Below are 111,575 nucleotides of genomic sequence, written 5' to 3' on the forward strand. Positions count from 1 at the left end.
TGCCAGGAAGGGCCCTCGGACGTGAACCAGTGGACAGTTGTCGCTTCTCGGCCTTTTGGCTAAGATCAAGTGTAGTATCTGTTCTTATCAGTTTAATATCTGATATGTCCTCTATACGAGGACTACATATTAAATGGATTTTTAGCAATAGGAGTTGAAAAAGTAGCTTGCTCCGTTCACTCCAACCATTGACCCCGTACTGCAGTGCCGCTGGGAACGGTGCGCTCTTCTCTACTCTTGTGAAAAAGCAAACAGCGGTGCAGGATGCAAGTTTCAGGGAGCCCAAGATGAAACTTTCTTTTAGTCTGCTGAGAAAAGAGAGTGAATGCGATGTAGACTTTAACCCGGCTATGGGAGCGAGCCGAGTGTCGGTTAACCGGGAGAATTGCTTGAAAGAAACGCCATACCAAATGAGCGGTCAGAACAAAGCCTCAATACGGTGTTCCCGTTGTGTTTTTGTTGCTGCCGCTGTTTGCTTTTTCACAAGAGCGCACCTGTTGAGGGGGGCTCTGGGGGGGCCTGGGTGATGGTGGGTCTCAGGCCCGGGCTGCTGCGACTGGTGTGACCGGGTGGTTTGTTTGTTTGTTTTTTGTTGTTGTTTGTTTGTTTTTTGTAGAGGTCCTCCGGAGTGGGGTTGGGTTGAGTGGGGTGGGGCGGGATGGGTACCTTCTGGGGGTACAGTAGCTCCCAGAATATGGTCGCTGCAGGCCCCGAGCCTGGTGGACATCAGGCCCTCCTGTCCTGTGTTGGCTCCCTGGTAGCGGGGATGCCTATTGCAGCCAGTCCCTGGCTGCCCCCAGTGTATATCCCCATTCTCCCTTCTGGCTCCTGTACACAGCACACACTCACACATGAAGGGTTTTGGGGGCGTGTGTGTTCGGTGGGGTGTAGTGGACTCTGCAGTAGTTGCACTCTGCAGTTCCCACCCCTGTTTTAATTACACCTTAGACATTACTACTTATCAAACACACTCACACACACACATTAGGTCTTGGGGGGTGGTTACACTGAGTGGCATCTGGTGGGCGGGGCTCTTTGGGTATGTAGGCTGCCCAGAGGGCCACGCTCCCAGTTCTACAAGTTTGGCTGCCCCTCAATTTTAATTGCTCACTATTAGAAAATATTGAAGAGCCAGAAGGGTGAGGGGAGGGGTCTTCTTCGCACACCCCTGCTTCCTGGTTGCTGCTCGGGGCGGGAGGGGCCAGGAGGATTAATTAATTGTTCTGCTGGTTTGGGGTCTGTGGTGGCTGGGGGGCTGCTGGCCCCCTGGTGTGCCCGCTGCACTACACCCCAGCGGAGTCGAGGGAGGGAGGACGTGTGGATGTATGGGACATGAAAGTGTGTGTGGTAATGATTGGGCCTGGATCTTGGACTTGCTGTCGCCTGGCCTGCCTGTGCTTCTCCCGATGGGGGGGGCGGCGTGGCCTCTCTCCGCTGCTCGCGACTTCACCCACCTGTGGGCACGTCTTGACTCCCAGGGCACTTGGCCAGGGGTGCTGGGGCAGGCGCTGACCCACTGTGTGGCTGTCTGGGGCGCTTGGCCCTCCTGGGTATTGGGTGGGGCCTCTGTCGGGGGGTTTGGGGGCGCTCGGGCTCCTGGGGCCCGGATCCAGTGCACGGCCCATGTCTGGGCGGCTGGGGCCTGGCGACGTCGGTGGGCTGTTGCCCCTGGCTCCCGGAGGGCCTCTGCCCTATGCTTATGGGGGCTCTTTCCGGGGGCTTCCTCTGCAGTCTTCTGGGTGGATGCGTGGTTGCCCCTGCGGTGGGGCTTCCTGGGTTCTGTGCTCTGTGGGGGCTGCTGGTGGCCTGGGTCTTGTGGCCCTCTCTGCCTGCTTCTGATTGCTTGGGGGGGCTGTGGATTGTGGCCCTGTACGCTTATACACTCATAACTAAGCACGGTTATCATGTAGGTCCTGTGCCATGGGTGTTGCATGTTCTCACACACACACAACCACATTCATTAGTCCAGTAGTATGGTCGCTAAGCAGTTGATGTATTATCATGTCGTCTCAGGTCATCTATATCCACAGCTGTGTTGTATGCGATGTATGTTCTGTTTTTCTCTTCTTTCCTCTTCTTCTTTCCTTGTCCCCCGGTCCGGTTCAGTTCTATTACATGTCATATAATGTAAACAGAAATAAATAAATGGGCATCATGGGGAGCTTTACATTTATAAAACTTCCCTTGGCAAAGCAAATCTGTTTGGCATCAAAGGTATTCAGACTACAATTCTGCTGCCATAATGCTGAACACGATAAGGGGAAAAAAAAAAAAAAGTAAAGAAGACAGTTCTGCCGAAAGCCAGGGACTAGACCTGTTCTAAGTTCTGTACTTTTTAAAAGGGAGCCAACACAGGACAGGAGGGCCTGATGTCCACCAGGCTCGGGGCCTGCAGCGACCATATTCTGGGAGCTACTGTACCCCCAGAAGGTACCCATCCCGCCCCACCCCACTCAACCCAACCCCACTCCGGAGGACCTCTACAAAAAACAAACAAACAACAACAAAAAACATACAAACAAACCACCCGGTCACACCAGTCGCAGCAGCCCGGGCCTGAGACCCACCATCACCCAGGCCCCCCCAGGCCCCCCCTCAACAGGTGCGCTCTTGTGAAAAAGCAAACAGCGGCAGCAACAAAAACACAACGGGAACACCGTATTGAGGCTTTGTTCTGACCGCTCATTTGGTATGGCGTTTCTTTCAAGCAATTCTCCCGGTTAGCCCGCACTCGACTCGCTCCCAGAGCCGTGTTAAAGTCTACTTCGCATTCACTCTCTTTTCTCAGCAGACTAAAAGAAAGTTTCATCTTGGGCTCCCTGAAACTTGCATCCTGCACCGCTGTTTGCTTTTTCACAAGAGTAGAGAAGAGCGCACCGTTCCCAGCGGCACTGCAGTACGGGGTCAATGCTTGGAGTGAACGGAGCAAGCTACTTTTTCAACTCCTATTGCTAAAAATCCATTTAATATGTAGTCCTCGTATAGAGGACATATCAGATATTAAACTGATAAGAACAGATACTACACTTGATCTTAGCCAAAAGGCCGAGAAGCGACAACTGTCCACTGGTTCACGTCCGAGGGCCCTTCCTGGCACAATGCGCACTTGTCCGCTAACACCCCTGTTCTTTTTATGGCCATAGGTGGCCAGAGTGTCACTTTGCACCTCCGCCCACCTGCTGCACTGAGCACTCTTCAGCCCTTTTAAATGGTATAACTTTGCACTCCCGCACGCTCCAGCAAGCACCATTCAAGCAACAACTTTGCACTCCAGCTTCGAACATCGGCACAGTCGCAACAAGTAAGGCGACTCTACTCAGAGAAGTCACTCTGCACAGTAACAAGATTTCTTTTGCACAGACAGAAAGGGCTTCACCCGCAAAGGTAAAGCCTGCCAAAAATAGAAACAACTCATTAGTGCTGCTCTCCACAGAAGTCTTTAGTAAAAGGCGAAAGACTTGTACGTTATGAAGAGAAACCAGAGTACGATTATCCGTCACTGCGGGAGCAGGGCATCAGGCTAGTTGGCATAGCCACCTTCCCCATGGTGAGCTTTGCTTGGTTGAGACGCTTGCCCCCCCCCCCCCCCCCCCCCCCCCTTGCTCCTCGGCTGACCAAGTAGGAACAATCGGGCCCTATTCGATGGCTGCCTTGTCTTTTACTCTGTGCAAAAGACAAGGCAGCAACAAAAACACCACGGGAAAACCGTATTGAGGCTTTGTTCTGACCGCTCATTCGGTGTCGCGTTTCTTTCAAGCAATTCTCCCGGTTAGCCCGCACTCGGCTCGCTCCCAGAGCCGTGTTAAAGTCTACTTCGCATTCACTCTCTTTTCTCAGCAGACTTTTGGGATTTTATCAATAAAATGAATTCCTTCACTCAAACTATGTTAAAACTGCTTTGTCCTTCATATTTACCATGTCTTGAAAGATTTAAACAAAAAAACCAACGTTGTACTTTGCAGTAAAAGAAATAGCAAATCTAAAGTTTCAGGAATCCGAGAATAAGCTTACTTTCATGAGTTCTTCACGATTTCGGATTTTGCTATAAAATGAATTCCTTCACTCAAACTAAATTAAAACTGCTAAACCGCTAATCTGTTACATGTAAGGCAGATGTCAAATTCACCGAATTAGGATTATTCGGTATTCGGCCAATCGAGCTGTAGCAGCTTCGGTAAAAGAGTATAAGTTGAAGAGTTTGTGAATAAAGGTGTGCGCACACATGGTGAGCTGTAGGAAAATAGGCAGGGAGCAATGCCGACTGGGGTATATGTTCTTGTATGTTGTCTGACTGTTTGATTTGAATGTGTTGTGTAAGTGTCCTGTTGAATGTTACATGTCTGGGCTTTGACACGCTTCACTGTGGTTGTTAACTGTGTGGTGTGTCCTGAAATGTTATATGTTTGGGCTGTGTGACATGCTTAATGCTTCTCAGTAGCTACCCACTTATTCATATATAGCAACTGACAACGTAAGAAGTCCGGACATACTTTGATAGAGTAGTTGTAGAAGTATCCTTATTGATAATAGATAAACTAATTCATAGTGATAGAACAGTAGATGAACAGGTGCCTGCACATGTCTCACGAAAATAAAATTGATGTATGATTGCTGACGGCAGAGCAATACTGCCAAACTTATGAGTTCTTGTGGCAAACTTGATTCAGTGTCTTGACGTGTATACGCTGTTTCGCTGACTTGATTGTCACAAGAAACAAAGTGTGTTTGATAAGATCCGACCATTTTATTACGGGAGGATCAGTATGTATGGATTCTGATGTGACTGATAAAACCCATTCGTATCTTAAGCACAATCTAATACGTGAGACAACGCCCTGGCACACGATAAAAAAAAAAAGAGAGAGCGGTTTGGTGTCCCCACAGTCCATAATGTAGAAAAGAGAGAAAAAAGCCTTTCTGATTTGGTGTGTGTGCTCACAGTGCAGAGTGTAGAGAAAAGAAAGCCGTTTTGGTGTCACGGGTGTTGTGACTTACACACACACATTTCTAAATTGAGAAAGGAAATTATTTTAGAGGAAGCACTAGAGTTTAGATCCAACATTTGTTGATAGGCATTCATTTATTTCTTCACTTCTGATAAAAATGATAAGACTGACCTAAAGAATTGGAGGCCCATCACACTTTTAAACTTTGACTGTAAACTTTTTAGCAAGGTTTTAACGACACGGATGTCCTCTGTTTTAGAGGAGGTAATTCACCCAGACCAGGCTTGTGCCATCTCAGAGAGACAACTCACCGACAGCCTCGTACTGATTCGAGACATCATTGATTACGCTAGAGACAGAAACACCCGGCTTGTCATCTTAAATTTAGACTTTGAAAAAGCTTTTGATCGGGTGTCGCATCAATATCTCTTTCAGGTGTTGCCGCAATCGAATAGGGCCCGATTGTTCCTACTTGGTGAGATTTGCTTGGTTGAGACGCTTGCTCCCCCCCCCTTGCTCCTCGGCTGACCAAGTAGGAACAATCGGGCCCTATTCGATGGCTGCCTTGTCTTTTACTCTGTGCAAAAGACAAGGCAGCCACAAACACCACGGGAACACCGTATTGAGGCTTTGTTCTGACCACTCATTCGGTGTCGCGTTTCTTTCAAGCAATTCTCCCGGTTAGCCCGCACTCGGCTCGCTCCCAGAGCCGTGTTAAAGTCTACATCGCATTCACTCTCTTTTCTCAGCAGACTTTTGGGATTTTATCAATAAAATGAATTCCTTCACTCAAACTATGTTAAAACTGCTTTGTCCTTCATATTTACCATGTCTTGAAAGATTTAAACAAAAAAACCAACGTTGTACTTTGCAGTAAAAGAAATAGCAAATCTAAAGTTTCAGGAATCCGAGAATAAGCTTACTTTCATGAGTTCTTCACGATTTCGGATTTTGCTATAAAATGAATTCCTTCACTCAAACTAAATTAAAACTGCTAAACCGCTAATCTGTTACATGTAAGGCAGATGTCAAATTCACCGAATTAGGATTATTCGGTATTCGGCCAATCGAGCTGTAGCAGCTTCGGTAAAAGAGTATAAGTTGAAGAGTTTGTGAATAAAGGTGTGCGCACACATGGTGAGCTGTAGGAAAATAGGCAGGGAGCAATGCCGACTGGGGTATATGTTCTTGTATGTTGTCTGACTGTTTGATTTGAATGTGTTGTGTAAGTGTCCTGTTGAATGTTACATGTCTGGGCTTTGACACGCTTCACTGTGGTTGTTAACTGTGTGGTGTGTCCTGAAATGTTATATGTTTGGGCTGTGTGACATGCTTAATGCTTCTCAGTAGCTACCCACTTATTCATATATAGCAACTGACAACGTAAGAAGTCCGGACATACTTTGATAGAGTAGTTGTAGAAGTATCCTTATTGATAATAGATAAACTAATTCATAGTGATAGAACAGTAGATGAACAGGTGCCTGCACATGTCTCACGAAAATAAAATTGATGTATGATTGCTGACGGCAGAGCAATACTGCCAAACTTATGAGTTCTTGTGGCAAACTTGATTCAGTGTCTTGACGTGTATACGCTGTTTCGCTGACTTGATTGTCACAAGAAACAAAGTGTGTTTGATAAGATCCGACCATTTTATTACGGGAGGATCAGTATGTATGGATTCTGATGTGACTGATAAAACCCATTCGTATCTTAAGCACAATCTAATACGTGAGACAACGCCCTGGCACACGATAAAAAAAAAAAGAGAGAGCGGTTTGGTGTCCCCACAGTCCATAATGTAGAAAAGAGAGAAAAAAGCCTTTCTGATTTGGTGTGTGTGCTCACAGTGCAGAGTGTAGAGAAAAGAAAGCCGTTTTGGTGTCACGGGTGTTGTGACTTACACACACACATTTCTAAATTGAGAAAGGAAATTATTTTAGAGGAAGCACTAGAGTTTAGATCCAACATTTGTTGATAGGCATTCATTTATTTCTTCACTTCTGATAAAAATGATAAGACTGACCTAAAGAATTGGAGGCCCATCACACTTTTAAACTTTGACTGTAAACTTTTTAGCAAGGTTTTAACGACACGGATGTCCTCTGTTTTAGAGGAGGTAATTCACCCAGACCAGGCTTGTGCCATCTCAGAGAGACAACTCACCGACAGCCTCGTACTGATTCGAGACATCATTGATTACGCTAGAGACAGAAACACCCGGCTTGTCATCTTAAATTTAGACTTTGAAAAAGCTTTTGATCGGGTGTCGCATCAATATCTCTTTCAGGTGTTGCAGCAATCGAATAGGGCCCGATTGTTCCTACTTGGTGAGATTTGCTTGGTTGAGACGCTTGCTCCCCCCCCTTGCTCCTCGGCTGACCAAGTAGGAACAATCGGGCCCTATTCGATGGCTGCCTTGTCTTTTACTCTGTGCAAAAGACAAGGCAGCCACAAACACCACGGGAACACCGTATTGAGGCTTTGTTCTGACCACTCATTCGGTGTCACGTTTCTTTCAAGCAATTCTCCCGGTTAGCCCACACTCGGCTCGCTTCCAGATCTGTGTTAAAGTCTACTTCGCATTCACTCTCTTTTCTCAGCAGATTAAAAGAAAGTTTCATCTTGGTCTCCCTGAAACTTCCATCCTGCACCGCTGTTTGCTTTTTCACAAGAGCAGAGAAGAGCGCACCGTTCCCAGCGGCACTGCAGTACTGGGTCGATGCTTGGAGTGAACGGAGCAAGCTTCTTTTTCAACTCCTATTCTTAAAAATCCATTTAATATGTAGTCCTCGTATAGAGGACACATTAAACTGATAAGAACAGATACTACACTTGATCTTAGCCAAAAGGCCGAGAAGCGATAACTGTCCACTGTTTCAGGTCCGAGGGCCCTTGCTGGCACAATGCGCACTTGTAGCAGTGTTCTTTTTATGGCCATAGGTGGCCAGAGTGTCACGTTGCACCTCCGCCCACCCGCTGCACTGAGCACTCTTCAGCCCTTTTAAATGGTATAACTTTGCACTCCCGCATGCTCCAGCAAGCACCATTCAAGCAACAACTTTGCACTCCAGCTTCGAACATCGGCAAAATCGCAACAAGTAAGGCGACTCTACTCAGAGAAGTCACTCTGCACAGTAACAAGATTTCTTTTGCACAGACAGAAAGGGCTTCACCCGCAAAGGTAAAGCCTGCCAAAAATAGAAACAACTCATTAGTGCTGCTCTCCACGAAAGTCTTTAGTAAAAGGCGAAAGACTTGTATGTTATGAAGAGAAACCAGAGTACGATTATCCGTCACTGCGGGAGCAGGGCATCAGGCTAGTTGCCATAGCCACCTTCCCCATGGTGAGCGTTGCTTGGTTGAAACGCTTGCCCCTGTGCAATCGACAAGGCAGCAACAAAAACACCACGGGAACACCGTATTGAGGCTTTGTTCTGACCGCTCATTCGGTGTCGCGTTTCTTTCAAGCAATTCTCCCGGTTAGCCCACACTCGGCTCGCTCCCAGAGCCGTGTTAAAGTCTACTTCGCATTCACTCTCTTTTCTCAGCAGACTCTTGGGATTTTATCTATAAAATGAATTCCTTCACTCAAACTATGTTAAAACTGCTTTGTCCTTCATATTTACCATGTCTAGAAAGATTTAAACAAAAAAAAACCAACGTTGTACTTTGCAGTAAAAGAAAGAGCAAATCTAAAGTTTCAGGAATCCGAGAATAAGCTTACTTTCATGAGTTCTTCACGATTTCGGATTTTGCTATAAAATGAATTCCTTCACTCAAACTAAATTAAAACTGCTAAACCGCTAATCTGTTACATGTAAGGCAGATGTCAAATTCACCGAAATAGGATCTAAGGGTATTCGGCCAATCGAGCTGTAGCAGCTTTGGTAAAAGAGTATAAGTTGAAGAGTTTGTGAATAAAGGTGTGCGCACACATAGTGAGCTGTAGGAAAATAGGCAGGGAGCAATGCCGGCTGGGGTATATGTTCTTGTATGTTGTCTGACTGTTTGATTAGAATGTCTTGTGTAAGTGTCCTGTTGAATGTTACATGTTTGGGCTTTGACACTTCACGGTGGTTGTTAACTGTGTGGTGTGTCCTGAAATGTTATATGTTTGGGCTGTGTGACATGCTTAATGCTTGTCAGTAGCTACCCACTTATTCATATATAGCAACTGACAACATAAGAAGTCTGGACATACTTTGATAGTAGTTGTAGAAGTATCCTTATTGATAATAGATAAACTAATTCATAGTGATAGAACAGTAGATGAACAGGTGCCTGCACATGTCTCACGAAAATAAAATGGGTGTATGATTGCTGACGGCAGAGCAATACTGCCAAACTTATGAGTTCTTGTGGCAAACTTGATTCAGTTTCTTGACGTGTATACGCTGTTTCGCTGACTTGATTGTCACAAGAAACAAAGTGTGTTTGATAAGATCCGACCATTTTATTACGGGAGGATCAGTATGTATGGATTCTGATGTGACTGATAAACCCATTCGTATCGTAAGCATAATCTAATACGTGAGACAACGCCCTGGCACACAATCAAAAAAAAAAAGAGAGATCGGTTTTGTGTCCCCACAGTCCATAATGTAGAAAAGAGAGAAAAAAGCCTTTCTGATTTGGTGTGTGTTCTCACAGTGCAGAGTGTAGAGAAAAGAGAGAAAAGAAAGCCGTTTTGGTGTCACGGGTGTTGTAACTTACACACACACATTTCTGAATTGAGAAAGGAAATTATTTTAGAGGAAGCACTAGAGTTTAGATCCCACATTTGTTGATAGGCATTCATTTATTTCTTCACTTCTGATGAAGTTTCAACAATAAACAACAAACTTTGTATTATGAGAAAGAACCAGACTCATTCTTCAGGAATCCGAAAATAAGCTCTATTTTACGAGTTATGCACGAATTCGGATTCTCCTATAAAACCTTAACTCTAACCAAGTTAAGACTGCTTTGTCCTTCATATTTATTCATGTCTAATCAAGTTTCAACGATAAACAACGTTGTACTTTGTACTTCTTCAGCAATAAGCATCTCTCGACATATGACGAAATACAGATTTTGCTATAAAATTAATTCCTTCTATCAGCCTGACTCAAAACTGTTTGTCCTCCTTATTTATCCACTTCAAATCAAGTTTCAACAATTAAAAAAATGTTGTAGTTTGAGAAAAAACAACTTAATCTTAAGCAATCAGTAGGGTAAGAAAGGGTAAGAAAAGGTGCAAATGCCAACCATACATCACTAAAAGGTGGAGCGGAAGTATTCGGCTGCAAGTAGGTGCGAATGCCTGACAATGTATGATCAAAAGAGGGAGCGGAGGTTTTCGGCTGCAAGGTCTGAATGTCCAAACATAATTTGTAAAAACCGGGGAAGAAAAGGCTCGAAAGCCCGACTATACACCATCAAAAGCGGGAGCGGAGGTTTTCGGCTGCAAGTAGGTGTGAATGTTCGACCATAATTTGTAAAAAGCGGGTAAGAAAAGGTTCGAATGCCCGACTATATATTAACCAAAGCAGGAGGAGAGGTCTTCGGATAAGAGTGGGTGAGAATTTACAACCATAATCTATAAAATGCGGTGAAAAAAAAGGTGTGAATACCCCATAGAACACTAAAAGGTAGAGCGGAAGTGTTCGGCTGCAAGAAGGTGTGAATGTCTGACCATAGTTTGTAAAAAGCGGGTAAGAAAAGGTTCGAATGCCCGAACATACACCATCAAAAGAGGGAGCGGAGGTGTTCCGCTGTAAGACGGTGTGAATGTCCGATCATAGTTGGTAAAAAGCGGGTAAGAAAAGGTTAAAATACCCGACTGTACACAATCAAAAGAGGGAGCGGAGTTGTTCAGCTAAGAGAAGGTGTGAAAGTCCGACCATGGTTTGTAAAAAGCGGGTAAGAAAAGGTTCGTATGCCCGAATATACACTATCAAAACCGGAAGCGTAGGTGTTCGGCTGCAAGAAGGTGTGAACGTCCGACCAAGGTTTGTAAAAAAGCAGTTAAGAAAAGGTTCGAATATCTAACCAAACATAATCAAAAGCGGGAGCAGAGCTGTTCGACTGCAAGTAGGTGTGAGTGTCAGAGAATAATTTGCAAAAAGCTGATGAAAAAGGGTGAGAAATCCCAACTATACACCATCAAATGCGGTAGCGGAGTTGTTCGGCTGTGAGTAGGTGTGATTCTCCAACCATAATTGCTGAAAAATGTGTTAGAAAAGGTAAGAATGCCGGTCCATACATCATCAAAAGCGGGAGAGGTGGTGTTCGGCTGCAAGTAGGTGTGAATGTCCATTAATAATTGCTTTAAAACATGAAAGAAAATTTTCGAATATCAAACCTTACATGATCAAAAGCGGGAGCAGAGGTGTTCCGCTGTAAGACGGTGTGAATGTCCGACCATAGTTGGTAAAAAGCGGGTAAGAAAAGGTTAAAATACCCGACTGTACACAATCAATAGCGGGAGCGGAGTTGTTCGGCTACAAGAAGGTGTGAAAATCACACCATGGTTTGTAAAAATCGGGAAGAAAAGGCTCGAAAGCCCGACTATACACCATCAAAAAGAAGGTTTGAATGTCCATCAATAATTGCTTTAAAATAAGAAAGTAAATTTTCGAATATCAAACCGTACATGATCATAAGCGGGAGAGGAGGTGTTCCGCTGTAAGACGGTGTGAATGTCCAACAATAGTTGGTATAAAGCGGGTAAGAAAAGGTTAAAATACCCGACTGTACACAATCAATAGCGGGAGCGGATGTGTTCGGCTACAAGAAGGTGTGACAGTCCGACCATGGTTTGTAAAAAGCGGGTAAGAAAAGGTTCGAATGCCCGAACATACACCATCAAAAGAGGGAGTGGAGGTGTTCCGCTGTAAGACGGTGTGAATGTCCAACAATAGTTGGTATAAAGCGGGTAAGAAAAGGTTAAAATACCCGACTGTACACAATCAATAGCGGGAGCGGATGTGTTCGGCTACAAGAAGGTGTGACAGTCCGACCATGGTTTGTAAAAAGCGGGTAAGAAAAGGTGCGAATGTCCGACAATGTATGATCAAAAGAGAGAGCGGAGGTTTTCGGATACACGAAGCTTTGAATGTCCTACCATAGTTTGTAAATAGCGGGTAAGAAAAGGTTCGAATGCCTGACTATACACCATAAAAAGCGGGAGCGGAGGTGTTCCGCTGTAAGACGGTGTGAATGTCCGACCATAGTTGGTAAAAAGCGGGTAAGAAAAGGTTAAAATACCCGACTGTACACAATCAAAAGAGGGAGCGGAGTTGTTCAGCTAAGAGAAGGTGTGAAAGTCCGACCATGGTTTGTAAAAAGCGGGTAAGAAAAGGTTCGTATGCCCGAATATACACTATCAAAACCGGAAGCGTAGGTGTTCGGCTGCAAGAAGGTGTGAACGTCCGACCAAAGTTTGTAAAAAAGCAGTTAAGAAAAGGTTCGAATATCTAACCAAACATAATCAAAAGCGGGAGCAGAGCTGTTCGACTGCAAGTAGGTGTGAATGTCAGAGAATAATTTGCAAAAAGCTGATGAGAAAGGGTGACAAATCCCGACTATACACCATCAAATGCTGTAGCGGAGTTGTTCGGCTGTGAGTAGGTGTGATTCTCCAACCATAATTGCTGAAAAATGTGTTAGAAAAGGTAAGAATGCCGGTCCATACATCATCAAAAGCGGGAGAGGTGGTGTTCGGCTGCAAGTAGGTGTGAATGTCCATTAATAATTGCTTTAAAACATGAAAGAAAATTTTCGAATATCAAACCTTACATGATCATTAGCGGGAGAGGAGGTGTTCAGCTGCAAGAAGATGTGAATATCCACCCATAATTACTGAAAAATGGGTAGGAAAAGATGCGAATGTCCAACCATAAATCATCAAAAGCAGGAGTGGAGTTGTTCAGCTACAAGAAGGTATGAAAGTCCAACCATGGTTTGTAAAAAGCGGGTAAGAGAAGGTTCGAATACCTGAATATATACCATCAAAAGCGGAAGCGGGGGTGTTCGGCTGCAAGAAGGTGTGAAAGTCCGACCAAAGTTTGTAAAAAGCAGTTAAGAAAAGGTTTGAATATCCAACCGAACATAATCAAAAGCGGGAGCAGAGCTGTTCGACTGCAAGTAGGTGTGAATGTCAGATCATAATTGCTGAAAAATGTGATAGAAAAGACTAGAATGCCGGACAATACATCATCAAAAGCGGGAGAGGTGGTTTTTCGGCTGCAAGTAGGTGTGAATGTCCAGCCATAATTACTCACAAACGGGGGAAGAAAAGGTAGTATTTCCAGACCACACATGATCAAAACAGGGAATGGAGGTGGTTCAGCTGCAAGGTGTGAATGTCTGACTAAAGTTTGTAAAAACCGTGTAAGACAAGGGGCGAATGCCCGACAATGTATGATCAAAAGAGGGAGCGGAGGTTTTCGGCTGCAAGGTCTGAATGTCCAACCATAATTTGTAAAAATCGGAGAAGAAAAGGCTCGAAAGCCCGACTATACACCATCAAAAGCGGGAGCAGAGGTGTTCAGGTGCAAGAAGGTCTGAATGTCCGACCAATAATTACTGAAAAATGGGTAAGAAAAGGTGCGAATGCCAAATCACACATCATCAAAAGCAGGAGCGGATGTGTTCGGCTACAAGAAGGTTTGAATGTCCAACCATAGTAAGTAATAGGTGGGTAAGAAAAGGCTCGAATGCCCGACTATACACCATCAAAAGCGGAAGCGGAGGTGTTCGGCTGCAAGACGGTGTGAACGTCCGACCAAAGTTTGTAAAAAGCATTAAGAAAATGTTCGAATATCCAACCAAACATAATCAAAAGCGGGAGCAGAGCTGTTCGACTGCAAGTAGGTGTGAATATCAGATCATAATTTGCAAAAAGCTGATGAGAAAGGGTGAGAATGCCCGACTATACACTATCAAATGTGGGAGCGGAGGTGTTCGTCTGTGAGTAGGTGTGAATGTCCGACCATAATTGCTGAAAAATGTGTTAGAAAAGGTAAGAATGCCGGACCATATATCATCAAAAGCGGGAGAGGTTGTGTTTGGCTGCAAGAAGGTGTGAATGTCCAGCCATAATTACTCACAAACGGGTAAGAAAAGGTACTATTGCCAGACCATATATGATCAAAACAGGGAGTGGAGGTGGTTCAGCTGCAAGAAGGTTTGAATGTCCGACTAAAGTTTGTAAAAAGCGGGTAAGACAAGGTGTGAATGCCAAAATGAATTTCTTCACGCAAACTAAGTTAACACTGCTTTGTCCTTCATATGTACCCATTTCTACATATATTTCAAGCATAAACTTCCTCATATTACCCTGAATGAGAAAGAGCCACACTTGTGATTAAGCCATACCTCCCTTTTGAGGAGTTCTGCATGATTTGGGATTTTATCTATAAAATCAATTCCTTCACTCAAACTATGTTAAAACGGCTTTTACCTTCATATTTATCAATGTCTCGATAGATTTAAACAAAAAAACAACGTTGTACTTTGCAATAAAAGAAAGAGCAAATCAAAAGTTTTAGGAATCCGAGAATAAGCTTATTTTCATGAGTTCTGCACGATTTCGGATTTTATGTATAAAATGAATTCATTCACTCAAACCAAGTTAAAACTGCTTTTTCCTTCATATTTATCAATGTCTAGATCGACTTCAACAAAGAACAACATTGTATTTTGCAGTAGAAGAAAGAGCAAAACTGAAGGATCAGGAATCCGAGAATAAGCTTCTTTTCATACGTTCTGCACGATTTCGGATTTTATGTATAAAATGAATTTCTTCACTCAAACTAAGTTAACACTGCTTTGTCCTTCATATTTATCAATGTCTCAATAGATTTAAGCAAAAAAACAACGTTGTACTTTGCAATAAAAGAAAGAGCAAATCAAAAGTTTTAGGAATCCGAGAATAAGCTTATTTTCATGAGTTCTGCACGATTTCGGATTTTATGTATAAAATGAATTCATTCACTCAAACCAAGTTAAAACTGCTTTTTCCTTCATATTTATCAATGTCTAGATCGACTTCAACAAAGAACAACATTGTATTTTGCAGTAGAAGAAAGAGCAAAACTGAAGGATCAGGAATCCGAGAATAAGCTTCTTTTCATACGTTCTGCATGATTTGGGATTTTATGTATAAAATGAATTCCTTCACTCAAACTAAGTTAACACTGCTTTGTCCTTCATATGTACCCATTTCTACATATATTTCAAGCATAAACTTCCTCATACTACCCTGAATGAGAAAGAACCACACTTGTGATTAAGCCATACGCCCCTTTTGAGGAGTTCTGCATGATTTGGGATTTTTTCTATAAAATCAATTCCTTCACTCAAACTATGTTAAAACGGCTTTTACCTTCATATTTATCAATGTCTCGATAGATTTAAACAAAAAAACAACGTTGTACTTTGCAGTAAAAGAAAGAGCCAATCAAAAGTTTTAGGAATCCGAGAATAAGCTTATTTTCATGAGTTCTGCACGATTTCGGATTTTATGTATAAAATTAATTCATTCACTCAAACCAAGTTAAAACTGCTTTTTCCTTCATATTTATCAATGTCTAGATCGACTTCAACAAAGAACAACACTGTATTTTGCAGTAGAAGAAAGAGCAACACTGAAGGATCAGGAATCCGAGAATAAGCTTATTTTCTAATGGGCAAGTGGGAACTGCTTTGTCCTTCATATTTATCAATGTGTATTTGGATTTCAACTTCTTCTACTGCATCTTCTTCACACCTTCTTGTAGCCGAACACTTCCGCTCCCGCTATTGATTGTGTACAGTCGGGTATTTTAACCTTTTCTTACCCGCTTTTTACCAACTATGGTCGGACATTCACACCGTCTTACAGCGGAACACCTCCGCTCCCGCTTTTTATGGTGTATAGTCGGGCATTCGAACCTTTTCTTACCCGCTATTTACAAACTATGGTAGGACATTCAAACCTTCGTGTATCCGAAAACCTCCGCTCTCTCTTTTGATCATACATTTTCGGACATTCGCACCTTTTCTTACCCGCTTTTTACAAACCATGGTCGGACTGTCACACCTTCTTGTAGCCAAACACATCCGCTCCCGCTATTGATTGTGTACAGTCGGGTATTTTAACCTTTTCTTACCCTTATGATCATGTGCGGTTTGATTTTCGAAAAGTTTCTTTCATGTTTTCTAGCAATTATTGATGGACATGTAGACCTTCTTGCAGCTGAACACCTCCGCTCCCGCTTTTGATCATACATTGTCAGGCATTCGCACTTTGTCTTACCCACTTTTTACAAACTTTAGTCGAACAGTCACACCTTTTTGCAGCCGAACACCATCTCTACCGCTTTTGATGATGTATGGTCCAGCATTCTTACCTTTTCTAACACATTCTTCAGCAATTATGGTCGGACATTCACACCTACTCAGAGCCGAACACCTCCGCTCCCGCATTTGATGGTCTATAGTCGGGCATTCTACAAAGGAAAAGACTCATTCTTATGTTTGGTTAGATATTCGAACCTTTTCTTAACTGCTTTTTACAAACTTTGGTCGGACGTTCACAATATCTTGCAGCCGAACACCTCCGCTTCCGCTTTTGATGGTGTATATTCGGGCATACGAACCTTTTCTTACCCGCTTTTTACAAACCAAGGTCGGACTTTCACACCTTCTCTTAGCTGAACAACTCCGCTCCCTCTTTTGATTGTGTACAGTCGGGTAATTTAACCTTTTCTTACCCGCTTTTTACCATCTATGGTCGGACATTCACACCGTCTTACAGCGGAACACCTCCGCTCCCTCTTTTGATGATGTATGGTTAGGCATTCGCACCTTTTCTTACCCATTTTTCAGTAATTATGGGTAGACATTCACAACTTCTTGCAGCTGAACACCTCCTCTCCTGCTTATGATCATGTGTAGTTTGATATTCGAAAATTTTCTTTCATGTTTTCTAGCAATTATTGATGGACATTCAGACCGTCTTGAAGCTGAACACCTCCGCTCCCACTTTTGATGGTGTATAGTCGGGCTTTCGAGCCTTTTCTTCCCCGGTTTTTACAAATTATGGTTGGACATTCAGACCTTCTTGCAGCGGAACACCTCCGCTCCCTCTTTTGATGATGTATGGTTAGGCATTCGCACCTTTTCTTACCCATTTTTCAGTAATTATGGGTAGACATTCACAACTTCTTGCAGCTGAACACCTCCTCTCCTGCTTATGATCATGTGCAGTTTGATATTCGAAAATTTTCTTTCATGTTTTCTAGCAATTATTGATGGACATTCAGACCGTCTTGAAGCTGAACACCTCCGCTCCCGCTATTGATTGTGTACAGTCGGGTATTTTAACCTTTTCTTACCCGCTTTTTACCAACTATGGTTGGACATTCACACCGTCTTACAGCGGAACACCTCCGCTCCCTCTTTTGATGGTGTATGTTCGGGCACTCGAACCTTTTCTTACCCGCTTTTTACAAACTATGGTCAGACATTCAAACCTTCTTGTAGCGGAACACATCCACTCCTGCTTTTGATGATGGGTATTCAAACCTACTTGTTGCCCGCTTTTCATTAATTATGGGTGGACATACACACCTTGTCGCAGCCAAACACCTCCGCTCCCTGTTTTGATCATGTATGATTGGACATTCGCACCTTTTCTCACCCGCTTTTTACTATGGTCGGCCATTCACAGCTTCCTCTCCACCATACTTGTATGGTGGGATATTCACACCCACTTGCATCCGAAGACCTCCGCCCCCACTTTTGTTGATATTTAGTCGGTCATTCGCAGCTTACCCGCTTTTGGCAAACTATGGCCTTCTTGCAGCCAAACACCTCTGATCTAGTTTTTGATGATGTAAGGTTAGGCATTCAGACCTTGCTTCACCTGCTTTTCACCAAATATAGTCGAACAGTCACACCTTCTTGCAGCCGAACACTTCTGCTCCACCTTTTAGTGTTCTATGGGGTATTCACACCTTTTTTTTCACCGCATTTTATAGATTATGGTTGGAAATTCTCACCCACTCTTATCCGAAGACCTCTCCTCCTGCTTTGGTAAATATATAGTCGGGCATTCGAACCTTTTCTTACCCGCTTTTTACAAATTATGGTCGAACATTCACACCTACTTGCAGCCGAACACCTCCGCTCCCGCATTTGATGGTGTATAGTCGGGCATTCTCACCCTTTCTCATCAGCTTTTTGCAAATTATGATCTGACATTCACACCTACTTGCAGTCGAACAGCTCTGCTCCCGCTTTTGATTATGTTTGGTTGGATATTCGAACATTTTCTTAATGCTTTTTACAAACTTTGGTCGGACGTTCACACCGTCTTGCAGCCGAACACCTCCGCTTCCGCTTTTGATGGTGTATAGTCGGGCATTCGAGCCTTTTCTTACCCACCTATTACTTACTATGGTTGGACATTCAGACCTTCTTGCAGCCGAAAACCTCCACTCCCTCTTTTGATCATACATTGTCGGGCATTCGCACCTTTTCTTACCCGCTTTTTACAAACCATGGTCGGACTTTCACACCTTTTAGTAGCCGAACAACTCCGCTCCCGCTATTGATTGTGTACAGTCGGGAATTTTAACCTGTTCTTACCCGCTTTTTACCAACTATGGTTGGACATTCACACCTTCTTACAGCAGAACACCTCCGCTCCCTGTTTTGATTATGTATGGTTTGACATTCGCACCTTCTCTCACCCGCCTTTTACTATGGTCGGCCATTCACAGCTTCCTCTCCACCATACTTGTATGGTGGGATATTCACACCCACTTGCATCCGAAGACCTCCGCCCCCACTTTTGTTGATATTTAGTCGGTCATTCGCACCTTACCCGCTTTTGGCAAACTATGGCCTTCTTGCAGCCAAACACCTCTGATCTCGCTTTTGATGATGTAAGGTTGGGCATTCAGACCTTGCTTCACCTGCTTTTCACCAAATATAGTCGGACATTCACACCCACTTGCATCCGAAGACCTCCGCCCCAAATTTTGTTGATATTTAGTCGGACATTCGCACCTTACCCGCTTTTGGCAAACTATGGCCTTCTTGCAGCCAAACACCTCTGATCTCGCTTTTGATGATGTAAGGTTGGGCATTCAGACCTTGCTTCACCTGCTTTTCACCAAATATAGTCGAACATTCACACCTTCTTGCAGCCGAACACTTCCGCTCCACCTTTTAGTGTTCTATCACACCTTTTTTTCACCGCATTTTATACATTATGGTTGGAAATTTTCAACCACTCTCATCCGAAGACCTCTCCTCCCGCTTTTGTTAATATATTTGAACTTTAGTCGGACATTCAAACCTTCTTGCAGCTGAACCACCTCCGCTCCCTGTTTTGATCATATATGGTCTGGCAATACTACCTTTTCTTACCCGTTTGTGAGTAATTATGGCTGGACATTCACACCTACTTGCAGCCGAACACAACCTCTCTCGCTTTTGATGATGTATGGACCGGCATTCTTACCTTTTCTAACACATTTTTCAGCAATTATGGTCGGAGATTCACACCTACTCACAGCCGAACAACTCCGCTCCCGCATTTGATGGTGTATAGTCGGGCATTCTCACCCTTTCTCATCAGCTTTTTGCAAATTATGATCTGACATTCACACCTACTTGCAGTCGAACAGCTCTGCTCCCGCTTTTGATTATGTATGGTTGGATATTCGAACCTTTTCTTAACTGCTTTTTACAAACTTTGGTTGGACGTTCACACCTTCTTGTAGCCGAACACATGCACTCCTGCTTTTGATGATGTATGGTTGGGCATTCGCACCTTTTTTTTACCCATTTTTCAGGTATTATGGGTGGACATTCACACCTTCTTGCAGCTGAACACCTCCTCTCCCACTTATGATCATGTGTGGTTTGATTTTTGAAAATTTTCTTTCATGTTTTCTAGCAATTATTGATGGACATTTAGACCTTCTTGCAGCTGAACACCACCTCTCCCGATTTTGATTATGTATGGACCGGCATTTTTACCTTTTCTAACACATTTTTCAGCAATTATGGTTGGAGATTCACACCTACTCACAGCCGAACAACTCCGCTACCGCATTTGATGGTGTATAGTCGGGCATTCTCACCCTTTCTCATCAGCTTTTTGCAAATTATGATCTGACATTCACACCTACTTCCAGTCGAACAGCTCTGCTCCCGCTTTTGATTATGTTTGGTTAGATATTCGAACCTTTTCTTAACTGCTTTTTACAAACTTTGGTCGGACGTTCACAATATCTTGCAGCCGAACACCTCCGCTTCCGCTTTTGATGGTGTATATTCGGGCATACGAACCTTTTCTTACCCGCTTTTTACAAACCAAGGTCGGACTTCCACACCTTCTCTTAGCTGAACAACTCCGCTCCCTCTTTTGATTGTGTACAGTCGGGTAATTTAACCTTTTCTTACCCGCTTTTTACCATCTATGGTCGGACATTCACACCGTCTTACAGCGGAACACCTCCGCTCCCTCTTTTGATGATGTATGGTTAGGCATTCGCACCTTTTCTTACCCATTTTTCAGTAATTATGGGTAGACATTCACACCTTCTTGCAGCTGAACACCTCCGCCCCCACTTTTGATGGTGTATAGTCGGGCTTTCGAGCCTTTTCTTCCCCGGTTTTTACAAATTATGGTTGGACATTCAGACCTTCTTGCAGCCGAAAACCTCCACTCCCTCTTTTGATCATACATTGTCGGGCATTCGCACCTTTTCTTACCCGCTTTTTACAAACCATGGTCGGACTTTCACACCTTTTAGTAGCCGAACAACTCCGCTCCCGCTATTGATTGTGTACAGTCGGGTATTTTAACCTTTTCTTACCCGCTTTTTACCAACTATGGTTGGACATTCACACCTTCTTACAGCAGAACACCTCCGCTCCCTTTTTTGATTATGTATGGTTTGACATTCGCACCTTCTCTCACCCGCCTTTTACTATGGTCGGCCATTCACAGCTTCCTCTCCACCATACTTGTATGGTGGGATATTCACACCCACTTGCATCCGAAGACCTCCGCCCCCACTTTTGTTGATATTTAGTCGGTCATTCGCAGCTTACCCGCTTTTGGCAAACTATGGCCTTCTTGCAGCCAAACACCTCTGATCTCGCTTTTGATGATGTAAGGTTGGGCATTCAGACCTTGCTTCACCTGCTTTTCACCAAATATAGTCGGACATTCACACCTTCTTGCAGCCGAACACTTCCGCTTTTAGTGTTCTATGAGGCATTCACATATTTTTTTTCACCGTATTTTATAGATTATGGTTGGAAATTCTCACCCACTCTCATCCGAAGACCTCTCCTCCCGCTTTTGTTAATATATAGTCGGGCATTCGAACCTTTTCTTACCCGCTTTTTACAAATTATGGTCGAACATTCACACCTACTTGCAGCTGAATACTTCCGCTCCACCTTTTAGGTATGTATGGTTGGCATTTGCACCTCTTTTTATACTGATTGCTGAAGATTAAGTTGTTCTTTCTCAAACTACAAATTTTTTTTAATTGTTGAAACTTGATTTCAAGTGGATAAATAAGGAGGACAAACAGTTTTAAGTCAGGCTGATAGAAGGAATTAATTTTATAGCAAAATCTGTATTTCGTCATATGTCGAGAGATGCTTATTGCTGAAGAAGTTCTTTCTCATTCTACAAAGTACAACGTTGTTTATCGTTGAAACTTGATTAGACATGAATAAATATGAAGGACAAAGCAGTCTTAACTTGGTTTGAGTTAATGAATTCGTTTTATAGGAGAATCCGAATTCGTGCATAACTCATAAAATAGAGCTTATTTTCGGATTCCTGAAGAATGAGTCTGGTTCTTTCTCATAATACAAAGTTTGTTGTTTATTGTTGAAACTTCATCAGAAGTGAAGAAATAAATGAATGCCTATCAACAAATGTGGGATCTAATCTCTCGTGCTTCCTCTAAAATAATTTCCTTTCTCAATTTAGAAATGTGTGTGTGTAAGTCACAACACCCGTGACACCAAAACGGCTTTCTTTTCTCTACACTCTGCACTATGAGCACACACACCAAATCAGAAAGGGTTTTTTCTCTCTTTTCTACATTATGGACTGTGGGGACACAAAACCGCTCTCTCTCTTTTTTTTTTTTTATCGTGTGCCAGGGCGTTGTCTCACGTATTAGATTATGCTTAAGATACGAATGGGTTTATCAGTCACATCAGAATCCATACATACTGATCCTCCCGTAATAAAATGGTCGGATCTTATCAAACACACTTTGTTTCTTGTGACAATCAAGTCAGCGAAACAGCGTATACACGTCAAGACACTGAATCAAGTTTGCCACAAGAACTCATAAGTTGGCAGTATTGCTCTGCCGTCAGCAATCATACGCCCATTTTATTTTCGTGAGACATGTGCAAGCACCTGTTCATCTACTGTTCTATCACTATGAATTAGTGATCTATTATCAATAAGGATACTTCTACAACTACTATCAAAGTATGTCCGGACTTCTTATGTTGTCAGTTGCTATATATGAATAAGTGGGTAGCTACTGACAAGCATTAAGCATTAAGCAAGCACACAGCCCAAACATATAACATTTCAGGACACACCACACAGTTAGCAACCACAGTGAAGCGTGTCAAAGCCCAAACATGTAACATTCAACAGGACACTTACACAACACATTCAAATCAAACAGTCAGACAACATACAAGAACATATACCCCAGCCGGCATTGCTCCCTGCCTATTTTCGTACAGCACACTATGTGTGCGCACACCTTTATTCACAAACTCTTCAACTTATACTCTTTTACCGAAGCTGCTACAGCTCGATTGGCCGAATACCCTTTGATCCTATTTCGGTGAATTTGACATCTGCCTTACATATAACAGATTAGCGGTTTAGCAGTTTTAATTTAGTTTGAGTGAAGGAATTCATTTTATAGCAAAATCCGAAATCGTGAAGAACTCATGAAAGTAAGCTTATTCTCGGATTCCTGAAACTTTAGATTTGCTCTTTCTTTTACTGCAAAGTACAACGTTGTTTTTTTTGTTTAAATCTTTCTAGACATGGTAAATATTAAGGACAAAGCAGTTTTCACATAGTTTGAGTGAAGGAATTCATTTTATAGATAAAATCCCAAGAGTCTGCTGAGAAAAGAGAGTGAATGCGAAGTAGACTTTAACACGGCTATGGGAGCGAGCCGAGTGTGGGCTAACCGAGAGAATTGCTTGAAAAAAACGCGACACCGAATGAGCGATCAGAACAAAGCCTCAATACGGGATTCTCGTGGTGTTTTTGTTGCTGCCTTGTCTTTTGCACAGAGTAAAAGACAAGGCAGCCATCGAATAGGGCCCGATTGTTCCTAGTTGGTCAGCCGAGGAGCAAGGGGGGGGGGGGAGCAAGCGTCTCAACCAAGCAAAGCTCACCATGGGGAAGGTGGCTATGCCAACTAGCCTGTTGCCCTGCTCCCGCACTGACGGATAATCGTACTCTGGTTTCTCTTCATAACGTACAAGTCTTTCGCCTTTTACTAAAGATTTCTGTGGAGAGCAGCACTAATGAGTTGTTTCTATTTTTGGCAGGCTTTACCTTTGCGGGTAAAGCCTTTTCTGTCTGTGCAAAAGAAATCTTCTTACTGTGCAGAGTGACTTCTCTGAGTAGAGTCGCCTTACTTGTTGCGACTGTGCCGATGTTCGAAGCTGGAGTGCAAAGTTGTTGCTTGAATGGTGCTTGCTGGAGCGTGCGGGAGTGCAATGTTATACCATTTAAAAGGGCTGAAGAGTGCTCAGTGCAGCGGGTGGGCGACACTCTGGCCACCTTGAAAACCGAGGTTACATCCACTACCAGGGGCAGCCCAAGTTCTGCCGCAAGTGTGGTGAGCATGGGCACCTGGTTGAGGCTTGTACCAAGGTGTTATGTGGGAAGAGCAGAGAAATTGGGCAAACTTTTGGAGAGTGTCCAAATGGCAGGAAATGTAATCTCTGTGGAGAATTAAATCACCTCTTCAGAGATTGCCCTAAATCTTTTGCCAACAAATTAAAGACGGTAAAGCCACAGTCAAGCCAACAAAGAGAAGGACCAAAGGTGGCAGTTGGTGAACAAAGTGAAGAGGTTGACCCAATAAATTCAAACTTCCCGCCAAAAGCTTGGATTGGAAGTGAGGAGCAAAAAGGGGAGGGGCCTGTAGAGGCCTCACCACTCAGTGTTGAAGTCTGTGAGAATTCACAGGCAGAGGGTGGAGCTACGCTAAATGAGGAGGAAGAGCAGACAGGTGAGTCTAGTGAAGATACTCACCTCCCCGAAGGTCAACAGCCGAAGAGGACGGCATCTGAGCCTCTGATTCCCCAGTGGTATCAGAGAAGAGGGGAAGAGTTAGGTCCCTTTCAGACAGTTCTTCAGTGGAAGAACCTAGAGTCTTCCCCTCCGACTCACCAAATGAGGTCTCCTTTTTAACTTCAGCTCTGCAATCAACCCCCAGGAACTCAAAGTTAAATGCAACATTGCGTCAGAGGCCAACACCGAGAGTCCGAAAAGGAAATATAGATCACCCTACTCACTTTTCACCTAAAGAAATGAAGGAAGAGCTAGTTTCCCAAGAAATAACCTGTGTGTAATTTGTTTTGATAACTTAGAAAAACGAAAATGACATACCTACTTTCCTTTATGCTTTTAATGGTTCTCACCTTCTCAACACTGCATTTAACTTTGAGTCCCTGGGGGTTGATTGCAGAGCTGAAGTTAAAAAGGAGACCTCATTTGGTGAGTCGGAGGGGAAGACTCTAGGTTCTTCCACTGAAGAACTGTCTGAAAGGGACCTAACTCTTCCCCTCTTCTCTGATACCACTGGGGAATCAGAGGCTCAGATGCCGTCCTCTTCGGCTGTTGACCTTCGGGGAGGTGAGTATCTTCACTAGACTCACCTGTCTGCTCTTCCTCCTCATTTAGCGTAGCTCCACCCTCTGCCTGTGAATTCTCACAGACTTCAACACTGAGTGGTGAGGCCTCTACAGGCCCCTCCCCTTTTTGCTCCTCACTTCCAATCCAAGCTTTTGGCGGGAAGTTTGAATTTATTGGGTCAACCTCTTCACTTTGTTCACCAACTGCCACCTTTGGTCCTTCTCTTTGTTGGCTTGACTGTGGCTTTACCGTCTTTAATTTGTTGGCAAAAGATTTAGGGCAATCTCTGAAGAGGTGATTTAATTCTCCACAGAGATTACATTTCCTGCCATTTGGACACTCTCCAAAAGTTTGCCCAATTTCTCTGCTCTTCCCACATAACACCTTGGTACAAGCCTCAACCAGGTGCCCATGCTCACCACACTTGCGGCAGAACTTGGGCTGCCCCTGGTAGTGGATGTAACCTCGGTTTTCAAGGTGGCCAGAGTGTCGCCCACCCGCTGCACTGAGCACTCTTCAGCCCTTTTAAATGGTATAACTTTGCACTCCCGCACGCTCCAGCAAGCACCATTCAAGCAACAACTTTGCACTCCAGCTTCGAACATCGGCACAGTCGCAACAAGTAAGGCGACTCTACTCAGAGAAGTCACTCTGCACAGTAAGAAGATTTCTTTTGCACAGACAGAAAGGGCTTTACCCGCAAAGGTAAAGCCTGCCAAAAATAGAAACAACTCATTAGTGCTGCTCTCCACAGAAATCTTTAGTAAAAGGCGAAAGACTTGTACGTTATGAAGAGAAACCAGAGTACGATTATCCGTCACTGCGGGAGCAGGGCAACGGGCTAGTTGGCATAGCCACCTTCCCCATGGTGAGCTTTGCTTGGTTGAGACGCTTGCTCCCCCACCCCCTTGCTCCTCGGCTGACCAACTAGGAACAATCGGGCCCTATTCGATGGCTGCCTTGTCTTTTACTCTGTGCAAAAGACAAGGCAGCAACAAAAACACCACGAGAATCCCGTATTGAGGCTTTGTTCTGATCACTCATTCGGTGTCGCGTTTCTTTCAAGCAATTCTCCCGGTTAGCCCACACTCGGCTCGCTCCCATAGCCGTGTTAAAGTCTACTTCGCATTCACTCTCTTTTCTCAGCAGACTCTTGGGATTTTATCTATAAAATGAATTCCTTCACTCAAACTATGTGAAAACTGCTTTGTCCTTAATATTTACCATGTCTAGAAAGATTTAAACAAAAAAAAACAACGTTGTACTTTGCAGTAAAAGAAAGAGCAAATCTAAAGTTTCAGGAATCCGAGAATAAGCTTACTTTCATGAGTTCTTCACGATTTCGGATTTTGCTATAAAATGAATTCCTTCACTCAAACTAAATTAAAACTGCTAAACCGCTAATCTGTTATATGTAAGGCAGATGTCAAATTCACCGAAATAGGATCAAAGGGTATTCGGCCAATCGAGCTGTAGCAGCTTCGGTAAAAGAGTATAAGTTGAAGAGTTTGTGAATAAAGGTGTGCGCACACATAGTGTGCTGTACGAAAATAGGCAGGGAGCAATGCCGACTGGGGTATATGTTCTTGTATGTTGTCTGACTGTTTGATTTGAATGTGTTGTGTAAGTGTCCTGTTGAATGTTACATGTCTGGGCTTTGACACGCTTCACTGTGGTTGTTAACTGTGTGGTGTGTCCTGAAATGTTATATGTTTGGGCTGTGTGACATGCTTAATGCTTGTCAGTAGCTACCCACTTATTCATATATAGCAACTGACAACATAAGAAGTCCGGACATACTTTGATAGTAGTTGTAGAAGTATCCTTATTGATAATAGATCACTAATTCATAGTGATAGAACAGTAGATGAACAGGTGCTTGCACATGTCTCACGAAAATAAAATGGGTGTATGATTGCTGACGGCAGAGCAATACTGCCAAACTTATGAGTTCTTGTGGCAAACTTGATTCAGTGTCTTGACGTGTATACGCTGTTTCGCTGACTTGATTGTCACAAGAAACAAAGTGTGTTTGATAAGATCCGACCATTTTATTACGGGAGGATCAGTATGTATGGATTCTGATGTGACTGATAAACCCATTCGTATCTTAAGCATAATCTAATACGTGAGACAACGCCCTGGCACACGATAAAAAAAAAAAAAGAGAGAGAGCGGTTTTGTGTCCCCACAGTCCATAATGTAGAAAAGAGAGAAAAAACCCTTTCTGATTTGGTGTGTGTGCTCATAGTGCAGAGTGTAGAGAAAAGAAAGCCGTTTTGGTGTCACGGGTGTTGTGACTTACACACACACATTTCTAAATTGAGAAAGGAAATTATTTTAGAGGAAGCACTAGAGATTAGATCCCACATTTGTTGATAGGCATTCATTTATTTCTTCACTTCTGATGAAGTTTCAACAATAAACAACAAACTTTGTATTATGAGAAAGAACCAGACTCATTCTTCAGGAATCCGAAAATAAGCTCTATTTTATGAGTTATGCACGAATTCGGATTCTCCTATAAAACGAATTCATTAACTCAAACCAAGTTAAGACTGCTTTGTCCTTCATATTTATTCATGTCTAATCAAGTTTCAACGATAAACAACGTTGTACTTTGTAGAATGAGAAAGAACTTCTTCAGCAATAAGCATCTCTCGACATATGACGAAATACAGATTTTGCTATAAAATTAATTCCTTCTATCAGCCTGACTTAAAACTGTTTGTCCTCCTTATTTATCCACTTCAAATCAAGTTTCAACAATTAAAAAAAATTTGTAGTTTGAGAAAGAACAACTTATTCTTCAGCAATCAGTATAAAAAGAGGTGCAAATGCCAACCCTACATACCTAAAAGGTGGAGCGGAAGTATTCAGCTGCAAGTAGGTGTGAATGTTCGACCATAATTTGTAAAAAGCGGGTAAGAAAAGGTTCGAATGCCCGACTATATATTAACAAAAGCGGGAGGAGAGGTCTTCGGATGAGAGTGGGTGAGAATTTCCAACCATAATCTATAAAATACGGTGAAAAAAAATATGTGAATGCCTCATAGAACACTAAAGTGTTCGGCTGCAAGAAGGTGTGAATGTCCGACTATATTTGGTGAAAAGCAGGTGAAGCAAGGTCTGAATGCCCAACCTTACATCATCAAAAGCGAGATCAGAGGTGTTTGGCTGCAAGAAGGCCATTGTTTGCCAAAAGCGGGTAAGCTGCGAATGACCGACTAAATATCAACAAAAGTGGGGGCGGAGGTCTTCGGATGCAAGTGGGTGTGAATATCCCACCATACAAGTATGGTGGAGAGGAAGCTGTGAATGGCCGACCATAGTAAAAGGCGGGTGAGAGAAGGTGCGAATGTCAAACCATACATAATCAAAAAAGGGAGCGGAGGTGTTCTGCTGTAAGAAGGTGTGAATGTCCAACCATAGTTGGTAAAAAGCGGGTAAGAAAAGGTTAAAATACCCGACTGTACACAATCAATAGTGGGAGCGGAGTTGTTCGGCTACTAAAAGGTGTGAAAGTCCGACCATGGTTTGTAAAAAGCGGGTAAGAAAAGGTGCGAATGCCCAACAATGTATGATCAAAAGAGGGAGTGGAGGTTTTCGGCTGCAAGAAGGTCTGAATGTCCAACCATAATTTGTAAAAACCGGGGAAGAAAAGGCTCGAAAGCCCGACTATACACCATCAAAAGTGGGAGCGGAGGTGTTCAGCTGCAAGAAGGTGTGAATGTCTACCCATAATTACTGAAAAATGGGTAAGAAAAGGTGCGAATGCCTAACCATACATCATCAAAAGAGGGAGCGGAGGTGTTCCGCTGTAAGACGGTGTGAATGTCCGACCATAGATGGTAAAAAGCGGGTAAGAAAAGGTTAAATTACCCGACTGTACACAATCAAAAGAGGGAGCGGAGTTGTTCAGCTAAGAGAAGGTGTGAAAGTCCGACCTTGGTTTGTAAAAAGCGGGTAAGAAAAGGTTCGTATGCCCGAATATACACCATCAAAAGCGGAAGCGGAGGTGTTCGGCTGCAAGATATTGTGAACGTCCGACCAAAGTTTGTAAAAAGCAGTTAAGAAAAGGTTCGAATATCTAACCAAACATAATCAAAAGCGGGAGCAGAGCTGTTCGACTGGAAGTAGGTGTGAATGTCAGATCATAATTTGCAAAAAGCTGATGAGAAAGGGTGAGAATGCCCGACTATACACCATCAAATGCGGTAGCGGAGTTGTTCGGCTGTGAGTAGGTGTGAATCTCCAACCATAATTGCTGAAAAATGTGTTAGAAAAGGTAAAAATGCCGGTCCATACATAATCAAAATCGGGAGAGGTGGTGTTCAGCTGCAAGAAGGTCTAAATGTCCATCAATAATTGCTAGAAAACATGAAAGAAAATTTTCAAAAATCAAACCACACATGATCATAAGTGGGAGAGGAGGTGTTCAGCTACAAGAAGGTGTGAATGTCCACCCATAATACCTGAAAAATGGGTAAAAAAAAGGTGCGAATGCCCAACCATACATCATCAAAAGCAGGAGTGCATGTGTTCGGCTACAAGAAGGTGTGAACGTCCAACCAAAGTTTGTAAAAAGCAGTTAAGAAAAGGTTCGAATATCCAACCATACATAATCAAAAGCGGGAGCAGAGCTGTTCGACTGCAAGTAGGTGTGAATGTCAGATCATAATTTGCAAAAAGCTGATGAGAAAGGGTGAGAATGCCCGACTATACACCATCAAATGCGGGAGCGGAGTTGTTCGGCTGTGAGTAGGTGTGAATCTCCGACCATAATTGCTGAAAAATGTGTTAGAAAAGGTAAGAATGCCGGTCCATACATCATCAAAAGCGAGAGAGGTTGTGTTCGGCTGCAAGTAGGTGTGAATGTCCAGCCATAATTACTCACAAACGGGTAAGAAAAGGTAGTATTGCCAGACCATATATGATCAAAACAGGGAGCGGAGGTGGTTCAGCTGCAAGAAGGTTTGAATGTCCGACTAAAGTTCAAATATATTAACAAAAGCGGGTGGAGAGGTCTTCGGATGAGAGTGGTTGAAAATTTCCAACCATAATGTATAAAATGCGGTGAAAAAAAGGTGTGATAGAACACTAAAAGGTGGAGCGGAAGTGTTCGGCTGCAAGAAGGTGTGAATGTTCGACTATATTTGGTGAAAAGCAGGTGAAGCAAGGTCTGAATGCCCAACCTTACATCATCAAAAGCGAGATCAGAGGTGTTTGGCTGCAAGAAGGCCATAGTTTGCCAAAAGCGGGTAAGGTGCGAATGTCCGACTAAATATCAACAAAATTTGGGGCGGAGGTCTTCGGATGCAAGTGGGTGTGAATGTCCGACTATATTTGGTGAAAAGCAGGTGAAGCAAGGTCTGAATGCCCAACCTTACATCATCAAAAGCGAGATCAGAGGTGTTTGGCTGCAAGAAGGCCATAGTTTGCCAAAAGCGGGTAAGGTGCGAATGACCGACTAAATATCAACAAAAGTGGGGGCGGAGGTCTTCGGATGCAAGTGGGTATGAATATCCCACCATAAAAGTATGGTGGAGAGGAAGCTGTGAATGGCCGACCATAGTAAAAGGCGGGTGAGAGAAGGTGCGAATGTCAAACCATACATAATCAAAACAGGGAGCGGAGGTGTTCTGCTGTAAGAAGGTGTGAATGTCCAACCATAGTTGGTAAAAAGCGGGTAAGAAAAGGTTAAAATTCCCGACTGTACACAATCAATAGCGGGAGCGGAGTTGTTCGGCTACTAAAAGGTGTGAAAGTCCGACCATGGTTTGTAAAAAGCGGGTAAGAAAAGGTGCGAATGCCCGACAATGTATGATCAAAAGAGGGAGTGGAGGTTTTCGGCTGCAAGAAGGTCTGAATGTCCAACCATAATTTGTAAAAACCGGGGAAGAAAAGGCTCGAAAGCCCGACTATACACCATCAAAAGTGGGAGCGGAGGTGTTCAGCTGCAAGACGGTCTGAATGTCCATCAATAATTGCTAGAAAACATGAAAGAAAATTTTCGAATATCAAACTGCACATGATCATAAGCGGGAGAGGAGGTGTTCAGCTGCAAGAAGGTGTGAATATCTACCCATAATTACTGAAAAATGGGTAAGAAAAGGTGCGAATGCCTAACCATACATCATCAAAAGAGGGAGCGGAGGTGATCCGCTGTAAGACGGTGTGAATGTCCGACCATAGATGGTAAAAAGCGGGTAAGAAAAGGTTAAATTACCCGACTGTACACAATCAAAAGAGGGAGCGGAGTTGTTCAGCTAAGAGAAGGTGTGAAAGTCCGACCTTGGTTTGTAAAAAGCGGGTAAGAAAAGGTTCGTATGCCCGAATATACACTATCAAAACCGGAAGCGTAGGTGTTCGGCTCCAAGAAGGTGTGAACGTCCGACCAAAGTTTGTAAAAAGCAGTTAAGAAAAAGGTTCGAATATCTAACCAAACATAATCAAAAGCGGGAGCAGAGCTGTTCAACTGGAAGTAGGTGTGAATGTCAGATCATAATTTGCAAAAAGCTGATGAGAAAGGGTGAGAATGCCCGACTATACATCATCAAATGCGGGAGCGGAGTTGTTCGGCTGTGAGTAGGTGTGAATCTCCGACCATAATTGCTGAAAAATGTGTTAGAAAAGGTAAAAATGCCGGTCCATACATCATCAAAATCGGGAGAGGTGGTGTTCAGCTGCAAGAAGGTCTAAATGTCCATCAATAATTGCTAGAAAACATGAAAGAAAATTTTCGAAAATCAAACCACACATGATCATAAGTGGGAGAGGAGGTGTTCAGCTGCAAGGTGTGAATGTCCACCCATAATTCCTGAAAAATGGGCAAAAAAAAGGTGTGAATGCCCAACCATACATCATCAAAAGCAGGAGTGGAAGTGTTCGGCTACAAGAAGGTGTGAACGTCCAACCAAAATATGTAAAAAGCAGTTAAGAAAAGGTTCGAATATCCAACCAAACATAATCAAAAGCGGGAGCAGAGCTTTTCGACTGCAAGTAGGTGTGAATGTCAGATCATAATTTGCAAAAAGCTGATGAGAAAGGGTGAGAATGCCCGACTATACATCATCAAATGCGGGAGCGGAGTTGTTCGGCTGTGAGTAGGTGTGAATCTCCGACCATAATTGCTGAAAAATGTGTTAGAAAAGGTAAAAATGCCGGTCCATACATCATCAAAAGTGAGAGAGGTTGTGTTCGGCTGCAAGTAGGTGTGAATGTCCAGCCATAATTACTCACAAACGGGTAAGAAAAGGTAGTATTGCCAGACCATATATGATCAAAACAGGGAGCGGAGGTGGTTCAGCTGCAAGAAGGTTTGAATGTCTCCGACTAAAGTTCAAATATATTAAAGAAAGCGGGAGGAGAGATCTTCGGATGAGAGTGGTTGAAAATTTCCGACCATAATGTATAAAATGCGGTGAAAAAAGGGTGTGATAGAACACTAAAAGGTGGAGCGGAAGTGTTCGGCTGCAAGAAGGTGTGAATGTCCGACTATATTTGGTGAAAAGCAGGTGAAGCAAGGTCTGAATGCCCAACCTTACATCATCAAAAGCGAGATCAGAGGTGTTTGGCTGCAAGAAGGCAATAGTTTGCCAAAAGCGGGTAAGGTGCGAATGTCCGACTAAATATCAATAAAATTTGGGGCAGAGGTCTTCGGATGCAAGTGGGTGTGAATATCCAACCATACAAGTATGGTGGAGAGGAAGCTGTGAATAGCCGACCATAGTTTGGAAAAAGCGGGTAAGAAAAGGTTTGAATACCCGAACATACACAATCAAAAGAGGGAGCGGAGGTGTTCCGCTGTACGAAGGTGTGAATGTCCGACCATAGTTGGTAAAAAGCGGGTAAGAAAAGGTTAAAATACCCGACTGTACACAATCAATAGCGGGAGCGGATGTGTTCGGCTACAAGAAGGTGTGAAAGTCCGACCATGGTTTGTAAAAATCGGGTAAGAAAAGGTGCGAATGTCCGACAATGTATGATCAAAAGAGAGAGCGGAGGTTTTCGGATACAAGAAGGTTTGAATGTCCCATCATAGTTTGTAAAAAGCGGGTAAGAAAAGGTTCGAATGCCCGACTATACACAATCAATAGCGGGAGCGGATGTGTTCGGCTACAAGAAGGTGTGAAAGTCCGATCATGGTTTGTAAAAACCGGGAAGAAAAGGCTCGAAAGCCCGACTATACACCATCAAAAAGAAGGTTTGAATGTCCATCAATAATTGCTTTGAAACAAGAAAGTAAATTTTCGAATATCAAACCGTACATGATCATAAGAGGGAGAGGAGGTGTTCCGCTGTAAGACAGTGTGAATGTCCGACCATAGTTGGTAAAAAGCGGGTAAGAAAAGGTTAAAATACCCGACTGTACACAATCAATAGCGGGAGCGGAGTTGTTCGGCTACTAAAAGGTGTGAAAGTCCGACCCTGGTTTGTAAAAAGCGGGTAAGAAAAGGTTCGAATGCCCGAACATTACACCATCAAAAGAGGGAGCGGAGGTGTTCCGCTGTAAGACGGTGTGAATGTCCGACCATAGATGGTAAAAAGCGGGTAAGAAAAGGTTAAATTACCCGACTGTACACAATCAAAAGAGGGAGCGGAGTTGTTCAGCTAAGAGAAGGTGTGAAAGTCCGACCTTGGTTTGTAAAAAGCGGGTAAGAAAAGGTTCGTATGCCCGAATATACACCATCAAAAGCGGAAGCGGAGGTGTTCGGCTGCAAGATATTGTGATCGTCCGACCAAAGTTTGTAAAAAGCAGTTAAGAAAAGGTTCGAATATCTAACCAAACATAATCAAAAGCGGGAGCAGAGCTGTTCGACTGGAAGTAGGTGTGAATGTCAGATCATAATTTGCAAAAAGCTGATGAGAAAGGGTGAGAATGCCCGACTATACACCATCAAATGCGGTAGCGGAGTTGTTCGGCTGTGAGTAGGTGTGAATCTCCAACCATAATTAGTGAAAAATGTGTTAGAAAAGGTAAAAATGCCGGTCCATACATAATCAAAATCGGGAGAGGTGGTGTTCAGCTGCAAGAAGGTCTAAATGTCCATCAATAATTGCTAGAAAACATGAAAGAAAATTTTCAAAAATCAAACCACACATGATCATAAGTGGGAGAGGAGGTGTTCAGCTACAAGAAGGTGTGAATGTCCACCCATAATACCTGAAAAATGGGTAAAAAAAAGGTGCGAATGCCCAACCATACATCATCAAAAGCAGGAGTGCATGTGTTCGGCTACAAGAAGGTGTGAACGTCCAACCAAAGTTTGTAAAAAGCAGTTAAGAAAAGGTTCGAATATCCAACCATACATAATCAAAAGCGGGAGCAGAGCTGTTCGACTGCAAGTAGGTGTGAATGTCAGATCATAATTTGCAAAAAGCTGATGAGAAAGGGTGAGAATGCCCGACTATACACCATCAAATGCGGGAGCGGAGTTGTTCGGCTGTGAGTAGGTGTGAATCTCCGACCATAATTGCTGAAAAATGTGTTAGAAAAGGTAAGAATGCCGGTCCATACATCATCAAAAGCGAGAGAGGTTGTGTTCGGCTGCAAGTAGGTGTGAATGTCCAGCCATAATTACTCACAAACGGGTAAGAAAAGGTAGTATTGCCAGACCATATATGATCAAAACAGGGAGCGGAGGTGGTTCAGCTGCAAGAAGGTTTGAATGTCCGACTAAAGTTCAAATATATTAACAAAAGCGGGAGGAGAGGTCTTCGGATGAGAGTGGTTGAAAATTTCCAACCATAATGTATAAAATGCGGTGAAAAAAAGGTGTGATAGAACACTAAAAGGTGGAGCGGAAGTGTTCGGCTGCAAGAAGGTGTGAATGTTCGACTATATTTGGTGAAAAGCAGGTGAAGCAAGGTCTGAATGCCCAACCTTACATCATCAAAAGCGAGATCAGAGGTGTTTGGCTGCAAGAAGGCCATAGTTTGCCAAAAGCGGGTAAGGTGCGAATGTCCGACTAAATATCAACAAAATTTGGGGCGGAGGTCTTCGGATGCAAGTGGGTATGAATGTCCGACTATATTTGGTGAAAAGCAGGTGAAGCAAGGTCTGAATGCCCAACCTTACATCATCAAAAGCGAGATCAGAGGTGTTTGGCTGCAAGAAGGCCATAGTTTGCCAAAAGCGGGTAAGGTGCGAATGACCGACTAAATATCAACAAAAGTGGGGGCGGAGGTCTTCGGATGCAAGTGGGTATGAATATCCCACCATAAAAGTATGGTGGAGAGGAAGCTGTGAATGGCCGACCATAGTAAAAGGCGGGTGAGAGAAGGTGCGAATGTCAAACCATACATAATCAAAACAGGGAGCGGAGGTGTTCTGCTGTAAGAAGGTGTGAATGTCCAACCATAGTTGGTAAAAAGCGGGTAAGAAAAGGTTAAAATTCCCGACTGTACACAATCAATAGCGGGAGCGGAGTTGTTCGGCTACTAAAAGGTGTGAAAGTCCGACCATGGTTTGTAAAAAGCGGGTAAGAAAAGGTGCGAATGCCCGACAATGTATGATCAAAAGAGGGAGTGGAGGTTTTCGGCTGCAAGAAGGTCTGAATGTCCAACCATAATTTGTAAAAACCGGGGAAGAAAAGGCTCGAAAGCCCGACTATACACCATCAAAAGTGGGAGCGGAGGTGTTCAGCTGCAAGACGGTCTGAATGTCCATCAATAATTGCTAGAAAACATGAAAGAAAATTTTCGAATATCAAACTGCACATGATCATAAGCGGGAGAGGAGGTGTTCAGCTGCAAGAAGGTGTGAATATCTACCCATAATTACTGAAAAATGGGTAAGAAAAGGTGCGAATGCCTAACCATACATCATCAAAAGAGGGAGCGGAGGTGATCCGCTGTAAGACGGTGTGAATGTCCGACCATAGATGGTAAAAAGCGGGTAAGAAAAGGTTAAATTACCCGACTGTACACAATCAAAAGAGGGAGCGGAGTTGTTCAGCTAAGAGAAGGTGTGAAAGTCCGACCTTGGTTTGTAAAAAGCGGGTAAGAAAAGGTTCGTATGCCCGAATATACACTATCAAAACCGGAAGCGTAGGTGTTCGGCTCCAAGAAGGTGTGAACGTCCGACCAAAGTTTGTAAAAAGCAGTTAAGAAAAAGGTTCGAATATCTAACCAAACATAATCAAAAGCGGGAGCAGAGCTGTTCAACTGGAAGTAGGTGTGAATGTCAGATCATAATTTGCAAAAAGCTGATGAGAAAGGGTGAGAATGCCCGACTATACATCATCAAATGCGGGAGCGGAGTTGTTCGGCTGTGAGTAGGTGTGAATCTCCGACCATAATTGCTGAAAAATGTGTTAGAAAAGGTAAAAATGCCGGTCCATACATCATCAAAATCGGGAGAGGTGGTGTTCAGCTGCAAGAAGGTCTAAATGTCCATCAATAATTGCTAGAAAACATGAAAGAAAATTTTCGAAAATCAAACCACACATGATCATAAGTGGGAGAGGAGGTGTTCAGCTGCAAGGTGTGAATGTCCACCCATAATTCCTGAAAAATGGGCAAAAAAAAGGTGTGAATGCCCAACCATACATCATCAAAAGCAGGAGTGGAAGTGTTCGGCTACAAGAAGGTGTGAACGTCCAACCAAAATATGTAAAAAGCAGTTAAGAAAAGGTTCGAATATCCAACCAAACATAATCAAAAGCGGGAGCAGAGCTTTTCGACTGCAAGTAGGTGTGAATGTCAGATCATAATTTGCAAAAAGCTGATGAGAAAGGGTGAGAATGCCCGACTATACATCATCAAATGCGGGAGCGGAGTTGTTCGGCTGTGAGTAGGTGTGAATCTCCGACCATAATTGCTGAAAAATGTGTTAGAAAAGGTAAAAATGCCGGTCCATACATCATCAAAAGTGAGAGAGGTTGTGTTCGGCTGCAAGTAGGTGTGAATGTCCAGCCATAATTACTCACAAACGGGTAAGAAAAGGTAGTATTGCCAGACCATATATGATCAAAACAGGGAGCGGAGGTGGTTCAGCTGCAAGAAGGTTTGAATGTCTCCGACTAAAGTTCAAATATATTAAAGAAAGCGGGAGGAGAGATCTTCGGATGAGAGTGGTTGAAAATTTCCGACCATAATGTATAAAATGCGGTGAAAAAAAGGTGTGATAGAACACTAAAAGGTGGAGCGGAAGTGTTCGGCTGCAAGAAGGTGTGAATGTCCGACTATATTTGGTGAAAAGCAGGTGAAGCAAGGTCTGAATGCCCAACCTTACATCATCAAAAGCGAGATCAGAGGTGTTTGGCTGCAAGAAGGCAATAGTTTGCCAAAAGCGGGTAAGGTGCGAATGTCCGACTAAATATCAATAAAATTTGGGGCAGAGGTCTTCGGATGCAAGTGGGTGTGAATATCCAACCATACAAGTATGGTGGAGAGGAAGCTGTGAATAGCCGACCATAGTTTGGAAAAAGCGGGTAAGAAAAGGTTTGAATACCCGAACATACACAATCAAAAGAGGGAGCGGAGGTGTTCCGCTGTACGAAGGTGTGAATGTCCGACCATAGTTGGTAAAAAGCGGGTAAGAAAAGGTTAAAATACCCGACTGTACACAATCAATAGCGGGAGCGGATGTGTTCGGCTACAAGAAGGTGTGAAAGTCCGACCATGGTTTGTAAAAATCGGGTAAGAAAAGGTGCGAATGTCCGACAATGTATGATCAAAAGAGAGAGCGGAGGTTTTCGGATACAAGAAGGTTTGAATGTCCCACCATAGTTTGTAAAAAGCGGGTAAGAAAAGGTTCGAATGCCCGACTATACACAATCAATAGCGGGAGCGGATGTGTTCGGCTACAAGAAGGTGTGAAAGTCCGATCATGGTTTGTAAAAACCGGGAAGAAAAGGCTCGAAAGCCCGACTATACACCATCAAAAAGAAGGTTTGAATGTCCATCAATAATTGCTTTGAAACAAGAAAGTAAATTTTCGAATATCAAACCGTACATGATCATAAGAGGGAGAGGAGGTGTTCCGCTGTAAGACAGTGTGAATGTCCGACCATAGTTGGTAAAAAGCGGGTAAGAAAAGGTTAAAATACCCGACTGTACACAATCAATAGCGGGAGCGGAGTTGTTCGGCTACTAAAAGGTGTGAAAGTCCGACCCTGGTTTGTAAAAAGCGGGTAAGAAAAGGTTCGAATGCCCGAACATTACACCATCAAAAGAGGGAGCGGAGGTGTTCCGCTGTAAGACGGTGTGAATGTCCGATCATAGTTGGTAAAAAGCGGGTAAGAAAAAGTTAAAATACCCGACTGTACACAATCAAAAGAGGGAGCGGAGTTGTTCAGCTAAGAGAAGGTGTGAAAGTCCGACCATGGTTTGTAAAAAGCGGGTGAGAAAAGGTTCGTATGCCCGAATATACACTATCAAAACCGGAAGCGTAGGTGTTCGGCTGCAAGAAGGTGTGAACGTCCGACCAAAGTTTGTAAAAAAGCAGTTAAGAAAAGGTTCGAATATCTAACCAAACATAATCAAAAGCGGGAGCAGAGCTGTTCGACTGCAAGTAGGTGTGAATGTCAGATCATAATTTGCAAAAAGCTGATGAAAAAGGGTGAGAAATCCCGACTATACACCATCAAATGCGGTAGCGGAGTTGTTCGGCTGTGAGTAGGTGTGATTCTCCAACCATAATTGCTGAAAAATGTGTTAGAAAAGGTAAGAATGCCGGTCCATAATTCATCAAAAGCGGGAGAGGTGGTGTTCGGCTGCAAGTAGGTGTGAATGTCCATTAATAATTGCTTTAAAACATGAAAGAAAATTTTCGAATATCAAACCTTACATGATCATTAGCGGGAGAGGAGGTGTTCAGCTGCAAGAAGATGTGAATATCCACCCATAATTACTGAAAAATGGGTAGGAAAAGATGCGAATGTCCAACCATAAATTATCAAAAGCAGGAGTGGAGTTGTTCAGCTACAAGAAGGTATGAAAGTCCAACCATGGTTTGTAAAAAGCGGGTAAGAGAAGGTTCGAATACCCGAATATATACCATCAAAAGCGGAAGCGGGGGTGTTCGGCTGCAAGAAGGTGTGAACGTCCGACCAAAGTTTGTAAAAAGCAGTTAAGAAAAGGTTTGAATACCCAACCGAACATAATCAAAAGCGGGAGCAGAGCTGTTCGACTGCAAGTAGGTGTGAATGTCAGATCATAATTGCTGAAAAATGTGATAGAAAAGACTAGAATGCCGGACAATACATCATCAAAAGCGGGAGAGATTGTTTTTCGGCTGCAAGTAGATGTGAATGTCCAGCCATAATTACTCACAAACGGGGGAAGAAAAGGTAGTATTTCCAGACCACACATGATCAAAACAGGGAGTGGAGGTGGTTCAGCTGCAAGGTGTGAATGTCTGACTAAAGTTTGTAAAAACCGTGTAAGACAAGGGGCGAATGCCCGACAATGTATGATCAAAAGAGGGAGCGGAGGTTTTCGGCTGCAAGGTCTGAATGTCCAACCGTAATTTGTAAAAATCGGGGAAGAAAAGGCTCGAAAGCCCAACTATACACCATCAAAAGCAGGAGCAGAGGTGTTCAGGTGCAAGAAGGTCTGAATGTCCGACCAATAATTACTGAAAAATGGGTAAGAAAAGGTGCGAATGCCAAATCATACATCATCAAAAGCAGGAGCGGATGTGTTCGGCTACAAGAAGGTTTGAATGTCCAACCATAGTAAGTAATAGGTGGGTAAGAAAAGGCTCGAATGCCCGACTATACACCATCAAAAGCGGAAGCGGAGGTGTTCGGCTGCAAGACGGTGTGAACGTCCGACCAAAGTTTGTAAAAAGCATTAAGAAAATGTTCGAATATCCAACCAAACATAATCAAAAGCGGGAGCAGAGCTGTTCGACTGCAAGTAGGTGTGAATATCAGATCATAATTTGCAAAAAGCTGATGAGAAAGGGTGAGAATGCCCGACTATACACTATCAAATGTGGGAGCGGAGGTGTTCGTCCTTGAGTAGGTGTGAATGTCCGACAATAATTGCTGAAAAATGTGTTAGAAAAGGTAAGAATGCCGGACCATATATCATCAAAAGCGGGAGAGGTTGTGTTCGGCTGCAAGAAGGTGTGAATGTCCAGCCATAATTACTCACAAATGGGTAAGAAAAGGTACTATTGCCAGACCATATATGATCAAAACAGGGAGCGGAGGTGGTTCAGCTGCAAGAAGGTTTGAATGTCCGACTAAAGTTTGTAAAAAGCGGGTAAGACAAGGTGTGAATGCCCGACAATGTATGATCAAAAGAGGAGCGGAGGTTTTCGGCTGCAAGAAGGTCTGAATGTCCACCCATAATTACTGAAAAATGGGTAAGAAAAGGTGCGAAAGCCCAACCGCACATGATCATAAATGGATGAGAAGGTAGTAAGTAGTGCAAGTAGGTGTGAATCTAAGATCATAATTTGTAAAAAGCGGGTAAGAAAAGGTAAGAATGCCCAACCATAAATTATCAAAAGCGGCAGCAGAGTTTCGGCTGGTATTTATCAATGTCTAGATAGATTTCAACAAAAAACAACGTTGTACTTTGCAGTAAAAGAAAGTGCAAATCAAAAGTTTTAGGAATCCGAGAATAAGCTTATTTTCATGAGTTCTGCACGATTTCGGATTTTATGTATAAAATGAATTTCTTCACGCAAACTAAGTTAACACTGCTTTGTCCTTCATATGTACCCATTTCTACATATATTTCAAGCATAAACTTCCTCATATTACCCTGAATGAGAAAGAGCCACACTTGTGATTAAGCCATACCTCCCTTTTGAGGAGTTCTGCATGATTTGGGATTTTATCTATAAAATTAATTCCTTCACTCAAACTATGTTAAAACGGCTTTTACCTTCATATTTATCAATGTCTCAATAGATTTAAACAAAAAAACAACGTTGTACTTTGCAATAAAAGAAAGAGCAAATCAAAAGTTTTAGGGATCCGAGAATAAGCTTATTTTCATGAGTTCTGCACGATTTCGGATTTTATGTATAAAATGAATTCATTCACTCAAACCAAGTTAAAACTGCTTTTTCCTTCATATTTATCAATGTCTAGATCGACTTCAACAAAGAACAACATTGTATTTTGCAGTGGAAGAAAGAGCAAAACTGAAGGATCAGGAATCCGAGAATAAGCTTCTTTTCATACGTTCTGCATGATTTGGGATTTTATGTATAAAATGAATTCCTTCTCTCAAACTAAGTTAACACTGCTTTGTCCTTCATATGTACCCATTTCTAAATATATTTCAAGCATAAACTTCCTCATACTACCCTGAATGAGAAAGAGCCACACTTGTGATTAAGCCATACCTCCCTTTTGAGGAGTTCTGCATGATTTGGGATTTTATCTATAAAATTAATTCCTTCACTCAAACTATGTTAAAACGGCTTTTACCTTCATATTTATCAATGTCTCAATAGATTTAAGCAAAAAAACAACGTTGTACTTTGCAATAAAAGAAAGAGCAAATCAAAAGTTTTAGGAATCCGAGAATAAGCTTATTTTCATGAGTTCTGCACGATTTCGGATTTTATGTATAAAATGAATTCATTCACTCAAACCAAGTTAAAACTGCTTTTTCCTTCATATTTATCAATGTCTAGATCGACTTCAACAAAGAACAACATTGTATTTTGCAGTAGAAGAAAGATCAAAACTGAAGGATCAGGAATCCGAGAATAAGCTTCTTTTCATACGTTCTGCATGATTTGGGATTTTATGTATAAAATGAATTCCTTCTCTCAAACTAAGTTAACACTGCTTTGTCCTTCATATGTACCCATTTCTACATATATTTCAAGCATAAACTTCCTCATACTACCCTGAATGAGAAAGAACCACACTTGTGATTAAGCCATACGCCCCTTTTGAGGAGTTCTGCATGATTTGGGATTTTTTCTATAAAATCAATTCCTTCACTCAAACTATGTTAAAACGGCTTTTACCTTCATATTTATCAATGTCTCGATAGATTTAAACAAAGAACAACACTGTATTTTGCAGTAGAAGAAAGAGCAACACTGAAGGATCAGGAATCCGAGAATAAGCTTATTTTCTTATGGGCAAGTGGGAACTGCTTTGTCCTTCATATTTATCAATGTGTAGATGGATTTCAACTTCTTCTACTGCATCTTCTTCACACCTTCTTGTAGCCGAACACTTCCGCTCCCGCTATTGATTGTGTACAGTCGGGTATTTTAACCTTTTCTTACCCGCTTTTTACCAACTATGGTCGGACATTCACACCGTCTTACAGCGGAACACCTCCGCTCCCGCTTAAATGGTGTATAGTCGGGCATTCGAACCTTTTCTTACCCGCTATTTACAAACTATGGTAGGACATTCAAACCTTCGTGTATCCGAAAACCTCCGCTCTCTCTTTTGATCATACATTTTCGGACATTCGCACCTTTTCTTACCCGCTTTTTACAAACTATGGTCGGCTATTCACAGCTTCCTCTCCACCATACTTGTATGGTGGGATATTCCAACCAACTTGCATCCGAAAACCTCCGCCCCAAATTTTGTTGATATTTAGTCGGACATTCGCACCTTACCCGCTTTTGGCAAACTATGGCCTTCTTGCAGCCAAACAACTCTGATCTCGCTTTTGATGATGTAAGGTTGGGCATTCAGACCTTGCTTCACCTGCTTTTCACCAAATATAGTCGGACATTCACACCTTCTTGAAGCCGAACACTTCCGCTCCACCTTTTAGTGTTCTATCACACCTTTTTTTTCACCGCATTTTATACATTATGGTTGGAAATTTTCAACCACTTTCATCCGAAGACCTCTCCTCCCGCTTTTGTTCATATATTTGAACTTTAGTTTGACATTCAAACCTTCTTGCAGCTGAACCACCTCCGCTCCCTGTTTTGATCATATATGGTCTGGCAATACTACCTTTTCTTACCCGTTTGTGAGTAATTATGGCTGGACATTCACACCTACTTGCAGCCGAACACAACCTCTCTCGCTTTTGATGATGTATGGACCGGCATTTTTACCTTTTCTAACACATTTTTCAGCAATTATGGTCGGAGATTCACACCTACTCACAGCCGAACAACTCCGCTCCCGCATTTGATGATGTATAGTCGGGCATTCTCACCCTTTCTCATCAGCTTTTTGCAAATTATGATCTGACATTCACACCTACTTGCAGTCGAACAGCTCTGCTCCCGCTTTTGATTATGTTTGGTTGGATATTCGAACCTTTTCTTAACTTCTTTTTACATATTTTGGTTGGACGTTCACACCTTCTTGTAGCTGAACACTTCCACTCCTGCTTTTGATGATGTATGGTTGGGCATTCACACCTTTTTTTTGCCCATTTTTCAGGAATTATGGGTGGACATTCACACCTTGCAGCTGAACACCTCCTATCCCACTTATGATCATGTGCGGTTTGATTTTCGAAAAGTTTCTTTCATGTTTTCTAGCAATTATTGATGGACATGTAGACCTTCTTGCAGCTGAACACCTCCGCTCCCGCTTTTGATCATACATTGTCAGGCATTCGCACTTTGTCTTACCCACTTTTTACAAACTTTAGTCGAACAGTCACACCTTTTTGCAGCCGAACACCATCTCTACCGCTTTTGATGATGTATGGTCCAGCATTCTTACCTTTTCTAACACATTCTTCAGCAATTATGGTCGGATATTCACACCTACTCAGAGCCGAACACCTCCGCTCCCGCATTTGATGGTCTATAGTCGGGCATTCTACAGCGGAAAAGACTCATTCTTATGTTTGGTTAGATATTCGAACCTTTTCTTAACTGCTTTTTACAAACTTTGGTCGGACGTTCACAATATCTTGCAGCCGAACACCTCCGCTTCCGCTTTTGATGGTGTATATTCGGGCATACGAACCTTTTCTTACCCGCTTTTTACAAACCAAGGTCGGACTTTCACACCTTCTCTTAGCTGAACAACTCCGCTCCCTCTTTTGATTGTGTACAGTCGGGTAATTTAACCTTTTCTTACCCGCTTTTTACCATCTATGGTCGGACATTCACACCGTCTTACAGCGGAACACCTCCGCTCCCTCTTTTGATGATGTATGGTTAGGCATTCGCACCTTTTCTTACCCATTTTTCAGTAATTATGGGTAGACATTCACACCTTCTTGCAGCTGAACACCTCCTCTCCTGCTTATGATCATGTGCAGTTTGATATTCGAAAATTTTCTTTCATGTTTTCTAGCAATTATTGATGGACATTCAGACCGTCTTGAAGCTGAACACCTCCGCTCCCACTTTTGATGGTGTATAGTCGGGCTTTCGAGCCTTTTCTTCCCCGGTTTTTACAAATTATGGTTGGACATTCAGACCTTCTTGCAGCCGAAAACCTCCACTCCCTCTTTTGATCATACATTGTCGGGCATTCGCACCTTTTCTTACCCGCTTTTTACAAACCATGGTCGGACTTTCACACCTTCTTGTAGCCGAACAACTCCGCTCCCGCTATTGATTGTGTACTGTCGGGTATTTTAACCTTTTCTTACCCGCTTTTTACCAACTATGGTTGGACATTCACACCGTCTTACAGCGGAACACCTCCGCTCCCTCTTTTGATGGTGTATGTTCGGGCACTCGAACCTTTTCTTACCCGCTTTTTACAAACTATGGTCAGACATTCAAACCTTCTTGTAGCGGAACACATCCACTCCTGCTTTTGATGATGGGTATTCAAACCTACTTGTTGCCCGCTTTTCATTAATTATGGGTGGACATACACACCTTGTCGCAGCCAAACACCTCCGCTCCCTGTTTTGATCATGTATGATTGGACATTCGCACCTTTTCTCACCCGCTTTTTACTATGGTCGGCCATTCACACCTTCCTCTCCACCATACTTGTATGGTGGGATATTCACACCCACTTGCATCCGAAGACCTCCGCCCCCACTTTTGTTGATATTTAGTCGGTCATTCGCAGCTTACCCGCTTTTGGCAAACTATGGCCTTCTTGCAGCCAAACACCTCTGATCTCGCTTTTGATGATGTAAGGTTGGGCATTCAGACCTTGCTTCACCTGCTTTTCACCAAATATAGTCGAACAGTCACACCTTCTTGCAGCCGAACACTTCTGCTCCACCTTTTAGTGTTCTATGGGGTATTCACACCTTTTTTTTCACCGCATTTTATTGATTATGGTTGGAAATTCTCACCCACTCTTATCCGAAGACCTCTCCTCCTGCTTTTGTTAATATATAGTCGGGCATTCAAACCTTTTCTTACCCGCTTTTTACAAATTATGGTCGAACATTCACACCTACTTGCAGCCGAACACCTCCGCTCCCGCTTTTGATGGTGTATAGTCGGGCTTTCGAGCCTTTTCTTCCCCGGTTTTTACAAATTATGGTTGTACATTCAGACCTTGCAGCCGAAAACCTCCGCTCCCTCATTTGATCATACATTGTCAGGCATTCGCACCTTGTCTTACCCGCTTTTTATAAACTTTAGTCAGACATTCACACCTTGCAGCTGAACCACCTCCGCTCCCTGTTTTGATAATGTATGGTCTGGCAATACTACCTTTTTTTACCGGTTTGTGAGTAATTATGGCTGGACATTCACACCTACTTGCAGCCGAACACCACTTTTCCAGCTTTTGATGATGTATGGTCCGGCATTCTAGTCTTTTCTAACACATTTTTCAGCAATTATGGTTTGACATTCACACCTACTCACAGCCGAACACTTCCGCTCCCGCATTTGATGGTGTATAGTCGGGCATTCTCACCCTTTCTCATCAGCTTTTTGCAAATTATGATCTGACATTCACACCTACTTGCAGTCGAACAGCTCTGCTCCCGCTTTTGATTATGTTTGGTTGGATATTCGAAACTTTTCTTCACTGCTTTTTACAAACTTTGGTTGGACGTTCACACCTTCTTGCAGCCGAACACCTCCGCTTCCGCTTTTGATGGTATATATTCGGGCATTCGAACCTTTTCTTACCCGCTTTTTACAAACCATGGTCGGACGTTCACACCTTCTTGTAGCCGAACAACTCCGCTCCCGCTATTGATTGTGTACAGTCGGGTATTTTAACCTTTTCTTACCCGCTTTTTACCAACTATGGTCAGACATTCTTACCTTCTTACAGTGGAACACCTCCGCTCCCTCTTTTGATGGTGTATGTTCGGGCATTCGAACCTTTTCTTACCCGCTTTTTACAAACTATGGTCGGACATTAAAACCTTCTTGTAGCCGAACACATCCACTCCTGCTTTTGATGATGTATGGTTGGGCATTCGTACCTTTTCTTACCCATTTTGCAGTAATTATGGGTGGACATTCACACCTTTTTGCATTTTAACACCTCCTCTCCCGCTTATGATCATGTGCAGTTTGATATTCGAAAATTCTCTTCCATGTTTTCTAGCAATTATTGATGGACATTCAGACCTTCTTGCAGCTGAACACCTCCGCTCCAGCTGTTGATGGTGTATAGTCGGGCTTTCGAGCCTTTTCTTCCCCGATTTTTACAAATTATGGATGGACATTCAGACCTTCTTTCAATGTATGATCAAAAGAGGGAGCGGAGGTTTTCTCCGCTCCCTCTTTTGATCATACATTGTCGGGCATTCGCACCTTTTCTTACCTGCTTTTTCAATTCATGGTCGGACTTTGACACCTTTTAGTAGCGGAACAACTCTGCTCCCGCTATTGATTGTGTACAATAGGGTATTTTAACCTTTTCTTACCCGCTTTTTGCCAATTACTGTTGGACATTCCCACCTTCTTACAGCGGAACACCTCCGCTCCCTCCTTTGATGGTGTATGTTCGGGCATTCGAACCTTTTCTTACCCGCTTTTTACAAACTATGGTCAGACATTCAAACCTTCTTGTAGCCGAACACATCCACTCCTGCTTTTGATGATGGGTATTCAAACCTACTTGTTGCCCGCTTTTCATTAATTATGGGTGGACAAACACACCTTGTCGCAGCCAAACACCTCCGCTCCCTGTTAGGATCATGTATGGTTGGGCATTCGTACCTTTTCTTACCCATTTTGCAGTAATTATGGGTGGACATTCACACCTTCTTGCATTTGAACACCTCCTCTCCCGCTTATGATCATGTGCGGTTTGATATTCGAAAATTCTCTTCCATGTTTTCTAGCAATTATTGATGGACATTCAGACCTTCTTGCAGCTGAACACCTCCGCTCCAGCTGTTGATGGTGTATAGTCGGGCTTTCGAGCCTTTTCTTCCCAGATTTTTACAAAATATGGATGGACATTCAGACCTTGTTTCAGCCGAAAACCTCCGCTCCCTCTTTTGATCATACATTGTCGGGCATTCGCACCTTTTCTTACCCGCTTTTTACAAACCATGGCCGGACTTTCACACCTTTTAGTAGCGGAACAACTCTGCTCCCGCTATTGATTGTGTACAATCGGGTATTTTAACCTTTTCTTACCTGCTTTTTGCCAACTATGGTCGGACATTCACACCTTCTTACAGCGGAACACCTCCGCTCCCTCCTTTGATGGTGTATGTTCGGGCATTCGAACCTTTTCTTACCCGCTTTTTACAAACTATGGTCAGACATTCACACCTTCTTGCAGCCGAACACTTCCGCTCTACCTTTTAGTGTTCTATGGGATATTCACACCTTTTTTTTCACCGCATTTTATAGATTATGGTTGTAAATTCTCACCCACTCTTATCCGAAGACCTCTCCTCCTGCTTTGGTTAATATATAGTCGGGCATTCGAACCTTTTCTTACCCGCTTTTTACAAATTATGGTCGAACATTCACACCTACTTGCAGCCGAACACCTCCGCTCCCGCTTTTGATGGTGTATAGTCGGGCTTTCGAGCCTTTTCTTCCCCGGTTTTTACAAATTATGGTTGGACATTCAGACCTTGCAGCCGAAAACCTCCGCTCCCTCTTTTGATCATACATTGTCAGGCATTCGCACCTACTTGCAGCCGAATACTTCCGCTCCACCTTTTAGTGATGTATGGTTGGCATTTGCACCTTTTCTTACCCTTTCTTACCCTACTGATTGCTTAAGATTAAGTTGTTTTTTCTCAAACTACAACATTTTTTTAATTGTTGAAACTTGATTTGAAGTGGATAAATAAGGAGGACAAACAGTTTTGAGTCAGGCTGATAGAAGGAATTAATTTTATAGCAAAATCTGTATTTCGTCATATGTCGAGAGATGCTTATTGCTGAAGAAGTACAAAGTACAACGTTGTTTATCGTTGAAACTTGATTAGACATGAATAAATATGAAGGACAAAGCAGTCTTAACTTGGTTAGAGTTAAGGTTTTATAGGAGAATCCGAATTCGTGCATAACTCTTAAAATAGAGCTTATTTTTGGATTCCTGAAGAATGAGTCTGGTTCTTTCTCATAATACAAAGTTTGTTGTTTATTGTTGAAACTTCATCAGAAGTGAAGAAATAAATGAATGCCTATCAACAAATGTGGGATCTAAACTCTAGTGCTTCCTCTAAAATAATTTCCTTTCTCAATTCAGAAATGTGTGTGTGTAAGTTACAACACCCGTGACACCAAAACGGCTTTCTTTTCTCTCTTTTCTCTACACTCTGCACTGTGAGAACACACACCAAATCAGAAAGGCTTTTTTCTCTCTTTTCTACATTATGGACTGTGGGGACACAAAACCGCTCTCTCTTTTTTTTTTTGATTGTGTGCCAGGGCGTTGTCTCACGTATTAGATTATGCTTACGATACGAATGGGTTTATCAGTCACATCAGAATCCATACATACTGATCCTCCCGTAATAAAATGGTCGGATCTTATCAAACACACTTTGTTTCTTGTGACAATCAAGTCAGCGAAACAGCGTATACACGTCAAGACACTGAATCAAGTTTGCCACAAGAACTCATAAGTTTGGCAGTATTGCTCTGCCGTCAGCAATCATACACCCATTTTATTTTCGTGAGACATGTGCAGGCACCTGTTCATCTACTGTTCTATCACTATGAATTAGTTTATCTATTATCAATAAGGATACTTCTACAACTACTATCAAAGTATGTCCAGACTTCTTATGTTGTCAGTTGCTATATATGAATAAGTGGGTAGCTACTGACAAGCATTAAGCATGTCACACAGCCCAAACATATAACATTTCAGGACACACCACACAGTTAACAACCACCGTGAAGTGTCAAAGCCCAAACATGTAACATTCAACAGGACACTTACACAACACATTCAAATCAAACAGTCAGACAACATACAAGAACATATACCCCAGCCGGCATTGCTCCCTGCCTATTTTCCTACAGCTCACTATGTGTGTGCACACCTTTATTCACAAACTCTTCAACTTATACTCATTTACCGAAGCTGCTACAGCTCGATTGGCCGAATACCGAATAATCCTAATTCGGTGAATTTGACATCTGCCTTACATGTAACAGATTAGCGGTTTAGCAGTTTTAATTTAGTTTGAGTGAAGGAATTCATTTTATAGCAAAATCCGAAATCGTGAAGAACTCATGAAAGTAAGCTTATTCTCGGATTCCTGAAACTTTAGATTTGCTATTTCTTTTACTGCAAAGTACAACGTTGTTTTTTTTGTTTAAATCTTTCAAGACATGGTAAATATGAAGGACAAAGCAGTTTTAACATAGTTTGAGTGAAGGAATTCATTTTATTGATAAAATCCCAAGAGTCTGCTGAGAAAAGAGAGTGAATGCGAAGTAGACTTTAACACGGCTCTGGGAGCGAGCCGAGTGCGGGCTAACCGGGAGAATTGCTTGAAAGAAACGCGACACCGAATGAGCGGTCAGAACAAAGCCTCAATACGGTTTTCCCGTGGTGTTTTTGTTGCTGCCTTGTCTTTTGCACAGAGTAAAAGACAAGGCAGCCATCGAATAGGGCCCGACGTACAAGTACAAGTCTTTCACCTTTTACTAAAGACTTCTGTGGAGAGCAGCACTAATGAGTTGTTTCTATTTTTGGCAGGCTTTACCTTTGCGGGTGAAGCCCTTTCTGTCTGTGCAAAAGAAATCTTGTTACTGTGCAGAGTGACTTCTCTGAGTAGAGTCGCCTTACTTGTTGCGACTGTGCCGATGTTCGAAGCTGGAGTGCAAAGTTGTTGCTTGAATGGTGCTTGCTGGAGCGTGCGGGAGTGCAAAGTTATACCATTTAAAAGGGCTGAAGAGTGCTCAGTGCAGCGGGTGGGCGGAGGTGCAAAGTGACACTCTGGCCACCTATGGCCATAAAAAGAACAGGGGTGTTAGCGGACAAGTGCGCATTGTGCCAGGAAGGGCCCTCGGACGTGAACCAGTGGACAGTTGTCGCTTCTCGGCCTTTTGGCTAAGATCAAGTGTAGTATCTGTGAATACTCTTGTGAAAAAGCAAACAGCGGTGCAGGATGCAAGTTTCAGGGAGCCTAAGATGAAACTTTCTTTTAGTCTGCTGAGAAAAGAGAGTGAATGCGATGTAGACTTTAACCCGGCTATGGGAGCGAGCCGAGTGTCGGCTAACCGGGAGAATTGCTTGAAAGAAACGCCATACCAAATGAGCGGTCTGAACAAAGCCTCAATACGGTGTTCCCGTTGTGTTTTTGTTGCTGCCGCTGTTTGCTTTTTCACAAGAGCGCACCTGTTGAGGGGGGCTCTGGGGGGGGCCTGGGTGATGGTGGGTCTCAGGCCCGGGCTGCTGCGACTGGTGTGACCGGGTGGTTTGTTTGTTTGTTTTTTGTTGTTGTTTGTTTGTTTTTTGTAGAGGTCCTCCGGAGTGGGGTTGGGTTGAGTGGGGTGGGGCGGGATGGGTACCTTCTGGGGGTACAGTAGCTCCCAGAATATGGTCGCTGCAGGCCCCGAGCCTGGTGGACATCAGGCCCTCCTGTCCTGTGTTGGCTCCCTGGTAGCGGGGATGCCTATTGCAGCCAGTCCCTGGCTGCCCCCAGTGTATATCCCCATTCTCCCTTCTGGCTCCTGTACACAGCACACACTCACACATGAAGGGTTTTGGGGGCGTGTGTGTTCGGTGGGGTGTAGTGGACTCTGCAGTAGTTGCACTCTGCAGTTCCCACCCCTGTTTTAATTACACCTTAGACATTACTACTTATCAAACACACTCACACACACACATTAGGTCTTGGGGGGTGGTTACACTGAGTGGCATCTGGTGGGCGGGGCTCTTTGGGTATGTAGGCTGCCCAGAGGGCCACGCTCCCAGTTCTACAAGTTTGGCTGCCCCTCAATTTTAATTGCTCACTATTAGAAAATATTGAAGAGCCAGAAGGGTGAGGGGAGGGGTCTTCTTCGCACACCCCTGCTTCCTGGTTGCTGCTCGGGGCGGGAGGGGCCAGGAGGATTAATTAATTGTTCTGCTGGTTTGGGGTCTGTGGTGGCTGGGGGGCTGCTGGCCCCCTGGTGTGCCCGCTGCACTACACCCCAGCGGAGTCGAGGGAGGGAGGACGTGTGGATGTATGGGACATGAAAGTGTGTGTGGTAATGATTGGGCCTGGATCTTGGACTTGCTGTCGCCTGGCCTGCCTGTGCTTCTCCCGATGGGGGGGGCGGCGTGGCCTCTCTCCGCTGCTCGCGACTTCACCCACCTGTGGGCACGTCTTGACTCCCAGGGCACTTGGCCAGGGGTGCTGGGGCAGGCGCTGACCCACTGTGTGGCTGTCTGGGGCGCTTGGCCCTCCTGGGTATTGGGTGGGGCCTCTGTCGGGGGGTTTGGGGGCGCTCGGGCTCCTGGGGCCCGGATCCAGTGCACGGCCCATGTCTGGGCGGCTGGGGCCTGGCGACGTCGGTGGGCTGTTGCCCCTGGCTCCCGGAGGGCCTCTGCCCTATGCTTATGGGGGCTCTTTCCGGGGGCTTCCTCTGCAGTCTTCTGGGTGGATGCGTGGTTGCCCCTGCGGTGGGCTTCCTGGGTTCTGTGCTCTGTGGGGGCTGCTGGTGGCCTGGGTCTTGTGGCCCTCTCTGCCTGCTTCTGATTGCTTGGGGGGGCTGTGGATTGTGGCCCTGTACGCTTATACACTCATAACTAAGCACGGTTATCATGTAGGTCCTGTGCCATGGGTGTTGCATGTTCTCACACACACACAACCACATTCATTAGTCCAGTAGTATGGTCGCTAAGCAGTTGATGTATTATCATGTCGTCTCAGGTCATCTATATCAACAGCTGTGTTGTATGCGATGTATGTTCTGTTTTTCTCTTCTTTCCTCTTCTTCTTTCCTTGTCCCCCGGTCCGGTTCAGTTCTATTACATGTCATATATTGTAAACAGAAATAAATAAATGGGCATCAAGGGGAGCTTTACATTTATAAAACTTCCCTTGGCAAAGCAAATCTGTTTGGCATCAAAGGTATTCAGACTACAATTCTGCTGCCATAATGCTGAACACGATAAGGGGAAAAAAAAAAAAAGTAAAGAAGACAGTTCTGCCGAAAGCCAGGGACTAGACCTGTTCTAAGTTCTGTACTTTTTAAAAGGGAGCCAACACAGGACAGGAGGGCCTGATGTCCACCAGGCTCGGGGCCTGCAGCGACCATATTCTGGGAGCTACTGTACCCCCAGAAGGTACCCATCCCGCCCCACCCCACTCAACCCAACCCCACTCCGGAGGACCTCTACAAAAAACAAACAAACAACAACAAAAAACATACAAACAAACCACCCGGTCACACCAGTCGCAGCAGCCCGGGCCTGAGACCCACCATCACCCAGGCCCCCCCAGGCCCCCCCTCAACAGGTGCGCTCTTGTGAAAAAGCAAACAGCGGCAGCAACAAAAACACAACGGGAACACCGTATTGAGGCTTTGTTCTGACCGCTCATTTGGTATGGCGTTTCTTTCAAGCAATTCTCCCGGTTAGCCCGCACTCGACTCGCTCCCAGAGCCGTGTTAAAGTCTACTTCGCATTCACTCTCTTTTCTCAGCAGACTAAAAGAAAGTTTCATCTTGGGCTCCCTGAAACTTGCATCCTGCACCGCTGTTTGCTTTTTCACAAGAGTAGAGAAGAGCGCACCGTTCCCAGCGGCACTGCAGTACGGGGTCAATGCTTGGAGTGAACGGAGCAAGCTACTTTTTCAACTCCTATTGCTAAAAATCCATTTAATATGTAGTCCTCGTATAGAGGACATATCAGATATTAAACTGATAAGAACAGATACTACACTTGATCTTAGCCAAAAGGCCGAGAAGCGACAACTGTCCACTGGTTCACGTCCGAGGGCCCTTCCTGGCACAATGCGCACTTGTCCGCTAACACCCCTGTTCTTTTTATGGCCATAGGTGGCCAGAGTGTCACTTTGCACCTCCGCCCACCTGCTGCACTGAGCACTCTTCAGCCCTTTTAAATGGTATAACTTTGCACTCCCGCACGCTCCAGCAAGCACCATTCAAGCAACAACTTTGCACTCCAGCTTCGAACATCGGCACAGTCGCAACAAGTAAGGCGACTCTACTCAGAGAAGTCACTCTGCACAGTAACAAGATTTCTTTTGCACAGACAGAAAGGGCTTCACCCGCAAAGGTAAAGCCTGCCAAAAATAGAAACAACTCATTAGTGCTGCTCTCCACAGAAGTCTTTAGTAAAAGGCGAAAGACTTGTACGTTATGAAGAGAAACCAGAGTACGATTATCCGTCACTGCGGGAGCAGGGCATCAGGCTAGTTGCCATAGCCACCTTCCCCATGGTGAGCGTTGCTTGGTTGAAACGCTTGCCCCTGTGCAATCGACAAGGCAGCAACAAAAACACCACGGGAAAACCGTATTGAGGCTTTGTTCTGACCGCTCATTCGGTGTCGCGTTTCTTTCAAGCAATTCTCCCGGTTAGCCCGCACTCGGCTCGCTCCCAGAGCCGTGTTAAAGTCTACTTCGCATTCACTCTCTTTTCTCAGCAGACTTTTGGGATTTTATCAATAAAATGAATTCCTTCACTCAAACTATGTTAAAACTGCTTTGTCCTTCATATTTACCATGTCTTGAAAGATTTAAACAAAAAAACCAACGTTGTACTTTGCAGTAAAAGAAATAGCAAATCTAAAGTTTCAGGAATCCGAGAATAAGCTTACTTTCATGAGTTCTTCACGATTTCGGATTTTGCTATAAAATGAATTCCTTCACTCAAACTAAATTAAAACTGCTAAACCGCTAATCTGTTACATGTAAGGCAGATGTCAAATTCACCGAATTAGGATTATTCGGTATTCGGCCAATCGAGCTGTAGCAGCTTCGGTAAAAGAGTATAAGTTGAAGAGTTTGTGAATAAAGGTGTGCGCACACATGGTGAGCTGTAGGAAAATAGGCAGGGAGCAATGCCGACTGGGGTATATGTTCTTGTATGTTGTCTGACTGTTTGATTTGAATGTGTTGTGTAAGTGTCCTGTTGAATGTTACATGTCTGGGCTTTGACACGCTTCACTGTGGTTGTTAACTGTGTGGTGTGTCCTGAAATGTTATATGTTTGGGCTGTGTGACATGCTTAATGCTTCTCAGTAGCTACCCACTTATTCATATATAGCAACTGACAACGTAAGAAGTCCGGACATACTTTGATAGAGTAGTTGTAGAAGTATCCTTATTGATAATAGATAAACTAATTCATAGTGATAGAACAGTAGATGAACAGGTGCCTGCACATGTCTCACGAAAATAAAATTGATGTATGATTGCTGACGGCAGAGCAATACTGCCAAACTTATGAGTTCTTGTGGCAAACTTGATTCAGTGTCTTGACGTGTATACGCTGTTTCGCTGACTTGATTGTCACAAGAAACAAAGTGTGTTTGATAAGATCCGACCATTTTATTATGGGAGGATCAGTATGTATGGATTCTGATGTGACTGATAAAACCCATTCGTATCTTAAGCACAATCTAATACGTGAGACAACGCCCTGGCACACGATAAAAAAAAAAAGAGAGAGCGGTTTGGTGTCCCCACAGTCCATAATGTAGAAAAGAGAGAAAAAAGCCTTTCTGATTTGGTGTGTGTGCTCACAGTGCAGAGTGTAGAGAAAAGAAAGCCGTTTTGGTGTCACGGGTGTTGTGACTTACACACACACATTTCTAAATTGAGAAAGGAAATTATTTTAGAGGAAGCACTAGAGTTTAGATCCAACATTTGTTGATAGGCATTCATTTATTTCTTCACTTCTGATAAAAATGATAAGACTGACCTAATGAATTGGAGGCCCATCACACTTTTAAACTTTGACTGTAAACTTTTTAGCAAGGTTTTAACGACACGGATGTCCTCTGTTTTAGAGGAGGTAATTCACCCAGACCAGGCTTGTGCCATCTCAGAGAGACAACTCACCGACAGCCTCGTACTGATTCGAGACATCATTGATTACGCTAGAGACAGAAACACCCGGCTTGTCATCTTAAATTTAGACTTTGAAAAAGCTTTTGATCGGGTCTCGCATCAATATCTCTTTCAGGTGTTGCAGCAATCGAATAGGGCCCGATTGTTCCTACTTGGTGAGATTTGCTTGGTTGAGACGCTTGCTCCCCCCCCTTGCTCCTCGGCTGACCAAGTAGGAACAATCGGGCCCTATTCGATGGCTGCCTTGTCTTTTACTCTGTGCAAAAGACAAGGCAGCCACAAACACCACGGGAACACCGTATTGAGGCTTTGTTCTGACCACTCATTCGGTGTCACGTTTCTTTCAAGCAATTCTCCCGGTTAGCCCACACTCGGCTCGCTTCCAGAGCTGTGTTAAAGTCTACTTCGCATTCACTCTCTTTTCTCAGCAGATTAAAAGAAAGTTTCATCTTGGGCTCCCTGAAACTTCCATCCTGCACCGCTGTTTGCTTTTTCACAAGAGCAGAGAAGAGCGCACCGTTCCCAGCGGCACTGCAGTACTGGGTCGATGCTTGGAGTGAACGGAGCAAGCTTCTTTTTCAACTCCTATTCTTAAAAATCCATTTAATATGTAGTCCTCGTATAGAGGACACATTAAACTGATAAGAACAGATACTACACTTGATCTTAGCCAAAAGGCCGAGAAGCGATAACTGTCCACTGTTTCAGGTCCGAGGGCCCTTGCTGGCACAATGCGCACTTGTAGCAGTGTTCTTTTTATGGCCATAGGTGGCCAGAGTGTCACGTTGCACCTCCGCCCACCCGCTGCACTGAGCACTCTTCAGCCCTTTTAAATGGTATAACTTTGCACTCCCGCATGCTCCAGCAAGCACCATTCAAGCAACAACTTTGCACTCCAGCTTCGAACATCGGCACAATCGCAACAAGTAAGGCGACTCTACTCAGAGAAGTCACTCTGCACAGTAACAAGATTTCTTTTGCACAGACAGAAAGGGCTTCACCCGCAAAGGTAAAGCCTGCCAAAAATAGAAACAACTCATTAGTGCTGCTCTCCACGAAAGTCTTTAGTAAAAGGCGAAAGACTTGTATGTTATGAAGAGAAACCAGAGTACGATTATCTGTCACTGCGGGAGCAGGGCATCAGGCTAGTTGCCATAGCCACCTTCCCCATGGTGAGCGTTGCTTGGTTGAAACGCTTGCCCCTGTGCAATCGACAAGGCAGCAACAAAAACACCACGGGAACACCGTATTGAGGCTTTGTTCTGACCGCTCATTCGGTGTCGCGTTTCTTTCAAGCAATTCTCCCGGTTAGCCCACACTCGGCTCGCTCCCAGAGCCGTGTTAAAGTCTACTTCGCATTCACTCTCTTTTCTCAGCACACTCTTGGGATTTTATCTATAAAATGAATTCCTTCACTCAAACTATGTTAAAACTGCTTTGTCCTTCATATTTACCATGTCTAGAAAGATTTAAACAAAAAAAAAACAACGTTGTACTTTGCAGTAAAAGAAAGAGCAAATCTAAAGTTTCAGGAATCCGAGAATAAGCTTACTTTCATGAGTTCTTCACGATTTCGGATTTTGCTATAAAATGAATTCCTTCACTCAAACTAAATTAAAACTGCTAAACCGCTAATCTGTTACATGTAAGGCAGATGTCAAATTCACCGAAATAGGATCTAAGGGTATTCGGCCAATCGAGCTGTAGCAGCTTTGGTAAAAGAGTATAAGTTGAAGAGTTTGTGAATAAAGGTGTGCGCACACATAGTGAGCTGTAGGAAAATAGGCAGGGAGCAATGCCGGCTGGGGTATATGTTCTTGTATGTTGTCTGACTGTTTGATTAGAATGTCTTGTGTAAGTGTCCTGTTGAATGTTACATGTTTGGGCTTTGACACTTCACGGTGGTTGTTAACTGTGTGGTGTGTCCTGAAATGTTATATGTTTGGGCTCTGTGACATGCTTAATGCTTGTCAGTAGCTACCCACTTATTCATATATAGCAACTGACAACATAAGAAGTCTGGACATACTTTGATAGTAGTTGTAGAAGTATCCTTATTGATAATAGATAAACTAATTCATAGTGATAGAACAGTAGATGAACAGGTGCCTGCACATGTCTCACGAAAATAAAATGGGTGTATGATTGCTGACGGCAGAGCAATACTGCCAAACTTATGAGTTCTTGTGGCAAACTTGATTCAGTGTCTTGACGTGTATACGCTGTTTCGCTGACTTGATTGTCACAAGAAACAAAGTGTGTTTGATAAGATCCGACCATTTTATTACGGGAGGATCAGTATGTATGGATTCTGATGTGACTGATAAACCCATTCGTATCGTAAGCATAATCTAATACGTGAGACAACGCCCTGGCACACAATCAAAAAAAAAAAGAGAGATCGGTTTTGTGTCCCCACAGTCCATAATGTAGAAAAGAGAGAAAAAAGCCTTTCTGATTTGGTGTGTGTTCTCACAGTGCAGAGTGTAGAGAAAAGAGAGAAAAGAAAGCCGTTTTGGTGTCACGGGTGTTGTAACTTACACACACACATTTCTGAATTGAGAAAGGAAATTATTTTAGAGGAAGCACTAGAGTTTAGATCCCACATTTGTTGATAGGCATTCATTTATTTCTTCACTTCTGATGAAGTTTCAACAATAAACAACAAACTTTGTATTATGAGAAAGAACCAGACTCATTCTTCAGGAATCCGAAAATAAGCTCTATTTTACGAGTTATGCACGAATTCGGATTCTCCTATAAAACCTTAACTCTAACCAAGTTAAGACTGCTTTGTCCTTCATATTTATTCATGTCTAATCAAGTTTCAACGATAAACAACGTTGTACTTTGTACTTCTTCAGCAATAAGCATCTCTCGACATATGACGAAATACAGATTTTGCTATAAAATTAATTCCTTCTATCAGCCTGACTCAAAACTGTTTGTCCTCCTTATTTATCCACTTCAAATCAAGTTTCAACAATTAAAAAAATGTTGTAGTTTGAGAAAAAACAACTTAATCTTAAGCAATCAGTAGGGTAAGAAAGGGTAAGAAAAGGTGCAAATGCCAACCATACATCACTAAAAGGTGGAGCGGAAGTATTCGGCTGCAAGTAGGTGCGAATGCCTGACAATGTATGATCAAAAGAGGGAGCGGAGGTTTTCGGCTGCAAGGTCTGAATGTCCAACCATAATTTGTAAAAACCGGGGAAGAAAAGGCTCGAAAGCCTGACTATACACCATCAAAAGCGGGAGCGGAGGTGTTCGGCTGCAAGTAGGTGTGAATGTTCGACCATAATTTGTAAAAAGCGGGTAAGAAAAGGTTCGAATGCCCGACTATATATTAACCAAAGCAGGAGGAGAGGTCTTCGGATAAGAGTGGGTGAGAATTTACAACCATAATCTATAAAATGCGGTGAAAAAAAAGGTGTGAATACCCCATAGAACACTAAAAGGTAGAGCGGAAGTGTTCGGCTGCAAGAAGGTGTGAATGTCTGACCATAGTTTGTAAAAAGCGGGTAAGAAAAGGTTCGAATGCCCGAACATACACCATCAAAAGAGGGAGCGGAGGTGTTCCGCTGTAAGACGGTGTGAATGTCCGATCATAGTTGGTAAAAAGCGGGTAAGAAAAGGTTAAAATACCCGACTGTACACAATCAAAAGAGGGAGCGGAGTTGTTCAGCTAAGAGAAGGTGTGAAAGTCCGACCATGGTTTGTAAAAAGCGGGTAAGAAAAGGTTCGTATGCCCGAATATACACTATCAAAACCGGAAGCGTAGGTGTTCGGCTGCAAGAAGGTGTGAACGTCCGACCAAGGTTTGTAAAAAAGCAGTTAAGAAAAGGTTCGAATATCTAACCAAACATAATCAAAAGCGGGAGCAGAGCTGTTCGACTGCAAGTAGGTGTGAATGTCAGAGAATAATTTGCAAAAAGCTGATGAAAAAGGGTGAGAAATCCCGACTATACACCATCAAATGCGGTAGCGGAGTTGTTCGGCTGTGAGTAGGTGTGATTCTCCAACCATAATTGCTGAAAAATGTGTTAGAAAAGGTAAGAATGCCGGTCCATACATCATCAAAAGCGGGAGAGGTGGTTTTCGGCTGCAAGTAGGTGTGAATGTCCATTAATAATTGCTTTAAAACATGAAAGAAAATTTTCGAATATCAAACCTTACATGATCAAAAGCGGGAGCAGAGGTGTTCCGCTGTAAGACGGTGTGAATGTCCGACCATAGTTGGTAAAAAGCGGGTAAGAAAAGGTTAAAATACCCGACTGTACACAATCAATAGCGGGAGCGGAGTTGTTCGGCTACAAGAAGGTGTGAAAGTCACACCATGGTTTGTAAAAATCGGGAAGAAAAGGCTCGAAAGCCCGACTATACACCATCAAAAAGAAGGTTTGAATGTCCATCAATAATTGCTTTAAAATAAGAAAGTAAATTTTCGAATATCAAACCGTACATGATCATAAGCGGGAGAGGAGGTGTTCCGCTGTAAGACGGTGTGAATGTCCGATCATAGTTGGTAAAAAGCGGGTAAGAAAAGGTTAAAATACCCGACTGTACACAATCAAAAGAGGGAGCGGAGTTGTTCAGCTAAGAGAAGGTGTGAAAGTCCGACCATGGTTTGTAAAAAGCGGGTAAGAAAAGGTTCGTATGCCCGAATATACACTATCAAAACCGGAAGCGTAGGTGTTCGGCTGCAAGAAGGTGTGAACGTCCGACCAAAGTTTGTAAAAAAGCAGTTAAGAAAAGGTTCGAATATCTAACCAAACATAATCAAAAGCGGGAGCAGAGCTGTTCGACTGCAAGTAGGTGTGAATGTCAGAGAATAATTTGCAAAAAGCTGATGAGAAAGGGTGAGAAATCCCGACTATACACCATCAAATGCTGTAGCGGAGTTGTTCGGCTGTGAGTAGGTGTGATTCTCCAACCGTAATTGCTGAAAAATGTGTTAGAAAAGGTAAGAATGCCGGTCCATACATCATCAAAAGCGGGAGAGGTGGTGTTCGGCTGCAAGTAGGTGTGAATGTCCATTAATAATTGCTTTAAAACATGAAAGAAAATTTTCGAATATCAAACCTTACATGATCATTAGCGGGAGAGGAGGTGTTCAGCTGCAAGAAGATGTGAATATCCACCCATAATTACTGAAAAATGGGTAGGAAAAGATGCGAATGTCCAACCATAAATCATCAAAAGCAGGAGTGGAGTTGTTCAGCTACAAGAAGGTATGAAAGTCCAACCATGGTTTGTAAAAAGCGGGTAAGAGAAGGTTCGAATACCTGAATATATACCATCAAAAGCGGAAGCGGGGGTGTTCGGCTGCAAGAAGGTGTGAACGTCCGACCAAAGTTTGTAAAAAGCAGTTAAGAAAAGGTTTGAATATCCAACCGAACATAATCAAAAGCGGGAGCAGAGCTGTTCGACTGCAAGTAGGTGTGAATGTCAGATCATAATTGCTGAAAAATGTGATAGAAAAGACTAGAATGCCGGACAATACATCATCAAAAGCGGGAGAGGTGGTTTTTCGGCTGCAAGTAGGTGTGAATGTCCAGCCATAATTACTCACAAACGGGGGAAGAAAAGGTAGTATTTCCAGACCACACATGATCAAAACAGGGAATGGAGGTGGTTCAGCTGCAAGGTGTGAATGTCTGACTAAAGTTTGTAAAAACCGTGTAAGACAAGGGGCGAATGCCCGACAATGTATGATCAAAAGAGGGAGCGGAGGTTTTCGGCTGCAAGGTCTGAATGTCCAACCATAATTTGTAAAAATCGGGGAAGAAAAGGCTCGAAAGCCCGACTATACACCATCAAAAGCGGGAGCAGAGGTGTTCAGGTGCAAGAAGGTCTGAATGTCCGACCAATAATTACTGAAAAATGGGTAAGAAAAGGTGCGAATGCCAAATCACACATCATCAAAAGCAGGAGCGGATGTGTTCGGCTACAAGAAGGTTTGAATGTCCAACCATAGTAAGTAATAGGTGGGTAAGAAAAGGCTCGAATGCCCGACTATACACCATCAAAAGCGTAAGCGGAGGTGTTCGGCTGCAAGACGGTGTGAACGTCCGACCAAAGTTTGTAAAAAGCATTAAGAAAATGTTCGAATATCCAACCAAACATAATCAAAAGCGGGAGCAGAGCTGTTCGACTGCAAGTAGGTGTGAATATCAGATCATAATTTGCAAAAAGCTGATGAGAAAGGGTGAGAATGCCCGACTATACACTGTCAAATGTGGGAGCGGAGGTGTTCGTCTGTGAGTAGGTGTGAATGTCCGACCATAATTGCTGAAAAATGTGTTAGAAAAGGTAAGAATGCCGGACCATATATCATCAAAAGCGGGAGAGGTTGTGTTTGGCTGCAAGAAGGTGTGAATGTCCAGCCATAATTACTCACAAACGGGTAAGAAAAGGTACTATTGCCAGACCATATATGATCAAAACAGGGAGTGGAGGTGGTTCAGCTGCAAGAAGGTTTGAATGTCCGACTAAAGTTTGTAAAAAGCGGGTAAGACAAGGTGTGAATGCCCGACAATGTATGATCAAAAGAGGAGCGGAGGTTTTCGGCTGCAAGAAGGTCTGAATGTCCACCCATAATTACTGAAAAATGGGTAAGAAAAGGTGCGAAAGCCCAACCGCACATGATCATAAGTGGATGAGAAGGTGTTCGACTGCAAGTAGGTGTGAATGTAAGATCATAATTTGTAAAAAGCGGGTAAGAAAAGGTAAGAATGCCCAACCATAAATTATCAAAAGCGGCAGCAGAGTTTCGGCTGGTATTTATCAATGTCTAGATAGATTTCAACAAAAAACAACGTTGTACTTTGCAGTAAAAGAAAGTGCAAATCAAAAGTTTTAGGAATCCGAGAATAAGCTTATTTTCATGAGTTCTGCACGATTTCGGATTTTATGTATAAAATGAATTTCTTCACGCAAACTAAGTTAACACTGCTTTGTCCTTCATATGTACCCATTTCTACATATATTTCAAGCATAAACTTCCTCATATTACCCTGAATGAGAAAGAGCCACACTTGTGATTAAGCCATACCTCCCTTTTGAGGAGTTCTGCATGATTTGGGATTTTATCTATAAAATTAATTCCTTCACTCAAACTATGTTAAAACGGCTTTTACCTTCATATTTATCAATGTCTCGATAGATTTAAACAAAAAAACAACGTTGTACTTTGCAATAAAAGAAAGAGCAAATCAAAAGTTTTAGGAATCCGAGAATAAGCTTATTTTCATGAGTTCTGCACGATTTCGGATTTTATGTATAAAATGAATTCATTCACTCAAACCAAGTTAAAACTGCTTTTTCCTTCATATTTATCAATGTCTAGATCGACTTCAACAAAGAACAACATTGTATTTTGCAGTAGAAGAAAGAGCAAAACTGAAGGATCAGGAATCCGAGAATAAGCTTCTTTTCATACGTTCTGCATGATTTGGGATTTTATGTATAAAATGAATTCCTTCACTCAAACTAAGTTAACACTGCTTTGTCCTTCATATGTACCCATTTCTACATATATTTCAAGCATAAACTTCCTCATACTACCCTGAATGAGAAAGAACCACACTTGTGATTAAGCCATACGCCCCTTTTGAGGAGTTCTGCATGATTTGGGATTTTATCTATAAAATCAATTCCTTCACTCAAACTATGTTAAAACGGCTTTTACCTTCATATTTATCAATGTCTCGATAGATTTAAACAAAAAAAAAACAACGTTGTACTTTGCAGTAAAAGAAAGAGCCAATCAAAAGTTTTAGGAATCCGAGAATAAGCTTATTTTCATGAGTTCTGCACGATTTCGGATTTTATGTATAAAATGAATTCATTCACTCAAACCAAGTTAAAACTGCTTTTTCCTTCATATTTATCAATGTCTCAATATATTTAAGCAAAAAAACAACGTTGTACTTTGCAATAAAAGAAAGAGCAAATCAAAAGTTTTAGGAATCCGAGAATAAGCTTATTTTCATGAGTTCTGCACGATTTCGGATTTTATGTATAAAATGAATTCATTCACTCAAACCAAGTTAAAACTGCTTTTTCCTTCATATTTATCAATGTCTAGATCGACTTCAACAAAGAACAACATTGTATTTTGCAGTAGAAGAAAGAGAAAAACTGAAGGATCAGGAATCCGAGAATAAGCTTATTTTCTTATGGGTAAGTGGGAACTGCTTTGTCCTTCATATTTATCAATGTGTATTTGGATTTCAACTTCTTCTACTGCATCTTCTTCACACCTTCTTGTAGCCGAACACTTCCGCTCCCGCTATTGATTGTGTACAGTCGGGTATTTTAACCTTTTCTTACCCGCTTTTTACCAACTATGGTCGGACATTCACACCGTCTTACAGCGGAACACCTCCGCTCCCGCTTTTTATGGTGTATAGTCGGGCATTCGAACCTTTTCTTACCCGCTATTTACAAACTATGGTAGGACATTCAAACCTTCGTGTATCCGAAAACCTCCGCTCTCTCTTTTGATCATACATTTTCGGACATTCGCACCTTTTCATACCTGCTTTTTACAAACCATGGTCGGACTGTCACACCTTCTTGTAGCCAAACACATCCGCTCCCGCTATTGATTGTGTACAGTCGGGTATTTTAACCTTTTCTTACCCTTATGATCATGTGCGGTTTGATTTTCGAAAAGTTTCTTTCATGTTTTCTAGCAATTATTGATGGACATGTAGACCTTCTTGCAGCTGAACACCTCCGCTCCCGCTTTTGATCATACATTGTCAGGCATTCGCACTTTGTCTTACCCACTTTTTACAAACTTTAGTCGAACAGTCACACCTTTTTGCAGCCGAACACCATCTCTACCGCTTTTGATGATGTATGGTCCAGCATTCTTACCTTTTCTAACACATTCTTCAGCAATTATGGTCGGACATTCACACCTACTCAGAGCCGAACACCTCCGCTCCCGCATTTGATGGTCTATAGTCGGGCATTCTACAGCGGAAAAGACTCATTCTTATGTTTGGTTAGATATTCGAACCTTTTCTTAACTGCTTTTTACAAACTTTGGTCGGACGTTCACAATATCTTGCAGCCGAACACCTCCGCTTCCGCTTTTGATGGTGTATATTCGGGCATACGAACCTTTTCTTACCCGCTTTTTACAAACCAAGGTCGGACTTTCACACCTTCTCTTAGCTGAACAACTCTGCTCCCTCTTTTGATTGTGTACAGTCGGGTAATTTAACCTTTTCTTACCCGCTTTTTACCATCTATGGTCGGACATTCACACCGTCTTACAGCGGAACACCTCCGCTCCCTCTTTTGATGATGTATGGTTAGGCATTCGCACCTTTTCTTACCCATTTTTCAGTAATTATGGGTAGACATTCACACCTTATTGCAGCTGAACACCTCCTCTCCTGCTTATGATCATGTGCAGTTTGATATTCGAAAATTTTCTTTCATGTTTTCTAGCAATTATTGATGGACATTCCGACCGTCTTGAAGCTGAACACCTCCGCTCCCACTTTTGATGGTGTATAGTCGGGCTTTCGAGCCTTTTCTTCCCCGGTTTTTACAAATTATGGTTGGACATTCAGACCTTCTTGCAGCCGAAAACCTCCACTCCCTCTTTTGATCATACATTGTCGGGCATTCGCACCTTTTCTTACCCGCTTTTTACAAACCATGGTCGGACTTTCACACCTTCTTGTAGCCGAACAACTCCGCTCCCGCTATTGATTGTGTACAGTCGGGTATTTTAACCTTTTCTTACCCGCTTTTTACCAACTATGGTTGGACATTCACACCGTCTTACAGCGGAACACCTCCGCTCCCTCTTTTGATGGTGTATGTTCGGGCACTCGAACCTTTTCTTACCCGCTTTTTACAAACTATGGTCAGACATTCAAACCTTCTTGTAGCGGAACACATCCACTCCTGCTTTTGATGATGGGTATTCAAACCTACTTGTTGCCCGCTTTTCATTAATTATGGGTGGACATACACACCTTGTCGCAGCCAAACACCTCCGCTCCCTGTTTTCATCATGTATGATTGGACATTCGCACCTTTTCTCTCCCGCTTTTTACTATGGTCGGCCATTCACAGCTTCCTCTCCACCATACTTGTATGTTGGGATATTCACACCCACTTGCATCCGAAGACCTCCGCCCCCACTTTTGTTGATATTTAGTCGGTCATTCGCAGCTTACCCGCTTTTGGCAAACTATGGCCTTCTTGCAGCCAAACACCTCTGATCTCGTTTCTGATGATGTAAGGTTAGGCATTCAGACCTTGCTTCACCTGCTTTTCACCAAATATAGTCGAACAGTCACACCTTCTTGCAGCCGAACACTTCCGCTCTACCTTTTAGTGTTCTATGGGGTATTCACACCTTTTTTTTCACCGCATTTTATAGATTATGGTTGTAAATTCTCACCCACTCTTATCCGAAGACCTCTCCTCCTGCTTTGGTTAATATATAGTCGGGCATTCGAACCTTTTCTTACCCGCTTTTTACAAATTATGGTCGAACATTCACACCTACTTGCAGCCGAACACCTCCGCTCCCGCTTTTGATGGTGTATAGTCGGGCTTTCGAGCCTTTTCTTCCCCGGTTTTTACAAATTATGGTTGGACATTCAGACCTTGCAGCCGAAAACCTCCGCTCCCTCTTTTGATCATACATTGTCAGGCATTCGCACCTACTTGCAGCCGAATACTTCCGCTCCACCTTTTAGTGATGTATGGTTGGCATTTGCACCTTTTCTTACCCTTTCTTACCCTACTGATTGCTTAAGATTAAGTTGTTTTTTCTCAAACTACAACATTTTTTTAATTGTTGAAACTTGATTTGAAGTGGATAAATAAGGAGGACAAACAGTTTTGAGTCAGGCTGATAGAAGGAATTAATTTTATAGCAAAATCTGTATTTCGTCATATGTCGAGAGATGCTTATTGCTGAAGAAGTACAAAGTACAACGTTGTTTATCGTTGAAACTTGATTAGACATGAATAAATATGAAGGACAAAGCAGTCTTAACTTGGTTAGAGTTAAGGTTTTATAGGAGAATCCGAATTCGTGCATAACTCGTAAAATAGAGCTTATTTTCGGATTCCTGAAGAATGAGTCTGGTTCTTTCTCATAATACAAAGTTTGTTGTTTATTGTTGAAACTTCATCAGAAGTGAAGAAATAAATGAATGCCTATCAACAAATGTGGGATCTAAACTCTAGTGCTTCCTCTAAAATAATTTCCTTTCTCAATTCAGAAATGTGTGTGTGTAAGTTACAACACCCGTGACACCAAAACGGCTTTCTTTTCTCTCTTTTCTCTACACTCTGCACTGTGAGAACACACACCAAATCAGAAAGGCTTTTTTCTCTCTTTTCTACATTATGGACTGTGGGGACACAAAACCGCTCTCTCTTTTTTTTTTTTATTGTGTGCCAGGGCGTTGTCTCACGTATTAGATTATGCTTACGATACGAATGGGTTTATCAGTCACATCAGAATCCATACATACTGATCCTCCCGTAATAAAATGGTCGGATCTTATCAAACACACTTTGTTTCTTGTGACAATCAAGTCAGCGAAACAGCGTATACACATCAAGACACTGAATCAAGTTTGCCACAAGAACTCATAAGTTTGGCAGTATTGCTCTGCCGTCAGCAATCATACACCCATTTTATTTTTGTGAGACATGTGCAGGCACCTGTTCATCTACTGTTCTATCACTATGAATTAGTTTATCTATTATCAATAAGGATACTTCTACAACTACTATCAAAGTATGTCCCGACTTCTTATGTTGTCAGTTGCTATATATGAATAAGTGGGTAGCTACTGACAAGCATTAAGCATGTCACACAGCCCAAACATATAACATTTCAGGACACACCACACAGTTAACAACCACCGTGAAGTGTCAAAGCCCAAACATGTAACATTCAACAGGACACTTACACAACACATTCAAATCAAACAGTCAGACAACATACAAGAACATATACCCCAGCCGGCATTGCTCCCTGCCTATTTTCCTACAGCTCACTATGTGTGCGCACACCTTTATTCACAAACTCTTCAACTTATACTCTTTTACCGAAGCTGCTACAGCTCGATTGGCCGAATACCGAATAATCCTAATTCGGTGAATTTGACATCTGCCTTACATGTAACAGATTAGCGGTTTAGCAGTTTTAATTTAGTTTGAGTGAAGGAATTCATTTTATAGCAAAATCCGAAATCGTGAAGAACTCATGAAAGTAAGCTTATTCTCGGATTCCTGAAACTTTAGATTTGCTATTTCTTTTACTGCAAAGTACAACGTTGGTTTTTTTGTTTAAATCTTTCAAGACATGGTAAATATGAAGGACAAAGCAGTTTTAACATAGTTTGAGTGAAGGAATTCATTTTATTGATAAAATCCCAAGAGTCTGCTGAGAAAAGAGAGTGAATGCGAAGTAGACTTTAACACGGCTCTGGGAGCGAGCCGAGTGCGGGCTAACCGGGAGAATTGCTTGAAAGAAACGCGACACCGAATGAGCGGTCAGAACAAAGCCTCAATACGGTTTTCCCGTGGTGTTTTTGTTGCTGCCTTGTCTTTTGCACAGAGTAAAAGACAAGGCAGCCATCGAATAGGGCCCGATTGTTCCTACTTGGTCAGCCGAGGAGCAAGGGTGGGGGGGGCAAGCGTCTCAACCAAGCAAAGCTCACCATGGGGAAGGTGGCTATGCCAACTAGCCTGATGCCCTGCTCCCGCAGTGACGGATAATCGTACTCTGGTTTCTCTTCATAACGTACAAGTCTTTCACCTTTTGCTAAAGACTTCTGTGGAGAGCAGCACTAATGAGTTGTTTCTATTTTTGGCAGGCTTTACCTTTGCGGGTGAAGCCCTTTCTGTCTGTGCAAAAGAAATCTTGTTACTGTGCAGAGTGACTTCTCTGAGTAGAGTCGCCTTACTTGTTGCGACTGTGCCGATGTTCGAAGCTGGAGTGCAAAGTTGTTGCTTGAATGGTGCTTGCTGGAGCGTGCGGGAGTGCAAAGTTATACCATTTAAAAGGGCTGAAGAGTGCTCAGTGCAGCGGGTGGGCGGAGGTGCAAAGTGACACTCTGGCCACCTATGGCCATAAAAAGAACAGGGGTGTTAGCGGACAAGTGCGCATTGTGCCAGGAAGGGCCCTCGGACGTGAACCATTGGACAGTTGTCGCTTCTCGACCTTTTGGCTAAGATCAAGTGTAGTATCTGTTCTTATCAGTTTAATATCTGATATGTCCTCTATACGAGGACTACATATTAAATGGATTTTTAGCAATAGGAGTTGAAAAAGTAGCTTGCTCCGTTCACTCCAAGCATTGACCCCGTACTGCAGTGCCGCTGGGAACGGTGCGCTCTTCTCTACTCTTGTGAAAAAGCAAACAGCGGTGCAGGATGCAAGTTTCAGGGAGCCCAAGATGAAACTTTCTTTTAGTCTGCTGAGAAAAGAGAGTGAATGCGATGTAGACTTTAACCCGGCTATGGGAGCGAGCCGAGTGTCGGCTAACCGGGAGAATTGCTTGAAAGAAACGCCATACCAAATGAGCGGTCAGAACAAAGCCTCAATACGGTGTTCCCGTTGTGTTTTTGTTGCTGCCGCTGTTTGCTTTTTCACAAGAGCGCACCTGTTGAGGGGGGCTCTGGGGGGGCCTGGGTGATGGTGGGTCTCAGGCCCGGGCTGCTGCGACTGGTGTGACCGGGTGGTTTGTTTGTTTGTTTTTTGTTGTTGTTTGTTTGTTTTTTGTAGAGGTCCTCCGGAGTGGGGTTGGGTTGAGTGGGGTGGGGCGGGATGGGTACCTTCTGGGGGTACAGTAGCTCCCAGAATATGGTCGCTGCAGGCCCCGAGCCTGGTGGACATCAGGCCCTCCTGTCCTGTGTTGGCTCCCTGGTAGCGGGGATGCCTATTGCAGCCAGTCCCTGGCTGCCCCCAGTGTATATCCCCATTCTCCCTTCTGGCTCCTGTACACAGCACACACTCACACATGAAGGGTTTTGGGGGCGTGTGTGTTCGGTGGGGTGTAGTGGACTCTGCAGTAGTTGCACTCTGCAGTTCCCACCCCTGTTTTAATTACACCTTAGACATTACTACTTATCAAACACACTCACACACACACATTAGGTCTTGGGGGGTGGTTACACTGAGTGGCATCTGGTGGGCGGGGCTCTTTGGGTATGTAGGCTGCCCAGAGGGCCACGCTCCCAGTTCTACAAGTTTGGCTGCCCCTCAATTTTAATTGCTCACTATTAGAAAATATTGAAGAGCCAGAAGGGTGAGGGGAGGGGTCTTCTTCGCACACCCCTGCTTCCTGGTTGCTGCTCGGGGCGGGAGGGGCCAGGAGGATTAATTAATTGTTCTGCTGGTTTGGGGTCTGTGGTGGCTGGGGGGCTGCTGGCCCCCTGGTGTGCCCGCTGCACTACACCCCAGCGGAGTCGAGGGAGGGAGGACGTGTGGATGTATGGGACATGAAAGTGTGTGTGGTAATGATTGGGCCTGGATCTTGGACTTGCTGTCGCCTGGCCTGCCTGTGCTTCTCCCGATGGGGGGGGGCGGCGTGGCCTCTCTCCGCTGCTCGCGACTTCACCCACCTGTGGGCACGTCTTGACTCCCAGGGCACTTGGCCAGGGGTGCTGGGGCAGGCGCTGACCCACTGTGTGGCTGTCTGGGGCGCTTGGCCCTCCTGGGTATTGGGTGGGGCCTCTGTCGGGGGGTTTGGGGGCGCTCGGGCTCCTGGGGCCCGGATCCAGTGCACGGCCCATGTCTGGGCGGCTGGGGCCTGGCGACGTCGGTGGGCTGTTGCCCCTGGCTCCCGGAGGGCCTCTGCCCTATGCTTATGGGGGCTCTTTCCGGGGGCTTCCTCTGCAGTCTTCTGGGTGGATGCGTGGTTGCCCCTGCGGTGGGCTTCCTGGGTTCTGTGCTCTGTGGGGGCTGCTGGTGGCCTGGGTCTTGTGGCCCTCTCTGCCTGCTTCTGATTGCTTGGGGGGGCTGTGGATTGTGGCCCTGTACGCTTATACACTCATAACTAAGCACGGTTATCATGTAGGTCCTGTGCCATGGGTGTTGCATGTTCTCACACACACACAACCACATTCATTAGTCCAGTAGTATGGTCGCTAAGCAGTTGATGTATTATCATGTCGTCTCAGGTCATCTATATCCACAGCTGTGTTGTATGCGATGTATGTTCTGTTTTTCTCTTCTTTCCTCTTCTTCTTTCCTTGTCCCCCGGTCCGGTTCAGTTCTATTACATGTCATATATTGTAAACAGAAATAAATAAATGGGCATCAAGGGGAGCTTTACATTTATAAAACTTCCCTTGGCAAAGCAAATCTGTTTGGCATCAAAGGTATTCAGACTACAATTCTGCTGCCATAATGCTGAACACGATAAGGGGAAAAAAAAAAAAGTAAAGAAGACAGTTCTGCCGAAAGCCAGGGACTGGACCTGTTCTAAGTTCTGTACTTTTTAAAAGGGAGCCAACACAGGACAGGAGGGCCTGATGTCCACCAGGCTCGGGGCCTGCAGCGACCATATTCTGGGAGCTACTGTACCCCCAGAAGGTACCCATCCCGCCCCACCCCACTCAACCCAACCCCACTCCGGAGGACCTCTACAAAAAACAAACAAACAACAACAAAAAACAAACAAACAAACCACCCGGTCACACCAGTCGCAGCAGCCCGGGCCTGAGACCCACCATCACCCAGGCCCCCCCAGGCCCACCCTCAACAGGTGCGCTCTTGTGAAAAAGCAAACAGCGGCAGCAACAAAAACACAACGGGAACACCGTATTGAGGCTTTGTTCTGACCGCTCATTTGGTATGGCGTTTCTTTCAAGCAATTCTCCCGGTTAGCCCGCACTCGACTCGCTCCCAGAGCCGTGTTAAAGTCTACTTCGCATTCACTCTCTTTTCTCAGCAGACTAAAAGAAAGTTTCATCTTGGGCTCCCTGAAACTTGCATCCTGCACCGCTGTTTGCTTTTTCACAAGAGTAGAGAAGAGCGCACCGTTCCCAGCGGCACTGCAGTACGGGGTCAATGCTTGGAGTGAACGGAGCAAGCTACTTTTTCAACTCCTATTGCTAAAAATCCATTTAATATGTAGTCCTCGTATAGAGGACATATCAGATATTAAACTGATAAGAACAGATACTACACTTGATCTTAGCCAAAAGGCCGAGAAGCGACAACTGTCCACTGGTTCACGTCCGAGGGCCCTTCCTGGCACAATGCGCACTTGTCCGCTAACACCCCTGTTCTTTTTATGGCCATAGGTGGCCAGAGTGTCACTTTGCACCTCCGCCCACCTGCTGCACTGAGCACTCTTCAGCCCTTTTAAATGGTATAACTTTGCACTCCCGCACGCTCCAGCAAGCACCATTCAAGCAACAACTTTGCACTCCAGCTTCGAACATCGGCACAGTCGCAACAAGTAAGGCGACTCTACTCAGAGAAGTCACTCTGCACAGTAACAAGATTTCTTTTGCACAGACAGAAAGGGCTTCACCCGCAAAGGTAAAGACTGCCAAAAATAGAAACAACTCATTAGTGCTGCTCTCCACAGAAGTCTTTAGTAAAAGGCGAAAGACTTGTACGTTATGAAGAGAAACCAGAGTACGATTATCCGTCACTGCGGGAGCAGGGCATCAGGCTAGTTGGCATAGCCACCTTCCCCATGGTGAGCTTTGCTTGGTTGAGACGCTTGCTCCCCCCCCCCCCCCCCCCCCCCCCCCCCCACTCAAACTAAATTAAAACTGCTAAACCGCTAATCTGTTACATGTAAGGCAGATGTCAAATTCACCGAATTAGGATTATTCGGTATTCGGCCAATCGAGCTGTAGCAGCTTCGGTAAAAGAGTATAAGTTGAAGAGTTTGTGAATAAAGGTGTGCGCACACATGGTGAGCTGTAGGAAAATAGGCAGGGAGCAATGCCGACTGGGGTATATGTTCTTGTATGTTGTCTGACTGTTTGATTTGAATGTGTTGTGTAAGTGTCCTGTTGAATGTTACATGTTTGGGCTTTGACATGCTTCACTGTGGTTGTTAACTGTGTGGTGTGTCCTGAAATGTTATATGTTTGGGCTGTGTGACATGCTTAATGCTTCTCAGTAGCTACCCACTTATTCATATATAGCAACTGACAACGTAAGAAGTCCGGACATACTTTGATAGAGTAGTTGTAGAAGTATCCTTATTGATAATAGATAAACTAATTCATAGTGATAGAACAGTAGATGAACAGGTGCCTGCACATGTCTCACGAAAATAAAATTGATGTATGATTGCTGACGGCAGAGCAATACTGCCAAACTTATGAGTTCTTGTGGCAAACTTGATTCAGTGTCTTGACGTGTATACGCTGTTTCGCTGACTTGATTGTCACAAGAAACAAAGTGTGTTTGATAAGATCCGACCATTTTATTACGGGAGGATCAGTATGTATGGATTCTGATGTGACTGATAAAACCCATTCGTATCTTAAGCACAATCTAATACGTGAGACAACGCCCTGGCACACGATAAAAAAAAAAAGAGAGAGCGGTTTTGTGTCCCCACAGTCCATAATGTAGAAAAGAGAGAAAAAAGCCTTTCTGATTTGGTGTGTGTGCTCACAGTGCAGAGTGTAGAGAAAAGAAAGCCGTTTTGGTGTCACGGGTGTTGTGACTTACACACACACATTTCTAAATTGAGAAAAGAAATTATTTTAGAGGAAGCACTAGAGTTTAGATCCAACATTTGTTGATAGGCATTCATTTATTTCTTCACTTTTGATAAAAATGATAAGACTGACCTAAAGAATTGGAGGCCCATCACACTTTTAAACTTTGACTGTAAACTTTTTAGCAAGGTTTTAACGACACGGATGTCCTCTGTTTTAGAGGAGGTAATTCACCCAGACCAGGCTTGTGCCATCTCAGAGAGACAACTCACCGACAGCCTCGTACTGATTCGAGACATCATTGATTACGCTAGAGACAGAAACACCCGGCTTGTCATCTTAAATTTAGACTTTGAAAAAGCTTTTGATCGGGTCTCGCATCAATATCTCTTTCAGGTGTTGCAGCAATCGAATAGGGCCCGATTGTTCCTACTTGGTGGGATTTGCTTGGTTGAGACGCTTGCTCCCCCCCCTTGCTCCTCGGCTGACCAAGTAGGAACAATCGGGCCCTATTCGATGGCTGCCTTGTCTTTTACTCTGTGCAAAAGACAAGGCAGCCACAAACACCACGGGAACACCGTATTGAGGCTTTGTTCTGACCACTCATTCGGTGTCGCGTTTCTTTCAAGCAATTCTCCCGGTTAGCCAACACTCGGCTCGCTTCCAGAGCTGTGTTAAAGTCTACTTCGCATTCACTCTCTTTTCTCAGCAGATTAAAAGAAAGTTTCATCTTGGGCTCCCTGAAACTTCCATCCTGCACCGCTGTTTGCTTTTTCACAAGAGCAGAGAAGAGCGCACCGTTCCCAGCGGCACTGCAGTACTGGGTCGATGCTTGGAGTGAACGGAGCAAGCTTCTTTTTCAACTCCTATTCTTAAAAATCCATTTAATATGTAGTCCTCGTATAGAGGACACATTAAACTGATAAGAACAGATACTACACTTGATCTTAGCCAAAAGGCCGAGGATAACTGTCCACTGTTTCAGGTCCGAGGGCCCTTGCTGGCACAATGCGCACTTGTAGCAGTGTTCTTTTTATGGCCATAGGTGGCCAGAGTGTCACGTTGCACCTCCGCCCACCCGCTGCACTGAGCACTCTTCAGCCCTTTTAAATGGTATAACTTTGCACTCCCGCATGCTCCAGCAAGCACCATTCAAGCAACAACTTTGCACTCCAGCTTCGAACATCGGCACAATCGCAACAAGTAAGGCGACTCTACTCAGAGAAGTCACTCTGCACAGTAACAAGATTTCTTTTGCACAGACAGAAAGGGCTTCACCCGCAAAGGTAAAGCCTGCCAAAAATAGAAACAACTCATTAGTGCTGCTCTCCACGAAAGTCTTTAGTAAAAGGCGAAAGACTTGTATGTTATGAAGAGAAACCAGAGTACGATTATCCGTCACTGCGGGAGCAGGGCATCAGGCTAGTTGCCATAGCCACCTTCCCCATGGTGAGCGTTGCTTGGTTGAAACGCTTGCCCCTGTGCAATCGACAGGCAGCAACAAAAACACCACGGGAACACCGTATTGAGGCTTTGTTCTGACCGCTCATTCGGTGTCGCGTTTCTTTCAAGCAATTCTCCCGGTTAGCCCACACTCGGCTCGCTCCCAGAGCCGTGTTAAAGTCTACTTCGCATTCACTCTCTTTTCTCAGCAGACTCTTGGGATTTTATCTATAAAATGAATTCCTTCACTCAAACTATGTTAAAACTGCTTTGTCCTTCATATTTACCATGTCTAGAAAGATTTAAACAAAAAAAAACAACGTTGTACTTTGCAGTAAAAGAAAGAGCAAATCTAAAGTTTCAGGAATCCGAGAATAAGCTTACTTTCATGAGTTCTTCACGATTTCGGATTTTGCTATAAAATGAATTCCTTCACTCAAACTAAATTAAAACTGCTAAACCGCTAATCTGTTACATGTAAGGCAGATGTCAAATTCACCGAAATAGGATCTAAGGGTATTCGGCCAATCGAGCTGTAGCAGCTTTGGTAAAAGAGTATAAGTTGAAGAGTTTGTGAATAAAGGTGTGCGCACACATAGTGAGCTGTAGGAAAATAGGCAGGGGAGCAATGCCTGGCTGGGGTATATGTTCTTGTATGTTGTCTGACTGTTTGATTAGAATGTCTTGTGTAAGTGTCCTGTTGAATGTTACATGTTTGGGCTTTGACACTTCACGGTGGTTGTTAACTGTGTGGTGTGTCCTGAAATGTTATATGTTTTGGGCTGGTGTGACCTGCTTAATGCTTGTCAGTAGCTACCCACTTATTCATATATAGCAACTGACAACATAAGAAGTCTGGACATACTTTGATAGTAGTTGTAGAAGTATCCTTATTGATAATAGATAAACTAATTCATAGTGATAGAACAGTAGATGAACAGGTGCCTGCACATGTCTCACGAAAATAAAATGGGTGTATGATTGCTGACGGCAGAGCAATACTGCCAAACTTATGAGTTCTTGTGGCAAACTTGATTCAGTGTCTTGACGTGTATACGCTGTTTCGCTGACTTGATTGTCACAAGAAACAAAGTGTGTTTGATAAGATCCGACCATTTTATTACGGGGAGGATCAGTATGTATGGATTCTGATGTGACTGATAAACCCATTCGTATCGTAAGCATAATCTAATACGTGAGACAACGCCCTGGCACACAATCAAAAAAAAAAAGAGAGAGCGGTTTGTGTCCCCACAGTCCATTAATGTAGAAAAGAGAGAAAAAAGCCTTTCTGATTTGGTGTGTGTTCTCACAGTGCAGAGTGTAGAGAAAAGAGAGAAAAGAAAGCCGTTTTGGTGTCACGGGTGTTGTAACTTACACACACACATTTCTGAATTGAGAAAGGAAATTATTTTAGAGGAAGCACTAGAGTTTAGATCCCACATTTGTTGATAGGCATTCATTTATTTCTTCACTTCTGATGAAGTTTCAACAATAAACAAGAAACTTTGTATTATGAGAAAGAACCAGACTCATTCTTCAGGAATCCGAAAATAAGCTCTATTTTACGAGTTATGCACGAATTCGGATTCTCCTATAAAACCTTAACTCTAACCAAGTTAAGACTGCTTTGTCCTTCATATTTATTCATGTCTAATCAAGTTTCAACGATAAACAACGTTGTACTTTGTACTTCTTCAGCAATAAGCATCTCTCGACATATGACGAAATACAGATTTTGCTATAAAATTAATTCCTTCTATCAGCCTGACTCAAAACTGTTTGTCTCTCCTTATTTATCCACTTCAAAATCAAGTTTCAATCAATTAAAAAAATGTTGTAGTTTGAGAAAAAACAACTTAATCTTAAGCAATCAGTAGGGTAAGAAAGGGTAAGAAAAGGTGCAAATGCCAACCATACATCACTAAAAGGTGGAGCGGAAGTATTCGGCTGCAAGTAGGTGCGAATGCCTGACGATGTATGATCAAAAGAGGGAGCGGAGGTTTTCGGCTGCAAGGTCTGAATGTCCAACCATAATTTGTAAAAACCGGGGAAGAAAAGGCTCGAAAGCCCGACTATACACCATCAAAAGCGGGAGCGGAGGTGTTCGGCTGCAAGTAGGTGTGAATGTTCGACCATAATTTGTAAAAAGCGGGTAAGAAAAGGTTCGAATGCCCGACTATATATTAACCAAAGCAGGAGGAGAGGTCTTCGGATAAGAGTGGGTGAGAATTTACAACCATAATCTATAAAATGCGGTGAAAAAAAAGGTGTGAATACATAGAACACTAAAAGGTAGAGCGGAAGTGTTCGGCTGCAAGAAGGTGTGAATGTCTGACCATAGTTTGTAAAAAGCGGGTAAGAAAAGGTTCGAATGCCCGAACATACACCATCAAAGGAGGGAGCGGAGGTGTTCCGCTGTAAGAAGGTGTGAATGTCCGACCATAGTTGGCAAAAAGCAGGTAAGAAAAGGTTAAAATACCCGATTGTACACAATCAATAGCGGGAGCAGAGTTGTTCCGCTACTAAAAGGTGTGAAAGTCCGACCATGGTTTGTAAAAAGCGGGTAAGAAAAGGTGCGAATGCCCGACAATGTATGATCAAAGGAGGGAGCGGAGGTTTTCGGCTGAAACAAGGTCTGAATGTCCATCCATATTTTGTAAAAATCTGGGAAGAAAAGGCTCGAAAGCCCGACTATACACCATCAACAGCTGGAGCGGAGGTGTTCAGCTGCAAGAAGGTCTGAATGTCCATCAATATTTGCTAGAAAACATGGAAGAGAATTTTCGAAAATCAAACCGCACATGATCATAAGCGGGAGAGGAGGTGTTCAAATGCAAGAAGGTGTGAATGTCCACCCATAATTACTGCAAAATGGGTAAGAAAAGGTACGAATGCCCAACCATACATGATCCTAACAGGGAGCGGAGGTGTTTGGCTGCGACAAGGTGTGTATGTCCACCCATAATTAATGAAAAGCGGGCAACAAGTAGGTTTGAATACCCATCATCAAAAGCAGGAGTGGATGTGTTCGGCTACAAGAAGGTTTGAATGTCTGACCATAGTTTGTAAAAAGCGGGTAAGAAAAGGTTCGAATGCCCGAACATACACCATCAAAGGAGGGAGCGGAGGTGTTCCGCTGTAAGAAGGTGTGAATGTCCAACCATAATTGGCAAAAAGCAGGTAAGAAAAGGTTAAAATACCCTATTGTACACAATCAATAGCGGGAGCAGAGTTGTTCCGCTACTAAAAGGTGTGAAAGTCCGACCATGAATTGTAAAAAGCGGGTAAGAAAAGGTGCGAATGCCCGACAATGTATGATCAAAAGAGGGAGCGGAGGTTTTCGGCTGAAAGAAGGTCTGAATGTCCAACCATAATTTGTAAAAATCGGGGAAGAAAAGGCTCGAAATCCCGACTATAAACCATCAACAGCTGGAGCGGAGGTGTTCAGCTGCAAGACGGTCTGAATGTCCATCAATAATTGCTAGAAAACATGAAAGAAAATTTTCAAATATCAAACTGCACATGATCATAAGCAGGAGAGGAGGTGTTCAGCTGCAAGAAGGTGTGAATGTCTACCCATAATTACTGAAAAATGGGTAAGAGAAGGTGCGAATGCCTAACCATACATCATCAAAAGAGGGAGCGGAGGTGTTCCGCTGTAAGACGGTGTGAATGTCCGACCATAGATGGTAAAAAGCGGGTAAGAAAAGGTTAAATTACCCGACTGTACACAATCAAAAGAGGGAGCGGAGTTGTTCAGCTAAGAGAAGGTGTGAAAGTCCGACCTTGGTTTGTAAAAAGCGGGTAAGAAAAGGTTCGTATGCCCGAATATACACCATCAAAAGCGGAAGCGGAGGTGTTCGGCTGCAAGATATTGTGAACGTCCGACCAAAGTTTGTAAAAAGCAGTTAAGAAAAGGTTCGAATATCTAACCAAACATAAGAATGAGTCTTTTCCGCTGTAGAATGCCCGACTATAGACCATCAAATGCGGGAGCGGAGGTGTTCGGCTCTGAGTAGGTGTGAATGTCCGACCATATTGCTGAAGAATGTGTTAGAAAAGGTAAGAATGCTGGACCATACATCATCAAAAGCGGTAGTGGTGGTGTTCGGCTGCAAAAAGGTGTGACTGTTCGACTAAAGTTTGTAAAAAGTGGGTAAGGCAAGGTGCGAATGCCTGACAATGTATGATCAAAAGCGGGAGCGGAGGTGTTCAGCTGCAAGAAGGTCTACATGTCCATCAATAATTGCTAGAAAACATGAAAGAAACTTTTCGAAAATCAAACCGCACATGATCATAAGTGGGATAGGAGGTGTTCAGCTGCAAGGTGTGAATGTCCCACCCATAATTCCTGAAAAATGGGCAAAAAAAAGGTGTGAATGCCCAACCATACATCATCAAAAGCAGGAGTGGAAGTGTTCGGCTACAAGAAGGTGTGAACGTCCAAAAAAAATATGTAAAAAGAAGTTAAGAAAAGGTTCGAATATCCAACCAAACATAATCAAAAGCGGGAGCAGAGCTGTTCGACTGCAAGTAGGTGTGAATGTCAGATCATAATTTGCAAAAAGCTGATGAGAAAGGGTGAGAATGCCCAACTATACATCATCAAATGCGGGAGCGGAGTTGTTCGGCTGTGAGTAGGTGTGAATCTCCGACCATAATTGCTGAAAAATGTGTTAGAAAAGGTAAAAATGCCGGTCCATACATCATCAAAAGCGAGAGAGGTTGTGTTCGGCTGCAAGTAGGTGTGAATGTCCAGCCATAATTACTCACAAACGGGTAAGAAAAGGTAGTATTGCCAGACCATATATGATCAAAACAGGGAGCGGAGGTGGTTCAGCTGCAAGAAGGTTTGAATGTCAAACTAAAGTTCAAATATATGAACAAAAGCGGGAGGAGAGGTCTTCGGATGAAAGTGGTTGAAAATTTCCAACCATAATGTATAAAATGCGGTGAAAAAAAAGGTTTGATAGAACACTAAAAGGTGGAGCGGAAGTGTTCGGCTGCAAGAAGGTGTGAATGTCCGACTATATTTGGTGAAAAGCAGGTGAAGCAAGGTCTGAATGCCCAACCTTACATCATCAAAAGCGAGATCAGAGTTGTTTGGCTGCAAGAAGGCCATAGTTTGCCAAAAGCGGGTAAGGTGCGAATGTCCGACTAAATATCAACAAAATTTGGGGCGGAGGTTTTCGGATGCAAGTGGGTGTGAATATCCCACCATACAAGTATGGTGGAGAGGAAGCTGTGAATAGCCGACCATAGTTTGGAAAAAGCGGGTAAGAAAAGGTTTGAATGCCCGAACATACACCATCAAAAGAGGGAGCGGAGGTGTTCCGCTGTACGAAGGTGTGAATGTCCGACCATACTTGGTAAAAAGCGGGTAAGAAAAGGTTAAAATACCCTACTGTACACAATCAATAGCGGGAGCGGATGTGTTCGGCAACAAGAAGGTGTGACAGTCCGACCATGGTTTGTAAAAAGCGGGTAAGAAAAGGTGCGAATGTCCGACAATGTATGATCAAAAGAGAGAGCGGAGGTTTTCGGATACACGAAGGTGTGAACGTCCGACCAAAGTTTGTAAAAAGCAGTGAAAAGCGACAAAAAGCATTTTGTGAGTTCTGCATGATTTGGGATTTTGCTTATAAAATGCATTACTTCACTCAAACTATGTTAAAACTGATTTGTCCTTCATATTTACCATGTCTAGAAATATTTAAACAAAAAAACAACGTTGTACTTTGCAGTAAAAGAAAGAGCAAATCTAAAGTTTCAGGAATCCGAGTATAAGCCTGCTTTCATGAGTTCTGCACGATTTCGGATTTTGCTATAAAATGAATTGCTTTGCTCAAACCAAGTTAAAACTGCTTTGTCCTTCCATATTCATCAATGTCTAGATCGACTTCAACAAAGAAAAACATTGGACTTTGCAGTAGAAGAAGTTGAAATCCATCTACACATTGATAAATATGAAGGACAAAGCAGTTCCCACTTGCCCATAAGAAAATAAGCTTATTCTCGGATTCCTGATCCTTCAGTGTTGCTCTTTCTTCTACTGCAAAATACAATGTTGTTCTTTGTTGAAGTTGATCTAGACATTGATAAATATGAAGGAAAAAGCAGTTTTAACTTGGTTTGAGTGAATGAATTCATTTTATACATAAAATCCGAAATCGTGCAGAACTCATGAAAATAAGCTTATTCTCGGATTCCTAAAACTTTTGATTGGCTCTTTCTTTTACTGCAAAGTACAACGTTGTTTTTTTTTGTTTAAATCTATCAAGACATTGATAAATATGAAGGTAAAAGCCGTTTTAACATAGTTTGAGTGAAGGAATTGATTTTATAGATAAAATCCCAAATCATGCAGAACTCCTCAAAAGGGAGGTATGGCTTAATCACAAGTGTGGCTCTTTCTCATTCAGGGTAGTATGAGGAAGTTTATGCTTGAAATATATGTAGAAATGGGTACATATGAAGGACAAAGCAGTGTTAACTTAGTTTGCGTGAAGAAATTCATTTTATACATAAAATCCGAAATCGTGCAGAACTCATGAAAATAAGCTTATTCTCGGATTCCTAAAACTTTTGATTTGCACTTTCTTTTACTGCAAAGTACAACGTTGTTTTTTGTTGAAATCTATCTAGACATTGATAAATACCAGCCGAAACTCTGCTGCCGCTTTTGATAATTTATGGTTGGGCATTCTTACCTTTTCTTACCCGCTTTTTACAAATTATGATCTTACATTCACACCTACTTGCAGTCGAACACCTTCTCATCCACTTATGATCATGTGCGGTTGGGCTTTCGCACCTTTTCTTACCCATTTTTCAGTAATTATGGGTGGACATTCAGACCTTCTTGCAGCCGAAAACCTCCGCTCCTCTTTTGATCATACATTGTCGGGCATTCACACCTTGTCTTACCCGCTTTTTACAAACTTTAGTCGGACATTCAAACCTTCTTGCAGCTGAACCACCTCCACTCCCTGTTTTGATCATATATGGTCTGGCAATAGTACCTTTTCTTACCCGTTTGTGAGTAATTATGGCTGGACATTCACACCTTCTTGCAGCCAAACACAACCTCTCCCGCTTTTGATGATATATGGTCCGGCATTCTTACCTTTTCTAACACATTTTTCAGCAATTATGGTCGGACATTCACACCTACTCACAGACGAACACCTCCGCTCCCACATTTGATAGTGTATAGTCGGGCATTCTCACCCTTTCTCATCAGCTTTTTGCAAATTATGATCTGATATTCACACCTACTTGCAGTCGAACAGCTCTGCTCCCGCTTTTGATTATGTTTGGTTGGATATTCGAACATTTTCTTAATGCTTTTTACAAACTTTGGTCGGACGTTCACACCGTCTTGCAGCCGAACACCTCCGCTTCCGCTTTTGATGGTGTATAGTCGGGCATTCGAGCCTTTTCTTACCCACCTATTACTTACTATGGTTGGACATTCAAACCTTCTTGTAGCCGAACACATCCGCTCCTGCTTTTGATGATGTGTGATTTGGCATTCGCACCTTTTCTTACCCATTTTTCAGTAATTATTGGTCGGACATTCAGACCTTCTTGCACCTGAACACCTCTGCTCCCGCTTTTGATGGTGTATAGTCGGGCTTTCGAGCCTTTTCTTCCCCGATTTTTACAAAATATGGTTGGACATTCAGACCTTGCAGCCGAAAACCTCCGCTCCCTCTTTTGATCATACATTGTCGGGCATTCGCCCCTTGTCTTACACGGTTTTTACAAACTTTAGTCAGACATTCACACCTTGCAGCTGAACCACCTCCATTCCCTGTTTTGATCATGTGTGGTCTGGAAATACTACCTTTTCTTCCCCCGTTTGTGAGTAATTATGGCTGGACATTCACACCTACTTGCAGCCGAAAAACCACCTCTCCCGCTTTTGATGATGTATTGTCCGGCATTCTAGTCCTTTCTATCACATTTTTCAGCAATTATGATCTGACATTCACACCTACTTGCAGTCGAACAGCTCTGCTCCCGCTTTTGATTATGTTCGGTTGGATATTCAAACCTTTTCTTAACTGCTTTTTACAAACTTTGGTCGGACGTTCACACCTTCTTGCAGCCGAACACCCCCGCTTCCGCTTTTGATGGTATATATTCAGGTATTCGAACCTTCTCTTACCCGCTTTTTACAAACCATGGTTGGACTTTCATACCTTCTTGTAGCTGAACAACTCCACTCCTGCTTTTGATGATTTATGGTTGGACATTCGCATCTTTTCCTACCCATTTTTCAGTAATTATGGGTGGATATTCACATCTTCTTGCAGCTGAACACCTCCTCTCCCGCTAATGATCATGTAAGGTTTGATATTCGAAAATTTTCTTTCATGTTTTAAAGCAATTATTAATGGACATTCACACCTACTTGCAGCCGAACACCACCTCTCCCGCTTTTGATGATGTATGGACCGGCATTCTTACCTTTTCTAACACATTTTTCAGCAATTATGGTTGGAGAAGCGGGAGGAGAGGTCTTCGGATGAGAGTGGTTGAAAATTTCCGACCATAATGTATAAAATGCGGTGAAAAAAAAGGTGTGATAGAACACTAAAAGGTGGAGCGGAAGTGTTCGGCTGCAAGAAGGTGTGAATGTCCGACTATATTTGGTGAAAAGCAGGTGAAGCAAGGTCTGAATGCCCAACCTTACATCATCAAAAGCGAGATCAGAGGTGTTTGGCTGCAAGAAGGCAATAGTTTGCCAAAAGCGGGTAAGGTGCGAATGTCCGACTAAATATCAACAAAATTTGGGGCAGAGGTCTTCGGATGCAAGTGGGTGTGAATATCCAACCATACAAGTATGGTGAAGAGGAAGCTGTGAATAGCCGACCATAGTTTGGAAAAAGCGGGTAAGAAAAGGTTTGAATACCCGAACATACACCATCAAAAGAGGGAGCGGAGGTGTTCCGCTGTACGAAGGTGTGAATGTCCGACTATAGTTGGTAAAAAGCGGGTAAGAAAAGGTTAAAATACCCGACTGTACACAATCAATATCGGGAGCGGATGTGTTCGGCTACAAGAAGGTGTGAAAGTCCGACCATGGTTTGTAAAAAGCGGGTAAGAAAAGGTGCGAATGTCCGACAATGTATGATCAAAAGAGAGAGCGGAGGTTTTCGGATACAAGAAGGTTTGAATGTCCCACCATAGTTTGTAAAACGCGGGTAAGAAAAGGTTCGAATGCCCGACTATACACAATCAATAGCGGGAGCGGATGTGTTCGGCTACAAGAAGGTGTGAAAGTCCGATCATGGTTTGTAAAAACCGGGAAGAAAAGGCTCGGACTTTCACACCTTTTAGTAGCCGAACAACTCCGCTCCCGCTATTGATTGTGTACAGTCGGGTATTTTAACATTTTCTTACCCGCTTTTTACCAACTATGGTCGGACATTCACACCGTCTTACAGCGGAACACCTCCTCTCCCGCTTATGATCATGTACGGTTTGATATTCGAAAATTTACTTTCTTATTTTAAAGCAATTATTGATGGACATTCAAACCTACTTGCAGTCGAACAGCTCTGCTCCCGCTTTTGATTATGTTTGGTTGGATATTCGAACCTTTTCTTAACTGCTTTTTACAAACCATGGTCGGACTTTCACACCTTCTTGTAGCCGAACAACTCCGCTCCCGCTATTGATTGTGTACAGTCGGGTATTTTAACCTTTTCTTACCCGCTTTTTACCAACTATGGTCGGACATTAACACCGTCTTACAGCGGAACAACTCCGCTCCCGCTTTTTATAGTGTATAGTCGGGCATTCGAACCTTTTCTTACCCGCTATTTACAAACTATGGTAGGACATTCAAACCTTCGTGTATCCGAAAACCTCCGCTCTCTCTTTTGATCATACATTGTCGGACATTCGCACCTTTTCTTACCCGCTTTTTACAAACCATGGTCGGACTGTTACACCTTCTTGTAGCCGAACACATCCGCTCCCGCTATTGATTGTGTACAGTAGGGTATTTTAACCTTTTCTTACCCGCTTTTTACCAAGTATGGTCGGACATTCACACCTTCGTACAGCGGAACACCTCCGCTCCCTCTTTTGATGGTGTATGTTCGGGCATTCAAACCTTTTCTTACCCGCTTTTTCCAAACTATGGTCGGCTATTCACAGCTTCCTCTCCACCATACTTGTATGGTGGGATATTCACACCCACTTGCATCCGAAAACCTCCGCCCCAAATTTTGTTGATATTTAGTCGGACATTCGCACCTTACCCGCTTTTGGCAAACTATGGCCTTCTTGCAGCCAAACAACTCTGATCTCGCTTTTGATGATGTAAGGTTGGGCATTCAGACCTTGCTTCACCTGCTTTTCACCAAATATAGTCGGACATTCACACCTTCTTGCAGCCGAACACTTCCGCTCCACCTTTTAGTGTTCTATCACACCTTTTTTTTCACCGCATTTTATACATTATGGTTGGAAATTTTCAACCACTTTCATCCGAAGACCTCTCCTCCCGCTTTTGTTCATATATTTGAACTTTAGTTTGACATTCAAACCTTCTTGCAGCTGAACCACCTCCGCTCCCTGTTTTGATCATATATGGTCTGGCAATACTACCTTTTCTTACCCGTTTGTGAGTAATTATGGCTGGACATTCACACCTACTTGCAGCCGAACACAACCTCTCTCGCTTTTGATGATGTATGGACCGGCATTTTTACCTTTTCTAACACATTTTTCAGCAATTATGGTCGGAGATTCACACCTACTCACAGCCGAACAACTCCGCTCCCGCATTTGATGATGTATAGTCGGGCATTCTCACCCTTTCTCATCAGCTTTTTGCAAATTATGATCTGACATTCACACCTACTTGCAGTCGAACAGCTCTGCTCCCGCTTTTGATTATGTTTGGTTGGATATTCGAACCTTTTCTTAACTTCTTTTTACATATTTTGTTTGGACGTTCACACCTTCTTGTAGCCGAACACTTCCACTCCTGCTTTTGATGATGTATGGTTGGGCATTCACACCTTTTTTTGCCCATTTTTCAGGAATTATGGGTGGACATTCACACCTTGCAGCTGAACACCTCCTATCCCACTTATGATCATGTGCGGTTTGATTTTTGAAAAGTTTCTTTCATGTTTTCTAGCAATTATTGATGGACATGTAGACCTTCTTGCAGCTGAACACCTCCGCTCCCGCTTTTGATCATACATTGTCAGGCATTCGCACCTTGTCTTACCCACTTTTTACAAACTTTAGTCGAACAGTCACACCTTTTTGCAGCCGAACACCACCACTACCGCTTTTGATGATGTATGGTCCAGCATTCTTACCTTTTCTAACACATTCTTCAGCAATTATGGTCGGACATTCACACCTACTCAGAGCCGAACACCTCCGCTCCCGCATTTGATGGTCTATAGTCGGGCATTCTACAGCGGAAAAGACTCATTCTTATGTTTGGTTAGATATTCGAACCTTTTCTTAACTGCTTTTTACAAACTTTGGTCGGACGTTCACAATATCTTGCAGCCGAACACCTCCGCTTCCGCTTTTGATGGTGTATATTCGGGCATACGAACCTTTTCTTACCCGCTTTTTATAAACCAAGGTCGGACTTTCACACCTTCTCTTAGCTGAACAACTCCGCTCCCTCTTTTGATTGTGTACAGTCGGGTAATTTAACCTTTTCTTACCCGCTTTTTACCATCTATGGTCGGACATTCACACCGTCTTACAGCGGAACACCTCCGCTCCCTCTTTTGATGATGTATGGTTAGGCATTCGCACCTTCTCTTACCCATTTTTCAGTAATTATGGGTAGACATTCACACCTTCTTGCAGCTGAACACCTCCTCTCCTGCTTATGATCATGTGCAGTTTGATATTTGAAAATTTTCTTTCATATTTTCTAGCAATTATTGATGGACATTCAGACCGTCTTGCAGCTGAACACCTCCGCTCCAGCTGTTGATGGTGTATAGTCGGGCTTTCGAGCCTTTTCTTCCCCGATTTTTACAAATTATGGATGGACATTCAGACCTTCTTTCAGCCGAAAACCTCCGCTCCCTCTTTTGATCATACATTGTCGGGCATTCGCACCTTTTCTTACCCGCTTTTTACAATTCATGGTCGGACTTTCACACCTTTTGGTAGCGGAACAACTCTGCTCCCGCTATTGATTGTGTACAATAGGGTATTTTAACCTTTTCTTACCTGCTTTTTGCCAATTATGGTTGGACATTCACACCTTCTTACAGCGGAACACCTCCGCTCCCTCCTTTGATGGTGTATGTTCGGGCATTCGAACCTTTTCTTACCCGCTTTTTACAAACTATGGTCAGACATTCAAACCTTCTTGTAGCCGAACACATCCACTCCTGCTTTTGATGATGGGTATTCAAACCTACTTGTTGCCCTCTTTTCATTAATTATGGGTGGACATACACACCTTGTCGCAGCCAAACACCTCCGCTCCCTGTTAGGATCATGTATGGTTGGGCATTCGTACCTTTTCTTACCCATTTTGCAGTAATTATGGGTGGACATTCACACCTTCTTGCATTTGAACACCTCCTTATGATCATGTGCGGTTTGATTTTCGAAAATTCTCTTCCATGTTTTCTAGCAATTATTGATGGACATTCAGACCTTCTTGCAGCTGAACACCTCCGCTCCAGCTGTTGATGGTGTATAGTCGGGCTTTCGAGCCTTTTCTTCCCAGATTTTTACAAAATATGGATGGACATTCAGACCTTGTTTCAGCCGAAAACCTCCGCTCCCTCCTTTGATCATACATTGTCGGGCATTCGCACCTTTTCTTACCCGCTTTTTACAAACCATGGTCGGACTTTCACACCTTTTAGTAGCGGAACAACTCTGCTCCCGCTATTGATTGTGTACAATCGGGTATTTTAACCTTTTCTTACCTGCTTTTTGCCAACTATGGTCGGACATTCACACCTTCTTACAGCAGAACACCTCCGCTCCCTCCTTTGATGGTGTATGTTCGGGCATTCGAACCTTTTCTTACCCGCTTTTTACAAACTATGGTCAGACATTCACACCTTCTTGCAGCCGAACACTTCCGCTCTACCTTTTAGTGTTCTATGGGGTATTCACACCTTTTTTTTCACCGCATTTTATAGATTATGGTTGTAAATTCTCACCCACTCTTATCCGAAGACCTCTCCTCCTGCTTTGGTTAATATATAGTCGGGCATTCGAACCTTTTCTTACCCGCTTTTTACAAATTATGGTCGAACATTCACACCTACTTGCAGCCGAACACCTCCGCTCCCGCTTTTGATGGTGTATAGTCGGGCTTTCGAGCCTTTTCTTCCCCGGTTTTTACAAATTATGGTTGGACATTCAGACCTTGCAGCCGAAAACCTCCGCTCCCTCTTTTGATCATACATTGTCAGGCATTCGCACCTACTTGAGGCCGAATACTTCCGCTCCACCTTTTAGTGATGTATGGTTGGCATTTGCACCTTTTCTTACCCTTTCTTACCCTACTGATTGCTTAAGATTAAGTTGTTTTTTCTCAAACTACAACATTTTTTTAATTGTTGAAACTTGATTTGAAGTGGATAAATAAGGAGGACAAACAGTTTTGAGTCAGGCTGATAGAAGGAATTAATTTTATAGCAAAATCTGTATTTCGTCATATGTCGAGAGATGCTTATTGCTGAAGAAGTACAAAGTACAACGTTGTTTATCGTTGAAACTTGATTAGACATGAATAAATATGAAGGACAAAGCAGTCTTAACTTGGTTAGAGTTAAGGTTTTATAGGAGAATCCGAATTCGTGCATAACTCGTAAAATAGAGCTTATTTTCGGATTCCTGAAGAATGAGTCTGGTTCTTTCTCATAATACAAAGTTTGTTGTTTATTGTTGAAACTTCATCAGAAGTGAAGAAATAAATGAATGCCTATCAACAAATGTGGGATCTAAACTCTAGTGCTTCCTCTAAAATAATTTCCTTTCTCAATTCAGAAATGTGTGTGTGTAAGTTACAACACCCGTGACACCAAAACGGCTTTCTTTTCTCACTTTTCTCTACACTCTGCACTGTGAGAACACACACCAAATCAGAAAGGCTTTTTTCTCTCTTTTCTACATTATGGACTGTGGGGACACAAAACCGCTCTCTCTTTTTTTTTTTGATTGTGTGCCAGGGCGTTGTCTCACGTATTAGATTATGCTTACGATACGAATGGGTTTATCAGTCACATCAGAATCCATACATACTGATCCTCCCGTAATAAAATGGTCGGATCTTATCAAACACACTTTGTTTCTTGTGACAATCAAGTCAGCGAAACAGCGTATACACGTCAAGACACTGAATCAAGTTTGCCACAAGAACTCATAAGTTTGGCAGTATTGCTCTGCCGTCAGCAATCATACACCCATTTTATTTTCGTGAGACATGTGCAGGCACCTGTTCATCTACTGTTCTATCACTATGAATTAGTTTATCTATTATCAATAAGGATACTTCTACAACTACTATCAAAGTATGTCCAGACTTCTTATGTTGTCAGTTGCTATATATGAATAAGTGGGTAGCTACTGACAAGCATTAAGCATGTCACACAGCCCAAACATATAACATTTCAGGACACACCACACAGTTAACAACCACCGTGAAGTGTCAAAGCCCAAACATGTAACATTCAACAGGACACTTACACAAGACATTCTAATCAAACAGTCAGACAACATACAAGAACATATACCCCAGCCGGCATTGCTCCCTGCCTATTTTCCTACAGCTCACTATGTGTGCGCACACCTTTATTCACAAACTCTTCAACTTATACTCTTTTACCAAAGCTGCTACAGCTCGATTGGCCGAATACCCTTAGATCCTATTTCGGTGAATTTGACATCTGCCTTACATGTAACAGATTAGCGGTTTAGCAGTTTTAATTTAGTTTGAGTGAAGGAATTCATTTTATAGCAAAATCCGAAATCGTGAAGAACTCATGAAAGTAAGCTTATTCTCGGATTCCTGAAACTTTAGATTTGCTCTTTCTTTTACTGCAAAGTACAACGTTGTTTTTTTTTTGTTTAAATCTTTCTAGACATGGTAAATATGAAGGACAAAGCAGTTTTAACATAGTTTGAGTGAAGGAATTCATTTTATAGATAAAATCCCAAGAGTCTGCTGAGAAAAGAGAGTGAATGCGAAGTAGACTTTAACACGGCTCTGGGAGCGAGCCGAGTGTGGGCTAACCGGGAGAATTGCTTGAAAGAAACGCGACACCGAATGAGCGGTCAGAACAAAGCCTTAATACGGTGTTCCCGTGGTGTTTTTGTTGCTGCCTTGTCGATTGCACAGGGGCAAGCGTTTCAACCAAGCAACGCTCACCATGGGGAAGGTGGCTATGGCAACTAGCCTGATGCCCTGCTCCCGCAGTGACGGATAATCGTACTCTGGTTTCTCTTCATAACATACAAGTCTTTCGCCTTTTACTAAAGACTTTCGTGGAGAGCAGCACTAATGAGTTGTTTCTATTTTTGGCAGGCTTTACCTTTGCGGGTGAAGCCCTTTCTGTCTGTGCAAAAGAAATCTTGTTACTGTGCAGAGTGACTTCTCTGAGTAGAGTCGCCTTACTTGTTGCGATTGTGCCGATGTTCGAAGCTGGAGTGCAAAGTTGTTGCTTGAATGGTGCTTGCTGGAGCATGCGGGAGTGCAAAGTTATACCATTTAAAAGGGCTGAAGAGTGCTCAGTGCAGCGGGTGGGCGGAGGTGCAACGTGACACTCTGGCCACCTATGGCCATAAAAAGAACACTGCTACAAGTGCGCATTGTGCCAGCAAGGGCCCTCGGACCTGAAACAGTGGACAGTTATCGCTTCTCGGCCTTTTGGCTAAGATCAAGTGTAGTATCTGTTCTTATCAGTTTAATGTGTCCTCTATACGAGGACTACATATTAAATGGATTTTTAAGAATAGGAGTTGAAAAAGAAGCTTGCTCCGTTCACTCCAAGCATCGACCCAGTACTGCAGTGCCGCTGGGAACGGTGCGCTCTTCTCTGCTCTTGTGAAAAAGCAAACAGCGGTGCAGGATGGAAGTTTCAGGGAGCCCAAGATGAAACTTTCTTTTAATCTGCTGAGAAAAGAGAGTGAATGCGAAGTAGACTTTAACACAGCTCTGGAAGCGAGCCGAGTGTGGGCTAACCGGGAGAATTGCTTGAAAGAAACGCGACACCGAATGAGTGGTCAGAACAAAGCCTCAATACGGTGTTCCCGTGGTGTTTGTGGCTGCCTTGTCTTTTGCACAGAGTAAAAGACAAGGCAGCCATCGAATAGGGCCCGATTGTTCCTACTTGGTCAGCCGAGGAGCAAGGGGGGGGAGCAAGCGTCTCAACCAAGCAAATCTCACCAAGTAGGAACAATCGGGCCCTATTCGATTGCTGCAACACCTGAAAGAGATATTGATGCGAGACCCGATCAAAAGCTTTTTCAAAGTCTAAATTTAAGATGACAAGCCGGGTGTTTCTGTCTCTAGCGTAATCAATGATGTCTCGAATCAGTACGAGGCTGTCGGTGAGTTGTCTCTCTGAGATGGCACAAGCCTGGTCTGGGTGAATTACCTCCTCTAAAACAGAGGACATCCGTGTCGTTAAAACCTTGCTAAAAAGTTTACAGTCAAAGTTTAAAAGTGTGATGGGCCTCCAATTCTTTAGGTCAGTCTTATCATTTTTATCAAAAGTGAAGAAATAAATGAATGCCTATCAACAAATGTTGGATCTAAACTCTAGTGCTTCCTCTAAAATAATTTCCTTTCTCAATTTAGAAATGTGTGTGTGTAAGTTACAACACCCGTGACACCAAAACGGCTTTCTTTTCTCTACACTCTGCACTGTGAGCACACACACCAAATCAGAAAGGCTTTTTTCTCTCTTTTCTACATTATGGACTGTGGGGACACAAAACCGCTCTCTCTTTTTTTTTTTATCGTGTGCCAGGGCGTTGTCTCACGTATTAGATTGTGCTTAAGATACGAATGGGTTTTATCAGTCACATCAGAATCCATACATACTGATCCTCCCGTAATAAAATGGTCGGATCTTATCAAACACACTTTGTTTCTTGTGACAATCAAGTCAGCGAAACAGCGTATACACGTCAAGACACTGAATCAAGTTTGCCACAAGAACTCATAAGTTTGGCAGTATTGCTCTGCCGTCAGCAATCATACATCCATTTTATTTTCGTGAGACATGTGCAGGCACCTGTTCATCTACTGTTCTATCACTATGAATTAGTTTATCTATTATCAATAAGGATACTTCTACAACTACTCTATCAAAGTATGTCCGGACTTCTTACGTTGTCAGTTGCTATATATGAATAAGTGGGTAGCTACTGAGAAGCATTAAGCATGTCACACAGCCCAAACATATAACATTTCAGGACACACCACACAGTTAACAACCACCGTGAAGTGTCAAAGCCCAAACATGTAACATTCAACAGGACACTTACACAACACATTCAAATCAAACAGTCAGACAACATACAAGAACATATACCCCAGTCGGCATTGCTCCCTGCCTATTTTCCTACAGCTCACCATGTGTGCGCACACCTTTATTCACAAACTCTTCAATTTATACTCTTTTACCGAAGCTGCTACAGCTCGATTGGCCGAATACCGAATAATCCTAATTCGGTGAATTTGACATCTGCCTTACATGTAACAGATTAGCGGTTTAGCAGTTTTAATTTAGTTTGAGTGAAGGAATTCATTTTATAGCAAAATCCGAAATCGTGAAGAACTCATGAAAGTAAGCTTATTCTCGGATTCCTGAAACTTTAGATTTGCTATTTCTTTTACTGCAAAGTACAACGTTGGTTTTTTTGTTTAAATCTTTCAAGACATGGTAAATATGAAGGACAAAGCAGTTTTAACATAGTTTGAGTGAAGGAATTCATTTTATTGATAAAATCCCAAAAGTCTGCTGAGAAAAGAGAGTGAATGCGAAGTAGACTTTAACACGGCTCTGGGAGCGAGCCGAGTGCGGGCTAACTGGGAGAATTGCTTGAAAGAAACGCGACACCGAATGAGCGGTCAGAACAAAGCCTCAATACGGTGTTCCCGTGGTGTTTTTGTTGCTGCCTTGTCTTTTGCACAGAGTAAAAGACAAGGCAGCCATCGAATAGGGCCCGATTGTTCCTACTTGGTCAGCCGAGGAGCAAGGGGGGGGGGGGGCAAGCGTCTCAACCAAGCAAAGCTCACCATGGGGAAGGTGGCTATGCCAACTAGCCTGATGCCCTGCTCCCGCAGTGACGGATAATCGTACTCTGGTTTCTCTTCATAACGTACAAGTCTTTCGCCTTTTACTAAAGACTTCTGTGGAGAGCAGCACTAATGAGTTGTTTCTATTTTTGGCAGGCTTTACCTTTGCGGGTGAAGCCCTTTCTGTCTGTGCAAAAGAAATCTTGTTACTGTGCAGAGTGACTTCTCTGAGTAGAGTCGCCTTACTTGTTGCGACTGTGCCGATGTTCGAAGCTGGAGTGCAAAGTTGTTGCTTGAATGGTGCTTGCTGGAGTGTGCGGGAGTGCAAAGTTATACCATTTAAAAGGGCTGAAGAGTGCTCAGTGCAGCAGGTGGGCGGAGGTGCAAAGTGACACTCTGGCCACCTATGGCCATAAAAAGAACAGGGGTGTTAGCGGACAAGTGCGCATTGTGCCAGGAAGGGCCCTCGGACGTGAACCAGTGGACAGTTGTCGCTTCTCGGCCTTTTGGCTAAGATCAAGTGTAGTATCTGTTCTTATCAGTTTAATATCTGATATGTCCTCTATACGAGGACTACATATTAAATGGATTTTTAGCAATAGGAGTTGAAAAAGTAGCTTGCTCCGTTCACTCCAACCATTGACCCCGTACTGCAGTGCCGCTGGGAACGGTGCGCTCTTCTCTACTCTTGTGAAAAAGCAAACAGCGGTGCAGGATGCAAGTTTCAGGGAGCCCAAGATGAAACTTTCTCTTAGTCTGCTGAGAAAAGAGAGTGAATGCGAAGTAGACTTTAACACGGCTCTGGGAGTGAGCCGAGTGTCGGCTAACCGGGAGAATTGCTTGAAAGAAACGCCATACCAAATGAGCGGTCAGAACAAAGCCTCAATACGGTGTTCCCGTTGTGTTTTTGTTGCTGCCGCTGTTTGCTTTTTCACAAGAGCGCACCTGTTGAGGGGGTCCTGGGGGGGCCTGGGTGATGGTGGGTCTCAGGCCCGGGCTGCTGCGACTGGTGTGACCGGGTGGTTTGTTTGTTTGTTTTTTGTTGTTGTTTGTTTGTTTTTTGTAGAGGTCCTCCGGAGTGGGGTTGGGTTGAGTGGGGTGGGGCGGGATGGGTACCTTCTGGGGGTACAGTAGCTCCCAGAATATGGTCGCTGCAGGCCCCGAGCCTGGTGGACATCAGGCCCTCCTGTCCTGTGTTGGCTCCCTTTTAAAAAGTACAGAACTTAGAACAGGTCTAGTCCCTGGCTTTCGGCAGAACTGTCTTCTTTACTTTTTTTTTTTTTCCCCTTATCGTGTTCAGCATTATGGCAGCAGAATTGTAGTCTGAATACCTTTGATGCCAAACAGATTTGCTTTGCCAAGGGAAGTTTTATAAATGTAAAGCTCCCCTTGATGCCCATTTATTTATTTCTGTTTACAATATATGACATGTAATAGAACTGAACCGGACCGGGGGACAAGGAAAGAAGAAGAGGAAAGAAGAGAAAAACAGAACATACATCGCATACAACACAGCTGTGGATATAGATGACCTGAGACGACATGATAATACATCAACTGCTTAGCGACCATGCTACTGGACTAATGAATGTGGTTGTGTGTGTGTGAGAACATGCAACACCCATGGCACAGGACCTACATGATAACCGTGCTTAGTTATGAGTGTATAAGCGTACAGGGCCACAATCCACAGCCCCCCCAAGCAATCAGAAGCAGGCAGAGAGGGCCACAAGACCCAGGCCACCAGCAGCCCCCACAGAGCACAGAACCCAGGAAGCCCACCGCAGGGGCAACCACGCATCCACCCAGAAGACTGCAGAGGAAGCCCCCGGAAAGAGCCCCCATAAGCATAGGGCAGAGGCCCTCCGGGAGCCAGGGGCAACAGCCCACCGACGTCGCCAGGCCCCAGCCGCCCAGACATGGGCCGTGCACTGGATCCGGGCCCCAGGAGCCCGAGCGCCCCCAAACCCCCCGACAGAGGCCCCACCCAATACCCAGGAGGGCCAAGCGCCCCAGACAGCCACACAGTGGCCTGCCCCAGCACCCCTGGCCAAGTGCCCTGGGAGTCAAGACGTGCCCACAGGTGGGTGAAGTCGCGAGCAGCGGAGAGAGGCCACGCCGCCCCCCCCCATCGGGAGAAGCACAGGCAGGCCAGGCGACAGCAAGTCCAAGATCCAGGCCCAATCATTACCACACACACTTTCATGTCCCATACATCCACACGTCCTCCCTCCCTCGACTCCGCTGGGGTGTAGTGCAGCGGGCACACCAGGGGGCCAGCAGCCCCCCAGCCACCACAGACCCCAAACCAGCAGAACAATTAATTAATCCTCCTGGCCCCTCCCGCCCCGAGCAGCAACCAGGAAGCAGGGGTGTGCGAAGAAGACCCCTCCCCTCACCCTTCTGGCTCTTCAATATTTTCTAATAGTGAGCAATTAAAATTGAGGGGCAGCCAAACTTGTAGAACTGGGAGCGTGGCCCTCTGGGCAGCCTACATACCCAAAGAGCCCCGCCCACCAGATGCCACTCAGTGTAACCACCCCCCAAGACCTAATGTGTGTGTGTGAGTGTGTTTGATAAGTAGTAATGTCTAAGGTGTAATTAAAACAGGGGTGGGAACTGCAGAGTGCAACTACTGCAGAGTCCACTACACCCCACCGAACACACACGCCCCCAAAACCCTTCATGTGTGAGTGTGTGCTGTGTACAGGAGCCAGAAGGGAGAATGGGGATATACACTGGGGGCAGCCAGGGACTGGCTGCAATAGGCATCCCCGCTACCAGGGAGCCAACACAGGACAGGAGGGCCTGATGTCCACCAGGCTCGGGGCCTGCAGCGACCATATTCTGGGAGCTACTGTACCCCCAGAAGGTACCCATCCCGCCCCACCCCACTCAACCCAACCCCACTCCGGAGGACCTCTACAAAAAACAAACAAACAACAACAAAAAACAAACAAACAAACCACCCGGTCACACCAGTCGCAGCAGCCCGGGCCTGAGACCCACCATCACCCAGGCCCCCCCAGAGCCCCCCTCAACAGGTGCGCTCTTGTGAAAAAGCAAACAGCGGCAGCAACAAAAACACAACGGGAACACCGTATTGAGGCTTTGTTCTGACCGCTCATTTGGTATGGCGTTTCTTTCAAGCAATTCTCCCGGTTAGCCGACACTCGGCTCACTCCCATAGCCGGGTTAAAGTCTACATCGCATTCACTCTCTTTTCTCAGCAGACTAAAAGAAAGTTTCATCTTGGGCTCCCTGAAACTTGCATCCTGCACCGCTGTTTGCTTTTTCACAAGAGTAGAGAAGAGCGCACCGTTCCCAGCGGCACTGCAGTACGGGGTCAATGCTTGGAGTGAACGGAGCAAGCTACTTTTTCAACTCCTATTGCTAAAAATCCATTTAATATGTAGTCCTCGTATAGAGGACATATCAGATATTAAACTGATAAGAACAGATACTACACTTGATCTTAGCCAAAAGGCCGAGAAGCGACAACTGTCCACTGGTTCACGTCCGAGGGCCCTTCCTGGCACAATGCGCACTTGTCCGCTAACACCCCTGTTCTTTTTATGGCCATAGGTGGCCAGAGTGTCACTTTGCACCTCCGCCCACCCGCTGCACTGAGCACTCTTCAGCCCTTTTAAATGGTATAACTTTGCACTCCCGCACGCTCCAGCAAGCACCATTCAAGCAACAACTTTGCACTCCAGCTTCGAACATCGGCACAGTCGCAACAAGTAAGGCGACTCTACTCAGAGAAGTCACTCTGCACAGTAACAAGATTTCTTTTGCACAGACAGAAAGGGCTTCACCCGCAAAGGTAAAGCCTGCCAAAAATAGAAACAACTCATTAGTGCTGCTCTCCACAGAAGTCTTTAGTAAAAGGTGAAAGACTTGTACGTTATGAAGAGAAACCAGAGTACGATTATCCGTCACTGCGGGAGCAGGGCATCAGGCTAGTTGGCATAGCCACCTTCCCCATGGTGAGCTTTGCTCGGTTGAAACGCTTGCTCCCCCCCCCCCCTTGCTCCTCGGCTGACCAAGTAGGAACAATCGGGCCCTATTCGATGGCTGCCTTGTCTTTTACTCTGTGCAAAAGACAAGGCAGCAACAAAAACACCACGGGAAAACCGTATTGAGGCTTTGTTCTGACCGCTCATTCGGTGTCGCGTTTCTTTCAAGCAATTCTCCCGGTTAGCCCACACTCGGCTCGCTCCCATAGCCGTGTTAAAGTCTACTTCGCATTCACTCTCTTTTCTCAGCAGACTCTTGGGATTTTATCTATAAAATGAATTCCTTCACTCAAACTATGTGAAAACTGCTTTGTCCTTAATATTTACCATGTCTAGAAAGATTTAAACAAAAAAAAACAACGTTGTACTTTGCAGTAAAAGAAAGAGCAAATCTAAAGTTTCAGGAATCCGAGAATAAGCTTACTTTCATGAGTTCTTCACGATTTCGGATTTTGCTATAAAATGAATTCCTTCACTCAAACTAAATTAAAACTGCTAAACCGCTAATCTGTTATATGTAAGGCAGATGTCAAATTCACCGAAATAGGATCAAAGGGTATTCGGCCAATCGAGCTGTAGCAGCTTCGGTAAAAGAGTATAAGTTGAAGAGTTTGTGAATAAAGGTGTGCGCACACATAGTGTGCTGTACGAAAATAGGCAGGGAGCAATGCCGGCTGGGGTATATGTTCTTGTATGTTGTCTGACTGTTTGATTTGAATGTGTTGTGTAAGTGTCCTGTTGAATGTTACATGTCTGGGCTTTGACACGCTTCACTGTGGTTGTTAACTGTGTGGTGTGTCCTGAAATGTTATATGTTTGGGCTGTGTGACATGCTTAATGCTTGTCAGTAGCTACCCACTTATTCATATATAGCAACTGACAACATAAGAAGTCCGGACATACTTTGATAGTAGTTGTAGAAGTATCCTTATTGATAATAGATCACTAATTCATAGTGATAGAACAGTAGATGAACAGGTGCTTGCACATGTCTCACGAAAATAAAATGGGTGTATGATTGCTGACGGCAGAGCAATACTGCCAAACTTATGAGTTCTTGTGGCAAACTTGATTCAGTGTCTTGACGTGTATACGCTGTTTCGCTGACTTGATTGTCACAAGAAACAAAGTGTGTTTGATAAGATCCGACCATTTTATTACGGGAGGATCAGTATGTATGGATTCTGATGTGACTGATAAACCCATTCGTATCTTAAGCATAATCTAATACGTGAGACAACGCCCTGGCACACGATAAAAAAAAAAGAAAGAGAGAGAGCGGTTTTGTGTCCCCACAGTCCATAATGTAGAAAAGAGAGAAAAAAGCCTTTCTGATTTGGTGTGTGTGCTCATAGTGCAGAGTGTAGAGAAAAGAAAGCCGTTTTGGTGTCACGGGTGTTGTGACTTACACACACACATTTCTAAATTGAGAAAGGAAATTATTTTAGAGGAAGCACTAGAGATTAGATCCCATATTTGTTGATAGGCATTCATTTATTTCTTCACTTCTGATGAAGTTTCAACAATAAACAACAAACTTTGTATTATGAGAAAGAACCAGACTCATTCTTCAGGAATCCGAAAATAAGCTCTATTTTATGAGTTATGCACGAATTCGGATTCTCCTATAAAACGAATTCATTAACTCAAACCAAGTTAAGACTGCTTTGTCCTTCATATTTATTCATGTCTAATCAAGTTTCAACGATAAACAACGTTGTACTTTGTAGAATGAGAAAGAACTTCTTCAGCAATAAGCATCTCTCGACATATGACGAAATACAGATTTTGCTATAAAATTAATTCCTTCTATCAGCCTGACTTAAAACTGTTTGTCCTCCTTATTTATCCACTTCAAATCAAGTTTCAACAATTAAAAAAAATTTGTAGTTTGAGAAAGAACAACTTAATCTTCAGCAATCAGTATAAAAAGAGGTGCAAATGCCAACCATACATACCTAAAAGGTGGAGCGGAAGTATTCAGCTGCAAGTAGGTGTGAATGTTCGACCATAATTTGTAAAAAGCGGGTAAGAAAAGGTTCGAATGCCCGACTATATATTAACAAAAGCGGGAGGAGAGGTCTTCGGATGAGAGTGGGTGAGAATTTCCAACCATAATCTATAAAATACGGTGAAAAAAAATATGTGAATGCCTCATAGAACACTAAAGTGTTCGGCTGCAAGAAGGTGTGAATGTCCGACTATATTTGGTGAAAAGCAGGTGAAGCAAGGTCTGAATGCCCAACCTTACATCATCAAAAGCGAGATCAGAGGTGTTTGGCTGCAAGAAGGCCATAGTTTGCCAAAAGCGGGTAAGCTGCGAATGACCGACTAAATATCAACAAAAGTGGGGGCGGAGGTCTTCGGATGCAAGTGGGTGTGAATATCCCACCATACAAGTATGGTGGAGAGGAAGCTGTGAATGGCCGACCATAGTAAAAGGCGGGTGAGAGAAGGTGCGAATGTCAAACCATACATAATCAAAAAAGGGAGCGGAGGTGTTCTGCTGTAAGAAGGTGTGAATGTCCAACCATAGTTGGTAAAAAGCGGGTAAGAAAAGGTTAAAATACCCGACTGTACACAATCAATAGTGGGAGCGGAGTTGTTCGGCTACTAAAAGGTGTGAAAGTCCGACCATGGTTTGTAAAAAGCGGGTAAGAAAAGGTGCGAATGCCCGACAATGTATGATCAAAAGAGGGAGTGGAGGTTTTCGGCTGCAAGAAGGTCTGAATGTCCAACCATAATTTGTAAAAACCGGGGAAGAAAAGGCTCGAAAGCCCGACTATACACCATCAAAAGTGGGAGCGGAGGTGTTCAGCTGCAAGAAGGTGTGAATGTCTACCCATAATTACTGAAAAATGGGTAAGAAAAGGTGCGAATGCCTAACCATACATCATCAAAAGAGGGAGCGGAGGTGTTCCGCTGTAAGACGGTGTGAATGTCCGACCATAGATGGTAAAAAGCGGGTAAGAAAAGGTTAAATTACCCGACTGTACACAATCAAAAGAGGGAGCGGAGTTGTTCAGCTAAGAGAAGGTGTGAAAGTCCGACCTTGGTTTGTAAAAAGCGGGTAAGAAAAGGTTCGTATGCCCGAATATACACCATCAAAAGCGGAAGCGGAGGTGTTCGGCTGCAAGATATTGTGAACGTCCGACCAAAGTTTGTAAAAAGCAGTTAAGAAAAGGTTCGAATATCTAACCAAACATAATCAAAAGCGGGAGCAGAGCTGTTCGACTGGAAGTAGGTGTGAATGTCAGATCATAATTTGCAAAAAGCTGATGAGAAAGGGTGAGAATGCCCGACTATACACCATCAAATGCGGTAGCGGAGTTGTTCGGCTGTGAGTAGGTGTGAATCTCCAACCATAATTGCTGAAAAATGTGTTAGAAAAGGTAAAAATGCCGGTCCATACATAATCAAAATCGGGAGAGGTGGTGTTCAGCTGCAAGAAGGTCTAAATGTCCATCAATAATTGCTAGAAAACATGAAAGAAAATTTTCAAAAATCAAACCACACATGATCATAAGTGGGAGAGGAGGTGTTCAGCTGCAAGAAGGTGTGAACGTCCAACCAAAATATGTAAAAATCAGTTAAGAAAAGGTTCGAATATCCAACCAAACATAATCAAAAGCGGGAGCAGAGCTTTTCGACTGCAAGTAGGTGTGAATGTCAGATCATAATTTGCAAAAAGCTGATGAGAAAGGGTGAGAATGCCCGACTATACATCATCAAATGCGGGAGCGGAGTTGTTCGGCTGTGAGTAGGTGTGAATCTCCGACCATAATTGCTGAAAAATGTGTTAGAAAAGGTAAAAATGCCGGTCCATACATCATCAAAAGCGAGAGAGGTTGTGTTCGGCTGCAAGTAGGTGTGAATGTCCAGCCATAATTACTCACAAACGGGTAAGAAAAGGTAGTATTGCCAGACCATATATGATCAAAACAGGGAGCGGAGGTGGTTCAGCTGCAAGAAGGTTTGAATGTCTCCGACTAAAGTTCAAATATATTAAAGAAAGCGGGAGGAGAGATCTTCGGATGAGAGTGGTTGAAAATTTCCGACCATAATGTATAAAATGCGGTGAAAAAAAGGTGTGATAGAACACTAAAAGGTGGAGCGGAAGTGTTCGGCTGCAAGAAGGTGTGAATGTCCGACTATATTTGGTGAAAAGCAGGTGAAGCAAGGTCTGAATGCCCAACCTTACATCATCAAAAGCGAGATCAGAGGTGTTTGGCTGCAAGAAGGCAATAGTTTGCCAAAAGCGGGTAAGGTGCGAATGTCCGACTAAATATCAACAAAATTTGGGGCAGAGGTCTTCGGATGCAAGTGGGTGTGAATATCCAACCATACAAGTATGGTGGAGAGGAAGCTGTGAATAGCCAACCATAGTTTGGAAAAAGCGGGTAAGAAAAGGTTTGAATACCCGAACATACACCATCAAAAGAGGGAGCGGAGGTGTTCCGCTGTACGAAGGTGTGAATGTCCGACCATAGTTGGTAAAAAGCGGGTAAGAAAAGGTTAAAATACCCGACTGTACACAATCAATAGCGGGAGCGGATGTGTTCGGCTACAAGAAGGTGTGAAAGTCCGACCATGGTTTGTAAAAATCGGGTAAGAAAAGGTGCGAATGTCCGACAATGTATGATCAAAAGAGAGAGCGGAGGTTTTCGGATACAAGAAGGTTTGAATGTCCCACCATAGTTTGTAAAAAGCGGGTAAGAAAAGGTTCGAATGCCCGACTATACACAATCAATAGCGGGAGCGGATGTGTTCGGCTACAAGAAGGTGTGAAAGTCCGATCATGGTTTGTAAAAACCGGGAAGAAAAGGCTCGAAAGCCCGACTATACACCATCAAAAAGAAGGTTTGAATGTCCATCAATAATTGCTTTGAAACAAGAAAGTAAATTTTCGAATATCAAACCGTACATGATCATAAGCGGGAGAGGAGGTGTTCCGCTGTAAGACAGTGTGAATGTCCGACCATAGTTGGTAAAAAGCGGGTAAGAAAAGGTTAAAATACCCGACTGTACACAATCAATAGCGGGAGCGGAGTTGTTCGGCTACTAAAAGGTGTGAAAGTCCGACCCTGGTTTGTAAAAAGCGGGTAAGAAAAGGTTCGAATGCCCGAACATTACACCATCAAAAGAGGGAGCGGAGGTGTTCCGCTGTAAGACGGTGTGAATGTCCGATCATAGTTGGTAAAAAGCGGGTAAGAAAAAGTTAAAATACCCGACTGTACACAATCAAAAGAGGGAGCGGAGTTGTTCAGCTAAGAGAAGGTGTGAAAGTCCGACCATGGTTTGTAAAAAGCGGGTAAGAAAAGGTTCGTATGCCCGAATATACACTATCAAAACCGGAAGCGTAGGTGTTCGACTGCAAGAAGGTGTGAACGTCCGACCAAAGTTTGTAAAAAAGCAGTTAAGAAAAGGTTCGAATATCTAACCAAACATAATCAAAAGCGGGAGCAGAGCTGTTCGACTGCAAGTAGGTGTGAATGTCAGATCATAATTTGCAAAAAGCTGATGAAAAAGGGTGGGAAATCCCGACTATACACCATCAAATGCGGTAGCGGAGTTGTTCGGCTGTGAGTAGGTGTGATTCTCCAACCATAATTGCTGAAAAATGTGTTAGAAAAGGTAAGAATGCCGGTCCATACATCATCAAAAACGGGAGAGGTGGTGTTCGGCTGCAAGTAGGTGTGAATGTCCATTAATAATTGCTTTAAAACATGAAAGAAAATTTTCGAATATCAAACCTTACATGATCATTAGCGGGAGAGGAGGTGTTCAGCTGCAAGAAGATGTGAATATCCACCCATAATTACTGAAAAATGGGTAGGAAAAGATGCGAATGTCCAACCATAAATTATCAAAAGCAGGAGTGGAGTTGTTCAGCTACAAGAAGGTATGAAAGTCCAACCATGGTTTGTAAAAAGCGGGTAAGAGAAGGTTCGAATACCCGAATATATACCATCAAAAGCGGAAGCGGGGGTGTTCGGCTGCAAGAAGGTGTGAACGTCCGACCAAAGTTTGTAAAAAGCAGTTAAGAAAAGGTTTGAATACCCAACCGAACATAATCAAAAGCGGGAGCAGAGCTGTTCGACTGCAAGTAGGTGTGAATGTCAGATCATAATTGCTGAAAAATGTGATAGAAAAGACTAGAATGCCGGACAATACATCATCAAAAGCGGGAGAGATTGTTTTTCGGCTGCAAGTAGATGTGAATGTCCAGCCATAATTACTCACAAACGGGGGAAGAAAAGGTAGTATTTCCAGACCACACATGATCAAAACAGGGAGTGGAGGTGGTTCAGCTGCAAGGTGTGAATGTCTGACTAAAGTTTGTAAAAACCGTGTAAGACAAGGGGCGAATGCCCGACAATGTATGATCAAAAGAGGGAGCGGAGGTTTTCGGCTGCAAGGTCTGAATGTCCAACCGTAATTTGTAAAAATCGGGGAAGAAAAGGCTCGAAAGCCCAACTATACACCATCAAAAGCAGGAGCAGAGGTGTTCGGGTGCAAGAAGGTCTGAATGTCCGACCAATAATTACTGAAAAATGGGTAAGAAAAGGTGCGAATGCCAAATCATACATCATCAAAAGCAGGAGCGGATGTGTTCGGCTACAAGAAGGTTTGAATGTCCAACCATAGTAAGTAATAGGTGGGTAAGAAAAGGCTCGAATGCCCGACTATACACCATCAAAAGCGGAAGCGGAGGTGTTCGGCTGCAAGACGGTGTGAACGTCCGACCAAAGTTTGTAAAAAGCATTAAGAAAATGTTCGAATATCCAACCAAACATAATCAAAAGCGGGAGCAGAGCTGTTCGACTGCAAGTAGGTGTGAATATCAGATCATAATTTGCAAAAAGCTGATGAGAAAGGGTGAGAATGCCCGACTATACACTATCAAATGTGGGAGCGGAGGTGATCGTCTGTGAGTAGGTGTGAATGTCCGACAATAATTGCTGAAAAATGTGTTAGAAAAGGTAAGAATGCCGGACCATATATCATCAAAAGCGGGAGAGGTTGTGTTCGGCTGCAAGAAGGTGTGAATGTCCAGCCATAATTACTCACAAATGGGTAAGAAAAGGTACTATTGCCAGACCATATATGATCAAAACAGGGAGCGGAGGTGGTTCAGCTGCTGGTTTGAATGTCCGACTAAAGTTTGTAAAAAGCGGGTAAGACAAGGTGTGAATGCCCGACAATGTATGATCAAAAGAGGAGCGGAGGTTTTCGGCTGCAAGAAGGTCTGAATGTCCACCCATAATTACTGAAAAATGGGTAAGAAAAGGTGCGAAAGCCCAACCGCACATGATCATAAGTGGATGAGAAGGTAGTAAGTAGTGCAAGTAGGTGTGAATCTAAGATCATAATTTGTAAAAAGCGGGTAAGAAAAGGTAAGAATGCCCAACCATAAATTATCAAAAGCGGCAGCAGAGTTTCGGCTGGTATTTATCAATGTCTAGATAGATTTCAACAAAAAACAACGTTGTACTTTGCAGTAAAAGAAAGTGCAAATCAAAAGTTTTAGGAATCCGAGAATAAGCTTATTTTCATGAGTTCTGCACGATTTCGGATTTTATGTATAAAATGAATTTCTTCACGCAAACTAAGTTAACACTGCTTTGTCCTTCATATGTACCCATTTCTACATATATTTCAAGCATAAACTTCCTCATACTACCCTGAATGAGAAAGAGCCACACTTGTGATTAAGCCATACCTCCCTTTTGAGGAGTTCTGCATGATTTGGGATTTTATCTATAAAATTAATTCCTTCACTCAAACTATGTTAAAACGGCTTTTACCTTCATATTTATCAATGTCTCAATAGATTTAAACAAAAAAACAACGTTGTACTTTGCAATAAAAGAAAGAGCAAATCAAAAGTTTTAGGAATCCGAGAATAAGCTTATTTTCATGAGTTCTGCACGATTTCGGATTTTATGTATAAAATGAATTCATTCACTCAAACCAAGTTAAAACTGCTTTTTCCTTCATATTTATCAATGTCTAGATCGACTTCAACAAAGAACAACATTGTATTTTGCAGTGGAAGAAAGAGCAAAACTGAAGGATCAGGAATCCGAGAATAAGCTTCTTTTCATACGTTCTGCATGATTTGGGATTTTATGTATAAAATGAATTCCTTCTCTCAAACTAAGTTAACACTGCTTTGTCCTTCATATGTACCCATTTCTACATATATTTCAAGCATAAACTTCCTCATACTACCCTGAATGAGAAAGAGCCACACTTGTGATTAAGCCATACCTCCCTTTTGAGGAGTTCTGCATGATTTGGGATTTTATCTATAAAATTAATTCCTTCACTCAAACTATGTTAAAACGGCTTTTACCTTCATATTTATCAATGTCTCAATAGATTTAAGCAAAAAAACAACGTTGTACTTTGCAATAAAAGAAAGAGCAAATCAAAAGTTTTAGGAATCCGAGAATAAGCTTATTTTCATGAGTTCTGCACGATTTCGGATTTTATGTATAAAATGAATTCATTCACTCAAACCAAGTTAAAACTGCTTTTTACTTCATATTTATCAATGTCTAGATCGACTTCAACAAAGAACAACATTGTATTTTGCAGTAGAAGAAAGAGCAAAACTGAAGGATCAGGAATCCGAGAATAAGCTTCTTTTCATACGTTCTGCATGATTTGGGATTTTATGTATAAAATGAATTCCTTCTCTCAAACTAAGTTAACACTGCTTTGTCCTTCATATGTACCCATTTCTACATATATTTCAAGCATAAACTTCCTCATACTACCCTGAATGAGAAAGAACCACACTTGTGATTAAGCCATACGCCCCTTTTGAGGAGTTCTGCATGATTTGGGATTTTTTCTATAAAATCAATTCCTTCACTCAAACTATGTTAAAACGGCTTTTACCTTCATATTTATCAATGTCTCGATAGATTTAAACAAAGAACAACACTGTATTTTGCAGTAGAAGAAAGAGCAACACTGAAGGATCAGGAATCCGAGAATAAGCTTATTTTCTTATGGGCAAGTGGGAACTGCTTTGTCCTTCATATTTATCAATGTGTATTTGGATTTCAACTTCTTCTACTGCATCTTCTTCACACCTTCTTGTAGCCGAACACTTCCGCTCCCGCTATTGATTGTGTACAGTCGGGTATTTTAACCTTTTCTTACCCGCTTTTTACCAACTATGGTCGGACATTCACACCGTCTTACAGCGGAACACCTCCGCTCCCCGCTTTTTATGGTGTATAGTCGGGCATTCGAACCTTTTCTTACCCGCTATTTACAAACTATGGTAGGACATTCAAACCTTCGTGTATCCGAAAACCTCCGCTCTCTCTTTTGATCATACATTTTCGGACATTCGCACCTTTTCTTACCCGCTTTTTACAAACCATGGTCGGACTGTCACACCTTCTTGTAGCCGAACACATCCGCTCCCGCTATTGATTGTGTACAGTCGGGTATTTAACCTTTTCTTACCCGCTTTTTACCAAGTATGGTCGGACATTCACACCTTCGTACAGCGGAACACCTCCGCTCCCTCTTTTGATGGTGTATGTTCGGGCATTCAAACCTTTTCTTACCCGCTTTTTCCAAACTATGGTCGGCTATTCACAGCTTCCTCTCCACCATACTTGTATGGTGGGATATTCCAACCAACTTGCATCCGAAAACCTCCGCCCCAAATTTTGTTGATATTTAGTCGGACATTCGCACCTTACCCGCTTTTGGCAAACTATGGCCTTCTTGCAGCCAAACAACTCTGATCTTGCTTTTGATGATGTAAGGTTGGGCATTCAGACCTTGCTTCACCTGCTTTTCACCAAATATAGTCGGACATTCACACCTTCTTGCAGCCGAACACTTCCGCTCCACCTTTTAGTGTTCTATCACACCTTTTTTTTCACCGCATTTTATACATTATGGTTGGAAATTTTCAACCAATTTCATCCGAAGACCTCTCCTCCCGCTTTTGTTAATATATTTGAACTTTAGTTTGACATTCAAACCTTCTTGCAGCTGAACCACCTCCGCTCCCTGTTTTGATCATATATGGTCTGGCAATACTACCTTTTCTTACCCGTTTGTGAGTAATTATGGCTGGACATTCACACCTACTTGCAGCCGAACACAACCTCTCTCGCTTTTGATGATGTATGGACCGGCATTTTTACCTTTTCTAACACATTTTTCAGCAATTATGGTCGGAGATTCACACCTACTCACAGCCGAACAACTCCGCTCCCGCATTTGATGATGTATAGTCGGGCATTCTCACCCTTTCTCATCAGCTTTTTGCAAATTATGATCTGACATTCACACCTACTTGCAGTCGAACAGCTCTGCTCCCGCTTTTGATCATACATTGTCAGGCATTCGCACTTTGTCTTACCCACTTTTTACAAACTTTAGTCGAACAGTCACACCTTTTTGCAGCCGAACACCATCTCTACCGCTTTTGATGATGTATGGTCCAGCATTCTTACCTTTTCTAACACATTCTTCAGCAATTATGGTCGGATATTCACACCTACTCAGAGCCGAACACCTCCGCTCCCGCATTTGATGGTGTATAGTCGGGCATTCTACAGCGGAAAAGACTCATTCTTATGTTTGGTTAGATATTCGAACCTTTTCTTAACTGCTTTTTACAAACTTTGGTCGGACGTTCACAATATCTTGCAGCCGAACACCTCCGCTTCCGCTTTTGATGGTGTATATTCGGGCATACGAACCTTTTCTTACCCGCTTTTTACAAACCAAGGTCGGACTTTCACACCTTCTCTTAGCTGAACAACTCCGCTCCCTCTTTTGATTGTGTACAGTCGGGTAATTTAACCTTTTCTTACCCGCTTTTTACCATCTATGGTCGGACATTCACACCGTCTTACAGCGGAACACCTCCGCTCCCTCTTTTGATGATGTATGGTTAGGCATTCGCACCTTTTCTTACCCATTTTTCAGTAATTATGGGTAGACATTCACACCTTCTTGCAGCTGAACACCTCCTCTCCTGCTTATGATCATGTGCAGTTTGATATTCGAAAATTTTCTTTCATGTTTTCTAGCAATTATTGATGGACATTCAGACCGTCTTGAAGCTGAACACCTCCGCTCCCACTTTTGATGGTGTATAGTCGGGCTTTCGAGCCTTTTCTTCCCCGGTTTTTACAAATTATGGTTGGACATTCAGACCTTCTTGCAGCCGAAAACCTCCACTCCCTCTTTTGATCATACATTGTCGGGCATTCGCACCTTTTCTTACCCGCTTTTTACAAACCATGGTCGGACTTTCACACCTTCTTGTAGCCGAACAACTCCGCTCCCGCTATTGATTGTGTACAGTCGGGTATTTTAACCTTTTCTTACCCGCTTTTTACCAACTATTGTTGGACATTCACACCGTCTTACAGCGGAACACCTCCGCTCCCTCTTTTGATGGTGTATGTTCGGGCATTCGAACCTTTTCTTACCCGCATTTTACGAACTATAGTCGGACATTCAAAACTTCTTTTAGCCGAACACATCCACTCCTGCTTTTGATGATGTATGGTTGAGCATTCGCACCTTTTCTTACCCATTTTTTACAAACTATGGTCGGACATTCACACCTTCTTGCAGCTGAACACCTCCTCTCCCGCTTATGATGATGTGTGCTTTGATATTCGAAAATTTTCTTTCATGTTTTCTAGCAATTATTGATGGACATTCAGACCTTCTTGCAGCTGAACACCTCCGCTCCCGCTTTTGATGATGTATAGTCGGGCTTTCGAGCCTTTTCTTCCCCGGTTTTTACAAAATTATTGTTGGACATTCAGACCTTCTTGCAGCCGAAAACCTCCGCTCCCTCTTTTGATCATACATTGTCGGGCATTCGCACCTTCTCTTACCCGCTTTTTACAAACCAGGGTCGGACTTTCACACCTTTTAGTAGCCAAACAACTCCGCTCCCGCTATTGATTGTGTACAGTCGGGTATTTTCACCTTTTCTTACCCGCTTTTTACCAACTATGGTCAGACATTCTTACCTTCTTACAGTGGAACACCTCCGCTCCCCTCTTTTGATGGTGTATGTTCGGGCATTCGAACCTTTTCTTACCCGCTTTTTACAAACTATGGTCGGACATTAAAACCTTCTTGTAGCCGTACACATCCACTCCTGCTTTTGATGATGTATGGTTGGGCATTCGTACCTTTTCTTACCCATTTTGCAGTAATTATGGGTGGACATTCACACCTTTTTGCATTTTAACACCTCCTCTCCCGCTTATGATCATGTGCGGTTTGATATTCGAAAATTCTCTTCCATGTTTTCTAGCAATTATTGATGGACATTCAGACCTTCTTGCAGCTGAACACCTCCGCTCCAGCTGTTGATGGTGTATAGTCGGGCTTTCGAGCCTTTTCTTCCCCGATTATTACAAATTATGGATGGACATTCAGACCTTCTTTCAGCTGAAAACCTCCGCTCCCTCTTTTGATGGTGTATGTTCGGGCATTCGAACCTTTTCTTACCCGCTTTTTACAAACTATGGTCAGACATTCAAACCTTCTTGTAGCCGAACACATCCACTCCTGCTTTTGATGATGGGTATTCAAACCTACTTGTTGCCCGCTTTTCATTAATTATGGGTGGACAAACACACCTTGTCGCAGCCAAACACCTCCGCTCCCTGTTAGGATCATGTATGGTTGGGCATTCGTACCTTTTCTTACCCATTTTGCAGTAATTATGGGTGGACATTCACACCTTCTTGCATTTGAACACCTCCTCTCCCGCTTATGATCATGTGCGGTTTGATATTCGAAAATTCTCTTCCATGTTTTCTAGCAATTATTGATGGACATTCAGACCTTCTTGCAGCTGAACACCTCCGCTCCAGCTGTTGATGGTGTATAGTCGGGCTTTCGAGCCTTTTCTTCCCAGATTTTTACAAAATATGGATGGACATTCAGACCTTGTTTCAGCCGAAAACCTCCGCTCCCTCTTTTGATCATACATTGTCGGGCATTCGCACCTTTTCTTACCCGCTTTTTACAAACCATGGTCGGACTTTCACACCTTTTAGTAGCGGAACAACTCTGCTCCCGCTATTGATTGTGTACAATCGGGTATTTTAACCTTTTCTTACCTGCTTTTTGCCAACTATGGTCGGACATTCACACCTTCTTACAGCGGAACACCTCCGCTCCCTCCTTTGATGGTGTATGTTCGGGCATTCGAACCTTTTCTTACCCGCTTTTTACAAACTATGGTCAGACATTCCCACCTTCTTGCAGCCGAACACTTCCGCTCTACCTTTTAGTGTTCTATGGGGTATTCACACCTTTTTTTTCACCGCATTTTATAGATTATGGTTGTAAATTCTCACCCACTCTTATCCGAAGACCTCTCCTCCTGCTTTGGTTAATATATAGTCGGGCATTCGAACCTTTTCTTACCCGCTTTTTACAAATTATGGTCGAACATTCACACCTACTTGCAGCCGAACACCTCCGCTCCCGCTTTTGATGGTGTATAGTCGGGCTTTCGAGCCTTTTCTTCCCCGGTTTTTACAAATTATGGTTGGACATTCAGACCTTGCAGCCGAAAACCTCCGCTCCCTCTTTTGATCATACATTGTCAGGCATTCGCACCTACTTGCAGCCGAATACTTCCGCTCCACCTTTTAGTGATGTATGGTTGGCATTTGCACCTTTTCTTACCCTTTCTTACCCTACTGATTGCTTAAGATTAAGTTGTTTTTTCTCAAACTACAACATTTTTTTAATTGTTGAAACTTGATTTGAAGTGGATAAATAAGGAGGACAAACAGTTTTGAGTCAGGCTGATAGAAGGAATTAATTTTATAGCAAAATCTGTATTTCGTCATATGTCGAGAGATGCTTATTGCTGAAGAAGTACAAAGTACAACGTTGTTTATCGTTGAAACTTGATTAGACATGAATAAATATGAAGGACAAAGCAGTCTTAACTTGGTTAGAGTTAAGGTTTTATAGGAGAATCCGAATTCGTGCATAACTCGTAAAATAGAGCTTATTTTCGGATTCCTGAAGAATGAGTCTGGTTCTTTCTCATAATACAAAGTTTGTTGTTTATTGTTGAAACTTCATCAGAAGTGAAGAAATAAATGAATGCCTATCAACAAATGTGGGATCTAAACTCTAGTGCTTCCTCTAAAATAATTTCCTTTCTCAATTCAGAAATGTGTGTGTGTAAGTTACAACACCCGTGACACCAAAACGGCTTTCTTTTCTCTCTTTTCTCTACACTCTGCACTGTGAGAACACACACCAAATCAGAGAGGCTTTTTTCTCTCTTTTCTACATTATGGACTGTGGGGACACAAAACCGCTCTCTCTTTTTTTTTTTGATTGTGTGCCAGGGCGTTGTCTCACGTATTAGATTATGCTTAAGATACGAATGGGTTTATCAGTCACATCAGAATCCATACATACTGATCCTCCCGTAATAAAATGGTCGGATCTTATCAAACACACTTTGTTTCTTGTGACAATCAAGTCAGCGAAACAGCGTATACACGTCAAGACACTGAATCAAGTTTGCCACAAGAACTCATAAGTTTGGCAGTATTGCTCTGCCGTCAGCAATCATACACCCATTTTATTTTCGTGAGACATGTGCAGGCACCTGTTCATCTACTGTTCTATCACTATGAATTAGTTTATCTATTATCAATAAGGATACTTCTACAACTACTATCAAAGTATGTCCAGACTTCTTATGTTGTCAGTTGCTATATAGAATAAGTGGGTAGCTACTGACCAACATTAAAGCATGTCACACAGCCCAAACATATAACATTTCAGGACACACCACACAGTTAACAACCACCGTGAAGTGTCAAAGCCCAAACATGTAACATTCAACAGGACACTTACACAACACATTCAAATCAAACAGTCAGACAACATACAA

General features: G+C 43.3%; 23 non-coding genes and 2 pseudogenes across 23 annotated transcripts; 10 read left to right on the forward strand and 15 right to left on the reverse strand.

Annotated features, from left to right (window-relative positions):
* Nucleotides 1-39: 39 nt before the first annotated feature.
* On the forward strand, nucleotides 40-230 carry LOC140287522 (U2 spliceosomal RNA). Its single transcript, XR_011911674.1, has one exon. It is a non-coding gene; the product is annotated as a U2 spliceosomal RNA (small nuclear RNA).
* A 2,636-nt stretch (nucleotides 231-2,866) lies between these two features.
* Nucleotides 2,867-3,057, reverse strand: LOC140287495 (U2 spliceosomal RNA). Its single transcript, XR_011911652.1, has one exon. It is a non-coding gene; the product is annotated as a U2 spliceosomal RNA (small nuclear RNA).
* Nucleotides 3,058-3,373: 316 nt separating this feature from the next.
* On the reverse strand, nucleotides 3,374-3,487 carry LOC140287505 (U5 spliceosomal RNA). The gene has a single exon (XR_011911660.1). It is a non-coding gene; the product is annotated as a U5 spliceosomal RNA (small nuclear RNA).
* Nucleotides 3,488-7,630: 4,143 nt separating this feature from the next.
* On the reverse strand, nucleotides 7,631-7,814 carry LOC140287498 (U2 spliceosomal RNA). The gene has a single exon (XR_011911655.1). It is a non-coding gene; the product is annotated as a U2 spliceosomal RNA (small nuclear RNA).
* Nucleotides 7,815-8,122: 308 nt separating this feature from the next.
* LOC140287513 (U5 spliceosomal RNA) lies at nucleotides 8,123-8,236 on the reverse strand. Its single transcript, XR_011911666.1, has one exon. It is a non-coding gene; the product is annotated as a U5 spliceosomal RNA (small nuclear RNA).
* Nucleotides 8,237-23,462: 15,226 nt separating this feature from the next.
* Nucleotides 23,463-23,577, forward strand: LOC140287509 (U5 spliceosomal RNA). Its single transcript, XR_011911664.1, has one exon. It is a non-coding gene; the product is annotated as a U5 spliceosomal RNA (small nuclear RNA).
* A 1,989-nt stretch (nucleotides 23,578-25,566) lies between these two features.
* Nucleotides 25,567-25,681, reverse strand: LOC140287510 (U5 spliceosomal RNA). Its single transcript, XR_011911665.1, has one exon. It is a non-coding gene; the product is annotated as a U5 spliceosomal RNA (small nuclear RNA).
* A 24,069-nt stretch (nucleotides 25,682-49,750) lies between these two features.
* LOC140287519 (U5 spliceosomal RNA) lies at nucleotides 49,751-49,877 on the forward strand (annotated as a pseudogene).
* Nucleotides 49,878-50,193: 316 nt separating this feature from the next.
* On the forward strand, nucleotides 50,194-50,350 carry LOC140287503 (U2 spliceosomal RNA; annotated as a pseudogene).
* A 2,522-nt stretch (nucleotides 50,351-52,872) lies between these two features.
* LOC140287507 (U2 spliceosomal RNA) lies at nucleotides 52,873-53,063 on the reverse strand. The gene has a single exon (XR_011911662.1). It is a non-coding gene; the product is annotated as a U2 spliceosomal RNA (small nuclear RNA).
* A 316-nt stretch (nucleotides 53,064-53,379) lies between these two features.
* LOC140287506 (U5 spliceosomal RNA) lies at nucleotides 53,380-53,493 on the reverse strand. Its single transcript, XR_011911661.1, has one exon. It is a non-coding gene; the product is annotated as a U5 spliceosomal RNA (small nuclear RNA).
* A 2,199-nt stretch (nucleotides 53,494-55,692) lies between these two features.
* LOC140287499 (U2 spliceosomal RNA) lies at nucleotides 55,693-55,876 on the reverse strand. Its single transcript, XR_011911656.1, has one exon. It is a non-coding gene; the product is annotated as a U2 spliceosomal RNA (small nuclear RNA).
* Nucleotides 55,877-56,184: 308 nt separating this feature from the next.
* Nucleotides 56,185-56,298, reverse strand: LOC140287514 (U5 spliceosomal RNA). The gene has a single exon (XR_011911667.1). It is a non-coding gene; the product is annotated as a U5 spliceosomal RNA (small nuclear RNA).
* An 11,667-nt stretch (nucleotides 56,299-67,965) lies between these two features.
* Nucleotides 67,966-68,079, forward strand: LOC140287518 (U5 spliceosomal RNA). The gene has a single exon (XR_011911671.1). It is a non-coding gene; the product is annotated as a U5 spliceosomal RNA (small nuclear RNA).
* A 316-nt stretch (nucleotides 68,080-68,395) lies between these two features.
* LOC140287497 (U2 spliceosomal RNA) lies at nucleotides 68,396-68,586 on the forward strand. Its single transcript, XR_011911654.1, has one exon. It is a non-coding gene; the product is annotated as a U2 spliceosomal RNA (small nuclear RNA).
* Nucleotides 68,587-71,220: 2,634 nt separating this feature from the next.
* Nucleotides 71,221-71,411, reverse strand: LOC140287520 (U2 spliceosomal RNA). Its single transcript, XR_011911672.1, has one exon. It is a non-coding gene; the product is annotated as a U2 spliceosomal RNA (small nuclear RNA).
* A 316-nt stretch (nucleotides 71,412-71,727) lies between these two features.
* LOC140287504 (U5 spliceosomal RNA) lies at nucleotides 71,728-71,841 on the reverse strand. Its single transcript, XR_011911659.1, has one exon. It is a non-coding gene; the product is annotated as a U5 spliceosomal RNA (small nuclear RNA).
* A 1,829-nt stretch (nucleotides 71,842-73,670) lies between these two features.
* Nucleotides 73,671-73,856, reverse strand: LOC140287502 (U2 spliceosomal RNA). The gene has a single exon (XR_011911658.1). It is a non-coding gene; the product is annotated as a U2 spliceosomal RNA (small nuclear RNA).
* Nucleotides 73,857-74,158: 302 nt separating this feature from the next.
* On the reverse strand, nucleotides 74,159-74,272 carry LOC140287515 (U5 spliceosomal RNA). The gene has a single exon (XR_011911668.1). It is a non-coding gene; the product is annotated as a U5 spliceosomal RNA (small nuclear RNA).
* A 15,517-nt stretch (nucleotides 74,273-89,789) lies between these two features.
* On the forward strand, nucleotides 89,790-89,903 carry LOC140287516 (U5 spliceosomal RNA). Its single transcript, XR_011911669.1, has one exon. It is a non-coding gene; the product is annotated as a U5 spliceosomal RNA (small nuclear RNA).
* A 308-nt stretch (nucleotides 89,904-90,211) lies between these two features.
* LOC140287501 (U2 spliceosomal RNA) lies at nucleotides 90,212-90,395 on the forward strand. The gene has a single exon (XR_011911657.1). It is a non-coding gene; the product is annotated as a U2 spliceosomal RNA (small nuclear RNA).
* Nucleotides 90,396-92,666: 2,271 nt separating this feature from the next.
* Nucleotides 92,667-92,780, forward strand: LOC140287508 (U5 spliceosomal RNA). The gene has a single exon (XR_011911663.1). It is a non-coding gene; the product is annotated as a U5 spliceosomal RNA (small nuclear RNA).
* Nucleotides 92,781-93,096: 316 nt separating this feature from the next.
* Nucleotides 93,097-93,287, forward strand: LOC140287496 (U2 spliceosomal RNA). Its single transcript, XR_011911653.1, has one exon. It is a non-coding gene; the product is annotated as a U2 spliceosomal RNA (small nuclear RNA).
* Nucleotides 93,288-95,914: 2,627 nt separating this feature from the next.
* LOC140287521 (U2 spliceosomal RNA) lies at nucleotides 95,915-96,105 on the reverse strand. The gene has a single exon (XR_011911673.1). It is a non-coding gene; the product is annotated as a U2 spliceosomal RNA (small nuclear RNA).
* A 316-nt stretch (nucleotides 96,106-96,421) lies between these two features.
* Nucleotides 96,422-96,535, reverse strand: LOC140287517 (U5 spliceosomal RNA). The gene has a single exon (XR_011911670.1). It is a non-coding gene; the product is annotated as a U5 spliceosomal RNA (small nuclear RNA).
* Between the last annotated feature and the right edge of the window lie 15,040 nt (nucleotides 96,536-111,575).

Source organism: Leuresthes tenuis, unplaced genomic scaffold (assembly GCF_036924035.1).
Source record: "Leuresthes tenuis unplaced genomic scaffold, fLeuTen1.0.hap1 SCAF_141, whole genome shotgun sequence".
NCBI lineage: Eukaryota > Metazoa > Chordata > Actinopteri > Atheriniformes > Atherinopsidae > Leuresthes > Leuresthes tenuis.